At 36.8% G+C, this 125,927-nt stretch overlaps 1 protein-coding gene across 12 annotated transcripts; it reads right to left on the reverse strand.

Moving 5' to 3' along the window:
- Positions 1–29,022: 29,022 nt before the first annotated feature.
- LOC126970469 (trypsin-7-like) lies at positions 29,023–93,945 on the reverse strand. 12 transcript variants are annotated; one of them, XM_050816390.1, is made up of 7 exons: positions 93,805–93,945; positions 90,233–90,422; positions 89,130–89,184; positions 86,740–86,934; positions 85,067–85,213; positions 83,372–83,416; positions 56,464–56,638 (listed from the first exon to the last, which is right to left on the reverse strand). In XM_050816390.1, exons 1-7 carry the CDS (start codon positions 93,854–93,856, stop codon positions 56,525–56,527), a joined length of 798 nt encoding a protein of 265 aa, XP_050672347.1. In that variant the 5' UTR covers positions 93,857–93,945; the 3' UTR covers positions 56,464–56,524. The 12 variants fall into 12 exon arrangements, with proteins under 12 accessions (XP_050672349.1, XP_050672345.1, XP_050672350.1 ...); XM_050816392.1 differs by lacking the exons at positions 56,464–56,638; positions 83,372–83,416; positions 85,067–85,213 and adding exons at positions 29,023–29,428; positions 58,222–58,368; XM_050816388.1 differs by lacking the exons at positions 56,464–56,638; positions 83,372–83,416; positions 85,067–85,213; ... (2 more) ...; positions 90,233–90,422; positions 93,805–93,945 and adding exons at positions 29,023–29,428; positions 58,222–58,368; positions 59,164–59,367; ... (1 more) ...; positions 62,874–63,063; positions 63,598–63,676.
- Positions 93,946–125,927: the final 31,982 nt, after the last annotated feature.

Here is a 125,927-nt window from a genome sequence, read left to right on the forward strand (position 1 = left end):
ATTGTGTGTGTTCTACCGCATTTATCACGGGGAGTGTTCCGACGACATGTTTAACCTGATTCCTGCTGCCGAATTACACCTTCGCACGACACGCCACAAGTTAGGATATCATCCCCACCATCTGGATGTGTGGCGGTCCTCCACAGTGAGGTTTACAAGGAGCTTTCTTCCACGTACTACTAAGCTGTGGAATGAACTTCCAAGTGCGGTATTACCGGGACGATAAGACATGGGTACCTTCAAAAAAAGCGCTTATACCTTCCTTAAAGGCCGGCAACGCTCCTGTGATTCCTCTGGTGTTGCAAGAGATTGTGGGCGGCGGTGATCACTTAACAACAGGGACCCGTACGCTCGATTGTCCTCCTATTCCATAAAAAAAATTAAAGTTACAACAATTAACTACTAAACTAAACTTAAAAACAATGAACAAACATAAAAATAGTAATTATAATTAATAATTCCTAACAATGACAAATAATAAGATAAAACAAAACAAAAAGCTCCTAGTATCTTGTACTTAGAATTTATTTAAACGAAATAGGTTATTAAATAAATAGTTATTAGGTCAAAACAGTTAGGTCTCAAAATTTATTGCAAAATTCTTTTTGATGTCATATCTAATACTACTACTACCGCTTTGGAAACAAATGGCGCTCCGAGAGAGAAGAAACAGCGCAAGAAACTCTGCCAGCATTCTTTTTTTGCGCGCTTTTTAATAAAATATACAATATTGTACTGTCATTGTTAATGCTTTAACTAATATAATAATAATCGTAATCCAGTCCCAGACTGTTCGATCAATTAGATATTCAACTGTGGAGTAGTAGTATTTCCGACAGCACCAATTTTTTAATAAAACATTTAAATTTATTTATAGATAATGCCTGAACAGTGGCTGGGACTTTATTATAAAAGTGTATACATTTACCCTTAAAGCTATTATGTCTCTTATAAAGCCTAATAGAATTAGTTACAAACAATCCCTTATTTGATATTTCTAGTGTTATACCCAATATACCTGCATAGCATAACTTCCGTTTAACCCCAAACACAAAAAGCACTTGATTTATCATTGGTCTCATGCTCTGTGATTTATAGTACCATCTTGCGAATATTAAAGATTCGTATTGATATATTATTCCTTTATCCCAATTCTCCCTTTTTGCTATTTACGAGTTTCCCCAGTCCTCATAACTTTCATCGTCCTTTTTACGGAACGACTTGTAAAAACAGCCGCAGGGTTTGTTGTACTATAAATAATATTTATTCGTCATGTTGAGTTAATATTTATAAGTGGTTTCTATTGTCGACGTTGGCAATGTATGATTGCTTTGTTAATTTTTAACTGAAATTTTGAGCAAGTTCCTTATTATTTATTTTCTTAAGGCGGTGGTCCAAGGCAACGGCCTTGAGGAATCTAGCGGAGCTAGGTGACCTCTATCGTATATAATAACCATAGTTTTAATTCGGAATTAGAAGAAATTTTTATTTTTAACAAACATAATACAATTTTCTATACATAACTATGTGATGTTTAATAGTATTGGTGTACAATTAATTTTCTAGATTGAATGATTAGCATGGCTCCAATTGTAAAAGTTTTGGTGATTTTTTTTCACACTGTCTACAAACAATAGAAATGTAATGAAAAAACGAATTTTATTCTCATATTCTGTAGGTATATAATTATTTTTTGTAAAAATATAATCTTTATATAAAACATCGAGAAATGGTTTCAACTACTTTGGAATTTTAAATTTTGATGATTTAAGTTGCCGTATTCCATAAAGAAAAAAAGGTACTATTTTGAAGGAGATCTTTAACAATATATCAAGAGTTATTAATCTTTACCTTTAAAATGAAATCAAATACTTACGACTTCGAACACCTAATACAAAAAAATCTAACTTTTAAAATTGAAGCAATCCGAACACCCTAAATTTTAAGCATAATTTATTGACATTTCTCTAATCCAAACCGCGCAGGTAAGTCGAACCCTTGTCATTAAATTAAACAAAAATCGATGTGCTTTGTAATAAGTATAACAATTTTGTTAAACTGTTATGTTCAAGCCAATAAAGTTCTGTACACATATAAAGACATAATATCATTCGCAGGCTGATAGCGCAACGGCAAAAGTGTGCTAAAAGACAATGTAAGCACACTATTCTCCATATTTTTAGTTGTCATTAGTTACTGCCCATAGCTGGCTTAAAATAGTACTCTTCAAATTACTTGGATACAAATAACATCATCTCAATCGTTCACGAATATTGTCCTTGCTCCGAACTTCGTCGATGTGTCCGAAAACAAAATAGACTAGGGTCACTACCGAAACTTCGTTTAAATTTCGTTCGCTTTCGATGTTTCGTTTCGGAAAAAGAGAGTAGACCCCCTGTTACTAATCCTTATATTTATTATACTATATTTAGATATTTTAATGGTACAATTTTTTTTACAAGATTTTGTAACGTTGTTTAAAAAACGTATTTTTAATTTATTTACAGAACTTAGCACCCATTTAGATCCCATTTCTTTTGTCGATGAATTCGATAGCGACGCATATTTTAAATGAACTTGGCTTCCATTTCTTATTTTTATTGTTGCGATTACTTTGTGTTACGAAATTATTTTAATTTCACAATCTACATTTTCATAATCATTAGAACGATTAGAGCGAATAAAGAGACATTCATTACCACACGAATCAGTCGTTTTTATCATAAATTTATATTTATCTCGATACGCTGAGCAAGCTATTTGTGCTACTATTGGTTTTCTGTTTTTTAAAAAAACCTGGTATATAAAGAAAAAGATGAAATCTGCGAAAGAATAAGTTTTTGCTATTATAATTTCGAAAGGCGCAGTACTACAAAAATAGATTGCTTCGAAATTATTTCAAATTGTTATATTAACAGTTCATAAGTTAGTAAGCCGAAGAACGCAAGACTACAACTTGCTTGAACCTTTGATTAGTAAAATATATGTGACGGAAAAACAGACTCCAAAAGCCGCCAGTCCGCGGCGTCATTTTGATATTTTTTGTGTTATGTGTAAATATATTTTATTCAATTTTAATTAAATTAAAATTTTTAATGTTAATATCCATTATATATAGTCTCATCATTATATATATTACATATAGTTCAGTCGAGCCATCCGAAAATCTGTGTGTGTCAGCCTTAATTGCCCGGTCCGATCAGAATATGAAAAGTGAAGCACAGCGGAAAATTATTGAATTATTTTTATAATTATCATAAAAGTGAGCTAATGGACTCCTATTAGAGATCATTAGCAGTTACTTGCCCAATTGTATTACCACTGTGAACGTTTTTATCGAGACTGACAAGTTTCTATCAGATCAAATCGACCGATTTCTACCATGAATTTCATCTATTGGAGCTGCTTTGATTTCATATACAATAATGTTCCACATTGACCGAAGAGAAAATTAAACCGCTACTCGGGGCCAGTGGTATGAAAGCCTTTGTGTCAACTAGTTATTAGTACACGGCCATTTCTATAATATTGTATCGATACAAAAGGATGTCTAGAAACTAAAGGGTAAATATATATACTAACAATAGACATTGAGGAAATGAGTATTACATTTAATATGAATTTAATATATTTTTATTTTTTGAAGATGAAGACAAATGAGCACCAGGTACCACAACGGCGTCTATTGCTGCCGTGAAGCAGTAATGTGTAAGCATTATTCTGTTTCGGCAGGGCGCCAGAGCTAGTGAAATTACTGGGTAAATGAGACTTAACATCTTATGTCTCAAGGTGGCGAGCGCAATTATTGTAGTGCCGCCCAGAATTTTTGGGTTTTTCCTGAGCAGCACTGCATTGTAATGGGCAAGGCGTATCAATTACCATCAGCTGTAAGTCCTGCTCGTCTCGTCCCTTATTTTCATAAATAAAAAAAAAACTTGGCACCCATTTTTCAGACTATTAGGGAATAACTTTAACTTCAATCCGCATCTTGGAGACATTTAATTTATGTAAGCTTGAATCAACCCTAGAGAAAACAACCCTCATAAAACGAATGATAATTTATACACACATACCAAATTTAACTAAAATGTATTCAAAGACGCATGCATGGATAAATGCACAAGTATTAAATAATTATCTGAAACAATAATTAACTAACAATTCTTCTCTAAAATGCTAACTAAATCATTTAAAAATGTACAATAATGTACAATAAAATAATAGTACAAAGCAACATTCTGTTTCAAAACAGTTAACTTAGTGTTTTGGTATGTATTAGTCGAATTTTGCATTTGATTTTGAACCGACTTGAAAAACAGGACTTGTTTCTCAATATGGCTGTATTGATTCGTACATTTGCTACCTCATAATAATATTATGTTCGCTGTTAATAAAAATTTTGGTGTTAATTAATAATGCCAAGTTGAAGTTATTATAGTTATTTCGTATTGAAATTACATCTTAATTTTAATATATATAAATTACGTGACACGTTGTTTGTCCACGATGGACTCCTAAACCAAAGAACGGATTTCAATGGGGATAACTTCATGGAGTGCAGTTTGGTCCAACTTGAGAGATAGGATTTATTTCGATTTGGGACCCATAATTATTTTTAATTTCAGTATTTGTTTTGTATGGACATATTTTCTATGAGAGAATTTAGTGACGCACGGTTTGACAGTTCCGCTGTGAAACAATTTCATTATAACAACAGAAATAATTCTTGTTTTGAAATATTATTGACAATTTCCTATAAAACAGTATTTTTTTATTATCTACAGAACAACATCTGTCGGGGCAACTAGCTAGGTATATAATATGTAAGTACTGAAAGTGGTAGTTCTTATGTTTAACATGACGTCTTATAGGCATTAATACGTACCATGAGGTAATATTTCAACCTAAACTGGATAGCAAGAACTAGGCGCATAACTAAATATCGAACTAATCAGTACCCTTATGAAGAGCAAATATAGAAATATTTTTATACAATACTGTGAAAAATTATGTCAAAAGGTGATTATTAGAAATAAAAGTAACTAAAATAATGCTTACATAATATCGTGTAGCATATTAGAGATAAGCATTCAATAGAAAATAAGTTAAGTAAAAGTATAAGAAGTTTAAAGTGTAATAGTTAAGAAACCATAATAAGGTAGAGTATGTTAAAGTAGTAAAATAGAAATAAGGGACAATGTTTGCCATTGTAACTGTAAATAAAGATATATCGCGTTCTTTCATTACAAAGCACCTCATGACAAATAAATATAAACTAAGAATTTGAAATAGGTAGTAGCGTAGAAATTAGATATGGGCACGACCCTCATTAATTGAACGCATGGCGATGAAAGCTAGAAAGATAACGTATGAAGAATGAAAGTGAGAGAGGCATAAAAGCGAGAACTGGAATGAATGATAAACAGGACTAACATAGGCTTCGATTATGTTGGAGGTAGGATTTAAAAAAAGATAAAAAAAAATAAACAAACCTAACCTAACCTAACCTAACCTTTTTTATTTTATACGCGTGGAAACCCCCACGGGCCGTCACCCCACCGGGGTTTTCGGTAGGGTGGTGTGTCGGAATCGAACCGACTAAAACCACACGGTGTACCATACAACGCCTTGATAGGAGGAGTCCGGGAACGGCGTTATTAACACATCCGGTACTCCTCCTGGCGCGTGCCCGCGTGGGTGCGGGCACCATCTTCTCAATTAGGCGGCGTCCGGGTACACGCGGACGTCACCCCTTCGCGGCTGACCATTAAGCCGGGTGGATGGGTAAACCCGTCCCGTCCACCCGTGGCCACACTCAGGGCGGCATAAGGCGTATGTAAGCGCCCCTTCGCTGCCCGGTTCGCCGGGGACGGATACGGTCCGAGTGGACATCGTCCTCCCGAGCCCGCTCCACCAGCTCTTTCTGCGAGATGACATCCTCGCAGAAGGTCGCGACCGCGGTAAAATGCCTTTCGCTGCCGGCCATGGAGCGTATGACGAGAGATCATCTCCAATGACTGCAGTGAGGGCCCGGCGTTGCATTGCCCAAGCTGGGCATGCTGCCATCGTATGCTGAGCCGAGTCCTCACAGCAGTCGCAGTGGTGACAGGCGGGGCTCGGTTCCTTCCTAGCGAACGAATGCAGGTACTTGCCTGCAAGCACCTGCGTCAGTCGAAAGGAAAGAGCCCCGTGCTGACGCCCTGCCCACTCGACAATGACCGGCTGGAGCGCCTCCACGACGGCAAATCCAGCATGTGGAGCCTCCAGCCGGGACGACCATCGAGCTAGGATGGCTCGGCGGGCGGCCTTTCACCACTCGCGTACCTCTTCGGGCGGGGGCCGACTGCCGCTACCCGCCTGAAATTCAGCCGTCCGCCGATAAACTTCGGCAAGCACCTCCGCTTCCAAGTCCCACGGGGGCGTTCCGGCCAACGCGCACGCTGCCTCCGTCGACACGGTGCGGTAACCGCGTATGACTCTAACCGCAATTACCCGATGAGGGCGCCATAGGCGCGCCCTATTCTGGGCGGTTAGAGCCGCCGCCCACACCGGTGCACCGTACAGTGCCATTGACCGAACGACCCCCGTGTATATCCGTCTCGTAGCGACGCTGGGTCCGCCCAAATTGGACAGAAGTCGCCCAAGGGCGGACGCAGCGTCAACCAGCCTTGGTGAAAGCTGGCGGAAGTGCTCGTCGAAGAGCCATCTACCGTCAAGGATCAGGTCCAGATATTTTATGTGGGCCTGAACCCTTACGAGGACCGAATTCACTTCTATTGAGGCCCCGGGTGGCGGACCACGACGAGGCCCGTGGAATAAAAGGATCTCAGTTTTATCCAAAGCCACCCGTAAGCCCAACGCCTCGATACGCCCGACCACTTGAGAGACGCCTCTGGTAGCCAGGCACGCCGCCTCCTGAAAGTTTTTCCCACGGGCCGTGACCAATGTGTCATCTGCATAGCAGATGACCCCCAGCCCCGGGGGAAAATCCCCTCGAAGGACCCAGTCATACCCCATGTTCCACAGGAGTGGTCCTAGAACAGATCCCTGTGGCACACCGCACGACATGGGCCGATGTCTGAGCAATCCATCTCGGTCCTCGTACATGACGGTACGCTCCTCTAAATAGTCTGCCACCAGCCGCCTCAGGTACTGCGGCACTCCGTGATAAAGGAGTGCTTCCCTAATGCAGCTGAACGGCAGACTATTGAATGCGTTGGCGATGTCCAACGACACCGCCAACAGCACGCCTCCGCAGCTCACTGCCTCTTCGGTCACAGCCCTCAGGCGCATAACAGCGTCGATCGTCGAACGCCCGGCTCGGAAGCCAAATTGGGCGTCCGACAAATCGGGGCCAACCTCGCCCAGATGTCGGACGATGCGGGTAAATATCACCCTCTCAAACAATTTACCCGCCTCGACCAGCAACACTATGGGCTTGTAGGCTGCGACCGAGTCCGTAAGCCGCCCCGGCTTCGACAAGAGAACCAGCTTCCCACTCTTCCAGCAGTCAGGAAACCGTCCGAACTCCAGGCTCGCGTCGAACAGTTCCCTGAGGCGGTCCGTCATGTGGTTGAGAGTTAAGGCCAGCACTCGGGCAGGAATACCGTCCGGCCCAGGGGCGGTGTTCTTCGAACGAATTCGTAGAAAAGCCGCCCCTATCTCAGCCTCTGTAGCGGGCCGCACGACTGCTCTTTCGGCCTCCCCGTCATCTCTGGCGAAAGGGGCCATCGACGGGGGCGCGTGTTCCACCCGTTGTGGGAAAAGGCCCTCAACCACTTCCTGCAGAAAGCTGGGCTGGAGAGTCTCCGTAAGGGGGGGGGCCTGTGAACGCAGCTTTTGCTGCGCCGCACGATATGGGCGTCCCCAGGGATCACTATCGAGACCCTCCAGCATCTCCTTTCTCTTCTCATCTTTGGCGCGGCATATGGCCAGCTTCAGAGTTTTCGTGCAACTCGGTATTCCTCGTGAAGCCGATCTTCTTCCCCCTCATCGCGGTAATACCGCCGGCTGCGTGTGTAGGATCTCCGGGCACGAATGCAGGCCGCACGGAGATCCGACAGCTCTCGGGACCACCAGTAGACCTCCTTCCTTAGAGGCCGGCGACCTTGAACGCGGGGCACGGCTGCATCGCAAATCTGCGAAATTGCATCGCGAAAGCAGCCTGCCCCCATGTCTACCTCCTCATGAGGAGGCCGAGGAGACAGCCAAGAGTAAAGTATGGCTGCTTCCTCCAGTAGGTCCCTATCAAGCTTAGAAGCAGCCCACCGCGGAAAGCGGGAAGAATGCCGCACCGTGTGACCCTTTAAGGTGTCTTGGGTTTGGGAGAGCTCAAATCGGATATAGAGATGGTCCGAGAGCGTCTCCAGCAGTCGGACCGACTACTGGAGGCTCATCCAGTATATGAAACTTGCGCTCTTTTCGGTCAAGTTCTTCCTCTCCACTAATTTATTTTTGTTTTGGTTTTTGTTTTTTATTTTGTCCATTTTTGTACCCACGAGTGGGGGAGAAATAGAGGTCAACCCGGGCAGAGATCCCCCAGTACCCGGGCAAGCGTATATTTGTGCCAAACCGAAGGGTCCGCAGGTACCTCGGCTGGGAGTGCGCTTGCGACTGAACTACCCATCAGCCATGCATCCCCTGGCCACGCACCAGAGCACGGGATTCGGGGTAATTTTTTAAAGAGCCTCATCGTCCGGGCGGCTAAGCCAAGACGACTTCCTGACGGTGGCAGGAAAACAAGGCTTTCCCACCTACTCGGAGGCAATGTAAATGCACACCGAGCCCGTCCTCGTTGCTCAGCTATGAGCAACCCCCTCAAGTCAGGCTGCATCCCACAGAGTTCTTAAAGCAAGAACTACTTGGGAGCAGCCTCCCTAAGTCCAGTTGGCTTCCCCAAGGTGCTGGGTATAGGTAGCTAGGTAGGTTTGGTTTAGGTTGCACCCCAGGTACTAAGCCCTTTCGCCACGACAAGGCCTGGACCCCGTGGGAATGGACAGCCACGGGTGGAAGGGAACCTAACCTAACCTAACCTAACCTTACCTAACCTAACCTAACCTAACCTTATTATCCTGTACGCCTCCACTGCGTCAGGGAAAAACAGCTTTGTTGTTGAGGCTGTCTCTTCCACTTTATATCTGTTATTCCATCTGTTAATAAGGAAGCATATTATACCAACGTACATTTCTACACAAATTTTGACGGGGCACGGTGGATTTGCTGAATATTTACACCGATTTAAATGTAGAGACAGCTCATCGTGCATATGTGACCCAGTTCACGTGGAAACTGTATCCCATATTTTATTAGAATGCCCAGTGTTTATGAAAGAGAGATACGATCTTGAACAATAGCTGGGCATAATACTAATCGTTGACACCATAAGTGAGATCATGAAAAGTACAAATAGGTATATTTTTATAGAGTACTGTGAAAAAATATGTAAGATAGTAATAAATAGGAATAAAAGTAATTAAGTAATGCTTACCTAATATTATGTAGAATATTAAGGCCAAGCATTAGAATATCGAAGAAATGTAGCAATATAATTATGTATAAGAATTAGATGTAAATGTAAATAAAGTACCCTGAGTAGCACAGTTCATTCCCTTATGGAAATAAATAAATAAGTGTAAAATAAAGTAGCATAGATAGAAATGGGTGCTCCCCCCATAAGCGGAATGCTTGGCGATGGATATAAGAAAGATATAGTATGAAGCATGAAAGTGCGAGAGGAATAAATGCGAGAACTTGTATGAATGGAAAAAAAATTCTAACCTAACCTAACCTAACCCAGTCTCTGTCGCACCTCTGAACAGTAAGCAGCGAAAACAAGTAGCTCCGTAGACCTAAAATCACATAAATAGTTTTTTTCGCGATAATCTACACGTGTTACATATCGGAGAAGTCTTGCGACGGCCAATCCATTCATGTAATTTTTGTTTGGATCAAAGTCATAAAAAAGTGAATATTAGTGAAAAAACAGTGTTTTGGTGAAAATTTGTGTAAAAAAGTGTGAACGCTGCCTAAATAAGATCTGTTCCCCACTATTTTCTCGATTGCGCACGGTGTACCTTAGCAAGTTACACGTTTTGAGCCCACTCCCGGATTTTTCCGGTTACGGGTTCAGGAGATATCTGGAGAAAAGTGATATAGGGCGTGGCACCAGGTACCACAAAACGTATTTTCCCCCTCATGTGCAATACACCGTTGGATGCGCCGTAAAAAGACCTCTAAAACCACGTATCGCGCTAAGAACATAAAACTGGGGAAAAAAGTTATTAAGGAAAAACTATTATAACCCTTAAAAGGCAGCGTTCCAGCTTAAATAACTAAAACAGTAAAGCGGTGACCTATTAGTTTAAGTGTACCATTTGATAGATCTCGTCGAGACGGATCGTTGCATACTTTGTCCAGATTTTTCTGGCCATCGGTGGCGATTTTATTCCCATTTTTCACCGAAACCGCGTGGCACGAGGTCGGAGATCCCGAGGGAGCAGCTCAGCGTGCGATACGTCTTTGGATAGCTTCCAAAACAAGGAACAAGCCGCCGCTTCGAGCAGCTCAATTGGACAACGCCCCGCGACACCAGCCCGCCGGGAATATTTGGAAAGAAAATCCGGGATATCTCGGGAACGGTGCGTCCTAGCTCATTTTTGACCCCGGGCCTGGATATACACAGTGTGTACATCTGGTCTTTTACTCCTTAATTGCCCCTACCAGTCCCTTTTTTCAAAATTTCAAAATTCCAGATTTTATAAATAATCCCAAATATTTGCTAACTTTAGAAATTTAGAAATTTTTAAAAATTAATATCTCTTAAATGGTTTAATATTTTGCAAATTTGACACCGGATCCTTTTATAGCTTACATATAAGTACCTAGTAAAATCAAATAATAACATAAATCCAACTTAACACCCCCTCCCCCCACACACACCCCCCATATTCCTTTTGTCACCGTTCCCAGATTTGTTAATTTTAGATAGATATATTATAGTTATATCCATATTTAAGGTTTTTATAATTAATTTGTAATTGTAAATAATATTTAGCTGCTGTTTCCCCCAGTACCAAGTCGTCGACATACGTCCCAAAAACGACTTGAACACTCCGGAACACCGACCGCGAAACGATCTCCGCGGCGACCGTGAAAAGGCCATGTTCGGATCCCGGAAGGGTCAAAACAGTATCTTGCCGCCGTATTGAGGCTGGGGAGGGTTCCTCCTTCTCCGGGAGCGAGTTTGGAGCCGGATCGGGATCTAGGCAATCTGAAAGTGGCACCCTGGCGCAGGCGCTCCAAAGGGAGGCGGATGCGGCTTTTCGCACCCCGCCATCTGGAGGAAAGCGTGATAGCGTTGGGGGGCCCGAGAGCCCGACCGCGACACTTTTAAAGACCGCGAACGGAGTATTCCAGCGTGCCAAGGAGGAACTGGAAAAGTCGGGAAACCTGAAAGGATCCATAAGAGCTACTGTAATGGATGGCCTCAATTTTCTTTACGAGGCCACCCTTCTGCAACTCCAACTGCAACGTAGACATGCGGAGGACATCGCTAGGAGAGAGTCCAACCATATGGAGCAGATGCTTCTGCTGACGGAGCGGCTTCAAAAAGCAGATGTGGGGGGGCAAACGGCGGAGTTGCGCAAAGAACTGGAGGCACTCCGCCGAGTTGTCGAATTTGACGTTATAGCGGAGATGAATAAGATCAATCTCCCCCCCCCCACCCACTGCGAAAATGGGCTCCCTTCTGGAAGAGCTGAAGACGATGCATAAAGATGCTGTCAAGATGCTGGAAGAGGTGCGCGATCTGGGAGCAAAAACGTCAAAGCTCCTGGAGGAGCCCGCAAGGGCCCAGGCACCGCCTTCTTACGCGGCGATGGCCGCGAAGGCACCGGCCAAGTCCAGTCATTCGATTGTGGTGACCAGTGAGTCACCGAAAGATTCCAGTGACAATGTGGTCACCAAAATAAGAAAGGCCGTCGACCCAACAAAAACCTGTGCCAAAGTGGACAGCGTCCGCATGGTACGTAACCGGAAGGTGGTGCTAACTTGCGGCACACTAGGTGAAGTGGAGGCCGTTAAGACTCGGCTAGGGGTCAATCCAGGGCTCAAAGTCCAAGAGGCGAGAGGGAAAAACCCGATGATAATCATCAGGGATGTCATCTCTTGCCTCAAGGATGAGGAGGTCCTTGCGGATCTATTGGGGGGCCCATATTCTGGAACCTCCTGATTGATCCGTTGCTGGGCGCCCTCGAGGAAGAGGGCCTGCGCGTGCAAGCCTTCGCCGACGACGTAGTGCTCGTCTTCTCGGGCTCCTCTCCGGAGACTATCGCGCGGACCGCTAACTCCGTCCTCCGGCGAGTCTACGACTGGGGCTTTGACAACAAGCTGCGATTTGCTCCACACAAAACCAACTCCATGGTCATCACCAAGAAACTGAAACTAACACCAATTCAGATCACCATGGGCAGCGAAAGCATAAAGATGGTCACTGAAACCAAGATCCTGGGTCTTATAATTGACCACAGGTTGTCTTTTAAGCCGCACGTCATTGACGTTTGCCGAAAGGCAACGGCCATCTATGGCCAATTGTCAAGGGCGGCTACGACAACCTGGGGTCTGAACCCAGAGGTGGTCAGGACCATCTACATCGCCGCTGTGGAGCCAATCGTACTTTACGCTTTAAGCGTCTGGGTCCCAGCCGTAGATCAAGTCGGAGTGCGGAAGCTGCTGGGCGCAGTTCAGCGGGGGTTCGCGCGAAAGATCAGCCGGACCTACAAAACCGCAAGTTTGAGTGCGGCGCTGATTCTGTCAGGTATCTTGACACTCGACCTGAGAATCCGAGAGGCAGCAGAACTGTACCGCTATAAAAGGGGCGAGGACATTGATGGTATGGCTGACAGGACCCAGTCGTACCCCATGTTCCACAGGAGTGGTCCTAGAACAGACCCCTCGGTCCTCGTACATGACGGAACGCTCCTCTAAATAGTATGCCACCAGCCGCCTCAGGTACTGCAGCACTCCGTGATAAAGGAGTGCTTCCCTAATGCAGCTGAACGGCAGACTATTGAATGCGTTGGCGATGTCCAACGACACCGCCAACAGCACGCCTCCGAAGCTCACTACCTCTTCGGTCACAGCCCTCAAGCGTATAACAGCGTCGATAGTCGAACGCCTGGCTCGGAAGCCAAATTGGGCGTCCGACAAATCGGGGCCAACCTCCCCCAGATGTCGGACGATGCGGGTAAATATCACCCTCTCAAACAATTTACCCGCCTCGTCCAGCAACACTATGGGCCTGTAGGCTGCGACCGAGTCTGCAAGCCGCCCCGGCTTCGACAAAAGAACCAGCTTCCCACTCTTCCAGCAGTCAGAAAACCGTCCGAACACCAGGCTCGCGTCGAACAGTTCCCTGAGGCAGTCCGTCATGTGGTTGAGGGTTAAGGCCAGCACTCGGGCAGGAATACCGTCCGGCCCAGGGGCGGTGTTCTTCGAACGAATTCGTAGAAATGCCGCCCCTATCTCAGCCTCTGTAGCGGGCGGCACGACTGCTCTTTCGGCCTCCCCGTCATCTCTGGCGAAAGGGGCCATCGACGGGGGCGCGTGTTCCACCCGTTGTGGGAAAAGGCCCTCAACCACTTCCTGCAGGAAGCTGGGCTGGAGAGTCTCCGGAAGGGGGGGGCCCTGTGAACGCAGCTTTTGCTGCGCCGCACGATATGGGCGTCCCCAGGGATCACTATCGAGACCCTCCAGCATCTCCTTTCTCTTCTCATCTTTGGCGCGGCATATGGCCAGCTTCAGAGTTTTCCGTGCAACTCGGTATTCCTCGTGAAGCCGATCTTCTTCCCCCTTATCGCGGTAATGCCGCCGGCTGCGTGTGTAGGATCTCCGGGCACGAATGCAGGCCGCACGGAGATCCGACAGCTCTCGGGACCACCAATAGACCTCCTTCCTTAGAGGCCGGCGACCTTGAACGCGGGGCATGGCTGCATCGCAAATCTGCGAAATTGCATCGCGAAAGCAGCCTGCCCCCATGTCTACCTCCTCATGAGGAGGCCGAGGAGACAGCCAAGAGTAAAGTATGGCTGCTTCCTCCAGTAGGTCCCTATCAAGCTTAGAAGCAGCCCACCGCGGAAAGCGGGAAGAATGCCGCACCGTGTGACCCTTTCTGGCGTCTTGGGTTTGGGAGAGCTCAAATCGGATATAGAGATGGTCTGAGAGCGTCTCAACCTCTTCCAGGGCACTCCAGGTCCTTACTCGTGTTGCAACAGCAGGGGTAGCGAACGAAAGGTCCACTATCGACCCCCCCTGCTGTCGCACACACGTATTTGTAGAGCCTCTGATGAGAAGACAGAGGCCCATCGTAGCCGCCCACTCCTCCACTGCCTCGCCCCGGGCGTCCGTTCCGGGGGAGCCCCATGCTACGGATTTAGCATTGTCCCCCAGCACTAAGACGTGCCCAAACGCAATTTACCGTATCGAGGTTTCCAGGTTGCTCAGGAAAACCTCGAAATCGCGGAGACTCCGGTTGGGGGAAAAGTAGACACCATATATGGTAATTCCCCCCCAATCAGCAGGGTCGACTGGCTAGCTCCCGATTTCATCTTAGTTGCATGAGGAGGGTTGCAACCTCCCTGCCCTGTCTGATCATTTGCTGGCAACTTACCAGCCGCACACGCTGCACAATGAGGGGCAGCGGAGCAATCCACCACCTTGTGCCCTGGTTGACCGCAGCGGAAGCAGAGTCCGCTGCTGTCAAAGATACTTGTACAGTTGGCACGAGCTTTTCCCGACCCAACGCATTTAAAACACCTCATCGGTCTCGCCGCCAGGATTGTGATCCTGGCATTGACGAAACCGGCAAGGATCTTGCCGGCGTCCGCTAGGGTTTTGGCAGCTACCACTGGGCAGCTGACCCACACCGCACCAAGGCCTCCTTGACCGGGACGTATGTTTCCGACTCTTATATTATCCGAGGTGCAACCCGTCTTCGACTGGATTGCCGCTCGGACATCGTCGGCAAAGACGGAAATGTCCAGCCCCGAGATGCGCAACTCCGCGCATTTGGTTGGCCTGGCTACACGCACTCCATCCATCTCCGTAAACACGCCTTTCAGTTTTTGGGCAAATGCGTTGGCGATGTCCAACGACACCGCCAACAGCACGCCACCGCAGCTCGCTGCCTCTTCGGTCACAGCCCTCAGGCGCATTACAGCGTCGATCGTCGAACGCCCGGCTCGGAAGCCAAATTGGGCGTCCGACAAATCGGGGCCAACCTCGCCCAGATGTCGGACGATTCGGGTAAATATCACCCTCTCAAACAATTTACCCGCCTCGTCCAGCAACACTATGGGCCTGTAGGCTGCGACCCAGTCTGCAAGCCGCCCCGGCTTCGACAAGAGAACCAGCTTCCCACTCTTCCAGCAGTCAGTAAACCGTCCGAACACCAGGCTCGCGTCGAACAGTTCCCTGAGGCGGTCCGTCATGTGGTTGAGGGCTAAGGCCAGCACTCGGGCAGGAATCCCGTCCGGCCCAGGGGCGGTGTTCTTCAAACGAATTCGTAGAACAGCCGCCCCTATCTCCGCCTCTGTAGCGGGCGGAACGACTTCCCTTTCGGCCTCCCCGTCATCTCTGGCGAAAGGCTCTGGCCATCTTCTACGTAGCTAGAAGTTGGCCAAGTTTGGTAATACCCACTAAAACCTCCTCGAAAGCAGAGAGTTCCCCTTTTTGAGAGGTTCTCCGGGATCTTTGCAGGGCATTTCACCGGAGAACCTCGGGGAAGAGGCCATCAGTGGCCCTCTACTGGCTGCTAGGGGCTGGGGTTGAGAGGTCTTCTTGGACCCCTCTCCCCCTCCTGCCCCGCCCTGCTGCCCTCTGAAGGGCAACTGATGCCCTCTCTCTGTTTCCGCCGCCTTCCAGGACTCCTCGCTGTCCAGCATGCTCTTGACCATGCCAGGCAGCGAGAGGTCCTGGCCGATTACTGTTCTCAGGTCTTGACGTCTCGTTTCCCACGCGGCGCAATTCCGGAGGGTGTGATCGGCCGTATCCTCCTCGGTGTCATCACAGTAATGACACCGAGGCGATACCTCCTTCCTCACAACCCGGCACATGTATCTTCCAAAGAAGCCATGGCCCGACAACACCTGTGCCAGGCGGAAGGAGATCTCTCCTTTTCGTCTTTTCTTCCAGTCGCTTAGGACTGGAAGAATGGCGCCTATAGTGCGCGCGCCCACTTGGGAGGACTCAAGTTCCTCCCGCCACTGCCGCATAATGGCAGCGTCAGCCGCGCGCCTTATAGACGCCTCGCGCTCCCTCCACATTTCGCCGCCTCGAGCCTCCAAGGCCCAGGGCGGAGTGCCCGCAATAACGCAAGCCGCATCAAATGATACCGTCCGATAGCACCTGGCTATGCGGTTCGCTATCACTCGCTGCGGCCTGCGGAGGAGTGACCCATTGCCTTTTCTGTTTAAGCCATCTGCCCAGATGGGGGCCCCATACAGAGCCATGCTCTTCAGGACCCCGCTATACAGCCTCCTGACGCTTTGGGACGGCCCCCCCCGCGTTTGGTAATAAACGCGCGAGAGCTCCAGCCGCCCCAACCAATCTCTCTCCGAGGTGCCTGAAGTGCGCCTCAAAGCCCCAACGGCCATCCAGCACAAGGCCTAGGTACCTCATGCAAGGGGCCACCGGGACACGCACTCCGTTCACCTCGATGCGAGCGCCAGGAGGTGGGCCCCTCCTTGGGCCGTGGAACAGGATGGCGCCCGTTTTACTTAACGCCACCCTGAGCCCCAACAGCCTGATCCGCTCAACAACAAGGGAGGTCCCGACCGAGGCCAGTAAGGCTGCCTCCCCAAAGGACCCCCCCTGGGCCACCACCAGGGTGTCGTCTGCATAGCAGAAGATGCGCATCTTGGGTAGAAGCGCACCTCGCAACACCCAGTCGTAGCCCATGTTCCAGAGAAGCGGACCCAGCACCGACCACTTTGGGACTCCGCACTCTACGGGACGCCGCCTCATCCTCCCGTCTCCCGCCACGTAGGCCACCCGGCGCCCAACCAGGTAGTCCTTCACTATTCGGCGCAAGTACCAGGGCACCTCGAAGAAGTCGAGTGCCTCAGCAATTACGCCGAACGGGAGACTGTTGAAGGCGTTGGATGTCCAGGGAGACCGCCAACGCCCTCTCACCATCCGCCACCACACTCTCAACATGAGCCCTCACCTCAGTGAGGGCGTCAAGCGTCGAGTGGCCCTTCCTAAAACCGAACTGGTGTTTGGACAAGTCCGGGCCCTCGGAAGAGAGGTGGCAACTTAGGCGTCAGAGGCCACTATCCATTCCAGCAGCTTCCCAACCTCATCTAGCAGGACTATAGGTCGGTAAGCCGCTGGAGAATCAATTGGCCTACCCTCCTTTTTGATGAGGCATAGGCATAGAAGTCCCTGGGCGGGATCAGGCCCACTGCGGTGGGGAAGAGCCCCGCGACCACTTCCTCTACAAGCGCTGGCTCCAAGACCTCCGTGAGCGGAGCCCTCCCACCCTTCAGCTTGTTTCGAGCTGAATGGTAAGGGCGCCCCCACGGGTCCCTCTCCAGGCCATCGAGAAGGTCCTCATAGGCCTTCTCTTTAGCCTGCCTGATCGCAGACTGGAGAGCCCTCTTTCGGTCATAATATACCGTTCGAAGGCCCTCCATTATTTCAGGCGTATCGCCTCTCCGACGCCGACTCCGCAGATAGGCCCTACGGGCCCCTATGCTTTCGGTGCGTAGGACGGCTAGCTCCTGTGACCACCAGAAAACAGCCGTCCTGAGCGGGGCCCTCTTCCAACGTGGCATCGAAGAGTTCGAGAGGGACTTCATCGCCCTCTTAAAGTCAAGAGCCAGCGCTTCCACGTCGTCCGTCATAGCTGGGCCTCTGGGCCTCCGCCACGATCTTATGATCGCCGCCTCCTCGGCCAATTCCCTATCAAGGTGACTAATCACCCATCTCGGGAAGGCCGAGTTCACCCCCTCCGGTGGGATCCCAGGAGCCGGGCAGCAGCTAGATGTGAGGACCCCCAGTCGGATGTACCTATGGTCCGACAGGGTCTCCACATCCTCCACCACCCGCCAGCCAGTGACCCTGCACGACGCCCCAGGGGAGGCGAGGGTAATGTCAACTATCGATGCCTCCTGAGGCCTCACGCACGTCGCTACTCCCCCGGTGTTAAGAACGACGAGACCCAGCTCAGCCGCCCATGCCACCAAGGGAGCACCCCGCACTCCGGGCATGGTGTCGCCCCAACTGCGTGAGCGACAGTTGAAGTCCCCCATGACCAATATGAGGCGGGACATGGCCCTCCTGATGGCCGGCCCAAGGCAGCCCAGGAAGCCCTCAAACTCCCACAGAGGTCTATTAGGGGAAAAATATACCCCCACCACTGTTAGAGGGCCCCAGTCTGCTACGACAAAGCCATTCCCCCTATCCCGAGCTATCAGGGGCCCCCTGACCGTGCAACAATTGCGACCAAGCCATGAGAGTCCGCCGCCCAATTACTTCTCTCGGGAGGACTATATGGCTCCGCCGCTACCGCCACATCCACACCCCACTCGGCCATTGACTGCAGGAATAAGTCCTGTGCCCCAGCCGAGTGATTGAGGTGCCCCTGAAGGAGCTCGAACAGTGTCGTACCGTCCATTACGACGACATTTGTTCAAGCTCCCCCTGAGGAGCAACCGTACCCTCCAGACTGGTGGGTGCGCTGGGTGCGCTCGGTTCCATGGACATGGCGGGGGCCATCACCCCCGTTCTCGATGTGTTCCTTTTAATTAGCGGGGGGTTGCACCTCCGCCCTCCCATGCGGTGTCCTGCGGGTGCTCCGGCATCGGCACAGACATCGCACCTTGGCTCCTCGGTGCAACTTTGTGCAAGGTGCCCTGCCCTACCACAGCGGCAACATAGGCCGCTGCGGTCCTTTGCAGTGCACGTTGCACTGCCATGTCCGATGCCGTAGCACCGGGAGCACCGTAAAGGCCTAGCCTCAAGGAGGGTGACCCGTACGGTGCTCCATCCGATACAAAGGCGATCCTGCATGATCGCCTTTGCTGCTGTGGTTGGGCACTTTACTATCATGCTGCCTATGGAGATACGCCCCGCACGCACATGTTCGCGGGGAACATTCCCTCTGGCAGCAACGGCCCCCACCACGTCATCGACCATCACGCTGTCTTCCAGCCCGCTGTACGATTTATCCACGGATTTCACAGGCTGGTTGACAGTCGCGAACCCCCAATTTCAAGGATTCGGCTTCCGAGGGCCGTTTTCCTTGTGCGGACCTCCTTCACCCCTATGTCCGCCAAACCTAACCTAACCTAACCTAACATTTTTTTTTTGTTTTTTTTTTACGTGTGGAAACCCCCACGGGCCGTCACCCCACCGGGGTTTTCGGTAGGGTGGTGTGTCGTAATCGAACCGACTAAAACCACACGGTGTACCATACCACGCCTTGATAGGAGGAGTCCGGGAACGGCGTTATTAACACATCCGGTACTCCTCCTGGCGCGTGCCCGCGTGGGTGCGGGCACCATCTTCTATATAACTCTCAATTAGGCGGCGTCCAGATACACGCGGACGTCGCCCCTTCGCGGCTGACCATTAAGGCGGGTGGATGGGTTAACACGTCCCGTCCACCCGCGGCCACACTCAGGGCCGCATGAGGCGTATGTAAGCGCCCCTCCGCCACCCGATTCGCCGGCGACGGATGCTGTCCGAGTGGACATCGTCCTCCCGAGCCCGCTCCGCCACCTCCTTCTGCGAGATGACATCCTCGCAGAAAACCTAACCTAACCTAACCTTGTGTCAAAGTGGGCGAATCAAAAAACTTGCTATTTCGTAGTGGAAAGTGAATCGTTTGTTAATAACTTGTGAAAAAAAAAGAAATGAAATTAATGAAAGATAGGATGAGAATACTTTATCGAACTTTTTTGTAAAACAAAATACTGAAAATGTCTACTTCAAATGTCATGAGGGGCTGCTGAAAACCAGTGTTGTATTGGTGTGTTCTTCACTGACCAACAATATACTGAGTCAGCTCCGTTTAGCAGGGAATCACTCTCACTCTGTTATTTTTAATTTTTTATAATATTTGTTACGTTATTTACTCTCTTCTCTACTCTGCATCGTCAGAAAATTCAGCTACGGTATTTTGTGTACGAACTTAGTTATGAATGTCCTGTTCTACTTACCACCATCACAGGACTACTGTATTTTATATTGGCTCCTTACTCGTTTAACAGCACACATTTTTGATGAAACTATTTGGTATCCATGAGTTGTGCTTATGGAAATAAACATCTTGACTGTTGCTTATCAAAATATGCTCGATAATGTTATGTAAACACAAGTGAATTTGCTAGAAACTGTCATAACCGTAATGTTAACACCAGGAACAGATATAATCTTATAATGCCTACTACTCGGCTAAGTCGAGTTAGTTAGTCTTTTGTGGGGTGTTGTATATGCTTTTACAACTAGATCCCAGAAAAATTTCAAAACGTATTACAAAATTCAAAATAATTGTTAAAAAACGTTTGTATGCTAAAGGACTATAACTTAGATTACTTTCTTAATGATACCCCGGATTGGGAATGGAGCGACCGCCCATAGGATATTAAATAATAAATTTTATGGTATGATTTTACGTTGTAACCATATTTTTAAGAAAAAAAAGAAGCCCGCTGAGTTTTTTGCGCCCGTTGCACACCTTTTGGAATGGATCGTAGTTATTGACTTTCAGTAGGTAAGTGGTGTTATATCAAATTTTGCATAAAAATAATTTAATTTAAATACGAACTTGAATTTGTACTCCATGTTTAAATTTTTAATTATTTTAGTAGAAAGAACACTTTTAAATAAATAAGTTTATTCCACTATACAACTCTTAAAACTCATTTACTTAAAATATACTTCGACGCTTCATTAGGCTATGTTTAAGTGATTATCTGGTATTACCTATATTACCTTTAGGTTCGTTTGTTTGTCCTTCTTCCATAAAAAAAACTATAAATATTCAAAACAACATGTCGAGCAGTTCACACAATTTACAATTCTACCATATTTATGTTCTCCTAGTATATGAGGTGCGCATGATGACAGAATATAATAAGGTCTACTCGCGTCATGTATATGACAATCTCTTCTTCAGCTATGATCGCCTGGTACCAAATCACTGTATAATGCTTCCTAACTCATTTTCTCCCAGGTTAAGTAAGCCTTATGAATTAATTTGTCTGTCTCGCCGGCTGAAACCTGTCCCTTCCTTATCCTTTAACTGTTAATGTCTCTATCGTCTCGCTTTTTCGTTTCATCGAGTTTCACATCATAACGATTCTAAAGAAGTTTCACTTCGATAATTACTATATATTTGGAACGAAAGGCTTAAAATTCTTCATATGACTTCACAGGTGTATCTTTACTGTGGTACCATCTTCTTGTTTAAATGTGACTTGCACTAAATAATTTTGAATGTAAAAACCACAACAGAACAGCGAAATGTAGACCGAAATACCATCCCAATGAAGCTCGTTGAAGGAAATCATTCCCGCGACGAAAAGTATCCTAGTGAGCCGTGAAAACGTACTGGGATAACTTTCCACTGGCACACAAAGGAGGCACTGAGCCGCGAACGAACAAAATTGATTTTTGTTCATATTGGATCAAAACGTGCGGTATCGCCGTTGGTCGTTCGACAGGCCTCACAAAATGAAACAATGGAATGTTGTCATATACGTATGCCTTGAAAATTTGTTCAAACTAAATTCATTGCTTCTTTTACGATCGTATAAGATCTTTTTCTTAACTAATTTGTAAGGGTAGCGATCGACTAACGGCTTTTACTTAAAGATAAATGTAATGTAACATTTAGCAGTTTTGGACAACTTAACACAAAACAATTGTTACGAATAGTACAGTATGTTGTTTGATTAGTAATGTTTTTGCATAGTTTCAAATCGCTACAAATATTCTAAATGTGAATTTAAGTTTGTTTGTTACGCTTTAACGTCAGAGCCACTGAGCCGATTTTGATGAAATTTACAGTACAGCTACAGTTTGGTACAGCGATAGACAAGAGCTTAGGAACGGACATAGGCTACATTTTATCCCCGCCGTTTAAGAAAATCTGAAATTCACGTCACGTCAAATACACCAATAGTAGGTTTAGTTTGCAATAGCAATCTTGCTCGAAATAAGATTCATATAATATGTTGGGAACGGAAGCGAAAACGGGAACCAGAACTGGAATTAGACAATTCAAAACTTGCTTATTATTTTTTAATCAATTGTTTTGCGACTATTGACATAAGTTTTTTTTTTCTATAACAGAAACAATATTTCAAATCTAAAAATGACAGCGTATTTGGGATATTAAAAGGTAACTTTTCACCGAATTTCGTGGAATATAAATATTTTGTAAAAGATAAAAATAAAAAACAAAAAACTTGGAATTTTTCATATTATAAATTTTGCGATTATGTCAAAAAAATTTGTTAAACAAAAGTTGTAGATCTTTTTATTACCTCCAACTTTGGTCTTTATTTATTTTTCCTTTTAATTTTTGTTATATTCTCTTCCTTTTCCAATGGGTTTCAACCTACTATAATTTGTGGTTTCAAAATTATCGAACCTGGTCTAACTCTCAACAACACAAATATACAATGATGCCACACTCATAACCAAAGTGAGTGAGTAAAAATCTCGCGATATACACGGATAAGAGACTGATGATATAAGCAAAAAAGTGGGAAGAACCAAGGCAAAAGAAGTAGACGTTATCCCAGGAACAGGGATTAGCGAAATAATACCTAAAGCAGGAATATAATGGAGGCGCAAAGGAGGAAAAAAATGTGCTTTTTTATTATTTTTACGTTATAATTATCATAATTTAAATATCAATTTAACTGGAACTATCTATTCAAATGCAACTGTAAATTCAATTTAAATACCTACAAAAATTTTCACTCAAGTCAATTTTGCCTATAAATTTCCTCCAATCTCACATCAGGATCCCGAATAGTCGACACAGAATAAATTTCCACTTTGAATATTAGATAAGTTTTACAACGGTGCCTCGTGACAAACTCAAGTTTCAAATATCATTATTCAAAATTGTCTTTCAGAAGAGTTTTCAATATAAGTTCAATAAATGAAATCTGGGGGAGCCTGTCTTTACTCAGCAGTGTACATCTTCCAGCTTAAATGATAACGATAATGATGAAATTAAATCTTTTCTTAATAAGGTCACGTACATGAAATTGAAGTAATACTTCATAATACTAAACACTTTTAAATAATACATTCAAATATTGATCTTGCCTCTTTCATGAAAAACGATTTCATTGATTTTTTTTCATGTTAGGTTTAGGAATGCAAACAGATATTTATTTTTAACTGACATTCAAAAGGAGGAGGTTCTCGAATTCAATTGGTATTTTTTATGTTCCTATGTACACCGATTATACTGTGATTTATGATCCGATTTCCGTGATTCTTCTTTAAATTATGCCATTTGGTCCCATAAAAAATTGACATAGTTCAGCCCAGTAGTTTTCATTTTATGAATATTTCTTACGTAGATAATATTATAGTTTGTGTACTGCATTCTTGGCGATGAACAGAAGAAAGATTGATATCTTCTTAAAGATTTATATTTCGTCTGTCTCAACAGGATTAGATAAAATAGTTCCTGTGTAGTTGAGGTGTCGTGTGCAAGTAGTTGAAGTAGAAGAGTGAATGGATGAAGGTTGTATTTGACAGATAGATGAAGGATGAAGTATGATTGACAGAGTAGGTAAATTTAGCAATATTAGAGTAATTGTTTGATAGGTTTAGATACGATAGGAATTCTGGCGTCAACAGCTTTTTTAGGAGTTTTAATTTAGTTTGATTGTATATTATTATTATTAACCCGTTTTCCGAAAAGTGCGTCTTAGGCTATCCTGTCATTTATACCTAACAAACGTTTTTCACGTTATTCAGTGTCTCACAAGAACGTGAAATATGGGATTTCTATTGTTTAAGGCACGCGGAATCTTTTGTTGGCCTACCCATAGCACGTTATCGTAATACTGTTTAATATATGACAGTAAAAAGCAACTAAATTATTGTTTACCTGATTAATGACACTAAAAAGTGAATCATAAAAAAAAGTAGAAAAAACTGACTTCAAAAACTTAAAAGTATAAAATAACTTAAAAGAGATTTAATTTAATATACCTCATAAGGAAAGCTTACACATTTAATACTAATAAAATACTATTATTTTTATGTGCTAGCTATTGATAGGTTTGAAGTCGTATAACATATCATCGAGTAATATGCAATACCATAATACCAAATACCCAATTAATACTACTGCAAGGCTCACTTACTAAATATGTATGTAAAATAAACAATTCCTTTTTTAACCAGGCAAATTGTTTCTTTATATATAAATAATAATAAAATAAAACTTAAATAATCTAACAAACTTAATTAATTACAAATAGAAAATATCATTAAGATCGCTATCGGCAGGTAAGGTGCCCATGAAGCTGGCAACGTCACCTCTTTGTATAGTCAAACTTATCCTTTGACAGAGGTACGTACCAGATCTTGGGTCACCTGTTAAATCGGTAAGACGCCTGGATTGCTCTTTTACGAGTTTTTGTGCCGATGAACCCCAAGGACCCATCGTCTCCACGCCAAAGGGAACAAAAACGAATCCATCACCGAGTGATGCATATTTCCTCCGCTTTAGGTTTTCGGCAGATTCCGCCGCTGCACCCCCCGCTCTAGATGAAAATCTCGCGATATACACGGATAAGAGACTGATGATATAAGCAAAAAAGTGGGAAGAACCATGAATGTTCAATATGAGAGGGGGCTAGCGTGTTCACACAAGTCGCATCCCACACCAGTGGCTTTCCACGACTCCAAGGAATCAACGTCATGCCATCAGGCCTCTTACCATCATCACGTGAAATTCCATTCGGCTCTAGGATAGCCGGCACGTTGACGGTAGTAAAGGCCCGACGCAAGACGTCGTTTAAGGCGGCATGGCGTGAGAGACGGCCCGCACTGCGGCGGCAAGATAAGCCATGGTGACCAAGGCTGTCTACATTGCCTCCGCAGCGGCACATATATATAATATAATTATAAAACTCTGTTCTGTAAAAAAATAGTTCCAATTTTCTTTCTTAGTGTTACGGTTACTAAAAAAGTAATATGTGAGCACGCCTAGGATATAATATATACCTGGATGTCATGTGTAAGTAATAATAAGATGCATGAACAAGATCACAACATACAATAGTCTGTTAAGAATAAGAAGGATGAAATAAATATTTTATTTCCCTGTTTTTTGGTCAACCTCCTGTTGCGACCAGCACAACGGTTGTGATCGTTATTCATGTGTTAGTTTTGCGTGAGTGACGATAATCGATAATCTCTAGCTTAGTAGTCAGGGTCACTAACCATTTGGCTATATGGTTCGTCAGCAATGACGTTGACGTCAATGTGTTGAAGTTAGTGATAATTGTACTGAACCTAAATTATAAAACGTAAACTTTCATATGAACCTACGATTTTTAGGTTAAATTTTTACCACCTTTTGAATGTCGAAATGTATATGAGAAGAAAGCCTTAGCAAGTGTTCTGCGTGTAAAGTAGAGTATTCTTTGCAGGTAAATTGCAAATTCTGTTAAGAATATTAAGTAACCAAAATAGTCCTTCGCAATTATCATAACAGAAATTTTCTGTATTTCAACGGTACTTACCTAGATATTACTGCGTTTTGTACGTTGCGGTTTACGCAGATAGTTATTCAAGTTCGACTGTAAAATTTAAAAGGCAGCTATTTTTAGAAAAATCTGTAATGCAAATAAATAGCTTTCGGGTAATCTTTTAAGGGATACTAAAAATGTAAATGAAATGGATTGTAGCAGTTAAATATTTAAAATTTTTAACATTATTTTTTAGGGTGTGCTCTAATGGTGCTCTCATTGACAAGATTATGGGTACCACGACGGCGACTATTTCTGCTGTGAAGCAGTAATGTGTAATCATTATTGTGTTTCGGTCTGAAGGGCGCCGTAGCTAGTGAAATGCAAATGAGACTTAACATTTTGTCTCAAGGTGATGAGCACATTGGTAGTGCCGCTTAGAAATTTTGGGTTTTTCAAGAATCCTGAGCAGCACTGCATTGTAATGGGCAAGGCGTATCAGCAACCATCAAATGAACGTCCTGCTCGTCTCGTCCCTTATTTTCAAAAATATAACAAAAGAACAGGTAGGCGTAGTGTCTTTCGGTTACGGTCTTTTGTACCCGACTTTTGACATGACCGATGACAATTCATTAATTTGATAAATTTATTCCATTTTTCAATTTGAAAAATAAGGAATTGATATTCATTTAAAATTTCAACCAAAGCGTGTTTTTTGTTTTTTTAAACTATTTTTTTCATTATGATACTGTAAAATAACAAACATTTTGCAAGATTATTTTATTAAAAATTTCTTCACGTGAAGTTATTATACTAAATTCTAGTTGCTAAGCAGCCACCAGGTGCAGTGCTTAGCTTAAAATGCGAAAGTTGCACAAGTAATATTAAAACCACTAAATTAGGAAGCGAGCTCAAATCTCAGCTTAGCAACTCACGGAAGTATTTGCATAACATTGTAATACGAAACATTACCATCATTACTGAGCTGAATATAAAGACAGGAAAACAAAATGGTGTTCGCAATGTTAATTTGCATGCGAATATTATGAGCTAAACTATCGGATATTATTTGTATATAGTTTGTATATTAGTATCGTCTAAGCATTATCTTTCAGAGGCTCTTCAGGTATTGAAATAAAGTAACGCCTTATGTGAAAACGGAACGGGGATGGGACTTCACGTCCCGTGAGGTCCACAGTCCCCGTATCCCCGTTTTTTACAAGATTATAGCCGTCATACTATGACATAGTATCATACCAGTGGGAAGCTCCTTTGCACCGTATGCCGGCTAGATTATGGGTACCACAACGGCGCTTATTTCTGCCGTAAAGCAGTAATGTGTAAGCATTACTGGGTTTCGGTCTGAAGGGCGCCGTAGCTATTGAAATTACTGGCCAAATGAGACTTGACAACTTATGTCTCAAGGTGACGAGCGCATTTGTAGTGCCACTCAGAATTTTTGTGCTTTTCAATAATCGTGAGCGGCACTGCATTGTAATGTTGTAATCCCTTATTTTCATAAGACAAAAAATCTATCACGATAATCACACGATCAAGTGAATCGCTTTTAACTTAGAGAGTTTCCCATGGCTGAGATTTACTAAAATAACAAGTCCAGAGATTTAAGTCAAGAAAAACATTGTAAATATAAATAAATAATTAAAATATGGGATGCCACATTCAATTACCATCTTACATATATAATAATAATAATATAATAATATTGACACCCTTTTTACACAAATTATCTTGCCCCAAGTTAAGCATATGACGCCTGTGTTATGTGTTACAAGACAATGATATATTTAATACAATATACTTACTTAAACATACATAAAGTCATATAAACATACATAAATACATTTAAACATCCATGACTCGGAAACAAACATCTATATTCATCACATAAGTGCTTGCACCTACCGGGATTCGAACCCGGGACCTCTAGGTTAGTAGGTAGGATCGCTAACCACTCGGCTATACAGGTCGTATATATGCATGTCACTACAAGAATTATTTGTAATTTGTCAGCAAATAAATCAATGCCACACTGAGAGAGCAACTGGAAGATCAGGCTCGAATGGTCAGAGCGTGTCGGGTGCGCGTGACGAGTCGCTCCAGTAGACGCGGCCAACGCGGACGTCGCGGAGCCATCGCCTCTGCCGTGGGATATACGATTTGGTAACAACAAACCAACTTGCGCTTAGATTGGCGGACACTCTCATTCATTTATACTCCGTATTATGGATAGATAATATACCACTAGCAGCATCTTTCTCCTGAACGAAAGCCTCTCAAGCTCTACCATTCCATGCACAAATAGCGAAGGGTATAAATATTGGTAATATCCGAAGGTCCTCTTACAAATTGACGCTACGTTTACTCAATCATTAGGGTGCATTTATCCTCGTAGGGATCTCAGAAGGTAGCGCAATACTCAAGCTTAGCCCGAACGTAAGCATTACCATTAATACCTTATATGCCTAATAATACCATATAATGCATTCTAGTATTATATTCACTGGTTTAGAAATCGTTGTAATATACATAAAAAAAAAAGTTGGGAAACGGTTGAACCTAAAGGCCATCCTTGCAACTTCGCGCTAATTCCATACTTAAACGCTTCTAATTGTACTCATGAAGATCTTTCATATTTTTTTTAATACAACTTTTTCGATCGAAAAACTAATCAGCCCTTAACATCAAAAAATCACGTCGATAGCCACCAAGCTGGTCTTAATCGGTTGATTCGTTTATGAGTTATCCTTGACGAAAGAAAACCAAAAAAAGTGTTTTTTCGGAATAACTTCGAAATTCCAAGTTCGATTAATTAAAATTCAAAAATTGAGAAAAATACAGACGTACGGACACCATCGCTAGAATAGTCAGAGAAGCTTCCTAGGACCTTAAAACGTCGAGATATGATGAAAATTTTTAATTTTCTTAGTGGGAAGTTAAAAATAATTTACTATCTAATGTCAGTCCTGGATCAAAAATATCGTACACTATTTCCATAGGGGCATCTAATTATTTATAAATTAAAGTGAACGGCAGTCATTTCCTCGCAAAAGTTAAAACCTTACACTTTTTCGGATTTTATCGGTAGGTGATTAATCTGGTCACATATATACGGCACCGATATCAGCTTATAGAGCTGGGGTATCGATGCTACTTGGCATACTCTGAAATAGTTTGAGGTTGTCAGTAAACAATAAACAAATGGAGGTTTGGAGTTTTTCCGGAAGGTCAATTATCATTATTACTAATAATGGATCAATAAAAAGAAAAATAAAATAATAAACTGTTCTATTTATCTATATATATTAAAGAGATTTCCACGTATATAGTCACTCATCACGATATCTCTGGAACCATTAGAGCTAAAGACTTGAAATTTTTTAGGAATATTCTTTTCACCGAGTACAGGTCAGCTAAGAACGGATTTTACGAAATTGCAAGATTTTTTATTATGAACAGAACAACGTCTGTCGGGTCAGCTAGTTACAAATAATAAAGAAAATGTCATTTGGATGAATTTAAGCCCCAGTGTGTTTTTTAATCCAGCTCCTAATGCCTGGGTTGGCAAGGTTTGTGTATATTCCGGGTACACCAGGTCGAGCACATCCGTATCCACTAGACACGATTCCAACCTGTTTCCTTGTGGATGAATACACCAAAGGTCCTCCGGAATCACCCTAAAATAATGTTAAAATTTTATAAAGCAAATTTGCATTGAAAATCAACTGTCCCAATTTTTTACATTTAAATTATTTTGATTTGTAATACTACATAGATCAATACTTTTAATAATTCCATTTACATTTATGATCCTTAGCCGAAGCTTGTATCGAACGCAATTTATGTGGACTTTGTAGCTTGAGCGATAATTTTCCTAAATTTTAACGCTTTCTAGATTCAGATTTTAGACTCAACTTTATAATTACGTACAGCAACAGAAATAAGTAATAGGTATCATTACGATCTATTCTTTAAATAATCTTTCCATGTTGTTATAGCATTGATATCTTTTCTTATATTGTTTTTAAGCATTTGTATTATAATTTTTTCTTTTATTCACATAATTCTTTCTTTTATTCATGTAATGTTAATTGTTCATATCTATTAAAATTAGGTGGCAGTTTTTGCAAATAAAGATTATTATTATAATTATGATCTATTAATTTTAGTGTATCTTTATAATAATTATTATAATTATATATTGTAAGATACTTAGCAGCTAATAATTTGGCGAAACATCTTAAAATAACCTTTTCATTACCTGGCATGTATCTTTGCCACCTTCACGTACTCCAGCGCAGATCATTCGCTGAGTAATGGTTTCCTTCCCATAGTATTTGCGACATTCGACAACTGATATTATGTTCAATTCCACTGCTCTTAAAACATCAGATAAGGATCCATTTTCCTGTTAAATGACAAAATTTACTGCAATAGTATAATATTTTTACGTCTTAGATTTTAATCTTAAAACTAATTAGTACCAAGTAATCCGAGTACAGCGTTTCCATCAATTTTGATGTTCGAGTTTATGGATACTAAACTAATTTATGAAAGTGTATTGGACAGAAAATTGCATTTAATGATTAATTGTATTTATTTTTATGAAATAACGAATAACTAACGACCTGGACGGTTTCAAGATTAAAGAAAAAAAGTGTGCGGACTTTAAGATTGCTATGTGGAGATTTTTGAAGGAAGCTAAAGTGCTTTATCGAACTGGAAACGTGTGTTTAAGTATTTGGCAAATATTTTTTCCTAGTTTTATTGAAAGTAATTTGAAATATCATTTACTTAATCTAGAAGATGCTCATGCAATTCAAATAAAAACGACGTGATGAGATGTGAAACGTAAATGAGAGACTTTGTTCTGTGTCGTAAAAGATATTATGTTTGAATATCTGATGATAATTTAAAAGGATAAAGTAATCATTAGAAAGATCTGGATAGAAATTCAAAAATATATAAAAATTGTTAATATGAAATAACAGAAAACCGGTGCGAAATAGTGACTGCACACCAGTTTACTGTGCAAGTCTCCGAGCGAATACTCTTCATACTAACAATGTGTCCTATTTCCGCCATGAAGCAGTAATGTGTAAGCATTACTCTGTATTGGTCTGAAGGGGGTCGTAGCTAGTGAAATTACTGGGCAAATGAAACTTAACAACTCGTCTCAAGGTGATGGGCACAATTGCAGTGCCACTTAGAATTTTTGGCGTATTTGATATGACTTGTCCCTTATTTTCATACAAAAAGTGTCTAATGATAATTGAGAATGATAAAGTAATCATTATAAAGATCTGGATGGAAATAAAAAAAATATATAAAATTGTTAATAAGAAATAACAGAAAATCAAAGTTAAAAAGTGACTACACACCGGTTTTCTGTGCGAGTCTTCGAACGAATACTTTACTAAGACTAATGGTTATAATTTTGATATTAAAACTACAATTCCCCAGTTTTCCATTGCCAATGTAGAAACAAATGAAAGTAACATATTTAAGTTACTTCGTTCTATTGATCCCAGTAAAGAAGCTGGTCCCGATGGTATTCCGCCATACTTTATTTTAAAAACATGTAGGCACTTAACTTTACCGCTAAATATTATATTCAACAAAATCCATGCGAACTTCAATTATTCCCGACTTGTGGAATATTGCAAATATAGTTCCTATAATATATAAAACGGACCATAGAGATTACATCAAAAACTATCGCCCAGTTTCAATACTAAACACATTTTCCAAAATTTTTGAACAATTAATTTTATCAGCAGTAACTCCATACTTAAGTAATATAATAACAGACAGTCAACATGGATTTTTAAAACATCGCTCAACTACATCAAACCTACTTCAGTATACAAACTACATGAGTAATAATATAGAAAATGGTAATGAAATTGACGCTATTTACACTGATTTTAGTAGTGCATTCGATAGAAAGAACCATAAGATACTACTAATAAAATTAAAACATTACGGGATTCATGGAAATCTTCTGAATTGGTTCAATTCTTATTTGAAAAATAGGACTCAAGGAGTTGATCTGGGTCGCTATAAGTCCAATGATTTCATTGCTACTTTTGGCGTTCCACAAGGCTCCCATGTAGGACCGACGCTCTTTTAGATTTTTATAAATGATATAGAAGACCATATAATATGTCATAGTAAATGATAAATTTTCGCTGACGATGTCAAATTATATCGTACAGCAAGCTGTGTCTCTGGAGATGCTGAACTTTTGTAACGTGATATTGATTCTATTTACGATTGGTGTTCAAATAATAAAATGGAAATCAATGCAAACAAGCGTAAAAAAAATTGTCTACTCATACAAGATAAACAATGAGATTGTAAGTCTAATACCAGTCGTTCGTGACTTGGGATAACTATTTGATTTCAAGTTGAGTTTTATCAATCATTATGATCATTATAACGGCATGGAAAATGTTAGGTTTCCTAAAACGTAAGTCTAAGGAATTTAGAAACACAACTACTCATATCTGTCTTTTTAACACCAAGCGTGTTCGAAGTACTTTAGAATTCAGTAGCATAATATGGAACCCTTTCAATAAATGCCACCACATAAAACACATTAAAAAATTAAAAAATCAAAATTCTTGTCATTCAAAGATCCTGGCCTGATTCAAAAGCCTGTGAAATCGATCACGTTACTGTGACAGATTAAATCATTTTAAGATAGTATTTCTATCCAACAGAAAAAAGTTTCTGGACCTTTGCGGCCTTTTTAAAATTATACACGGATCCATAGAACCTAAGATAATATTTAACTTAAATTTCTCCATTCTAAGATGTTTACCAAGACGACCGATTAATAAAATTAATTCAAATAATTACTCTAGAAGGAATGTGAAACAATACGGTCCTTTAAATAGAATAACTACAACATATAACGATACCAACGATTATGACATTGATATTTTTCACGACACTTTTATGTCATATAGAAAAAAAAAAGTTTTAGAAAAAATCACAACCATGGTAGATAATAGTTTATATTAGATTGTTAACCACTTATTAATTTTTACTATTATTTCGGTCAGAATTTTTGGCTTGTCAATAATCCTGAGCTGCAACTCAGCAGTGTCCTGCCCATTAGAGTGTATCAATTACCATCAGCTGAACGTCTGTCTCGTCTCGTCCCTTATTTTCATAAAATACATACATTTTTAAATAATGCATTATAAATACTTATTCTTCGATAGTTAACTGTCTTCAAATTATGGTAATAAAAAATTGCTTAGGTTATGCAGTACGCAGAACAATACTTACAACAGTTTTGCCCCAACCTGACACGGTAACTTTAGCACCAACTGGAACTTTTGATCCCGCTTGTACTATATGGACCGCTTTCTCTTTTGGTCCATCGAGATTCAAGGGTTTACATAATTTTAAATAACCTACATCGTAATCATTGCTGGTTGCATTATAAAGCGGATGATGCACAAAACATTTAGCTTGTATAAGCGGTATTTTCTGTAAAGTAGATAGATTTTTAAATACATGGAATTGATTAATATTAGTTTACATAACTGAAGATCTGCAATGTATTATGGTAATGTTATTTGAAGTAAAACTAACATTAACTTAAAAAAATATTTTATCCGTCAAAATATTAATTCACTAAAAGTCAACCACTATGACATTATTATTTCTTAATTTAATTATTGAATTACTTTTAAATTTAACTTTTTTGTTTCCGTAAGTAAAGACATACAAGGCATTAATTTCTCAAAAGTGATTCCTTAAGAATTCTTTCTAATGTCAATTCTAATATAGATACTACTACCGCTTGGAAACAAATGGCACTCTGAGAAAAGAGGCGGCGCAAGAAACTCTCCCAGCATTATTTTTTTGCGCTTATAAACAATATCGTACTGTCATTGTTATTGCTATAAAATAATCATAATCTAGTCCCAGGCTGTCTGATCACATAGATATTCAGCTGTGGAGTAGAAGGACCTATAACTTGATTTTTTCATCCTACGCCAATCAGTAGTCACTTAATAGTGCAATACAATTAAATATATCGAACATAATATTATAGTTATGACCAAAGTTGAGTGGGCTCCATAAGTGTTTTGAAATCAAAACTTCGGAAATTGCTTTCTTCATATAAAAGTAGCACAAGATCACATCCACGCTTAATAATGTTATTGTGCAACATATTAATACTTAATGAACACAATTTGTTGTTCCGAAAAAAAAAGAAAATGGGAGTCTTAAGTAAATCTTAAATATTATTTTGAATATTTTTGTTGACTTACCGCTACTGTTTCTCTTTCTGTTGATCCTACCCCTACTTCAACAGATTGCATCCTAGAATTTAGGTTGAATTAATTGTATGATTTTGGTGCAAAAAAAACAGTACTTAACTTTCTGAGATACTCTATTTTTCTAGTGGACAGACGAGACCATTTAAAATATAAGTTTTGTATGGGATTAAATGTTATAGAATCTCAGAACTGGAAAAGACTAAAAATTATATTAAAATTAACGTATTGAATTTCTGCGAGGCCCAAAAACTGCGTTTTGTTGATTAGTACTGTAAAATGGTTGAAAGATTTAGACTCAAATGCTGTGTTCAAAATAATAACGGGTATTCGTCATCCGTTGGATTTACTGTTATGATCTCAAAACTTAAGGCAGCTTGCAATGTGGGTGTTACCTTCCGAGGAATTGGCAAAATAATGTGAAGACAGGTTTATCGGAATATGCTTGCTCGCAGATTTGCGCGTTACTCAAACAGCGTTAAGAAAACGTTGTTTCGAGCATATTGCACGAGTTTTTACACGTGCAGTCACCTATATAGGTGAGGTACACGCAAAGAAGTTGCCTCCCTTCTGTAGTGTATCGGGGATGTTCACGACGGCGCGAGTATATTGTTTTTACGCAACCATGTGCAAAAGATGTCGTTTATTGGTGCGCAGAATGACGGCAGCACCAATGGTGTCCTGAAGATGATTGGGAGAAGGTTAGACTGCAAATATATGAGTCATTGTTGCTGTATCTCTAATGGAATGGAGTAATAAGTAGTTAGTTAAGATTAGGTTGTTGTCCACCCGAAGTTTCTTGCATCACCAGATTAATCATAAGAGCGTTGTCAGAGTTTTAGAAAAACACAGCACAAGAAAGTTCCTGGTAAATCGCACTGTGAAGGAACACTTGACATCCAAGTGATGGGGATGATATCCTAATATGTAGCGTTAGGTTTGCGAAGTTACTAGCTTTTGTTGTACCTACCTGTTACTTTTACCTATGTGTTGAGATAAAAAGGATTACATTGCCGTCAGGCTATGGCAATAACGGCATAGATGGCAAGTCATTTTAAACGTGGAACTTTTTTCAAATCTATAGATAATATTTGGAGATTGATATGTATAGATTTATTACATTTATACATGGTAGATTTTTTTTTGTATAAGAGGGGGCAAACGGGCAAGAGGCAACCGCCCATGGACATCCGCAACATCAGGTGTGATGAGAGATCAAGAGATGCGATGCCGGCCTTTTTTGCCGGGTTTGCTCTCTCCTTGAAGGTCCCTAAGTCGTATCGGTTGGGGAAACTAGCAGCCAGTAATTGATTCCACAAAGTGTCTATGCGAGGCGAGAAATTTCATGCAAATGGCGCGGTTGTGGAATGCCAGACGTCAATGTGATGCAGGTGGTACTTTGCACTTAATGTCCGGTGGTGGAATTCGAAATACTTTATTTTTTTTTGCTTTTCTTTAGGGAACATTATAATATTATACGTTCATATTATATATCATTATAATGTTTCCCCACTTGCACTACAATCTAGCCTTAATATGTAATTCTACTTTAACATAAACTGCTAGATAGATTAAACTAAGAATGTGTCCATTAACACATTTCTTAATGTCTCTATTAAGGGGAAGTGACTTTGTTCATGTGTATTTTGTAATATCACTATTTTTAAATTGTATAACACTAATTCACTAGCACTACACTAACTCAAAAGGTTTTGTTGGTTTTGGTCTTCTTACTGTATCAGTGTGGTCAAGGAGCTGGATGGCCTCGACATTCACTTGATGGTGACGTCTATGTTGATGGGCTTCAGCGTATTCTTGGATAAATTTACTAACGAACTCAATGTTACTTTATATAATAATGCTTACCCGTAAATACAATGTGCAGCTGTTAATATATATTTTTCATTTAGTATTGATCCTCCACATATGAAACGCCCTTGACTATTATGTGCATATACTAACACTTGATATGGCAACTTCGAAATTGAAGTTACTTGGCCACCAACGATTTTGCTTTCCTCCAATGTGGATGATAAACGAATTTCGCAGTAAGTACCTGTTATGAAAAATAAACATGACTGATTTGGAAGAATATAAAGGAGAACTGGATCTCATTTAACAGGTCTCTTTTTCTGAGAAAATAACCCCCTTATTCATAATAGTCTGCTAACTTTTAACTTAAGCATTGCTAATTCTCACTCAGTCTTCTTCTATTGACCTAAGGCAGAATGAGAAAAAATACTCCTTAGCGGCTTTTTAAAGTTAGCGGACCATTATAAATAAGGGTGTTATTTTCAATTTATAAGAGTTTAATGGAATCGAATAAAGGATTTCCGCCCTCAATATCGGATACAGCTTCAAGTTTCATAGAAAATAGATAGTACTTTACTACTAATTGTTTAATTAAGTAGATTTTAATTTCTAATGAATCTTTCCATTTATATTATGAAGCAGAAAAAATCAATGTTTCAAATGAATGGTAATAAATCACTACACAGGATGTTTACTTTTGTTCTTTTTTTTGTATCCAACATAAAAACCAACCAACAAAAAAGAAGCATTAGATAAGTGAGTTGAGATTTAGTCTTAATTATAATAATAATGACACACTTTTACACAGACTATATTGTCCCAAACAAGGCTTAGCCTGTAGTATGGGTACAAGACAACGATATATTTAATACAATATACTTAAACATACATAAATACATATAAACAGCCATGACTCGGAAACAAACATCCATATTCATCATATAAATGATTGCACCTACCGGGATTCGAACCCGGGACTTCTAGCTTAGTATTCAGGGTCTCTAACCATATGGCTATATAACGGCTATATGGGTCTTGAAATAATAATGATAATATTTAAACTTTTTCACTACTGTCGTGATTAGAATTATATTAGAAATATTTATAAGAAATAATCTATATGAATTATCATTTAATAAGAAACAAACTGGATTTATCCTAAGGATTGATATTTCTATGATAAAAATAGAATATTTACAAACATACCTTGCACTAGTAACATTGCGAAGAGTAAAAAAAATAGTTTTGTTGGTTCCATTTTCAAAACAGCAAACATTGACTGCTTGCATCAGTTATTTAAATGTTTAAATAATACAGCTTTTATATGTTTCTATATGAGTATGTCATACATTTTAATAACTAGTCAATTTATACAATAAATTACTTTCTTAGGAGTTTTTTTGGACTTTACAGTTATTAAAATGCGATAACAATATTTTGCACTGTTTATGGCAGTTATGAAGTCTTGCCATAAATAATGTTAAAATAAATATTATTTTTTCAATCACACAAGTAACATTTCCTTTAATTTTATTTTTTTATTTTTATTATATTTAATATTTCATTTAAAAATGGTTCCCACTGTCCTTATTACAATCCTTTCAACTTTGTTATCGAAGATAGCGATGGCTGGTCCATGGGTCAAGCTCGTGAAGAAGCACTGCTCGTCTGGTCAGTCCTGTTTTCGGGGAATTTACGTATTTATGATCACTGTAAGCCGGAAAAAACAAACAAAAAAAAAATAGGTAAATTCCGTAACACTTGAAGTATGTCATTTTTTATACACCTCGTTCGGAAGGCAGATTTCCTTAGAGAAGAACGAGCAAGAAACTCTAAGGTTGCTCTTTTCAAAACAGAATGTTATTACAGGTTCTTATTTTCAATTTAATTTTACAAAACATTTCAATTACAATATATGCAAAGTGATGCAATGAAATACACAAATTAACGTCAATTACTAAATACCTTACACGAGAAAGTCAAAAAATGTAAATTGATAAGTAAAAACATAGTTATAGTTATACTTAAAGTACAATACAGTAGGTGCGTCAATCCACACATACCGTAAATAAAATAAAAGCATTATGCGAGCGTTTTATTAGCTATTATCTATAAAAAAAAAATATATTAACTTTAAATGAAAAAAAAATAAAGAAAATAAAAAAAAAACAAATCAGATTTCCCGGTGAGAGGATCATCCAGCCACCACAAGTAGCGCCCGTTCATGATCATGACGCATGGACCAGCCATCGCCTCCCTCAACCATATTTAAGGGAAGGTAACGACCCGCCCCACGTCACCACCACAAGGAGTGGCATTAAGCGAGCATGACGATGCCTGTCACGAGAACACTACCAAATAATCAAAAGATTATGTTGATCTACTTAATATTATAGCGATACTCTCTAAAATGCCTTTACTTACAATTTGACCATTTTGTTCAAATTTAAAATTAAAATCTCAAACTCATGGCTTTCTTATTCATTTGAATTATTTTACTATACTTACATTTATTATGGGGAGTGTAACGTAGAGCTGTTTTACCTGATTCCTGTCCTTAAATACAACCTTTTCACAATAAACCACACACTTGGATCCTCACCATTTGGACAGCCCCACAGTGCGGTTTTCAAGGAACTTTCTTACACATACATCCAAACTATAGAACGATCGTCGGTGCGATGTTTCCAGGATGATACGATATGCTTATTGGTTCTAAAAGGCTTCCAACGATTATCTCGACCTCTTTGGTGTTCCAGAAGTAAGTTGGCGGCGATTATTACTTACAATCATATTACCTGGTAGCTCGTTAGTCCAACTCCTCTTTCTTCAAAAAAATATGTTTCCATAGTTTCATTTGTCAGGCCTGTCAGACGATTCCGTCAATACGAAAAAAAAACAATTTTAGTTGCTGACAAAAGTGTATTTGAGTATTTAAATTATTACAGTAATGATTTCGTTATTATAGTAAAAGATAGTCTTTGTATAATGTTTCACACTATTAATTAATATTAAATATTAAAATTTTAATTTATAGAAGCGAAAAATGATTTTGTTAAAGTTAATAATAGTGCACAAATGTTTCAATCTTTGATTGAATGCGATGAGTAAAAATAAAAGAAAAAATGTGTTATTTTTATCATGGTATTTACTATAAAATAATAAACCAGCAAAGGACTATTCCATATTAGGATTAAGAGATCCAACTCGCCTTTTGATGCCATACTGTAGAACAGCGCTTCATAAAAATAAAGCAAATGTTATGTGTATAAGGGTCTTTAACCACCTTCCAAAAATATTGTAGAGATGCCTAAAACGATAATGCATAAAAAATTAAAATTATGGATACTAGATAAATGCGTCTAAAGTTTAAAAGAATTCAACCAATTGTGAAACTATGTTACCACGGTTCATACAAATAAAAAATTTCATTTCAAAATTATTGTTTTACTAAAAATTTCTTCATATTTTTTGAATTTATTATACTAAATTCTAGATGCTTAGCAGCCACCAGGTGCAGTGCTTAGCTTAAAATGCGAAAGTTGCACAAGTAATATTAAAACCACTTAATTAGGAAGCGAGCTCAAATCACAGCTTAGCAACTCACTGGCGGAAGAATTTGCATAAAATTGTTATACGAAACATTACCATCATTACTAAGCTAAACATAAATACAGGAAAACAAAATTATATTTTTTGGACATTTACCTATCGGTAATGAAACTGCAAACCGTACTGACGCAACAGGACAAGTGCGTGGGTGTGAAATGGGAACAGGGAGGGGACTTCACGTTCCAGCGAGGTTCAGAGTTAATATGGCCATATAGTATATACTCCCAAAAGTCAACAAAAGACGATGCCAATCAGTATAATTGACAGAGTGAGAGACTGACTAGTGATCATTTAGTAACGTCAAAGATGCCAAAAACAAAATCGTTAAAAATGATTTTTCCTAAGATTTACTAAAAATAACAAGTCCGAAGATTTATGTCAAGAAATAAAATATAAAACATTGTAAAATTGCCAAATTCAATTACCATCTAACATATTATGCACGTTTTTATATGAGATTAGTTTCCGTGTCGCATCTATAGCCTCTAGATCACAAAACTTATTCTACGTCTCTAAAATATTGATAAACGTACTTCACAGAATATGTACTCATACTCAAGATGGTAAAGTTTTCGTGCTCCCTTTTTACCTATAAAACTAATCTTAAAAATATTCAGTTCTAATCAAACTTAAATCTAATTATTTTTGTTTTCTATATTCAAGTTCTACAATGATATAGGTTACTTTAATCAAGTTTAACTTACCTTTGCTGAGATTAACTTTTATTGTAAATTGTACGTGCACGGTTGCACTTAAGCAGATGTCCCTTTTATCATTAACATCTATGTTCTCAGTGAGACGTTCCAAGGTTTGGTAATTATTTTAGTTAATGTGTATTTAATTTTTTGTGTCTGTTTTTGTCTCCAACAAAGTAAATAAATATTAACAATCATTGGAAATTTGATAGCAAATATTATGGATAGATAATACACCACTAGCAGCATCTTTCTCCTGTACGAAAGCCTCACAAGCTCTACAATCTGCACAAGTAGGGAAGGGTATAAATATGAGTAATATCTGAAGGTCCTCTTAGAGCCAGCGGGCAAACTGACGCTGCGTTCCCTCAATAATTCATGATTTATTCAGTCAATACACCCTGCATTTATCCTAGTAGGGATCTTAGATTCTAGCGCGATACTCAAGCTTACCCCGAACGTAAGCATTAAATAATATCATCGCTTCGCTTTAGCGACACTAATCGCTAAATTTAGAAGTATTCCTCATAATGCATCCTAGTACTCTATTCACTGCTTTACAAGTCGTTATCCTATACCTAATAAAAAAATAGGGAAACAGTTGACCCTAAACGCCATAACTGCAACTTCCCGCTAATTCCATACCTAAACGCTTCTAATTGTATTTATGAAGATTTTTCATATTTATTTTTTTAGAATAACTTTTAAATGGCTTTACCGATCGGCACTACATTGTAATAGGTAGGTTGTATCAATTACCATCACCTGGACGTCTGTCTCGTGTCGTCCCTTATTTTCATAAAAAAAATATTAAAATACGTACATTGGACAATATGCATAATAAATACATACTCTTCGATGGTCAATAGTCTTGAAATTATGGTAATGAAAAAATTGCTTAAGTTACGTAGTACCCACTATAATACTTACAGCTGTATTGCCCCAACCTGACACAGTAACTTTAGCACCAACGGGAACTTTTGATCCCGCTTGTACAATATGGACCGCTTTCTCTTTCAATCCATCGAGATTCAAGGGTTTAGATAATTGTATATAAGCTACATCGTAATCAGCAGTGGTATCATTATAAAGCGGATGATACACAAAACATTTAGCTGGTATAAGCGGTATTTTCTGTAAAGTATATAGATTTTTAAATACTTGGAATTAAATATTAGTTTACATAACTGAAGCGATTAATACAAGGTCTGCGATGTATCTTGGTAATTTGATGTAAAACTAACATATAGTTAAAAAAAAATATGAAAGTATTGTACCTGTCAAAATATTAATTCACTAAAAATTAACCACTATGACATTATTATTTGTCACTTTCTTGGCATAAATTAATGAATTAGTTTTAAATGTGACTTTTATTGTTGCCGTTAGTAAAGGCATACAATGTATTTTTTCTTAAAAGTGATTTAGAATTCTTTATAATATAGATACTACTGCCGTTTCGGAAACATATGGCGCTCTGAGAGAGAAGAGGCGGCGCAAGAAACTCTAACAGCATTCTTTTATTGCGCTCTTTTAAATGATACAATATTTTACTGTCATTGTTATTGCTATTAAATAATCATAACCTAGTCCCAGGCTGTCCGATCACATAGATATTCAGCTTTGGAGTAGTAGGATTTACATCTTGACGATTCTTTCATCAATAGTGCAATACTATTAAATATGTGGAACATAATATTATAGTTGTGACCACAGTTGAGTGGGATCCCTAAGCGTTTTGAAATCAAAATTTCGAAAAACGCCTTGTTCATATCGATCATTAAAGGAGTAGCATATTTCATATTCATTGATCCACAAGCTCACATCCATGCTTAATCATGTTATTGATATTTTAAAAGTAGTAGCAAAGTTAGTTGTTCCGAAAAAAAAAAGAAAAAGAGAATCTAAAGTAAATCTTTAATGTTTTGAATATTTTTATTGACTTACCGCTACTGTCTCTCTTTCTGTTGATCCTGCCCCTACTTCAACGGATTGCTTCCTAGAATTTAGGTTGAATTAATTGTATAATTTTACCAAGTGTTGAATAAGTGCTTAACATTGTAAAACTTTGAAACTGTAAACTAGATGATATAGTGGATAGCACCGTTATCCAGAATTATTAATTATCAAGCTATGCCTATAGTTCTGCAGCATATGAAGTAAAAATATTCAAAACTTAACAAACATTAAATTTGCAAGATTGGTACATTCCACCTATTTTTACAGCAATATTTCATATGGCTGCTATTATTAGTACGGGATGATGTTGTTCATATTTTATTCTGTTTTTTTGAAGTGCAGTAGCCAAGTAGCGGTCAATTTGATTTAAATTTAATGGGTTTCATATTATCATCTGCAATCAATTTATAATAAATTTAATTGACATCCAATAATACATCAATAAATTTAAGGAGAGACGTGAAGATCATAAAATTAATACAAGAATAAAAATAAAACTATTTATAGCCACTTCTAGACTAAACAAAGTCTTCAATAATCATTTATATATTCAATAATCATTATTCTATATCTTTGGATGATTCTAGTGGCACATAAAAAAGACATAATATAGAATGAATTTAAATAAAAATAGACATATAAATAAAAAAAATAATTCATTTTAGAGCAGGGCCTCTTATACCATATTTTTCACTGTTATATATTGTTGCTTAGCAACCCTTTGACGTATATGACGAGAGTTGTCAAAAGTCAAATCGTGCAGCAACGTACATGACGAGAGTTGTCAAACTTCAAGACATTTATAATTTCAACAGCTCCTTAAAAAAATAGCTGTATGGAATTTTTTGGGTTTTGTAAAGTTAATGGAAATTTCTAGTAAGTTCAGGATCAAATCGAACAGAAAAAAGGGATGGAAAATGTGTAAGCAGGATAAAAATAGTTAAAAGAATTTTCTAGTACAATTTAAATTTAAAGATGGAATGGGAGAATCATTTTGAAAATAGAACAGATCCGGGGGTATATAAGCCGTAATAAGCGTGGCCGGCAGTTCTAGTTCTGAATCGAAAGTGTAAAAAAGAAGAAGAAGAAAAGAAAAGGTAGTGAAAAGTGGAAGTGTTCGTAGAAGAAGAAGATAGAAAAAACTTAGTGTTCGGTGCGGTGTGACGCGTTGGAGGTACCGCCGCCCACAAAAGGAGCAGCGGCAGACCGTCGAAGTACAAGTTCAGAAAAAGTGAACGCAAATAAAAACTCGTTCCTATAAGCGGAGTATTATTCCCAATCCCTGACCCAATATTAACATAAGATGATCAACAACATCAAATTGTCATTTTCAATACGTAGACAATTGTTTCTAATTAATTAAATGAATTAAGGGCCTCTTTTGAAATGTTTTTTCTTCTTCTTAACTGATTTCTAATAGCACATGTTGAAGTAATTTTGTATAGCGCTGATGTGAATTATTTTTGGACAGGTTTCTCTTATGGAAGAGGAGATCAAACGAGCGTACGGGTCACATAATGTTAAGTGATCACTGCTACCCACAGTTTCTTTACAACACCAGAGTAATCACAGGAGCGTTGCCGAAGTTATAAAAATAAATAAGAATCTCCAGGAAACACCGCACAATGAATCTCAGTCCACAGCTTGGTGGAACGTGAAATAAATTTCTTGGAAAATCGAACTGTGGAGGAACGACTGACATCCAGGTGGTGGGGATGATATTCTGATTTGTGGCGTAAGGATTTTCACTACCTTTTGTTGTACAAGGGCTGCACTAAAAGTATCGGGAATGGATTATTTCCACTGCTCCTGTCATATTAAAATCTTTTTAATCTAAAACTCCTTGGTTTTAAAAAACGAATACCATTTATTTATTTAAAAAAAGATTCTCGATCTTGTCACAAGGTCTTTTCAAACTTGTTTAGTCGTTGAGAAAATGGATTTTTTTTTATTTTATTTAATGGATCGCCAACATAAGAAATAGTAGTTACAGTTTTAATAATTACATTGCATTACTTATAAAATTTAACTTTTCCTACAATTAAAGGTAATCACAGCATGCTTTCTGTTACAAAAATTATTAGTAAGGAGAAATCAAAAGAAAAAAAAATATTAATTAAAATTAGTAAATTACGAGCTATTTATATTCATTACAAATCTGTGAATGCAGCATTCCAATCAATTTATTATATAAGACTATCTAGGTATTACATTCTGAGGCTGTAGATAGGTCACACTTAATAAGCTTTAATTTAAAGTTGTTAAGACTATCAAAATTAATGTCGATATTTGGACTTTTCTTTGTATAGTCATTATAGCGACGAGAAATGCGTACCACAGGTGAATCACATCCTAGATTGGTTTTACAGAAACTTGGCTCAAACAAGTCACATAGATGTCGTGGTATTCTGGCAGGAAATTTAAATTTAAGTAACAGAGCTGGACAATCAATGCCGCCGTTTATTAACCTATGGAGAAATAACATGTCGAGATGAGATCATCGCGAGGATAGCTGCTGTAATTGAAAGTGCTTCAGTTTGTCTGCATATGTCCTGACTGTATTTGGAGTCTTGAATCGGTACGATAGACTACCAATTAACTTTTTCTGTACCCTTTCCAATCTATCTATATGCACCTTATAAGTCGGGTTCCAAGCTATACTACAATACTCAAGCTTGCTCCTAACGTAACAGTTATATAATTTAATTACTGTAGCTGGTTTTTTGAAGCCCTTTGTACTTCTTAAAATAAAGCCCAGAGATCGATTTGCTTCAGCCGAGATTTTATCAATATGATCCGAAAAACGTAGCTTGCTGTCTACTTGGATACCGAGGTCTCGAATACTTGGTACTTCATGTAGTTTTTGTCCGTCATTGAAGTATTCGGATTGCAAAGTGCATCACTTTCTAACATACTTTATATGTTGACATTTTAAGGTGTTTAAAAACATTTTGTTCTTTGTGCACCAATCATGAATTTTGTCAATGTCATTCTGAAGGCATTTTACGTCAGAGCTGTTTCTCACTGTCTTGACCAACTTGAGGTCGTCTGCAAAAAGATAAACGTCGCTGTGATTTACAGATCGTATTATGTCATTGATGAAGACATTGAAAAATAGAGGCCCCAGAATGGAGCCCTGAGGTATACCAGAAAACGCAACAAATGGTTGAGATTCTTTTCCATCCATTACTACTCTCGCCCATCGCTCAGAAAGGTAGGAAGCACACCATTTAAGAAGGTTATCAGTTATCCCGAATCTATGTAATTTTCTAATGAGAATTTTATGGTTAACCTTGTCAAACGCTTATGAAAAGTCAGTATATACCGCGTCTACCTGTATGTTTTGATCTACAGTTTCTTTCAATTCGGACATAAAAAGTGTAAGATTTGTATTGGTCGATCTCTTAGCCATAAATCCATGTTGTTTAGTGGTAACATATTTTTGTACATGTGAATAAATAACGTTATGCACCAGTGATTCAAATACTTTAGATATTTAAGATAGGATAGAGATTGGGCGGTAATTAGTTATATGGTCTTTCTTTCCGTTTTTGTATATAGGAACTACTCTTGCTTCCTTCCAGACATCTGGGAATGTTCCTGACAGCAGGGATTCTTTGAACAAATATGCGAGGGGAAAGCCTAGCATATTAGCACAATTAACTAAGAATAGTGGATGTATATTATCTGGACCTCTGCCTTTAGTGGTATCAATCATTTTAAGCTTCTTTGCGACTTCTTCAGGTGTGAATTCAAAATGTCCTATGACGTCTAGTGGTTCAGTCAATGATTCTGGATTTTTTAAGTCGTTGTTGTTATCGCTAATATCATTTTCATATACCGAAGAGAAATGTATTCCAAACATGTCTGGTATATCGTTAGGATTTGATGATACATTGTAGTTTAGGGTCATAGTGTCTGGATACAACGAACTATTCTTTCTCATGTTTTTAATATGCGTCCAAAATTTTTTCGGATTCTTCATAAGTTCACATTCGAGTCCATTGATGTATTTGACGTAACAGTCCTTTATCAGTCTTTAGCAATCATCTCTTAGGTATTCAAATTCTATTTTGTCCAAAGGATTATTGTATTTCTTAATTTTGTTAAAATAATTATTTTTTTGCTTTAGCAGATATATTAAGTGCTGAGAAAACCAGACAGGGTAAGAACAATTTCCAGATTTAGTCATTGGAACGTACTTTTTAATGGTCTTTCGTAATATTTCGTAAAATTTCTTTACCATTTCATTTACGCATATACACGATTTAAATTCATCACTCCATTGTACAGATTCTAAGTATTTATTAATTTCTTTATATTCGGCTTTAAAAAAATTATGTCGACTGGTGAGTGGTATGGTATATCTTTTCGTTTTAACTTTAAACAAAATCTCAAGAGGAGGATGTAATTTATCAACATTTCTTACAGGGTGCAAACATTCAGAAACTTGTAGAAGATCTTCATTACATAGTACCAAATCAAGAATTTTATGTTCCTTGTTTGTCACAAAGTTAAATTGTTTGAGGTCATTGAGCATCATAAAGTCTACGAATTTGCAAAGCAGTTCACAGTTTTCATATCCTGAAGGTTTTGTATAATTCAATATTTCGTCATTTTGATTTGATAGCCATGTAATTCCACTCATGTTAAAATCACCTAAAATCAAACTGCATTGGTAATTGGTGCAGGTTTCCAGATTTACATTGACTTTGCCAACGAAAATTTTTAGACTGTCATTGGTGATTGGCGGTGGCAGATATACAGCACATAATAAAATTGATGTAGCACTTTTGCCTGGTCGAGCTCCAGCAGTAGTAACTGACACCCAGAGATCCTCACAATTGCTTTCATACCCATTGATTCGCTTAGAACTCAGTTGATTGGATACTGCTATCAGCACCCCCCCTCCTCTTATGGAACTAGTAACTGAAGAAGTTTCGCGGTCCCGCCTGTATACAAAATAACCTTTTTCAAATTGACTCAAAGAATTGACTCGAGAAAATTCTAGAGCGATGATTTATTATGACTTTCGAAGTGTTTTAACACAATAACAGTGTAGTGTGTTGACCGGATGATTTCTGCATTTAGTGATGAAGCCCCATCCAAAACCACAATTTATCGCTGGTTTGCTGAATTTCAACGAGGACGTGTCAAGCTCAGAGATGGTCCCCGTCAATGTCGTCCAAAAACTGCAGTCACCAAAGAAAATTTTGATGCTGTGCGTAAGCTGATTGAGGAAGATCGACATGTGACATACCGCGAAATTCAGGCAACTTTAGACATTGGCATGAGTCAAATACAAATTATCTTGCATGAATAATTAGGTGTATTCCCGATGGATACCGCATTTGCTCTGTGAAGAGCAAAAAGCGGCTCGCGTTACTTGGTTAGTCAGAACTCTCGAAAGATTCCACGCAGGATCCTCAAATGCTGTATACAATATCGTATCAGGTGACGAATCCTGAATATACGCGTACGAACCCGAAACAAAAAACCAGTCACGAGTTTGGGTGTTCGAAAATGAGTTAAAGCCAACAAAAATTGTTCGTTCACGGAGTATTGCAAAAAAAATGGTGGCCACGTTTGTCTCCAAAACCGGCCATGTTGCGACTATTCCTCTTGAGGGACAAAGAACGGTTAATGCAGAATGGTATGCTAGCATTTGTTTGCCACAGGTCGTTGCTGAACTCCGTAAAGAGAACTGCAACCGCCGCATCATCCTCCATCACGACAATGCGAGTTCTCGCACCGAGCACAGAACAAAAGAGTTTTTAGAGCAAGAAAACATTGAATTATTAGACCATCCGCCGTACAGCCCCGACCTAAGCCCTAATGCTTAAGCAATTTTCAAACTTTTTAAATAGTAATGTTGTGTCATTTCGTTGATTCCCGAAATTTTCAGTGCCTACCGGTTACTGTTACCTGAGTGTTGGGATAAAAAGAATTGTGTTGTCCTTAGGTTATGGCAATAACGGTATAAGGTGGCATGTCGTTTTAAATGTGTGCCCTAAATCAAACTTTCCTCAAATCTATCGAAAATATTTGTAAATTGATATGTATGGATTTATTTCATATAAAGAAAGTAGGTACTTTTTTTTTTCCTTTAGAGAACATAATAATAATATAGTCATTATAATGTTGTCCTATTTGCATTACAATCTAGCTTTAACTTAGACTAATAAGTAATATTACTTTAACTTATACTATACTTATGCTAGATAGATAAAACTAAACCTGTGACAATTAACACAGTTCTTAATCTCTCTATTAAGGGGAAGTCACTTTGTTCCTGTGTCTTTTATAATATCACAATTTTATATTGTATTACACTAATTCATTGGCACAACACTAACTCAAAAGGTTTTGTTCGTTTAAGTCTTCTTACTATATCAGTGTTGTCAAGGAGCTGGATTGCCTCGACATTCACGTGATGGTGACGTCTATGTTGATGAGCTTCAGCGTAATTTTGGATAAATTTATTAACGGACTCAATGTTACTTTATATAATAATACTTACCCGTAAATACAATGTGCAGCTGTTAAAATATATTCTTCATTTAGTATTGATCCTCCACATATGAAACTCCCATTACTATTATGTGTGTATACAAACACTTGAAATGGCAACTTCGAAATTGAAGTTTCGTGTCCACCAACGATTTTGCTTTCCTCCAATATGGATGTTAAGCTATTTTTGCAGTAAGTACCTGTTATGACAAATAGACATGACTTATTTGAAAATATATATAGAGGAGAACTGAAACTCAGTTAACATGTCTGTTTGTCTTAGAAAATAAGATTTTATTGGAATCGAATAAAGGATTTATTCACCACTCAAATATCGGATACAGCTTCAAGTTTCATAGAAAACAGATGGTATTAGAAAAGCTAAAATTTTAACAATTAAAATGGTACTTTTGTAGTAATTGTTTAATAAAGTAGTATTTTAATTAATATATCTCATCATTTATCTTATCAAATAAAAAAGTCAATGCTTAAAATATGAATGGTTATAAATTACTTCAGAGGATTTTTAGTTTAAGTTTTTCTTGTATCCAACATTAATACCAACAAACAAAAAACAAGTATAAGATAATTGAGTTGACAATCAATCTTAATTGGATTGATAATATTTTCTACGTACTTTCCAGATTGGAATTATATAATGAAATAATGTTCATTTTGAAACGTATAGGAAATATTATAAAAATGATAAATACAAATAACTTTAAAAGAAACCTTATGAAAGTGACATGGCACATTCTGAAATCTGACACATTTAAACACACCTATACGTTACAAAAATGGTCCCAACTCAGCATGTTTGTTGGCTTGACAACCGTTTAGTAACGTCACGCTCCTCCTCTCTGCATCGTAATCCTCAGTACTGAGGGTCGTGACCACCCTTCTATATCACTTTCTCTGTTATGATCGCTCTCCATCTATTCCTGTCTCTGGCGGTGTGAAAGGCATTGTGAACCGTAGAGTCGAGGATGGAGCGGATCTGTTCGGACTAAGACTCTGCGCAGACATTCGGAAGACAATCACGAGGAGATCCTGAGTTCACGCAGTATGGAGAGATTAGACCGAAATGCTGTCCAGGGGATACGGAGCATCTTTCTCCAGCACCACATTTCAAAGGCGTCAATGCGTTTGCGGTCTGCAGCTTTCAGCGTCCAAGTCACAGCGCCATACGAAAATATAGAGAAGACTAGGGTCCGCAGCAAAAATATTTATAAGAAATAATATATATAAAAACATTTAATAACAACTAAACTGTAAATATTCTAAACATTGATGTTTTTATGATAAAGATAGAATATGCAAATGCACAAACATACCTTGTACTAGTATAATTGCCGAAACTAAAAATAATAGTTTTGTTGCTGCCATTTTTCAAACAGAAAACATTGACTGCTTCCTTCAGCTATGTAAATGTTTTATTTATACAGCTTTTTAATGCTTCTTAACCGAGTATATCACACAATTTAATAACAAGTCGATTAATTTTATAAATTACTTTCTTGCTACTTTTTTTGGACTTTGTAGCTTATTAAAATGCGACTGAAATGTTTTGTACTGTACATGGTAGTTATGAAGTCTTGCCAAAATACTGTTAAAAATATTTTTTTTCAAATGCACAATAAACATTTTCTTTCTATAGTGTTCTTTACCTAATGCATTAATTATAATAGCATTAAAATGCTGAGCTCATTCAAAATGGCTCCCACTGGCCTTATTACAATACTTTCAACTTTGTTAGCGAGGCGAGGACAGCTGTGGCTGGTCCATGCGTCATACTCGTGAACGGGCATTGCTTGCGGGTCAGTCCTGTGTTCGAGGAACTTACTTATTTATGATCACTGTAAACTGGAAAAAATGGTAGATTGAAGAATGGATTACGCCGTGTATCTTAAGATGCATTGCTCATCATGACAGATTTGACATGCGTATAAAAAAGATCGAAATAATTATGTGCTACAACTAACGTACAAAAGACATCGGAATTTTTATAATGTCTGATAATGAACCTTAAGATACAATCAAACAAAGATGTCTTGATCAAAAACAAAGACAACCAAAAAAAAACCATTAAGGCAGATCATAAAATCAATCTGATGATCTCATTTCTATTAAAGATAACACCAATGAATCATTAAATAAATGCAATTACTACTTAGCAAACATACGCAAGAATTAACACACGTAAGTTAAATGTAGCAGAGAAGGATCTAGCAGCTGACTTACGGTTTTCTCTTTCTGACCCTTTCGAGGTTAGGTTAGGTTACGCATTTAATAGTCTGCCTTTCAGCTGCATTACAGGAGCGTACCGTCATATAAGAGGACCGAGATGGATTGCTAAGACGTCGGCCCATGTCATGCGGTGTGCCACAGGGGTCTGTTCTTGGACCACTCGTGTGGAACATGGGGTACGACTGAGTCGTTCAAGGTGATTCCCCTCGGGGATGGGCGTTATCTGCTATGCAGATGACTCCTTGGTCACGGCTCGGGGAAAACTTTCAGGAGGTGGTGTGCCTGGCTACCAGAGGCGTTTGTCAGATGGTCGGGCGCACCGAAGCTCGTTCCATAGCTTTGTTGTACTTGGAAGAAAGTTATTTGAAAACCGTACTGTGGAGGAACGCCACACATCCAGAAAGTGGGGGTTATATTGTAATTTGTGGCATATCGTTCGAAGGTGGAATTCGGCGGAACTAATCAGGTGAAACAGCTCTTGGGAACTTTCTCCGTGATACATGCCGTAGAAGACACACAATGAAGCCATTTCTCTACGCAACGCTTAGTGATCTGGCCGTTCATAGAGCACTGGATTTCCGTAAGAAATTAGGCAGCTCTGCGTTGCACGTGGTCAAATGGTTCATTGATACACAAAACCATTGATATTATACAGTCTTACTGCTTTCCACGGAAGTTTAGTAAAAATAGAAGGACTCCGCGCCGTGATATTAGCAAGTGAAGCACCTTTAGTCAAGTGTGTGTGAGGTTACAGGGTATACCAGTTACACAATTTTTTCTACCTTAAATAATCATATATGGCCACAAATACTTTTAAAGTATTGTTTTTACACTGTTTCACAACGCACGACGGCATTTTAAATATATTTTATTGCGACGCAATTGATCTGTCACAGACGTTGGCAAATCTCATAATGGCGGCCGATCGGCTTGTATCAGTGTAAGTATATGCGTGGGGCTATGTTTGTAAAGTGACACGGAGTCCTTATTTTCTTACTATTCCGTGACTTCTTTTTAAAGAAATTCTATAGAACTCTGAGAACGATCTCTATCGTATAGAAATCTCTGCATGGCAACATAGACCATTAGATCATTGAATTTCTGAAAAATGTGTACAATATAGGTATATTATACGAAGATAATGAAACGTATTTTAATTTATAGTAACAGAAAAAAGCTATTACAAAAGTAATTTATTATTTAACCACTTGTTTTAGTTCTCAAGAACATCTGTAAATAGATATATAATTATATTTTTTATGTACGTACGCTTCGTGTTAATTTACATTGAAATTAACAAAATACTTACTCACCGGCATTTTAGTTTCAACTATAAGCAAAGTTGATATACTTTGTGATGAACATTTGACACGTCAACATCCCAAATTGTTCAAGATTGGCATGAGTACGCCAACTTGAAAAGAGGATGAGAATACTATGTATTAAGAGCCGGGACTGCCTTTAAATGAAAATTAGTATGAAACGTGCAATCATTTGACATAAGTTTGGCATAGTGGTAATTAGAGTATGGCGATTGGCGACGAAGTATAATACGACTGAGTTTGAAAACGAACAGTTGCTTAAAACGTAATGGATTTAGTCTATCTTCGTTTCTTACAAAATTATAGCCGTAATATGTCAATCTATCAACGGCTGCACACTCTTCTAACGGCCGTTCCCAGTATACTATCTACAGATAGAGATAAATAACTACCTTCTTCTGTCAGTAATTAGCTGTCAATAATCTGAAGCTGGCCCAATATACTCGATAAGTCATTCTTATCGCCAGTTTACTGTTGCAATTTCCATACAAATTTCTATCGCTGGTAAGCTATACGTCGTCCCATTGACAGACAGCGTGTACGTATAAGGTGATTTACCGTCGATAAGTTTATTGGGACAGATAAGTCAACGATAGCTACGATTTTTATCTCAAGTAAGAGATAGACTAGTATAGAGAATATTGGGAACGGCCGTTAGAGAGCTTCGCTACGCTGCCTGCGGTATGTATGTATTATATGTATGTATTGTATGCGGAGGGTAGCGGCGACCAATCCTTAATCTGAGCATATATCATTATCATATTATTAGAAATCAGTAAAAACGTCAAAAGACTGATAAGACGCATGGATGTTGTTGCAAATTATAGTGATTAATAGTCAAATTTTAAACTATCTTTATCTGGAATAGCCAATATAAGTACTATGAGTTTATGTAACATTTTTTTTTGTAAATATAACTGAAAGATAATATAGGGACATTAAAATATGTGTCACAGTTTTTTTTTTGTAATCGGTGTCCTCCCGCCGCGGTCCCGCTCCTCGCGTCGCGTGTGTCGCACACGCGACGTGAGAAGGCGAGATCGAGCACATCTCACCTTTAACTTTGTATGTAGTTACAAAACTACCTTGGCTGACACCGACTTCAAAAATAACAATAATCGTTACTAGAATTAGATAAATTAATTAGGTTGTATATACGCAATTATTTTTATACTTTTTAGTGCATATTTTTTCTGTTGTTTTGGAATAGTGTTTTTGGAACTACACCAACTAATAATATGTCTACATTTGTGTAGATCTACTAAATTTTGCGATGCAGCAATGAACGTAAGCACATTGCAATTTTGTTGCAGACAGTTAGAAATTCTGCTACAGATCTCATCCTTACTGTAACGACTAAAGAGTTCCATTTATCATTATATTCGGCTACGACATTACTTGACCACAGCGACCTTACGGTAGGTGACCAAAATATACGGGTAGCATAAAAATATTTGGCCTAGTATCGTTCATTTGCTCCTAAGAATTGAAGAGTTCCGTTACTTTGCAATGGATCCCATAAACAGAACCTAACCAAAATCTCACCAAATTTTGTTTGTAGTATATCCTTTCCAATAAAAAAAGAATCACCGACATCGTTTGGCGCGATATTGCGTTATTCGTTAATTTATCGCGCACATACTTATAGCAAATTAAAGACTTTTATGGTTTTCTCATGCTTGCCATTGTCAGATCTAGAGTAAATTGCAACCACAAATTGGGACCACACGGGAAGCACTAGCTTTCAAATAAAGAATGAATCATCAAAATCGGTTCACCCAGTCCAAAGTTTTGAGGTAACAAACATAAAAAAACATACCGACGAATTAAGAACTTCCTCCTTTTTTGACATCGTCGGTTAATAATAAAAAATCACATGACTCGTTCATGCTATAGCTTCTTTTCAAGAGTTTCTAAATTTGCTTAAGATTGTCTTTTTAAAAATATCAATAAAGTTTGATCGATTTCCTAAAGACCCCGTTGGAAATGTTACAAAATAGTTATATTTTTTTATTAGTTTATGTTTCAAATAAATTGCGTATTGTTTCTTAATGTTTTTTAAGCAAGAAATACTACAATATCATTTTATAGAAAAGTGTTTTATTACAAAAATATTGAATTACTAGCTGATGCCCGCGACTTCGTCCGCGTAGGTAAAGGGTTTTTTTAAAAAAATTTGCAAGTTTGGAATTGAAGATTATCTCCTGTCATGTTCCGGTTCCCATTTTCGCTTCCATTCCCAACATATTATATGAATCCTATTTCGAGGAAGATTGCTATGGCAAACTAAACCTACTTATTGTATAGTTATAGCACATCGACGGGAATTCAAGTTTACAAATCCTGCGGAATCTATGGATTATTCCGGGATAAATTGTAGCCTATTTCTTTTCCCAAGCTCTAGTCTATCGCTGTACCTAATTTCATCAAAATCGGTTCAGTAGCTCCGACGTAAAATCCTAAAAAACAAACTCATATTCACATATTATATTTAGGATTTTCAAATTAAGAATAGTCAAGAAAGCCAAAAGTCAAACGACAGAACTGAAAAATAATGTAATACTTTTTACTGCCATTTAGCAGTAGAGAGCCTCTCTGCAATTAAAGTAATTTTTGTCAACTATCTTCCAACATTTAAGGAAATGAAGTTTATTTCTATTGTGGTCTGCATATATTTTCTAATAGGTGGTAGTTTTTGACGTCAAAGTGATTTCTAAATTGAATAAAAAATATTTGAATTTGACATAATAAGCGTGTGAGACATGCTCGTTTGGATTTTCCTACCTATAGATATTTCAATATATAATATATTGGACGTCATATTGGACGTTCTTCTTTAGTACCAGGTCGTTGGCAAACACCATGTTTCACGTTCCTGATCTTATATCTAATCTTAGAAATTAAAAAAAAAAAAAACATGATTCAGAAAGTGAGCGAAACACACCACAATCCAGAAAAAATTCTAAAAGTCAAGAATATATTTGACAAGGTACAGATGGAATAAAAACGTGTCAAGTAGTTTTAGGGCCTTGTAATTTTAAATTAAAAACACCCTTTACAGTATCTTAGTGAATCAAAGTAGTTATTCTATTCAGATGCTAAAAATCTTGTTTCATTTTTTTAAGTTTATGTTAAGAACTCTGAAATTAACATGGAACTCATTACGAAGTATCCCAACAAACAACAATATGGTCGGAGATGGCTCAAATCTAGTGCTACACGAAAAAGCAGAACCTTCTTTTCCACTCGCTACTACTCGCTTTTTTCTAAATGTATCATATATTTATTTTGGGTATTTTAGTTTGAAGGCAGGGGCGTGCATATCACATAGGTAATTAGGCAGTGCCAACCTCCTTATAAACCTAAACAAATATAGCACTAATGTTAAAGTTAATTTAGATTAATTTGGTCCCCTTATTTTAAAACCAAATTTCTATTTAACACCTTAACTCATAATTTTTTTCCTTACGCTAGATACTAAATACCTACGGTGAGCAATCTTTTCATATTCCGAAGCTCAACTTCTATGCACGCCCCTTTTTGAAGGCAATAAATATAAGTATTGTAAATGAACTGATTCTTGTTAGCTTGATAAATAACACTGGTTTGATTCTGTCAGCAAGATTCTTATTTTAATATTCTGACAAGTAAGAAAAATATTCTTTTACAGTAAATTAGTCACCACAAGCTTTTAATACTCATAGTTCCTAGGACGGTAAATAATCGGGTTGCACTCCGGGAGGACCGGTAGAAGAGAAAACTTGAACATAAACGTTGTGCATTTTTGAATATGTTGGAATGGTTTATAACAATAATAATATTTGGAATAATTTCGCATTGTTTGGTTTACCTATTAGTAAATAAGTACTATCACTTATTGCGCTATCGTACAAAATAATGACAATTTATGTTACAAAAAAAGACACTTCAGAAATATTACAATTATTTTACATTAAAAGTTTATCTCTCAGAAAAATCAACTTTCACTCATAATTTCAACGACTGTCTTACGAATTTTGTCCTGGCGCGAGTTTAACATTTTATACTCATCCCAAAAAACAGTGCTCAACGCCGCTAAAGAAAATTTCACTTCAAAAATACCCGACATTGAATCAGTAGACTCAGCCGGTGCACATTTATTAAATTATCTTGGTAAGCAAGTTTGTGAGTATTTCATATTGAAAAAAATGTACACAGACGTTCATATATGTGAGTCAAATGAAGCAATTATAGCCATATCAATGGAAACAGAAAAAAATTGAAAACTGTTCTATTTAATATTTACAATAAATTAATTCAACATTATTACGATGAATTTAAACTCTGGTGTGTTTCTTTATCCAGCTCCTTATGCCTGGGTTGGCAAGGTTCGTGTATATTCCAGGTATTCCAGGTCGAGCACATCCGTATCCACTAGACACGATTCCAACCTGTTTCCTTGTGGATGAATACACCAAAGGTCCTCCAGAATCACCCTAAAAACGACACGCCACAAGTTAGGATATCATCCCCACCATCTGGATGTGTGTAGGTCTTCCATAGTGCGGCTTTCTCCCTCGTACTACAAAGTTGTGGAATGAGCTTCCTTGTGCGGTGTTTTCGGGACGATACGACATGGGTACCTTCAAAAAAAAAGCGCGTACACCTTCCTTAAAGGCCGGCAACGCTCTTGTGATTCCTCTGGTGTTGCAAGAGAATGTGGGCGGCGGTGATCACTTAACATCAGGTGACCCGTACGCTCGTTAACCTCCTACTCCACAAAAAAAAAATATGTTAAAATTTTATAAAACATATTTTTCATTGCAAATCTGTGTTTTGCTTTTGAGCGAAGCTTGTGTCGAATGTAAACAGATTGCTTCCATACGTGCTTGAGTGATACATTTTGAATTTGAGAATTGATAGACTCGACTTTATCATCAGGTTAAACAGAAACAGAAAATGCCATGCAAGTTGAGTTTGTGGCACCACCTCTAACACTCCGTCGTCAGTACCTGGCAAATAAATTACTTTTTAAATAGCTGAATTTCGAGAGCATCCTTTGCTTCAAAAATTGAAGCTACTTGCTTGCACTCTACACTGCACCAATCATATATCAAATGATAACAGTTCTACCCTACTTCATAGTTACCTACTACTGTCACACCCACCTCATAGTCTCTTTCAAACTTCAAAATCACCCTTATTTCAATTCTGTTTGTTGCACAAACCTTTCAACTCTCCATAATTTTAGATTTAGGCATTGATAAGAATAAAGTAATGTAGCCTTATCCCCTGAATATTATCAGATTTCCAAAACTAGCATAATTTTTTTTTTGATGCATCTAAAGTCCCTAGCAGTCCTATATTATAGACTCATATTAAATTATAGTTACCCATCTGTTCTAAATCTATATTTACAGGGAAATCAATTGATATCTCACGGGACATTCAGTTCAATAAGTCCCACAAATTCAACAACTCCATCCTCCTTCGGATTCTAAAAGTTGCCTCCAAGCAATTCTCTCTAATGTGTATCACTCAAAAGTAGGTTTCATATTATAATTAAAATAGCAGACAAATTAGAAGCTCCTAGTCACTAGTGCCATAGCCTCATTAACATTAACATCATCTAAGCATCGATCCCAGGCCATTCGGGTATCCTGGGCAATGAAAGTGCAGAAGCATGCGCTAAGTCAGCTTCACAAATAGGATCCCTCCAACACTACCAAATTTTGTCTTATGACATGTCAGTATCTGAAATCCATGATGTATGATTAGTTGGTCCAATATTTGGAAAAGTCCCAAACCAAAAGTATGAAATGAATATTCTATGGAGATCATCAACCTGATACCCCATCTAGACCATGGTTCTCATAAACCGGTTGACATTGGCTCAAATTGGCGATATTATTTAAAAAGATTATATTTAAAATTTCGATAATTACTTTTACGACATTTTTATTTTCGATACGTAAGATATTGTTGTTTCCTTTGATTATTTTGGTGATACATCATAATATAATTTTTTCTTTACCTGACAATTATCCTTGCCTCCTTTCGGCACTCCAGCGCAAATCATTCGCTGAGTAATGTCTTTTTTCCCATAAACCTTGCGACATTCGAAAACTGATACTATGTTCAACTCTACTGCTCTTAAAACATCAGATAGAGTTCCATTTTCCTGATAAAAAATAAAAAAATCATTTCGATGGATATAAAACTTCAACAGCATAATTTTTTTTCGAAGCTAAGAAGCTTCGAATCTTAACAGTAAACAGTACAAGGTAATCCGAGTTCATAATAGGATATCGATTTCAGTACAAGGATTCTATCAAGTTTAAGATTTATGATCGAGTTTATGGATATTAAACTGATTGATAAGAGTAATAATAATAAAAATAATTGTAATTAATAACTAATTACTAACAGAACAAAAAGCACTTCACGTATGTTATAACTAAAAACACGATGTTGAAGTTTACCTGCTGGTAAGGTATAACTGGCACTTTTGATGATTGTCTAAAAGAACCAGTATGGAAAGAATCTGGACTTTTAGATTACTATATTAAGATTTTCGAAGTAAGCGAATATCATGTTTAAGAAATTTATTTGAAATATCATTTAAATGCAGAAGACGCTCATGTGGCAATAGTATAAGCCTCAATGGCTATTATTGCTTTGAAAGCATTACAAAAACTCTTTTTTGTTTTTATAATTGTTACAAAGCACAAACAAACATTACGTGACACTTAAACATTGCCAATGCTGTTGGAAGTAGTCAGTCATCGTTAATGGGATTCTGCATTCTCTAGCTACACTCCGGAAGACAGGTTTGAATATATTCACACTTAGAAAGATAAACTATGGATATGGATTGAAATATATTAGGTTTATGGTAAATATTTTTTTTAATATGATGAATATGAATTGAAATATTTATTAATTATAAAATAGTTTGGGTAAGCCACATACTTACTTTTGTAAGGCCCCAACCTGACACGATAACTTTAGCACCAACTGGAACTTCAGAACCCGCTTGTACAATATGAACTGCTTTCTCCTTAGGCCCATGAAGATTCAACTTTTTAGATAATTGTATAAAACCTACATCGTAATCAGAATTGGTTTCATTATAAAGCGGATGATGCATAAAACGTTTTGCTGGTATAAGCGGTACTTTCTGTAAAGTAGATAGATTTGGTTTTAGTTTTGATTAGATAACTTGGAATAAATATTAGCTTACAAAACTGAAGCGATGCATATAAGGTCTGCAATGGTATGGAGGCATGTTTGCATAGGATGGTGGCACCTTTTTATGCCGTGAGGAAAAAATATGTAAACATGCAGCAGGACAACATTGTAAAGGGCAGGGCATATCAATTACCATCAGTGGAACGCCCTGTTCGCTTCGTCCCTTATTTTCATAACAAAATCTTGGTGATGTTATTTGAAGTTAAGCCAACATTAATTTAAAAATATTATGAAGGCACCTGTCTAAATATTATATAAGTTTTCTTAAAATGAAACACTATGACATAATTTTCTTTAACCAATGAATTACTTTTAACTTTCATTTTGATCATTCCCGTTATTGACGATTCTACCATCTTACTGCAACATTCAGCCATAAAAATGATATCCTTCACATATTATATTTTAATAAGTGTAATTATTACCCTAAAGGAATTTTATTCAAGATACCTAGTTTTCAGATATAAAATATGAAGGATAATAAAAATAAAAAATTGTAAATATTCCAATATTCATGTTCACACTTTCTTTAACATTTCCAATGGACTTTAAATGTAAATATGATATATAAATTAATAATGTATGTAAAAATACTCAAAATAATGTTATGACTGACAAGCACTGAATGGAGAGCCCTTTTCGGCACAAAATAAAAATGCACAGAAGAAATTAAAAATTATAAGCTGCTAGTTTATCTAAATGGAATAACATACTGTACTAGTATACTTAATGTAGTTTGAGAATATATGATTTTGAGTGAGATTCATATGTAAAAAGCATTCATAAGTAGTCAGTCAATCATAAAATACAAACAAATACTCTTTGTGGAACATAATATGACTACAGTTGAGTGAGATACATCTATATATATATACTAGCTGCCCCGACAGACGTTGTTCTGTAGATAATAAGAAAAAATACTGTTTTTTAGGAATTTGCCAATATTATTTCGTAAAAAATGCTCCCTGCTGTTACAATGAAATTGTTTCACAGCGGAACTGTCGAACCGTGTGTCACTAAATTCTCTCATAGAAAAGATGTCCATACAAAACAAATATTGAAAATAAAATAATTATGGGTCCCAAATCGAAATAAAAACTATCCTATCTCTCAAGTTGGACCAATCTGCACTCCACGAAGTACTTCCCATTAAAATCCGTTCATTAGTTTAGGTGTCCATCGCGGACAAACAACGTGTCACGTAATTTATATAAATTAAGATAAGAGATTTCCACGTATAAAGTCACTCATCACGATATCTCTGGAACCATTAGAGCTAAAGACTTGAAATTTCGTAGGAATATTCTTTTCACCGAGTGCTACGGATTTTATGAAATTCCACTCGCAAGAGTTTATTTATATTATGAACAGAATAACATCTGTCGGGTCAGCTAGTATGTTATAAGCGTTTGAAAATCGAAACTTCAGAAAATTTATTCTTATTAGACAGGAGTAGCGTATTTCTCATTAATTGATCCACAAGGTCAGATCCACGCTTAAATCTATACTAATAACTTTTAAATAATAATAATATTGAAACACTTTTACACAAATTATCTTGCCCCAAATTAAGCCTAGCCTGAGCTATGGGTTGCAAGACAACGATATATTTAATACAATATACTTAATTAAACATACATAAATACACATAAAAAGGAAAGATTTGATTGTTTTTTTTTGCATTGATTACTCTCCGAAACTACTGAACCAATTTGAAAAATTCTTTCACTGTTGGGAAGCTACGCTATCCACCGGTGATATAGGCTATATTATATTTAAAAAAAATAGGGATCTTTACTCAAACTCCAATAGTGGGACCCATGGTGTAATAATAATATTAAATACATCGCTTGCGCTGCGAAAAGTTTTGAAGATAGAATAAAATAATGTACTACGACTTTAAGAACACATTATATACAAGAAGTGTCGCGACGGCTTAATATGTTATAAGTGTTTTTTTTTTAAATTTAATTCAAATGTCGCTACTCGGGCTCAGTCCTGTGTGTACGCGGTCTAAATCTCGGGGTATCATCTTTTTTTATGAAAATAAAGGACGAGACGAGCAGGACGTTCAGCTGATGGTATTTGATACGCCCTACCCATTACAATGCAGTGCCGCTTAGGATTCTTGAAATCCCAAAAATTCTGAGCGGCACTGCAATTGCGCTCGTCACCTTAAGATATAAGTGTTAAGTCTCATTTGCCCAGTAATTTCACTAGCTACGGCGCCCTTCAGACCGAAACACAGTAATGTTTACACATTACAGCATCACGGCAGAAATAGTCGCCATTGTGGTATTATTTAGTCATGTAATAAAATTATGGAACATATTCATTTTTATGAGCACGGTTTTTTGTTTTGAAAAAATCATTTTATTATTAATCCTCTATAAAGAAAAAGAGAATTGAAAGTATACCGTAAATTTGAATATTTTTGTTGACTTACCGATTCTGGCTCTCTCTTATTTGTTAATCCTGCCCTTATTGCAGCAGTTTTCATTCTAGAATTTAAGTTTAATTGATTGAATCATTTTGGTGCAGAATTTAAAATACAATAGAACCTAACTATCTGAGATAAACTGTCATATAATCTCAAAACTGCAAAAGACTACAAGTGAAAATAATATTAAAATTAACAGACTAAATAATTAATATTATCACTCCTTGTTCGAACCCTTGTTTTCATTCATAGAAAATATAAACAGAGATCTTCATATTTCACGCGCCAAAACGATTGACATAGAATATAAATGCAAAGGAGTGACAAAGTAAAGCCTAAAAATGAAACAAGAAAGTCAACAATAGTCTCATTAGTATAGAATTAGCAGATCACCACTGCATATCCTACGGTGCAACTCATACCTGTCGCTTTTCACCTTGTACATTAACTTTAATCGAGCGGGCCCCTTGACATTCCCTCTATAGTGCTGCGGACATGTGCTGCTCCCACAGCACCGGTACTTACCCGTCTTTTCCGGCTCTACTGCTCATCAAGCGTAGTCCCGAAATTATGGAAGGCAGCTTAAGTGCATCCGAACTCTACAAAATATGTTTCCGTCCATATACCGCCCCGTTGCCATTGCCTTTCGATTTCACAAAGTAATGGTGTCGATTATCAACCGCCAGCTTTTGAGATACCTAGAAGACAGCACCAGCTGATCAGTGGCTGCCAGTGTGGTACCCGTCAGGGCCGCTCATCTCGTGATCTTCTTGCATACCTCCCCCATTAATGGGTGCAAGCGGTTGAGTCTTAGGGATAGGCGTTGGTGATTGGGCATATCTTGACCCCTGAAGTCCAGCATCAGGCAACTGCCTCATCTCTCCCCATCACATGAGACTCTTGCTCGTTTGCGCTCTCTCATTAAAAAAATATCAAACTACAAAATATGTAACGATTTATTTAATAAAAAGAAAGTACTCAATGCAATCACATACCCATAAACACAATGTGCAGCTGTTAAAATATATTCTTCATTTAGTATTGATCCTCCACATACGTAGCGTCCTTGACTATCATGTACCGCCACTATCACTTGATATGGAAATTTTGTAATTGAAGTTTCGTTGCCACCGACGATTTTATCATCCTCCAAGAAGGATGGTAAACTAATTTTACAGTAGATACCTACAACAAACATATACAACTAATTTGAAAAACATATAAAAGAGAACTTTATCGCAATTAGCAGGTGCCTTTATCCATCTTTCAGCTTTTAATGGAATTGAATAAAGCATTTGACCACTTACACATCGGATACAGTACCAAGCTTCATCGCAAATATTTGGTATGAGAAGAGCTAAAATTCAAACAATTTCGCATTAATGTATAAAAAGGAGTTGTAGTAATTTTTTGATATAATATTAACTTTTAATTAATTTACTTTTTTAAATAATAATAATTATATTCTTTAAAAAACTATAATGGTAATAAATTATATGATTTTAAGTTAAATTTTTTATTCTATACAAATTTAAATTCAACAAAAAAAACAACAATGATATGTTTTGAATGACATCCAGTCATCTTTATTTTTCCCGTACTTTCTTAATTGGAATTATATTAATAATCAAAACATCTTATTATATTAAATAATGTACTTTAAACTAGGAATAAACTAAGTATAATTTTTTCTATAGTAAAAATAGAATATCTCTGTACCTTGCACTAGCAATGTTGCTGTGAAAAACAATAGTTTTGTTCCTGCCATTTTTATAACGACTAATAATGACTGATTGCATCAGATATTTAAAGGTATTTGTATACAGCTTTTTATATGTTTCTATAGTATAAGTATGACACATTTCTTGTTTTTATAATTTATTTTCTTAATAGTTTTTATTTACATATTTTTGTAATTAAAATACGACTGAAGTATTTTGTAGTGTACATAGCAATTACGTAGTCTGTCACAAATATGGTAACATGAAAAATATATTTTTCAACACGCAAGTTCTGGGCATTGTCGAAAGCTGCTCTTGATAACTGCAACCAGCCGTTGCTGCTTCCACTGCATATGATTAAAGACAGCCTGAACCATACGACAAAAGAGAAATGCGATCTTCTATGCACTCTTTTTACCTCCAATGTGACTCTCGGGAAAACACGTGTCAGAGCTCTGTGCCTAAAGTACAGTTTGTGCAGAAAACTGTTCGCCGATATCTCTTTTCGTTGGATGTAAATAAGTCGAGTGGGCTGGATGGAATTTCTACCATCGTGCTTAGAACGTGTGTTGATCCCGGTGCTAATCCATTTATTCCAGCACTCATATACACAAGGTGAGGTCATGGTCTCATGGAAGTCAGCCCTTGTCCAACAAATAAAAAAAAGGAGACAGCTCGGATCCGGCTAACTACAGACCTTCCTACTTTCCAAAACCATGGAGAACATAGTTAACCACCAGCTCTTATTATATTTAGAGTGTCACCAGTTTATCAACGACCGATAGTACGTCTTTCGCCATGGTCGGTCGGTAGACGGCCTTCTATTATACCTAACACATAGATGGCTTTTGAAAACAAGGGAGAGGGACTGGCAGTTAGCCTGGACAAAGCAAAGGCATTTCATTGTGTATTGTTTGCCTTGTGCCAAAGTACTTCTCTTAAAACTTCTATCATTTGGCTTCCCGAGGGTTTATTCAAGTGGACCTCTAGCTTCCTCACTGGGCGCAGTATACAGGTCGTTATCGACGGTCATTGCTCTAACCCCCGAAGCCCGTGAACACTGGAGTTTCCCAAGACTATGTGCTTATCTTCTACATTGTTTGTTCTGCATATCGTTGATGTCGATACCTCAGTTCAAAAAAAGAGTCTCAAACAAGATTCAATAAATAACTCGAGTTTTTATTGTATAAACGAAAATATCCCAGACTAGTCTTATCGACCTTGTTTCTCTTTGATTATGGTGGGTTGTCTTTTATGAAACAGTTTCTCACACTTATCGCAAAGTTACTGAATTTCAGACTTATTGCACTATTGAACTGAGGTATCGATTATATGTGGGACACCTCTAACATGCATTGATATGCAGGTGTGTACACGGGCCGTGCAGGCTCGGGAAATCGTCAACCAGTGCCGGAAGAATGTTGAGTATTCTATCGAGTCCTCTTTCGAAAAGGTCGCGGAAGGAGGTAAATTGGACACAATTTAACGTCCAGAAGACTGAAGCTTGATCTTTTACCACAAAAAAAAACATATTTTCATATCACCGCGATTAGACTATACTTCCCTTAAAGCCTCACCTAGTATCGGAATACTGGGTCTTGCCAATTCCGTGGTCATCTGGATGGCAAAGCCAAATTGGCTTCGAAGAAGGGCGTCATAAGTAGAGCACGGCAACACTATAAGTTGACCCACATTCTAGCGATTTACAAAGCGAATGTCCAGCAACAAACAGAGTATTTCTGGCATCTCTGGTCTGGTGCACCCAAGCAGTTTGACCCATTTGACCGCGTGCAACGCAGAGCTGCTTGAATTGTCGGGATAGAACCCGACTACGAGCTCTAGAGTGCTCTGTGAACGTCTGGATCACGTCACTTCATTGCGTGTCTTCTACCGCATTTATCATGGGGAGTATTCCGAAGAGTTGTTCCTGCCGCGAATTCCATCTTTGCACGACAAACCACAAATTAGGATATCATCCCCACTATCTGGATGTGTGGTGTTCCTTCACACTGGTCAAGGCAAGGAACTTTATTCCACGTAAAACCAAGCTGTGGATTGAGCTTCCATGTGTGGTGTTTCCAGGACGATATGACATGGGTGAATCGCGTTCACTTTTCTAAAAGGCCCCAATAAGGCTGCTGTGATTCCTCAGGTGTTGCAAGAGAATGTTGGCAGCGGCAGCAAAATAAAATAAAATAATAACATAAATAAAAATAAAAATAAAATACTTAATTATGTCATATGCTTTATGTATCTGTATTTTTAGTTTTCGGAGTTTTGCCTATCCAGCTATGTAGTTCATACAGATAAGTAGTGTTGCATTAAAAAAGTTTAAATTCCACTATTTCAGGCCTATAACTGTTATGTAGAATAGCATTTCATTTCATCCTTAGCAGCACAACCAGTAAAATATGCTTTTTTGTCGAGTATAATACCTAATGTAGAGAAAAATACCTTCCTCTTTCTTTGGAAATATACCCAAACATAATAGAGAATGTAGACGTATGCTTACTTTCTAGAAAGTTCTATATTTTATGTGAAGTGAGTTCTCTGAAGCATAAAGGAATCTTCTTCCATTTTGTCAGAATTTGGTTGCTGTTGGTGGGTCAGGGATTGGAAATAAAACTCCGCTTATTGGAACGAGTCTTTATTTGCGTCCACTTTTTCTGAACTTGCACTTCGCCGGTCAGCCGCTGTTCCTCTAGTGGGCGGCGGTACCTTCACCGCGTCACACCGCACCGAACACTAAGTCTCATCTATCTTCTTCTTCTTCTTGGAATACTTCCACTTTTCACTACTTCTTCTTTTCTTCTTCTTCTTCTTCTTTACACTTTCGAGTCAGAATTAGAACTGCCGTAGGCCACACTTAGTACGGCTTATATACCCCCGGATCTGTTCCATTTTCAAAATGATTCTCCCATTCCATTTTTAAATTTAAATTGTACTAGAAAATTATTTTAACTATTTTTATCCTGCTTACACATTTTCCATCCCATTTTTTCTGTTCGATTTGATCCTGAATTTACTAGAAATTTCCATTAACTTTACAAAACCCAAAAAAATCCATACACTGGTAGGTGTATCGAACCCGAGTCTACAGCGTCTAAAGTAAATACTTTTACGCCAAAGCTACGGAGCTGTTGAAATTATCAATGTCATGAAGTTTGACAACTCTAGTCATGAACGTTGCTGCACGATATGACGTTTGACAACTCTCGTCATATACGTCGAAGCGTTGCTACGTGACGATATTTTACTTAAAATAAACGAATAAAAAAATTCCTCAAATTCGATAATTTTGAAGAGTTTTCACGTCAAACGATGAGCAGGCACACACAAACATATACAGTTATACACACACATTCTTCTCGTGAAAACACATAGTTTGATACAGTTTTCAAACGAAAAGGTGCAATCTGTTCGATTTATTTTCTGAAAAATTTATTAGTTTTGCTCTCTTTTCAATATTTTGTATCCCACCTTAAACCAAATAGCGAGATGAGGATGACTCAAAAATATTATTTCAAACAAGTTACATTGAGCCTTGGATTATTAACGAAATCAATCTACATATCCAAGTAACAAACACCAAAATATTGGCCTTAAATTGTCATACTAACGAGCAACGATAGAATTATTGCATTACGAGTATGACGTATATGGAATAAACCAAACTTATGCTCAATCGATGCAAAATTATTAAATTATTGTGGTAAACAAGCTTGTGGTATTTTATATTAAAAGTCTCGTGTACACAGACGTTCATATTTATTTATCAAATACAGCGAATATTACATCAGTGAAAATAAAAAATAAAATTACAAAATGTTCTTTTTATAATTTACAATTTGAAAAATTAACATCATCACAATGAATTTAAGCTCCGGTGTGTTTTTTTATCCAGCTTCTAATGCCTGGGTTGGCAAGGTTTGTGTATACTCCAGGCACACCAGGTCGAGCACAACCAATGCCAATAGACACGATGCCAACCTGTTTTTTTGTTGATGAATAGACCAAAGGTCCTCCGGAATCACCCTTAAAAAACGGTTATAATATAAATCGTGTATTTCATGACAAATTGCACAGGCTTAAATTAATATTAAATATTTTATTTGCAATATCTACTATAAAAATTATTTACAAATTTTCAACTTAACAAAAATTGTCTTATATTTTATTGTAACTAAACAAATCTCATAACAATATTTACAATACTACTACATGACTAGATAAAATTAAAATACTGGCAGCATTTCCGCGTTGGATAGCTAGGCTGATCCGTTGACCGAAATAGCTGCCAGAGCTTGGGTTTCCAGTAGCCTTATTGTGGCGCGATGATAGTACTTTATTAATATTTATATGTATTGAACGCAATTTATTTACCTGTTTAAAATATTTCTAAAATCGATAGTTACAGCCTTATAAATTACGTATAACACTAAAAGAAAGCAGTAGCCTACTTTTGCTTTCCATTTAAAAGATATTCATTTATAAGATAGTAAATTTTATATTGGGTTTAAATAGTGTTTACGGCATGAATTACCGTTGGCCATTTTGGTCGTACTTCCTAACAAAACTTGGATGTTACCTGACAAGCATCTTTGCCTCCTTCAGGGACACCAGCACAGATCATTCGCTGAGTAATCTCATCTTTCCCATATACTTTTCGACATTCAATAGGTGATACTACATTCACTTCTACTTCATTTAAAATATTAGATAAGGTTCCATTTTCCTATAAATCATAAAAAATTATCATTGTTGTTTCTAATGGCATGAATATTTTAAACAACTCTTGTTTGTTTTAGCTCCAAATCTAATGGTTTATTGGTACAAGAGAATCAGAGTTCATATTATGTGGGAGTTCGATGACTGATTTAGCATTTCCACTATCGCGTTTATGCTTAAAGAACTTTACCTAATTTAATTTGATAGAGTAAACTACAATTTACAAGGAGTTTTATTCGTATTTAAATGAAATAATGCAATAGATCTTGACGGAGATCTGCTATAGTAAATGGGCACCGCCAGTTGTCATATTTTTTTAAAGGAATCAAGAAGTTCAAAGTAGTTAAAAGTTAAGATTCCTTTATGGAGATGTACAATTTAGTTGAGGTGAGGTGCTTGTTATGGTCATGTTGTTAACGGATTTTGTTTATGATCGCTGTATCGTTGAAATTTACTTTAAATATGACTGAACCTAGAAGATCCTGGAAGCAAATATAATTAAAATATTTTAAAAACAAATTATTAGTCCAAGACGCATTGTTTCTGCATCGCAAAATCGCAAGAGATACCTACGTCTTCGAATAGAAAATAAAATATCAGCTGTGAGGAGATGGTTTTATTTAATATGTTGCGAAAGTCCAAAAAGCGATAAAAGGTACAAACCCATAATACAACGGGTTTACTTGAGGAAGAATGCTCGGGGAGGTATTACCCACTCAAAAACAGCCGGAACCCATGTGTGCTCAAATCTTTTTAATGGATGTTATGGCGGAGGGTTTGGGGGGGGCGGGAATAGTTGATTTACTATTAAAATACTTTTACTCTAGTTTTAAGTAAATTCCTTAGATATTAAATGTCTGAATTAAAACATATAGGAGTTATGCTACATAAATACTTAATCTCCAATGGTCAATGGTCTTAAACCGTAACGGTTCCCACTACAATACTTACAGTTGTAGTGCCCCAACCTGACGCGGTAACTTTAGCACCAACTGGAACTTTTGAGCCTGCTTGTACAAGATGAACCGCTTTCCTTTTCCATCCATCAAGATTCAACTTTTGACTTAATTGTAGAAAACCTACATCGTAATCAGAATTGTTTGGGTCATAAAGTGGATGATACGCAAAACGTTTAGCTGGTATGTAGGGATTATCCTGTAAAGTAAATAGATTTTTAATAAGATCTGAATCATTCCAGATATCATTTTTCTTAGTTTTTTTTTTATGAAGAACCAATGCATTTGTTAAAAGTTTATAGAAAAAAACAGTTAATAATACAGTGTTATATGAGAATACATACAGTTATATAAGAACAAAAATTTAAGTAACATTACTTGTGATTTTTTACGCTATTAAATAAGTACTCGTACGTAAGAATTCAGATAGCTGTTCTTTTTAAATATGATATTTTTATTTTGAAATTCCACCGAAAACTACTTCTGCTAAATATTAGTACTTAGCTGTTTTTGGATTATCGACCGATATTTTTATAAATTTTATCACTATGAAAATTGGCAAGTTAATGTGGCAAACTTTTTGAACTGGTGCTGCGAGATAATATCCAATTCTGCACCGTTCAATCAATCACTTTGATAAATATCATAAAATTATATAAATTTTTATGAAAAATTTATTTTTCTTTATTCCCTCTGTTTCAATGATGTTGCAGCATATCATCTTTACCTCTATATTTCAACAAGGAAAATGTACTTGCCATGAGGTAAAGCTATGATCTTAGAGGTAAAGTTAATAAAATTATTTACAATTTTTTGTGTACCATATCCAAGTCATGGCCTCCTTTTTCTGTCGTACTTTAATAGAGTTTGTGTTTCCCATTAAGGGCTTTCCCATTAATTTAAAACAAACGAAGTTTGGGGGAAGAAGCTTATAGAAATATTATTAAATACTGCAGCTCAGATGTAAAATAGTATTGAATACACAAATAAAATTTGAAAACAAAATTTCATGAACGAATAGATGAATTTTTGTTTTCAAATTTTATTTGTGTATTAATCCTAAAAGTGAGGGTTATCACTTTAAAAACATAACAAATAGCTTAGTATTAAATAGTAGTGAACTTCTCTGCTTAAATTGAAGTAATTGTCATTTTGTCGACCATTTGACTTTGACTGATCAAATTCGTTGTGGACGATTCTATCATAATGAAATAAAATCATAATAATTGTTTATAAATAAATTCTATTTCAAAAGGCCTATTAAAGAAGTGTAGTGTCCCACAAAAGGATTATTCATAACCTAATTCACCTTTTTCATTGAACCTGAACTGTTTATAAAAATATACTTCTTTTAAAATAATATATATAAATGAACTCAATGATAGTATGATAACTGACAAGCGTGGATGATTTGAGTATGCTTTCACTCACAAATAAATAAGCTCAGATTAACCGACAACTAAACTGCAAGGTTTATCACGATAGCAAAAAATTATAGTACGAATTTTAATCAAAATGGAATATTCGTTCCTATGCTAAATAGGGTTCCAGAAGGAGTTTAAATCCACCTTGAATGAGACTATATTTATATTGTAAGGCTGCGTCCTGAGTGGCGGCGCAGCGCACAGGCGGAATGAACGGCGCGGCGTTTTAAACAAACGTTCGATATGTTTGAACGTGTCCGGAGTGCGAGCGGGCGTGCACATTTCACGACGCATTATACTGGCCGGTGCGCTCATCAATTCGCGTATTTTGTTTTTTACTCGCGGATTGTGAAGTGAAATGTCGCAAATATTGACTTTCCTACTGAAGATTATGGACACTACCTAACATGTAATGTTATGATGTAATTTTAAAAAAAGTAACCATACAGTTAGGAGCAATATTTTTAAAAGACTTATTAATTCTCTTTGAAAATTTGTTTCTTAAAAACCGGGTAATGTCTTTATTCTTCATATAGTCTATTGTTTTGTTTACAAATTTAAATTTAATTCAATAGTCTAACTTATTCACCGCTTCATTTTTCCGTAATATATAATTACGTGCTATCTTTTTTGCCCAAAAACAAAATCCTTGGTAAAAAACTGCTTTTAAAATGAAAACCAAAGTAAAATAAACACAACACATGCCCGCACGCATCCATTTTTCCGCGTGCAATAAGGACAGGTATCGACTTGTAAATCCGCTCCATAATCCGCCATACGCGGTGCGCTGTTACTCAGGACGCACACTAAACAATCACACGTACGCACAAAATCGTAAATTACTCACATGTACTCTATGTGGAACATACGTTTGAGATCACAGTTCATTGTTCCGAAGTCATCATTAAATTATTCCTAACTTAAAACGAATGGAAATTAAATCTTACCTTTTCTGGTTCTGTGTCATCTGTTATACCTGCTCTGACTGTAGCATTTTTTATCCTAAAATTTAAGTTTGGATTAATTGTATCATTTTGACACATGATTTAACAATTATAACAGAAAGACATAACATACTTAGACAAAAGCTTTCCGAAAGCAGCTGGACTAATGTTTATGCGACTGAAAGTATAAGTAATAAAGTCTATTTTTATGTTCAAAAGTTATTAAAGGTTCCATTTCAATTTTAACTAGATCTGCTTTAAATATTCACACTAAAATTAAATTAATAAATTCTACCAAGGCGTGTCTTAACCGCTCGGTAATCCTTTTGGCCTCTATATAAAAGTCAAAGAGATAGCTAATGCCTAAAACTCGTCCAAAACCAAATAACCGTAACGTAAGTTCCATATAACATAATCTCAAAATTTATTATCAATTACTAAATGATTACTAATTAATTTTGATTCCATTGATATTGTGTTTGGTGCCTCTTTTTTATTTTGCTAACATTGTGCTACGTCTATACTTAAAGCACATAAAGTTAAAAGACAATAGTTAGTGGCCATCTAAAATGCAGATCCAGTACTGCTGCATTTGATTTTCTATAACCCTACTGAAACACCGCTCTATGCTATTAGAAAATTTAAGGCGCGGACTGACTAGACTTGTAAACGCTACACCCAACCCTACAATATCTGTGTTGATCATGTGGCTAAGCTGCAATTGGGTATATATTTTACTGGTTTTCTTTTGTTTATTTAAAATTTACGTATTAAATTGAATAATTGTTCGGTTTAAGTTTTAGAAAAGTACTAATTTTTGACTCCAAAGTTTATTTTTGGGTAGCAACTTCCAAAGTTTTTATTGGATATTTCAAATTATATTTATTTAATTCGGTTCAAAAATATCTTTAAGTCCTTCTTTGTGCACTGTATTTTTTTCGTCGGAATATTTTTATTGCGTTATGTTGTTACCGACTCTTTAAGAAATCAATTTTTGTGGATATTGTGGTATGACCGCGCCTTAACTGTGCCAATCTATATTACTCTCGAATAGTAGATTGCAATATAGGAGAATACTCAGTTCATATACAGAAGAACCAAGACTTAAAATAGCATAGCAAAATTTACAAGCATTTCAAAAAGGTAGATCTTTTGCTTATGCTATAAAATTTCTTATTCTTTCAGGTACGTAACAGAGAGGACAAGGAAAGAATAAATTAAAAACTTTTTATAATAATATAGATAAAGGATGAAAGACTTAAATGCTTAAGCAGTAGGCACGAGAACCAAAATAAAAAGAAGAAATGATACACAGTAAAGTTCATTACGAAATGGTAATGAAAGAGGCAACCGATTTACTGAGTACACTTTGAAAAATATTTTTTATGTGCTGTAAGAATAGTTGTAGCACGTTATGGAAAAATGAAAAAGAGAAAACAAACATAACATCAATGAAATCAAAATTAATTAGTAATAATTTAGTGATTGATTAATAAAATTTGAGAAAATTTTATATACTTACGTTAGTTACGGTAATTGCTACTGGACGACGGGTTTTTCGCATTAGCTATCTCTGACTCTTACATTGATGTGAAAAGGATTACCGAGTGGTTAAGACAAGCCTTGGCAGTATTTATTTATTTATTTTTAGTGTGGCTAATTAGATCGGATCCAGTTAAAATACACACGTTTAAATTTTTAAACATGGAACCTTTAACTACTTTTGAACATAAAAATAGACTTAACTTCTTCTTATTTCGTTCCCATTAAAATAAGTCCAGCTTGGAAAGTTGCCGGATTATATAGACAAATAGAAATTTAAAATAAGTATAACATCATCTTATGTATATAAATGTAAACGTAATAATAAAACAGCTCTTTATAACACATTACAAGCAAACGCTCCAAATTTATTACTGATATTTGTTGAATATTAAGAGCGTTAAAGTAGTAATAAGTACTTATTGTAAGATACATACAGATAAACACAGTGTCCAGCTGTCAAAATATATTCTTCATTAAGTATTGACCCTCCACATAGATAGCGCCCTTGAGTGTCCTTTACTACCACTAACACTTGATAAGGTAACTTCGAAACTGTAGTGTTATGTCCTCCAACGATTTTGCTATCATCCAGGAAGGATTCTCGCCTCTTGCAGTAAGCAACTGTGACGAATAACAAACATTATATTGTACAGTATTTTCTTTGATTAACGCGAGAGTTCTTCTAGTAAATAAAACACATTTAAAGTATTAAAATGCGTGGAATTGTGTTGTGTTATGTGTTTTTACATTAAATTTTTGCGTATATACATTACTGTGTTTCGGTCTGACGGGCGCCGTAGCTAGTGAAATTACTGGGCAAATGAGACTTATGTCCCGAGATGACGAACGCAATTGTAGTGCTGCTCAGAATTTTTGGGTTTATCAAGAATCCTGAGTGTCACTGCATTGTAATGGGTAGGGCGTTTCAATTACCATCAACTGAACGTCCTACTCGTCTCATCCCTCAATAGTTGAAATATAACTTTGATGCAAAAATCTATTGTAAAAACAAAGTAACAATAACACGCGTTTTAATCATTTAAAAGTGTTATATTTAAACATTATGTATGACTTATTTTAAAAAATATATAAAGGTAGAACTGTGACATACTTAGCAGTCCCCTTTGTCTTACAAAATAAGGTTTAATGGAATTAAAAAAAGAAATTGATCATACTTCAGTTACATGGAAATAAGTAGTAGAGGTAAAAATGAGATAATTACTGATTTATTAGAAATAGTATAGTTTCAGCTTATATAATAAAAATAATATTGTTTCAGAATTTAACGAAAAAATTGTTTTTTTTTTTTTTTTTAACATCATCAAGTTGAGACCAAGTCAGCAATACTGTATTATAAATCCCTACTAATATTATAAATGCGAAGTTTGAATGGTACGCTTTCACGCCCACACCACTCAATCGATTTTGATGAAATTTATTACAGAGATATACAATAGCTCCCTTTTATCGCGAATTTTGCCTTGTACTTTCTCCGGGGCTTAAAAGAATAGGGGAGTCCCAGGCCCATGGGTGTCGTAAGAGGCGACTAAGGGCTTTTTAGAAGTGGGAGAGTCACGCTGCCGTCTTATGACGTCAGCACGTCTGGGTTAATTACCACACTCTCACAGAATACCGGCGTGAAGTAGCGGCCTAGTGCCGCTATGTTTCGCATAGGTTAGTGTCGAGGACCGGAGGCCATCCCTTCCCCCCCCCCCACACAAATTATGAGAGCGGTCCGTAAAAAGATATTACCCCAGGAGGGTACCAGCTCTACCAGAGCCGGAGAATCCCTCCCCGAGCACTCTCGCTCGGGCCGCCCTTCGTATTCTGGGGTGGGCACAGAACCGCGCATGACCGAGGACAAAGGAGGCAGTAACACCACGGCACCCCGCTCCACGCTCAACGTGGACTTTTGCAATATCAGGGGAATTCACTCCAATTTAATCGCCGTCCACCACCACCTTGAGACGGCGCAGCCGGCCTTGTGTTTCCTTACGGAGACGCAGATATCTCGACCTAGCGATACGTCATATTTAACGTACCCCGGGTACAATTGAGCACAACTTTTTGCCTCATGCCGGGGTATGTGTGTACGTTAGGGAGGATATCTGCTGTCGCCGTCTCGGCAATTTTGAGGGTAGGGACCTGTCTACTCTCTAGCTCCGCGTAGATTTAGACGACCGCGTCCGTATCTATGCGTGTGTCTACAGGTCCCATAGTGGTAACGCAGAAACCGATCATCTCATGGGCTGCGTTCAAGCAGCAATTGACGTCGTGCTTGCATAGATCCCCTCCGCTGAAATCGTGGTCTTGGGTGATTTCAACGGGCACAATGCCGAATGGCTTGGGGATCACGTACCACAGACTACGCAGGGCGATCTGTGCATAATTTTGCATTGGCGTATGGTCTGTCCCAATTGGTTGAGTCGCCAACGCGGCTCCCGGATGTGGATAGCCACATGCCGTCTAACGGACTCCCGGATGCGGGACTCGAACACACGCCGTGCTAACGCGTTTATTCCGGCACTCTTATTCCAAAGGCGTAGTCCCTGACTCATGGACGTCAGCCCTTGTCCATCCGATCCAAAAAAAAGGAAACAGTTCGGATCCGGCGAACTACAGGCCTATTGCTATCACCTCCCTGCTCTCCAAAATCATGGAGAGCATAATTAGCCACCAGCTTTTAGTATACCTAGAGGGTCACCAGTTGATCAACGACCGACAGTACGGCTTTCGCCATGGACGGTCGGCAGGTGATCTTCTGGTATACCTAACACATAGATGGGCGTCGGCTATTGAAAGCAAGGGGGAAGGCCTGGCAGTTAGCCTGGATATAGCGAAGGCCTTTGATCGTGTATGGCACAAGGCGCTCCTCTCAAAACTTCCATCATTTGGGCTTCCCGAGAGCTTGTGCAAGTGGACCTCCAGCTTCCTCACTGGGCGTAGCATACAGGTCGTTGTCGACGGATATTGCTCGAACCCGAAGCCCGTGAATGCTGGAGTGCCCCAAGGCTGTGTGCTATCTCCTACGCTGTTTCTTCTGCATATCAATGATATGTTGGACACCTCCAACATGCATTGCTATGCGGATGACAGCACTGGTGATGCCGTATACACGGGCCATGCAGGTCTCTCTCGGGAAATCGTCGACCAGTGCCGGGAGAAACTTGTGTCTTCTATCGAGTCCTCTCTCGAGAAGGTCGCGGAATGGGGTAAATTGAACCTTGTCCAATTTAACCCCCAGAAGACTCAAGTTTGCGCGTTTACCACTAAAAAAACCCCATTTGTCGTATCACCGCTCTTCGAGAACACTTCTCTTAAAGCCGCGCCTAGTATCAGAATACTGGGTCTCGAAATCTCGAGCGATTGCCAATTCCGTGGCCATCTGGAGGGCAAAGCCAAATTGGCTTCGAAGAAGCTGGGCGTCATCAATAGAGCACGGCAATACTTCAAGCCGGCCCACATTCTAGCGCTCTACAAAGCGCAGGTCCGGCCACACATGGAGTATTGCTGTCATCTCTGGTCTGGTGCACCCCAGTATCTGCTCGATCCATTTGACCGCGTGCAACGTAGAGCAGCTCGAATTGTCGGGGACTCAGTGCTCTGTGAACGGCTGGATCACTTGGCGTTGCGTAGAGACGTCGCTTCATTGTGTGTCTTCTACCGCATTTATCACGGGGAGTGTTCCGAAGAGCTGTTTAACCTGATTCCTGCCGCCGAATTTCACCATCGCACGACACGCCACAAGTTAGGATATCATCCCCACCATCTGGATGTGTGGCGATCCTCCACAGTGCGGTTTTCAAGATGCTTTCTCCCTCGTACTACAAAGCTGTGGAATGAGCTTCCTTGTGCGGTGTTTCGGGGACGATACGACATGGGTACCTTCAAAAAAAGCGCGTACACCTTCCTTAAAGGCCGGCAACGCTCTTGTGATTCCTCTGGTGTTGTAGAATGTGGGCGGCGGTGATCACTTAACACCAGGTGACCCGTACGCTCGTTTGTCCTCCTATTCCATAAAAAAAAAAAAAAAAAAAGAATAAAAGGCTTGGCAGGGTTGAAATAGGGGGTGGTATAATTATCGAAGAAAACACCATGAAACTTTGTATTTAGGCACATGATAAGAAATAAATAAAATATATTTGTTCTAGCGATTTCTTAAATTTAGACTGTGTGGGGTGGGGATGAAAAAGGGGGATGAAAGTTCTATACTTGGTATTATTTACAAAGTGAGTATATTAAAAAATAAAAAATGCTGCCCAGTGTAACTATTGCACGCACATCAAGCCGCGGGAAAAAGCTAGTATTTATATTATAATAATAATACACAAATAAACCTCGACCTCTAGCGTTCCGTGCCAGTGCTCTGCCAACTGAGCTAACCGTTCGAGTGACGTATCGTCATAAAATCTTGTATACTTTGTTCAACTCTCAGGTTGTGACTTCATCTACAGGATCTACTTTACAGTTGATAACCTGCTCAACTTCAATAGAATAATAATATTTTCTACGATTAAAAAAGAATATATCTGTACCTTGCACAAGCAAACTGGCTGCAAATAAAAACAATAGTCTTGTTACTGCCATTATTTAAAACAATAAACATTGACTGCTTGTATCAGGTACTAAAAGGTTGTTTTTATAAAGAGGTTTTGATATTATGTTTCAATGCGATTATATCACACTTTTTAATTAATACTTATAATAGTTTTATAAATTACTTTCATAATCGTTTTTTTTTGGATATTTCTGTAATTAAAGTGATACTGAAATACTTAATAGTATATATGATAATTATCTAGTATTACTATTAATATTGTTACAAGGAAAATATATTTATTTTTTTGTACATTAAAAAATATAACTGTAGTATTCGTTAGCATAGATAATTAATACTGCTAGATAGCGTCTCTTGTTTTTTACAACCGATAAAAACAGGCCAGGAATAATACTTTACGTGACAAGCTACGTCTTACACTCGAGATTTGTATGACACTTTTTTATTCAGTACCAATCCTATGGACTGTATGGTAGATGCGTCATCAGTTTTATATTAGAGGCCGTCAAAACATCATTCGTTACTATAAAGGAAATTGTATGGTATGGGGGGGCTCCTGTTTCTTCAATTATATTCCTTGATTGACATCATTTGCGTTCAGTTGAAATGTAGGTTCTTTTTGGGGGCGAGTGCAAGAAAAAATAATGCTATGAAAATCCCCCGCCCCAAACGGGGTGAAAAGGTCGAAGGTTGTATGAAAGTCCTATGATTTTGAAGTTAGAGACGTGAAAATCGACATTTAGGTTATTAGCTTTAAATAATAAAAATCTGTCTAAGTCATTTTGGGAAATCCCCTTTTAAAGTTGGTAAAATAGGGGGGTAAAGTTTGTATAGAAAAGTTGTATCTATAGTTATTTCAAATTTCAATTTGAAATGTAGTTTCTTTTTGGGGTTGAGTGCAAGAAAAAAATGCTATTAAATCCCTAACCCCAAACGGGGTGAAATGGGCGTTGGAAGGTTGTATGAAGTAGCTCGGCCGTAGTGGTAGTTTTTATAATTAACATACCTTTGACACCTACGCCTTTCGATAGTAAAATTATAAGGGGAAACAGGGGAAAAGGCGAGTCTTTATCCCTAGGTCACTTGATACCATTGGTTTACCAATTTGAAATGAAACGTCTGCAATTTATAAACTATGCTACGCGATGACAATTAATAAAGCACAGAGTCAAACTTCGGAAACTAGCCGGTAAAGATCTCAGAAATTATTGTTTCTTGCATAACCAGGTGTATGTGGCGTGCTCCAGAGTCAGTTCACTAGATTTTTCTTCAACCCGAAAGACGAACAAGAAATATTGTTTACAGGGAAGTTTTAAGAAAATAGGGATGTCAATTATTTTTTTCCATTCCATCTGTTTACCAATTGCAATTTAAACATAGCAACAATTTCTGGTTAAGAAATTATCGATAACTACTACATAATCTTATTAAAATAATAATGACAGAATAAAACAACTTTGAAAACAGCACATATCAGAAATTGTTTCTTTCACGACCAGTTGTACCTACGTGGAGGCTTATAACAATATATAAATTGAAATTCTGTTTAATAGAACTGTCGGCTCTTTATTGCAAAAAAAAATGTAAACTGCGACCGACCTCTTTAAGTATGAACTTGATGAAAATAATCTCATGGAAAATCAGAAATAATACGCAGACGAAGTCGCGGGCAACTGCTAGTACTAAATCATTTAAACATCTAATTACAGGCAAACACAACTTGATTATTCTAGTTCATTTTTAACCGGGGAATATAAATTTTTTAAATGCATTGAAGTTAATTTAAATCCGTTTTTTGTACTAAACAGATTAGATAGCAATATGAGTTTAGTATTGTACGATAGTTTATTTTAAATTTACTAATTATAATTGTATACTGCTACAAAATATGTCTGGTTTTGTTTGTTAGTAAAACATAATGATTATGATTCACGGCAGCAAGCTATTGGAGCCCAAATTGCATATGGGTGTTTTTACATACATACAAGCTTACAATTACAGCGTTAAGTATAGGAACAACAAGGCCAATACAAGCCGGTTGTGGTAGATGATACAGTGAACCTGTAAAAATCTTCGGTCAGCAACCCAACGGCAGTCAGTAAATGTGATAATTGTAATGTATTTTAATCGGTCTTCATGTGTCTGTTCGCGATAAACTCAAAAACTACAGCAACGATTGTCGTGTTGTTGTCACCAATGGATATCGTGATTCTAAAAGAAGGTTTGAGTAGATTTGTTTAGGTTTTGTATATATTTTGTATCATCGTCATCAGCCGGAAGACGTCCACTGCTGGACAAACGCCTCACCAAAATATTTCCACGACCATCGGTCCTGCGCTGCCCTCATCCAACGTATTCCGGCGATCGATACCAACTGCGTCTTCCGGTACATAGTGGCCATTCGAGAACTTGCCTACCTATCACAACGGCCATCTGTCTGTTGAACTATGTGCCCTGACCACTTCCACTTCAGTTTCGCAATCATGTGGGCTATGTCAGTGACTTTGACATTGGTTCTCCTACGGATCTCCTCATTTCTGATTCCATCTTGTATACTTTAATGATATTTGTTGCAGGTGTCGGAAAATATGTGCCGGCTGGATGCTTTCAACGAAAACGCTATCTAAATTCTTGTCTGATTCTTATAAAACCCAATAATTCTGAGCAGCACTACAATTATTGTGCTCGTTGCCTTGAAACATAAGATGTTGTCTCATTTAAAATTAGAAATTATAATGCAATAATGTAAATTCTGTTTACACAAAGACGATATTAATCCTTATCAGTTTATTAATGTATATTATAAAATCATTAAATTCCGATGGCTTTAGGCTACATTATTCCCGAATACTTAGGAAATTTTTTTTTTCTTTTTACAGTACAGCGTCTGTCGGGTCAGCTAGTATAAATATAAATGAGGTATTAATCAACCATCTAACAGGCTTGATACTATATTTTTTAAACGCTTAATAAATTGTAAAAATGTCGCACCCTTATTGCTTACAATATTTACTACATTAAAGTCGTACGTTGAAATAATTTTAAAGCAGTCACTACGAGCATTTAAATGGAAGGATTTTATCATCATTTTACATTTACATGGTTGCTAAAACTGCAATACTCAAAAGCATGTTCAATGACTGAGATTTAATATTTTAAATGTGCGGTTTTCGAATTCGCAATAATGATTTCATTAATTCATACTTGCATCTGTTAATTTAATTTCGTTTTTTACGAGTGTTTATCTTTAAATAGTTAAACATACTGTTATATTAGTGACTAGCAATGTCAATTTCAAAAGTGTCTTACAGATGTTAATACGGTCTAAAATTTAATTATAAATTTAAATTAAATAGAATATCATTCAATGGGAGAGGTATGAATAATGTTTTGACTATCGTCGGCACTTTTATCAAGATTTAAATGTAAAAAAACTTCGTTTAAAAACACCGACTTTAAAAACTGAAAAGTATCAAATAACTAAAAATTTAATTTGAAACACCTCTTTTGCAAACCTTTACCTTTAATATTAATAAAATACTAGTATTTGTATGTGCTACCTACTGATAGGTTTTAAGTCAGTGCCAAGCCCTTAACAAAATAAAACTTAATATTATAAACAGTTTTCTTAATTTAATTATTTATGTTGTCTGGCCACGCGTGTCTGTCCACTTGGGTTGTTTTGTTCTTGACGAAGCTATCCCGCTCAAAATCACGTGTGGCGAGTGTAGGAACCTTTATTACATTTGGTTTGGCACTGACTTAAAACCTATCAATAGGCAGCACATACAAATAATAGTATTTTATTAATATTAAAGGTAAAGGTTTGCAAAAGAGGTGTTTTGATTTAAATTTTTAGTTAAGTATTTGATACTTTTCAGTTTTCTACCCGAATGATAACTCCAAAAAAAAAGCCGTACACAGAAAACAACTATGTCATTAAGGTAGATGAAAACTTTCATATAAATGTTCATAAAATGAAAACTACTGGGCCAAACTATGTAAAATGTTTATTGGCAAATGGCTTCTATTTCGCATCAAACAAAAGAAGAATTACGTAAATCGGATTATTAATCTCAGAGTAATCGGTGTACATACATAAAAAAAAATACCGATCGAATTGATAACCTCCTCCTTTTTGAAGTCAGTTAAAAAGTAATGTAAAATGTGAAATGTAGTGGCATAAGTACAGTTGGACATATGGTATCGCGAACGTTTTTATAAATTAATACGTTCTAAAATGCAGTAGAAAATTTTTTTTTCTATCATCAATAGTTTCCGCAGCACACGCGATGACAGATTTTTCATGACCAATTTTTTCACACCTTGGGTTATATTATTGCATTTTTATTAGGGATCCCTATTTTTTTTTAAATGTATGTCACTCAGTAAAGATGCAGCTTTCTAATGTTAAAAGAATTTTTGTAATCGGTCCAGAAGTTTTTGTGTGAAAACATTGCAAACATACATACAAAACCACAAATGTTTCCTCTTTATAATACTAGTTTGGACACATTGAATCCCAATATATAGGTACAATTATTTAGGTACATCATTTTTTTTATATTGACAGAACAGCATCGGTCGGGTCAGCTAGTATGATTTAATAAAAGGTTCAAGGTTCAAATTCAATATTCCGACCATTCAAAATTATATTTTTACATCGAATTAGTCATCAATAGTAAAATTTTGTGAGTAATTAAACAAAAACTACCCTGTATTATGAAATTATTGAAGATTAGACTCAGCCGATGCACAATCATTAAAATTAACTTACTAAGTAAGTGTTATGGTTATTTGTCATTCTAATTAGTACCAACATTCAGTTATGATATTATTAATAGAATAATTTGTAACCAGTTAATATTATATTGTTTTAGTTATTATAATATTTAGTAAGTATATTTTTAGTAATTGTTATATTATCATATAATCTAAAATCTAAAAATTCTGAGCGGCACTACAATTGCGCTCGTCACCTTGAAGGCATAAGATGTTAAGTCTCATTTGGCCAGTAATTTCACTAGCTACGGCGCCCTTCAGACCGAAACACAGTAATGTTTAAATAACTGCTTCACAGAAAAAGGGGCCGTTGTGGTATCCATAATCTAGCCGGCCCACTGGTAAATGTCACTTAATAATGAAGTTGGTAGATTCGTATTATTAAGATTGGTAGTAGTGTAATTGTTACGAATTGAACTCCACTATTGGGCACTTCTTGTTGGGGCAGTCGAAAGTATCGGAAGTGCTGGCTACTGGTCACCCGACTGCCCTATTGTTATAAATCTTCTAGTGTTACTTGTATATAGTTGTAATTAAAGTGAAGTAATTGAATATTTATTCTATTCAAATAATTCGTAAAAGTGTTTTTATTTCATATTTAAAAAAAGGTTCACAAACGTTCATATGTATTGGTCAAATGCAGCAAATAATAGCCATGTCATAGGGGGCATTAAAAATTGGTATGCAAAATGGTCTTTTTATTAACATTTTTACAATGAATTTAAGCACCAGTGTGTTTTTTAATCCAGCTCCTTATGCCTGGGTTGGCAAGGTTCGTGTATATTCCAGGTATTCCAGGTCGAGCACAACCGTATCCACTAGATACGATGCCAACCTGTTTCTTTGTGGATGAATACACCAAAGGTCCTCCAGAATCACCCTAAAATAATGTTGAAAAAATAAAACAATTTTTGGTTGCATTGGCTTTATTAAAAATTAAATTACTTAGAAGACTAGGATATTTTAGAGATAAATAGATATAGATAGTACGAAATTTTTAGGCGCGGGACACACAGCAAAGAAGTAAGACGAAAACGCGTCGCAGACAGGTTTTAGACGGGTCGCGGTTAAAGTACATTAAAGAGACAGGGCGCGGATAGGACGCAAAGACAAGCCATGTGGCTTGTCTTTGCGTCTATCTAGACTGCGTTTCTTTGCATTTAAGCGTCTGCTTTTGGGACAACAATATGTCTTATTCAGAAGACAAGGATGTTCCGGCTTTGGTTCAACTTGCTAACATTCAAAGGGTTAGACGTTATTGGGTACATCCGGTATGGCGAAGCAATGAAGAACATAGATTTTCTTAAATCATAGTTTCTCAACCTTATTTTGCTCACCGCCCACTTTGAGAATATGTTTATTTTCTAGAGTATTTTCGTGTATTTTTTTGCCTTTTTAGACTATATTATTTAATCTACCCACGCCCCATCTGCGCCATCTAAATGGCCCCTAATTTTCTCTGGATCTTCTACTGCCCCCCTGAAGTCTCAAACGCCCACAAGGGAGCGTTATCGCCCACGTTGAGAACCTATGTTTTAAATAATAGAGGAGTCGCGAATTTTATAAAAATTTCAATAATTGTAAAAAACACAGTTAACCTAGACGCGAGTGTAAGTGCAACTGGACCTGCGCGGGTGCCCCTAGTTCAAAAATCAAAATACTAACTACCGCCCGCGCACCTCTTTCTGCCGCGTCTTGTAGGCGCCTCGCCTCTACTGTATGTTTTCGAAGAGGGCGCAGTTGTCGAAACTTCATATCCGCGTCGCGCTCGCGCCCTGTCTTTTCAATTTACTTGGTGTCATAACGCTTCTATACATTTTGTGGACGCGTCCTGGTCTTACGTCTTTTCTGTGTGTCCCGCCCCTTATATCATGGTCGATAATTTTGAAATAAAAAAAATAATAGCAGTATGAAACCCATTGGAAAAGGTAGAGAATATAAGAAAAATGAAAGGAAAAATAATTAAATTTATTTACTTATTTGGTTGTTAATTGTAGTAGTGGGTATATTTCGATTTCCAATTTTTTTGTTTATGTATTAAATAATAAATAATCTTACGGTTTTCGAGTAATTAAAGTGTAAATTTGAATAAATAGCTCAAAATTGTTAATGTAAAAAAATCGGAATAGAATTTTTTTCGTTTCTTTGCTTTTTTTAAAAAGTAGATTTCAAAGAACAAATAGCCCACCGAGATTTTAAAAAAGATGTTATTATTTTGACGAGAGAATTTAGATTGGTAATTAGGGTTAATTTGAGGTTATGTGAAAAGAGTGTAGCAACAAAAGTTGTAGATCTTTTTATTACCTACAATTTAGCAACTTAACTTTTTCCAATAGATTTTTTTATCCTTCTATTGTTTTTTTTCACTTTTTATCATTTTCGAAGGCTTTAGCACTGGTCTATATATTGTATAGATAATACTAGCATTATTTATTGCAATCTCAGTTTATGTATTAGCATTCTGGTTACGGTTTCTTATTCTCATGTATGGCGTTAACAATTTTATTGGTAAGCAGAATTTGGACTTTACCTGACAAGTATCCTTGCCTCCTTCAGGTACTCCAGCGCAGATCTTTCTTTGAGTAATGGCTTCATTCCCGTACACCTTTCTACACTCGACAGTTGATACTATATTCATTTCTACGGCTCTTAAAGTATGAGATAAGGTTCCATTTTCCTATTAAATCAAAGAAATCAAAACCTTTTTAAATCTGATAAAAAATAAAAAATAAAATTGATTTGAGTTTGGTGACTCATTGATGGGAGATACTCTGGGTTCGATGGAAGAATTTATCAAATTGAATAAGGATACACAATTTTGAAGATCATCTACTGGTAAGTAAGTAGTAACCAATAAAATGAAGATTATATATAGGAATCAAGATTGACCAACGATCTAGTCCAGATAGGAGAGGCCTTTGTCTGGCAGTGGACGTCTTCCGGCACAAATTATATAAAGATTATAAGGGGTTATTTTAAAGGAATTAAAGATATTATTTCAAACTGGAAACGTGTGGAAGTAAGTTCTTTCACAGTTTGGTTTAGGAGTCGTATTCCTTTTGGTTACGTATTTGGTGAATGAACATTTATAGCCTTAATGAAATTCTCTTAAAATATCATTGAACCCAGAAGACGCTTCTGTAATCCTAACATATATAAATTTAAAGAACAAATATTATTTCAAGTAGGTAACTACGACGTTTACCTGTGAAAGTTAAATGTTTACACTGCAAATTGAATTAACCAGAGGGATATCAGGACTGTTGGAAATGGGAGTATTTCTTCCATGCCTACTTGGGGATAGAATTGACTAAATATTGATAGCGAATGAGGCCCCAGATTCTCCATTAGAGAGCTTGCGAATTTACACAGGAGCAGGAAATGAAAATGAATCGGGAGAGACAATTACAGTGGGACGCAACTTTGCACAGGATACCGGCTAAATTATGGGGACCACAATGGCGCCTTTTTCTGGAAATTACTGGGCAAATGATACTTAACATCTTATGTCTCATGGTGACAAGCGCAATTGTAGTGCCGCTCAATTTTTTTTCAAAATCCTGAGCGACACTGCATTGCAATGGACAGGGCGTATTAATTACCATCATCTTAACGTCCTTCGTCCCTCAATGACATTAAAAAAAAGATCATATGAAATATTTGGCTCACAAAGCATAAAACGAAAAATTTCTATTCTTTATTCACTTATACTAAGAAAGTGGAATGCACAATAGTGTTACCAGCAATGTACTTTTAATCTGATTAATAGAAAAAATTTAAAGGACTGATTACAGATACAAAGGATGTATGCGAAATAAATACATATCCATTTTACCAGTAGGTGGCTCCTTTGCACAGGAAGCCGGCTAGATTATGGGTACCACAACGGCACCTATTTCTGCCGAGAAGCAGTAATGTGTAAGCATTACTGTGTTTCGGTTTGAACGGCGCCGTAGCTAGTGAAATTACTGGGCAAATGAGACTTAACATCTTATGTCTCAGGGTGTCGAGCGTAATTGTGGTGCCGCATAGAAATTTTGGGTTTTTCAAGAATCCTGAGCGGCACTGCATTGTAATAGGCAGGGCGTATCAGTTACCATCAGCTGAACGTCCTGCTCGTCTCATTCCTTATTTTCACGAAAAAAAACCCCATGGACTTAAAATTAAGATAATAAGAAAATTGTTTGACACTTAAATACTTACAGCTGTATTGCCCCAACCCGACACGGTAACTTTAGTACTAACTGGAACTTGTGATCCGGCTTTTACAATATGAACTGCGTCTTTTTTCCGTCCATCAAGATTCAACTTTTCACATAATTGTAAATAAGCTACATCGTAGTCAAAGTTTTTTGGATTATAATTCGGGTGATGCTCAAAATGTTTAACTGGTATAAGCTGTAAAGTATATAGATTTTAAGAAACTAGTCTGCATTACATAACCAATCAATCAATTCTTCCAAGTAAAAACAACCTAAATTTATAAAAATAGTATCAGGAATGTGAAATATTTTACATGAATAAAATTTTATGAACGATGCGGGACTCGAACCCACGACCTCTGCCGTTCCGTGTCAGTGCTATACCAATCAAGCTAACCGTTCGAGTGACGCATCGTCTTAAAATCTTATAAGCTTTGTTCACCTCTCAGGTTGTGGCTTCATCTACAGGATCTACTTTACTGTTGATAACCTGCTCAACCCCAATATTTGCATATTAGAAATTTACTTGAGATGTCGCTCTTGTAAATCTAAACAATTTGTTGTTTTTAAAGTGTTAAGATCACTTCTAGAATTAATACACAAAAAAAATTTGAAAACAAAATTTTATGAATCATACAGGACTCGAACCTACGACCTCTGGCATTCTGTGCGACGCATCGTCATAAAATCTTGTATGCTTTGTTCAACTCTCAACTTTTCAAATCTTATTTGTGTATTAATCCTAGAAGTGAGGGTTACTACTTTAAAAACATAACAAATTGTTTAAAATAATTTATATAATTCATATTAACCAAATATAATATATATCAATATTAACCAAAATAAATTTAAGTTATTTTTACGAAAATATAATGAAATTATACATATTATAGACAGAACCCGCCGTATAAAAATAAAGCCGAAATATGGAAAATGCCACTAATTACAACATAATAGGCTACAACTGATATACCTATACATTGCCGCATTTACTCCAGTTGCTTAAAATGTTCCTCGTCAGTAAGCAGCAATGGAAAACATTTACTCAGTTTAGTTACGTATGTTGAATTTAGAATCCGATTCGGACAGTGACAGTTGATACATACTAAGGATAAAAGTGTGCTTACAATGTCTTCAAGCACACGATGTATAGAACGACATTGAATATATAGAACACATTAAAATTGAAACTCACATGTGGAAACCTGACGAACGAGGATGTTTGACAATGAGTAACGAAAAGTAATTGCAACCAGTGGGTGCAAGCAAGTGGACAGGTGACTACCGTATAGAAAGATCAATTATTAGATTCATTAATTCAGTCATCAATTACTTGATTGGTCGATACCGTACCTCCAATTTTTATGTTTCCTTAAGTTATAGGAGTTGATGTAGAAAGAATCGGTCGGTACAAAAGGGCGATAGATAGGTGATGTCTCTATAGAAATGATGATAACTTAATCAAATATGAAGCCATCTGAGGAAAACCTCTGAAAAGTAAATCGAGACATAGGAATTATGACTGACACGCCTGACAAAGGTGCATAAATTGTAAAACATTCAGCTAAATATACCTAAAGTAAATTAAATGTTTATCCAGCTCTTGAGAAAAAGTGTTTGACTTGTTGTTGTTTAAATAAGAGATGTCGTACAAAACATTAAAATTATTTTAAGTTTTAAATCCTTTTTGTATTTGGTTGCACAGAATATTTTATAAGTCCTTATTCCCTTTTAATATACACACCGTCCTATTCAATACTTCCTATATCATGAAACATAAATATTATTTTTCTAGAATTTGCCAATTTATTAAAAATTAAGCGCAGTTATCTAGCGAGTTTCTAAGTGTTTATTGGAAGGAAAATGGAAATTAAATGGAAAGATTGAAACTTCAGAAAACTTATGACCATTAACGGTCTCACTAAATGGTACTCATTCATAAACATTTACCAGTGGGAGGCTCCTTTGCACAGGATGCCGGCGAGATCATGGTTACCAAAACGGCGCCTATTCCTGCCGTGAAGCAGTAATGTGTAAACATTACTGTATTTCGGTCTGAAGGGTGCCGTAGCTAGTGAAATTACTGGGCCTTAATGAGCCTTAACATCTTATGTCTCAAAGTGACGAACACAATTGTAGCGCCACTCAGAATTTTTGGGGCTTTTCAATAATCCTGAGCGGCACTGCATTGTAGCAGGCAGGGCGTATCAATCACCATCAGCGTCTTGCTCGCCTCGTCGCGTATTTTCATAAAAAAGAAAAGAAAAAACACATAAAATTGTAGTTGTGATCAATTGATTCGCTGTTCCGTATTCAAAATTAAAATATTCTTATCTAACGAAAAAGCGAATTGAAAGTTAATCTCAAATAAGTTTATTTTAGTTAACTTACCTTTTCTGTTTCTCTGTCATCTGTTATACCTGCTGCTACTACAGCACTTTGCACGCTGGAATTTAAGCTTGGTTTAATTTTCATCTAAGTTTGAATTTAAGTGATGAAGAACAGCCTCATAAAACCTATAATCAGCAAGGTGGCAATACGTGGCAAACAGACATATTTTGGCTGCTCGCGGTAGGATGGAATGTTTTCAATTTTTTTGAATGCATCCACTAAGTCAGATTTTAATACATTTCCTAGGTTTTACTAAGTATTTACTATGTACTAAGTAGCCTAAATGAGTCCTTATATTCCATCTGCCAGTGAAAGTCCGATCAAATGGGTTCAGCCGGTATGAAAATTTGGCGGAACAAACACTTTAATTAATAATAAAAGTTTCCAGCCTAGCAAAACTCTCTAAGAATAAAGCGTTTCACTCGATTGTATGAAACGTCATTGATAGATATAATATAGATGACGGCCTTAATCTTGTAAAAAAACGGAGATTGGTGAATCCCACTCCTTTTTAAGCAACTGTTCGCTTTCAAACCTACCGGAATATACTTCGCCATCATATTGTAATTACTATTTCAAAATTATGTCAAATCTCAATGCACGTTTCATAATAAACGAATTTCAATTTTTACTTAGGCAGTCCAGCCTCTTCATCATCATGATCATCATCATCAGACGGAAGATGTCCACTGCTGGAGAAAGGTCCACCCTCATCCAACGTATTCCGGCGATCTTGACAAGATTGTCGGTCCATCTTGTGATGGATCTACCAAAACTGCGTCTTCTGGTATGTGGTCGCCATTCGAGGATTTTACTGCCCCAACGGCCATCTGTCCGTCGAACAATGTGCACTGCCCACTGCCACTCCAGTTTCGCAATAATTTAGGCTATACCAGTGACCTTGGTTCTCTTACGGATCTCCTCATTTCTGATTCGATCTCGCAGGGAAACTCCGAGCCCTCTCTCCATTGCCCTCTGAGCCACCATGAGCTTTTCCATAAGGCCAGCCTCTTATTACATAGTATTTACGTCCTCTTTGTGTGTATCTATATATCTTTACAAAAGATAAATAATAGAGATAATAAAAAGAGTACGATACATACTCGTCAACACAGTGTGCAGCTGTTAAAATAAATTCTTCATTCAGTATTGATCCACCACAAACGCGCTTCTGTCCATTATGTTGGAGTATCACTAGTACTTGATATGGGAATTTCAAGATAGTTGTGCTGTACCCTCCGACGATTTTGCTATCCTCCAAGTTGGGCGGTATATTTTCATTGCAGTAAGCACCTGTCATGAACAGTAAACACTATAACTTACTGGAAAAAAACATATAAAAGAAAACTGCAACGCATTTCGCAGCCCGCTTTATCTCACAAAATAAGTATTATTGGAATTTATATAAATATGTGGTCATATCTAATATCTTTAAATGAGCAATTCTTGTATATATTATATAATCTGAATCTCGGAAACGGCTCCGACGATTTTAATGAAATTAAGTATACTGGTAGTTTCAAGGGCGAGAAATGGATTAAGATAGGTTTCAATTTTAAGAATATAAACTTCTATCCGTGTTTTAATGCGAATCTGCTACAATATCATTTGAATACAAAGGTTAATTTCACCACTGTATACAAGAAGCTCAGTAGTAATAGTTCAGACGGGACATTGGGTTATCCGGAAAGCAGAAGACCCGGGTTCTAATCCAGGTGTCTTCTTAGTTTTTTTTGTTCAAGTTTTGTACATTCTTAATAATCCGAGCAAGGCTCGGTCGTCCGGACATTTATACATAATATGACCACTTGGTCATCACTCATCAAGTATAGTTTTCAAGTCTCATGGAAATCACTGGTATTAGGTGTAGATCATTTATACGTCTAGATAGACTATGCCAGCTGTAAAATCATCGATAAAAATGGACTATAACTAACCTCTATTTTGAGCAATTCACGCACACTAACACAAAGTGTCATACAAGTCGCGAGTGTAAGACGTACCTTGTCACACACACTAAACTAATATTGTTGGACTGTTTTTATCGCTTGTCTAACAGCAAGAGACTCTATCTAGACGTATAAGTTATCTATGATATTTTATCTACACCCATGCTTTAAATCCTCTATTAAAGATTCTGAAACAGTTAGCTTATTGCCAACATTAAAACACCCAATGTCCTAATAACCATTACATCATCAAAACGAGTGTTGTAATGTTGTACTGAATTTCATAACAACACCCCTTTGTTTTTTTTTCGATGCTCAAAGAGTTTCTACTGAGAGCCACATTCTTATTGCTCGATGCGTGGTATCTGTATGAATTTCAAAAAAAGAACATTTTCGTTAGCTCGCGTTCCATACTACCGGAAGGTCGCGCGCCGTAAAAAAAGTAGGTTATTCAAATCCCTGCCATTTTTCTTGAAAAATGAGCGGTTTAAGTTTTGACAGCACACCGCCGGATATTTTAAACGCTGCAAACGAACAATATTCAAGTGAATTTTAATAATTGCACTATACAAATGAAAATTACTACTAAAAATATATATTTATTTCATGAATACTTAGTTTTTTTGTATATAATCAGTAATGGATGATATTAGGTTACTACTAGGACTGGCTGTTTTAATGTTAGCAGTAAGCTAACTGTTTCAGAATATTTTAGAGGATTCATATTCTGGGTGTAGATAAAGTTTTGTATGCAACTGTTGATAATTAGGTATTAAAACACTCTTGTGATACTATTATCGTATTTTAATACCCGTTATTACACAACAGTTGCATAAATAACTAATGCATAATATTATAACGACTTGTAAAGCAATGAATTTAGTACTAGGATGCGTAATGAGGAATGCTTCTCAATTTAGCGATACTAAGGAAGGGAGGGTATTATTAAATGCTTACGATTTTCTACCATTCAAACAGAATAAGAGAAAGCCGATCTCCTGTGTGCTCTTTTCGCCTCCAACTCGACTCTTGACGACAACGGAAAAACACCGCCGACCATCCCGCGGTGTCAGAGCTCTATGCCTGAAGTACAGTTCAGACAGAAAACTGTTAGGCGAGCCCTGTTTTAGTTAGGAAGTCGAGCGGGCCGCATGGCATTCCTCCAATCGTGTTCAGAACGTGTGCCCCTGAGTTGACGCCGGTGGTAAAGCGTTTATTCCGGCACTCTTAATCCAAAGGCGTAGTCCCTGACTCATAGAAGTCAGCCCTTGTCCATCCGATCCAAAAAAAAGGAGACAGATCGTATGCGGTGAACTACAGGCCCATTGCTATTACCTCCCTGCTCTCCAAAATCATGGAGAGCATAATTAACCGCCAGCTTTTAGTATAATTAGAGGGTCACCAGTTGATCAACGACGGACAGTACGGCTTTCGCCATGGACGGTCGGCGGGTGATCTTCAGGTGTACCTAACACATCAATGGGCGGCGGCTATTGAAAGCAAGGAGGAAGGCCTGGCGGTTAGCCTAGATATAGCGAAGGCCATTGATCATGTATGGCACAAGGCGCTCCTCTCAAAACTTCCATCATTTGGGCTTCCCGAGAGCTTATGCAAGTGGACCTCCAACTTCCTCACTGGGCGCAGCATACAAGTCGTTGTCGACGATTTTTGCTCGAATCCCAAGCCCGTGAACGCTGGAGTGCCCCAAGGCTGTGTGCTATCACCCACGCTGTTTCTTCTGCATATCAATGATATGTTGGACGGCACTGGTGATGCCGTATACACGGGCCATGCTAGTCTCTCTCGGGAAAACATCGACCAGTGCCGGGAGAAATTAGTGTCTTCTATCGAGTCCTCTCTCGAGAAGATCGCGGAATGGGGTAAATTGAACCTTGGCCAATTCAACCCCAGAAGACTCAAGTTTGCGCGTTTACCACTAAAAAATCCCCATTTGCCGTATCACCGTTCTTCGACAACACTTCCCTTAAAGCCTCGCCTAGTATCGGAATACTGGGTCTCGAAATCTCGAGCGATTGCCAATTCCGTGGCCATCTGGAGGGCAAAGCCAAATTAGCTTCGAAGAAGCTGGGCGTCATCAATAGAGCACGGCGATACTTCAAGCCGGCCACATTCTAGCGCTCTACAAAGCGCAGGTCTGGCCACACATGGAGTATTGCTGTCATCTCTGGTCTGGCACACCCCAGCATCAGCTAGATCCATTTGACCGCGTGCAACGCAGAGCAGCTCGAATTGTCGGGACCCAGTGCTCTGTGAACGGCTGGATCACTTGGCGTTGCGTAGAGACGTCGCTTCATTGTGTGTTTTCTACCGCATTTATCACGGGGAGTGTTCCGAAGAGCTGTTTAACCTGATTCCTGCCGCCGAATTCCACCTTCGCACAACACACCACAAGTTAGGATATCATCCCCACCATCTGGATGTGTGGCGGTCCTCCACAGTGCGGTTTTCAAGGAGCTTTCTTCCACGTACTAAAAAGCTGTGGAATGAGCTTCCTTGTGCGGTGTTTCCGGGACGATACGACATGGGTACCTTCAAAAAAAGCGCGTACACCTTCCTTACAGGCCGGCAACGCTCTTGTGATTCCTCTGGTGTTGCAAGAGAATGTGGGCGGCGGTGATCACTTAACACCAGGTGTACGTACGCACGTACGCTCGTTTGTCCTGCTATTCCATAAAAAATAAAAAAAAAGAATAATATGCTTTTACCTTGCGCAAGTAATGTAGCTACAAATATAAATAATAGTTTCGTTGTCACCATTTTTAAAACAATAAAACATTGACTGCTTGCATTACATACTTATAGGTTTTATTTTAGCAGCTTTTTATGTTACTAAGCGAGTATGTCAAATTATCATAGTAAGTATATGTTTTTATAAGGATTCGTATTATTGTTATAAATTACTTTCTCGATTGTTTTGTTTTTGTATTTTGTATTTAAAATACAACATTTTAATTACTATGGAAACATTTTGCATGTTCATATCAGATATGGCGATTGCCAACTTGGAAACCTATAGCGGATTTGTGGATGGAACAGAATAAATCGCGATACAAAAATAGTTGTAGATCGTAGAAGGGCGAAAATTTGAAGTTATGTGTATTGTGCAACGCTGAATCAAAATAAAATGAAAATAAAAAAATTGTCAATAAAATATATTTAGGGGTATGAATATAGATGTTGGCGAATTCTCAGACCTACCCGATATGCACACAAAATTTCATACAAATCAACTGAGCCGTTTCGGAGGAGTTTGGTAACAAACACCGGGACACGATAATTTTCTATATTAGATTTATTTATTGATTTGTTTAAAGACTTACCAACTAAATACGAGTTATTTACTTATGCACTAAGAATTAAACAAATATAATAAAATAGTTTAAATGTACTTAAATTATAGGTAGGCACAACATTACTATACGAAATACATGTGATATTTTAAAATCTAATGTCTATCAATTTTGGAGATAAACATAAATTTGTTTTTTAAATTTAAGAAAATTTGAACAGAAGTTATCAATGTTTTCATCTATATTAAAAAATACAATTATATAATTGTAACATTAGCTGTAGAGGAGAGTTGAAGCCATAATTACTGTGGTGGGAATTTAATGTACATTGGAGAAAAAGTACTAATAATTGAAGGCAGGCACATGCAAACCGATTTGAGATAAAAGCGATTAGATTTAGTGACTCCAAATTATAACGCAGCTAAGAGCATGCTTTACTTTTTTATAATAGAGGGGGCAAAAGGCGCACGTGATGAATGGTGAAGCAACGATCTGTAGACATCCTCAACACCAGTGGCCAATAGATTTGTTACCATCCTTTAAGTTTTGAGTATTCTCATCGTGTTAGTTCAGGAATATTGCAGCTGGTAATTGATTCCACTAAGTGGCTGTGACAGGCAAGAAATTTCTTACAACACGCGTGGTTATAGAATTCCACATGTCAACATAACGTGGGTGGAATTACTTTCTAACGGCCATTTTCAATAACCTATCTATCCTTACATTAACTTACGGATACATTGCAATCACCGTTCAATGACAAGATCTTATCTATCCTATCATAGCTATTTATGTCCAATATAGTTAAATTCTATCTGTCAATAGGTTATTGAAATGTAAGTAAGCGTAAAAGGATAGGTTTGTGTACCTCTAGTAAGTTAAACTAACTGTAAGTTGTTAATTAATGACAACAATGTAATTTAGGTTCGCTCTTTGGTATTTTATTCTACCAAATGAACCAATTCGCCTTTTGATGCCGTACTGTAGAACAGCGCTTCATCAAAATAACCCAAATGCTGTGTGTAGGGTCTTTAACCACCTTCCAAAAAGATTAAAGAGATACCTAAAACAATAATGCATAATAAACAAAATTATGGCTAATAGATAAATACTTCTATTGTTTAAAAGAATTGCCTAGCCAAAAATAATTGTATTTAAAAGTTATTATTTGAGAGTGAACCCACAAACTTATATTTATTTTATATTATATTATTGAGCTATGTAATGTGACTTATAAATATAATTATTCCAATATTGACAATGTGCATCTGCCAATTGTTAAGAAATATATTACAACGACTCGTACAAATAAATAAATTTCATTTCATTTACCTCGACTGTATTATAATTTAACCACACTTAACTTTTATTCATTTTCCGCGTATAAATCATTACGTGTAAAAAGTCGTGCTCCACTAATAGGTAATCGTCAATTATTGTTGGTACCACTGTAAGATAAGCGCTGATATCGTTAGTAATCAGCAACATACTGAAGATTGATCAATTTGAGACAAATACTTTATATATTACTAGCTGACCCGACAGACGTTGTTCTGTTGATAATAAAAAAAAAATCTGTTTTATAGGAATTTGCCAATAATATTTCAAAACATCAAAAATTATTTCGTAACGCATGCTCCTTGTTGTTATAATGAAATTGTTTCACAGAAGAACTGTCAAACCTTGCGTCAATAAATTCTCTCACAGAAAATATGTCCATACAAAACAAATATTGGAAATAAAAATAATTATGGGTCCCAAATCGAAAAACAAAAACTATCCTATCTCTCAAGTTGGACTAAACTGAACTCCATGAAGGGAATGGGGATTACGATTTAAATCCGTTCATTAGTTTAGGAGTCCATCGCGTACAAACAACGTGTCACGTACATTATATATAAATATCCGGACGACCGAGCCTTGCTCGGATTTTTAAGAATGTACAAAACTTGAACAAAAAAAAACTAATTGGACATCTGGATTCGAACCAGGGTCTTCTGCTTCCCGGATCACCCAATCTGAGCTATTATAATCTTGTACAGAGTGGCGAAATTTATTTTTGTATTCGAATATTATTGTAGCTGTTTCTCATTAAAATACGGATAAAACTACATTTTTTTAAATTGAAACCTAGCTAGATCGATTTATCGCCCCCGAAACCCCCTATATACAAAATTTTATGAAAATCGTTGGAGCCGATTCCGAGATTCCAATTATATATATACAAGAATTGCTCATTTAAAGATATAAGATGTAAGATGTACTAGCTGAGCCGGCAAACGTTGTTTTGCTATATAATTTATGTTTTGCATTCGACGGTTTTTTCTCCGAAGTATTTTACAAATAGAACTACTGTGAAAAAGTATTTTTAATTTTTTGCAACAAATATATATCCATACATCCAGACGTCCATACATTTTACTATTTTTTTTCTAAATTAAGTGCATAAATATGTTGTGTACTAAGCTATATAAGAAACAATAGTTTTTTATATTTCCCACGGGAACTCATTAATTTTCCAGGATGAAAGGAATCCAAGATGTTGAGCGGCAATATCAATATGACAAATTTTATTAAATTATGTGCATAAGTTATTGTGCACTAAAGTAATATAAGGTACTTTAATTTTTTAACTATTCCACGGGAACTCTTTAATTTTCCAGGATAAAAAAGTATCTTAGATGTTGACCTGCAATATAAGGTAACAACATGCCAAATTTTATTATAATTATGTGCATAAGTTGTTATGTACTACGCTATATAAGTAACTATAGGTTTTTACGAGTAACTGTCCCACGGGAACTCTTTAAATTTTCGGGATGAAAAGTGTCTAATAGTTTCAGAGATTAGCTCATTAAAACAGATAAACAGACAGAGAAACAAAACATTCCAAAAAAATCGGGACTTGTTCTATTTCTCTTCTTACATCCCCCTGGCTCGATTTTGATAATTTTTTTTCTTTGTACAGAAATTTGGTAATTGATACGCCCTGCTCATTAAAATGCAGTGCTGCTCAGGATTCTTGAAAAACCCAAAAATTCTGATTGACACTACAATCGCGCTCGTCACCTTGAGGCATAAGATGTTAAGGGGTCCTGCATCGGGGTGAGATGAATTAGATACAAGACTTGATTCCAGGCGATATGAAGACACAATATTTTAGTTTTGGACAGGCTTTCTTTGAATTCTTTCCTTCACTGGTTTTATCCCCTATTAGGAGGATGATAAGTTAATAATATGTTACAAACAGAGGATTCATTGTACCTTTAATTAATCCGGTATAGTAACATCTACTACAGTGAAAAATTCCACAAATTGCAGTTGGCTCCATACCTACTATGGCTGATGCAATAACATCACAAGAATATTTAAACACAGTGTGGCAAGAAAATTAGATACTACGATATATTTTTATTACCTAAGGGTGACACGTTCCAAATTCAAACGTTATGCATATTGCTTTTCTTTTAATTACAACCTACCCAAATCCGAATATTTGTTTTTACACTTTTTGGCATAACTACTCAAATATCATTACAATTTGCAACCTACAAGGTTGTCAAGGGTTCAGAGAGGTATGATGTATATCTATATATACCTACCCTATGGTAGGGTATATTTCATACCAAAAAATTACGAGTATTCTTAAAGGTCCCGAGGGAGCGTGATTTGGATGAAGCGCAGACGAAATGGTTAGCAGAAATCATTTTTAGCACAATTTACTAAACTTACTATATTGTTCTGACTTGCATGCTATTTAATACCATCTTATCCAGTGGAAGGCTCCTTTCCACAGAAGCCGGCTACATTATGGGTACCACAACGACGCCTTTTTCGCCGTGAAGCAGTAATGATTGTGTTTCAGTTTGAAGGGATCCGTAGCAAGAGAAATTACTGGGCAAATGAGACTTAACATCTTATGTCTCAAGATAAGAAGCGCAATTTTTGGAAATTTTTGAGTTTTTCAAGAATCCTGAGCGGCACTTAATTGTAATGGGCAGGGCATATCAATTACTTATTTGCACGTCCTGCTTGTCTCGTCCCTTATTGTTATAAAAAAAAATTAAAAGCACACATGTGTTTTCAGTTCAAATGCTTCGAAGCACGGTATAAATTGGATTAGTGATATAACTGTAAAGTTGCATTGTATAGACACATCTTTGTTGGACAAATGCTAAACAATTGCATTATTCTGAGCTGCAATGCGATTGTAGATATCACTTCATTTCGCCATTGAGTGAGAAAACAATCCGTATATTGGAACGTCAGCTGACATAACTACAGATAGAGATCTCCAATACCTTGACTCTATCTACATTGCGTCATTTCATGGGACGAGGGTATAAAAGAATGGCTTCCGGCTCATTTGATTCAGTCTCGTGCCAGATTTTGGCGAGACAACACGTCCTGAGGATTCCTCGTGTAGAGGCGAAACACGTGTCGAATTGTTTTAAAAACAAATATTGGCGGAATTAACACTAAAGAAAATTTAAATCATTTGTATGTATATGTTACATATTGTATAGTATATGTTACATATTGCCTTGTTAAGCATTGAGAAATTATAATAAATGATCAAACCAAACTGGCTCTTGCCAAAGCCTGTCGCTTCGTCTTACTAATCTTTACCAAAACATAACCTTGTCTATTTTCCTTAACCGACAGATGGCGAGAATCATGCTCGAATATTATAGTCGAATAGTGTATTTGCGTAAAAGGGTTTATCGTAGACAGGAAATTCGATAATGCTGAATAGTTTTCAACGTGTTTACCCACACGCGCCTGTTTACCAAATGCGATTGTATCAATGATGGTCTTTGAAAAGTAAGCAACGGGAATACCGTTTCATTATGCGACTGTCACGATACAAATATTTGTTACTGAAATTATTGTTTACTTTTACTACCGTACCTAGAAATACTAGGGCAATCAGTGATGGAAATATAAATTAGTTGGACTTTTACTGACGTGTAATTATCATTATTTTTGACACCTACTATAGATTAATGTATAAAATTTACATCAGTTTAATTTAAACTTTAATTATTCTACTGTAATTTAAGCGTTTAAATTTATTTATTATTTGTAGTAAGTAACTAAGTACATTTACATTTTGTCGTCATACATATTCAATGTTTACCTTACTTTTGGATCGCTTTTTTTATAATAAAAAAAAACTAGGTAACTCGACAGACGTTGATCTAAAAATACGTTTTTTTATTAATTTGTTAATAATATCTCATAACATCAAGAACTATTCTGTAAAATATCCCCCCTGTTGTAATAATTAAATTGTTTTACAGCAGAACTATCAAACCGTGCATCAATAAATTATCTCATAGAAAATGTGTCCATACAAAACAAATATTGGAAATTAAAATAATTATGGGTCCCAAATCAAAATAAATACTAAGCTGAACTCCATCGAAATAAATATTATCCTTTCACTCAAGTTAAACTAAACTTAACTCCATGACCCCATAAAAATCCGTTCATTAGTTTAGGAGTTCACTGGAAACAAACATCAGAACACTGGATCTATTATTTAAAGATAATATTGTTTCAGATTTTGTTTTTCTTTTCGTTTTTATTTTATTTCATCAACAATTATTTTATTTCATAACATTAAAAATAAAATGCAAGTCAATTAATGATAAGTTGAGATTAGTTCAGAAATATGTGAATTATGATGTAGTAGAAAAGAATTTAAAAATATATCTTATTTTTTGTAGTTTATGTCGTGCACTGCATAAAACATTTTATGCCTGAAATAGTTACAATTGTACAATAAAATACCGAGTAATAGGCGTGGAGTTGTTTCAGACATTTTGAGAGGCTTTATTTTATCCTGAGCCTCACGGGGATGAAAGCCTTGTGGACATCGCTAGCTTAAAGCGTGGCTTAGAATGCTAGGTATTAACGTCCGAAATTTCGGGAAACCTTCGTGACACGTTTTCTACACTATTGTTTATTTCTGCTTTTACAGCGAAACAAGATAAAATGGTATAACATTTTTTTTTATGAAAGTAAGAGACAAGACGAGCAGGACGTTCAGCTGATGGTAATTGATATGCCCTGACCATAACAATGCAGCGCCGCACAGGATTCTTGAAAAATCCCAAAAATTCTCAATGGCACTACAACTTCGCTCGTCACCTTGAGACATAAGGTGTTTAGTCTCATTTGCCCAGTAATTTCACTAGCTACGGCGGCCTTCAGACCGAAACACAGTAATGCTTACAAATTACTGCTTCACGGCAGACAACTGTGCAAAGGATCCGCCCACTGGTACATTTGCTTTATGTTCTTTCAAAAGTAATACTTTGTAAACTAAGGACGTACTCTCATAACTATTTCAGGTATTATTCATCTTTATAATCTTAATATTTCATCAGCTAACTTGGCGCATCAGCTTTAGTTTTTCGATATTATAAGATCTGAAGTATGTTTAAATTTAAAAATACTAGAGAAAATAAAAACATGCATTCTTTTAAGTTCTACTCAATGGACAACGTAATATTTGAGGTACTAAAGTTAAACTCGTCTGTATCCTAATATTTATTAATATGTCATATCTTAAACGGATGAGTTCAGAACTGAATAAAAGAACAACAAAAATATTTATCTTTTATATACATATTTACAAATAGAAGGACGGTACTACCAATAAAATTGTGATTTTGTTTGTAAACCTTATTTTAAATTAGCTGAATTTGATGGAATATTGTGGTTACAACAGCTATTTTATTGTAAAAGTTTTAAAGGGATGTTAAGGCTTATAAAAGTGAGACAGACCAATTAATTTATTGTTTTGTCGTCGTTGCTTGATGTTGAAAGTTGAAAAGTGTGGAAACTATTAAAAACGTGTTTCAAAGCAAAATTTATTTGAATAGTCAAGATTTGGTGTATTATGTTTTGAACACTTTTACACAGTTATTATTTACGCTTATCCCTACTAATATTATAAATGTGAATGTAAGTTTGTCTGTTACGCTTTCACACCTAAGCCACTGAACTGAATTTGATAAAATTTTGTACAGTGATAAACTAGAGCTTGGAAAAGGACATATTATGCTACCTTTTAATGCGAAAGAATAAATGGAGGGGTTGACATAGGGGACATAGGGTTTGCATGGAAGTTCGTCACTATCAAAGATGACACCATGAAACTTTGTAGAAGAAATAAATAAACATTTAGACCTAGCGTATTGAAGTCCAAACAACGTGACTATTTCATGCCTAACTCCGAATACAATTTGATTATATTTGGTACAAAAATAGTTTAGACCCTGGGAAAGGACATAAGCTACCAATTTTTGTAAAAATAAAGAAATGAGATGAAAGTTGCACGGAAATTCGCCATTTTCGGACATAAATCCGTGAAACTATGTACTTAGGCACTTGATAAGAAGTAATTTATAAATATTTGCTCGAGCATTTTTGAAACTTAGACCTACATGGGAATGAAATAGGAGATTAAAGTTCGCAGGGATATGCTATAGAAGAGACTGCCCACAATGGCAAAGAATATCTGCTGTATCATAGAAGAGCCGCCAGCAGCTGAAAGAACAGTTTGTATGTGTATTATTTGCAAAGTTTCCTAAAAAATTAAAAATGCTGCCTAAAGTAACTATTCCATGCAGACAAAGTCGCGGGTGGAAGCTAGTTATTTACTAGGAAATTATTTTTCTATTTATTTATTACTGAGACATAATTATGTAGACATATAAATTATGTTTTCGCGCATACATCTAATTCAAAAAGTTTTTTATCATCTATAGTAAGTAACACAAACTTTCATTTTCAAATTCCTTATCGATTCATAGTCATAATGTTGCAAGTAGTAATACACCTGTATCATATAGTTGGCTAAAAGTTTTATATTGGAAACCTTTCTAAGACCCTTTTCTATTTCAATTTGGAGATGCGTTCCGAATCTCCTGAGAGCAATCTATAGAACCTTCCGGAAAAGTGTTTTAAGTTTGTGAAGTAATCTTCGATGGGCTTAACTTTTCACATGCTTCACGAAGTTTCAGAGCATATTTATAGGATTGATATTTAGTTTGTTAAATTAATATTGGGTAAAGGCAGTGATAAAATATTATTACATTATTTAAATTATTATGAAATACATGGCTTTTAAGGGGATTAACATCAACGGCGAATCCATCACTCACCTTCGATTCGCAGACGATATCATATGCTCGATAGCGTCAATGCAGCTTCCCAAGGAGTATATCTCAAAATGAACATGGACAAGACGAAGGTCATACTCCCGTAACAGTTGAGAACGGTACTCTGTTAATAGTTGACAAGTATGTCTACCTTGGACAAATAATCCAGTTTGGCAGGTCCAATTTCGGGAAAGAGGTCACTCGTCGAATCCAACTCGAATGGGTAGCGTTGCGGAAGCTCCGTAAAATCTTCTCGTCCAAAGTACCACAGTATCCGAAGACGAAGGTTTTTAACCAGGGGGTGTGTCAGTGATGACATAACTTAGCCCAGATGGTTGCGAAGAAGTCGCCACCTTAAGGCACTAGCTCGACGGACAGATGGACGTTGGGGCAGTAAAGTTCTCGAAAGGCGAGGAAGACGTAGTGTTGATAGGCCCTCCACAAGATGGACCGACGATCTGGTCAAGATCACCAGAACACGTTGGATGAGGGCAGCGCTAGACCGATCGTCGTGGAGATCTTTGTCCAGCAGTAATGTCTTCTGGCTGAAATAATGATTTTGATGATGAACTGCAACGGCCAGCAAAAGACATACGTAAGTCCATCAATGCATATTAGTGGCCAAGGTTTGTATAGGTACTTTATTCAAATAAAGACGGTAATTAAAACTACACGGCTCTTGAATTTCAGGTGACATTAGAGTATGTTTTTCACACTCATTGTCTTCACTTGAATTCATTTCGTCAAAAAGAATTACTCTTCAAAATCAATGAAGAACAACGAATATTAATAATAATTTATCCCGCGTTAAATTGTTCAATCCTTTTTTGAAGTAAAACTTGTTTAGGTGCGACTTGAGGGACACTAAGTTTTTGTTCACTGAGTTTTAATGAGATAAGCTTAAGACTTAAATAAAATGTTATAAATTGCAAAATTTCGACTCTAAAAAACATGCCTTTATTGCTTGTTAGTAAAATAAGAAGTACAATGTTAAAAATAATTTAAACTTGATAAGATAAATACTATTACATTGGTAGATAAATACCTACATTGCAACCTTTTATCGATAACTAACTTCCTTTGTCAATGTGACAATAATCCCATTTTAAACCTAATCAGATATTTTTATTTAACTTTATACCTTGTATTAAATCATTGCTTTTTATCACAGACCCATTTTTGTACTCAGAAGTGGGGTATTTATAAAAAACTGGAGTTTTGAAAAACTAAAAAATCACCTTATATGAATAAAATAATAACAATTATGTATTAAATCTTGTTCTTAAATCTTAAATACTTTCTACCAGCCTCGACACAAAGTCTCATGCGTCTAAGCCAGGTTTCGAAACACTTTTTCCAGTCTGCCGTAGACATCTCTTCTAAGGTCTTCTCGAATGCTGTTAGTGCATCTTCCGACGACAAAAGCTGGATCCCTTTCAGTTGATTTTTTATTTTAGGGAATAAAAAGAAATCACATGATTCTAGATCAGGACTGTTAGAAGGATGACCCGTGACTTCGACTAGTGTGGGGTCCAGGAAGTCCCTTGTTTTGGTGAAGCAATAGCCCGTGGAGCCCGGTATTCAGTCGCCTTTTGGTCATGCCAATGAAAATAGAAGTATACCATTCGGTGTTAATACGGATTTTGATTGTAATGGAATCGATATTAAATACCCTGTCACAGTGCAGAAACAAGCGATCAAAATTAGGCCTGCACTTCTCGATCGCCTCACCATTATAGACTTTAGTTTGTTTTGAAACAGACAAACTGTCGACTGACTCTTTTTGTTTAGGGATCATAATGAATATGTTCCTTCCATTTTGTAATGAGACAAGATAATTCAATTTAACTCTCAAAAAACAAAGGAAGGGATATTTGAAATTCTAACAAAAGTATTCTAACAAAGTATCACATAATTTCAAATAATTACAATTAGCCAGGGCTTCATACAAAACATTTTTTTTGCGAAACTTTCTGAGTGGCCTGGTACATTATGATATAGCAAGGAATATTAAACAACCGTTAAAGATAAAACTTGCATGTAGGAAAAAAGCAAGAAACGTGAAATCAAAATTAATGATAATAAGCAAGCTTGATAAGCGACGTTCATTGAATAATTCTGCAAACATTTCAACTTCCTTAGGTTGTCTATAAGATACTCTCACAGCTTGAATTGTGAAAGTTTGAAATTCTTGTACCTCACTTCTTTCTATGTAGTAAGTGTTTCTTAAGGTAGTGATTAATAGTAGTTTTAGTAACTATCCTAAGAAGGTTACAAATTTAAGTGATCATACATGATAAAATATGTGTAATGAATAATTGTGAATTAAGTAATACTATGTATCACTGTAAAGAACTTATGTGGTGATGGCTTGTCACCTACCAACACTTGCAGATAATGGTAGGAGGCTCACCAGTGGGAGGCTCCTTTACACAGGAAGCCGGATAATTATGGGTATCACAACGGCGCCTATTTCTGCCGTGAAGCAGTAATGTGTAAACATTACCGTGTTGCGGTCTGAAGGGCGCAGTAGCTAGTAAAATTACTGGGCAAATGAGACTTAATATCTTATGTCTCAAGGTAACGAGCGCAATTGTAGTGCCCCTCAGAATTTTCGGATTTTTCAAAAATCCTGTGCGACACTGCATTGTAATGGGTAGGGCGTATCAATTACCGTCAGCTGAACGTCATGCTCGTCTCGTCCCTTAATTTTATAAAAAAAAATGCATGGACACACAGCATAATATTATCACGATGGAAAGCCAACAAGCTACTAGATGGAATGTTCGACCATCACCCTGGTGGTCTGATGATATCACACAAGTGGTTGGCGAATAGTGTGTGGAGACTAGACATACTCGGAAATCTCTAGAGGAGGCCTTCACCTTTGAGAACGAGGGGTTCTTATTATCATGAAAAATTTAAATTAAGTGTTTTTTTTTGTGTATAACATGTTCTTCGTATTTAAAGAATATTATGTACTAATGATTTGATTTGGTAAGAACATTAGGTATTATGAGTAAATTCTTATTTTTAATGTTGTTTTATAGATAGATAGATAGACACTTTATTGCATATAGATTGCATACAGACTTAAAAATAAAATAAAAAAATATAATAAAAGATCTTAAGCTTATTACAGTCGCTTGAAGCGATCTCTTCCAGACAACCCATTAACAATACAGGAAACAATATGTTATTATAACAGGTATCTTGAAAATAATGTTTGTAAATATTCCTTTCCTTAATTTAAGTCATATAATAATTACAATAATATTAAAAATAAAAAATAATAAAAAAAATTAAAAAGGTATATATTACATACCTATACTTAATATAAAAATAAATACAAAATAATACTACTAAATACTGTATAAATACACTAAGATCAAATTGATAGTAGTATTTTACGCACTAACAGTTACATAACATCTGATATACTTGTGAAAGTATTTGGAAAGTATTAATTTGAAAGAATTTATGTTTTGAACACGCTTAATATAGAGTGGTAAACTATTCCACAACTTCACTGCAGTTACAGCAAAAGACTTCTCATAAAATGAAGTATTATGAGGATAAAAGTTTAAGATGAGATTGTTGACGGATCCAATAGACTTAGTAAAGGTAAAACGATCTTTTAGATATGAAGGAGACAAAGGATGGAATATAACATGGTCATATTTACGTAGATCAAAACTAAACCTAATGGCAAAATTTTGGAGGCGCTCAAGTTTATTAAGTTGGCCTTGCGTGAGATTAGTATAAGTAACGTCCGCATAGTCAACAATGGGAAGGAGAAGGGCTTGAGTTAGCATAATTGTTGTTGGTATCCGTAAAATTTTTGTAAGACGTTTTAGTGCTGCACCATAAAACTTACCTTAATATGGGTAGACCATGACAACCTCTCGTCAAGATATAAGCCTAAACTCTTAACTTCCTTGAAGAAAGTTATACCGATACCATCAACGGTTTTGTTAGATGTGTTAGACCAGTCAATCTTGGAAATCGAGAAACTATCTGCGATAATGATTGCTTGGCTTTTCTTAGGACTATATTAAGCCCATAACTACGGCTCCTGTTTTTATTCACGTTTAGGTCATCATTTATACAGTTAATTGCAAAGTTAAGGGCATTAACTATAGAAAAGTTAAACGATTAGTATTATAATTTATAAATACAGAAAATAGTAGAGGAGACAAAACATCACCCTGAGGTACACCAGCAGTGACGCTGAAGAGGCTGGACGATATGTTATGTTAAGACCCGCTGTTTGCGCTGACACAAGTAGCTAGTAAACCAGTTAGTTGCTGTTGTAGAAATATTAAGAGAACCTAACAAACCTACCAATACTTCGTCGTCAACGGTATTGAATGGGTTGCTAAAATCCAGAAGCACAAGTACTGAAACTTGCATCTTATCCATTCCTAGTCGAATATCATCAGTGGTTATAGTTAGAACAGTAGTTGTACTATGACAACGATGGAAACCAGATTGAAGGGGACTAAGGATCTTATGCATATATAGGAAATCATGAAATTGTTTATGTACAAGTCGCTCAAGTATTTTGGATAGAAATGGGACAATAGAGATGGATTATCCTTGAAGTGGAATAGGGTGATTATTTTTTGGTAGAGGAATAACTTAAGCCTCCGTCCACGTATCTGGGAAAATACCTGATGTAATTGAAAAGTTTTAGAGGTAAGTGATAGTAGGGAGGATGTCATCTATAATAATAATCATAGATCGTCCAATGTTGTCACAACCCATGGCTTTAGTTATGTAATGAATATGATGTTCTTCTTAATGTTTCTGTCACTAAACTTTTCGAAATGAAAGGGAGGATTATCTGAAGTTGGTATTGGTGAAAGATATTTTAATATATTTTGCTTACAGTTATTGTCAAGTGGCTTTGATGATGCACAATAATTGTTAAGTGTGTCTAGTCTAAGAAAAGAAGTCTTTCCAACACTTAGAGATTTTAAGAATTTGCAAATCTTTGCAGGATCGCTTGTCTCGAACGAGGAGTATGTATGACGGTGTTGTACATCTCTACAGGTTGTAGCAGCACGATTCCTCTTTTGTATATATTTTTGACGAAGGTATTCTGAAGTACAAGACCTAAAAGTTTATCAAGATCACGATGCTTAGCATTAAAAGTTGTTCTTATTTCACTGTTCCATCAGGGAGCTGGCAAATGCTCTAGCTTAAAAGGTCTGAATGGAGCATGTTTATCATAGATAGCAATTATTTACTTGATAAAAATTTTAACCTTTTCTTTCATTGTTGGCGCTATTTCAATCTCATTCCATTTAATATTTATGAAGTTTATCGTTATCCACTGAAATTATGCTGCTGAATTGTTTTTGGTATAGGTTTAAGAGAGTGGACCTTGTAAAAGACATATTATGATAGGAAAAATGTCTGGGACATTGTCCAAACTGAATTGCGAGACTAGGAGAAGAGACAAAAATAAGGTGAAGAAGAGAAGGATTAGAGTTGGGTGAACCATATGTTGCATGCAATCGAAGAGAGTGTAAATTGAAGGACGTTATTAGGGAAAGTATTTTATTATATCGAGCATCATTTTTATGGAGGCAAGTGTTAAGAATCACCCATTATTATAACGTGATCATAAATAGGAGTTAAGTCATCTAACAGCTTCTCGAAGCATTGGAAATAATTAACAATCCTACGCCTAGTAACACTTTAGTTTGTGAAAGTGATAGATCTACTAGTAGATGCTCGGCCACATTGAGGCGATATACTAACAACAGTGTAAGTTATTTCAGATCTTAAATAAATTGCGACACAACCACCATTTATTCCGACACGTTCATTATGAATGAGAATTTTTTCTAAGATAAGATAAGATAGCATCAGTGTTTGTTGATTCAAAAGACATTAGTATGTCAGGGAAATGTGCCGGAATACTTTGAGCATTTATGTGTAACTACTGCATTGAATCTTTTTGTTTTAAGTGGCGGAAGAGATGAGAGAACTGAATTCATAGGTAATGTAGATGTGCTATGAAAACTGTTAGTACTATAATTGAAGCTGGAGCAAGATGTGAAACTGTCATCATCAAACATAATAATTTTTGTAATATTATATTGATACAAAATAATGTGTCACAATAATATGATAAAACAGGTACAATATATTTGTAATAGTGAATTGTATGTTGTACCTCTCAGTCTGAATATAAGAAAATAAAACAATATTAACAACCACTAAAAGGTGCCTATAATTTTTCCTAACCTTAATAATATTGTAAAAATTTTGCAAGGTATTAATGCTATAATGCCTTACAAAATTATACAATAGAAGGTATTTTGCAAACACCTAAATTTATAATAGATAAGATTTAGAAAGAAAGAAAGAAAAAGGAGAATAAAGAATGAAGATTTAATTTGTGTAAAAGTGTGTCAGTGTTATTATTATTTAAATCACCAGTAGACTGTTACACTAAGCTAAGCTTAAAAAATTATAATGATAATACCTACTTTAAACTGTACATCTATTAGAACTTTACGTTTAAAGCTCCGTATTTATTTATTATCAACCCAAAAAGATACCAACTAAGTAGAAGTTTTATGACGAATTTTAAATATCTTCAGATATCTTCGAATGTTCAGATTTATTACCAAGTTTTATTTCAAAAATTTTCTTTGTTATTAGTAATTTACATTATTGGGTTACATGTCTTGTTTTATTTAAATTTATTTAATTTTACTTATGAACTATGAGTATTGTTTTATAATTATATTTAAGATTTGATTTTTTATGTTTACTTGCGAAGCAACTAACCCATAGGCGTCTGCAGAATCAAATCTAGTTTCTCAACATAAAGCTGAGCAGACGACCTTTTGGATCAAAGTTCATGTCTTTGTGTTTTTTATTTTAACATACATAAAAATGATTTGTTTTGAGAGATTAAATAAAAACAATACAACCATACCACAGCGAAGCAAAATGGAAGACTAAATTCTATGGCTTAAACTAAGATGGCTATTAATAGCAAACACAAAAAAAGAAAATTTTTATCTATAAGTATACTTCATTATAAGTTAAAGTATTATCATACTTAGAAGTTGATGATTCCATAATTGTCAGTTGTAATTTATCTTGTAAATAGTTAAATTACAACTGACAATTATGGAATTATCTTGTAAATAGTTAAAAGAGATTGATAATAAAAATTGCATAATTAGGTGAAAATTAATCGACCATATGCAGCTCTTGTATGTACAACCATACATTTAGAGTTGCTATATAATTTTTCTAGTAACTACTTAATTTTGCTATTTTCTGAACAGTGACTAACAAATTTTCTGTTTTAGTTACATTTACAGGAAACTTTAATTAACCGGAATGGCAATAGCATACCTACAGAAAGTAATTATAAGACACAATCAAACAAAAACAAGAACTGCACATACCCAATTATGTCTTTGATACGCGACATACACTGGCCTTCAAAAGTAAGTATCACACTTTTAAAATTGGGATAACGTTTTAAGTTCACAAGATATACTTTCAAAATAAAAAGGACTCCAAAGAGAATTTAATTTTGTACATAAAAACTTTATAGACGGTAACCTTCTTTTAAGAATTGGCTGAAAAAAACTTCAAAAACAAAACCATTCCTTTTTCAAAGTGGACGTTTCCGAATTACAATTTTACAATTCACATTTTTCTTTCTGTTTTAAATTTTTTTCAAGATCGATGGGTCTTGTTTTAAAAATTTATGCTAAAAAGCACATAACATTTATTTATCATGCCTCTTTCAGTTTAAGAATGTGCTAGGATCATGGCTTTTCTGGAACTAGGCATCAGTATGCGTCGCACTGCAAGAATGGTGGGTGTGACTGTACGAACGGTCCAGAAGGTAAAACGAAGGAACGAAGAGACTGTACACCATCTGAGGAGACCTTGTAATGGCGGAACCAGGTGTTCCAGTGCCCGAGAAGAACGTTATATTATTTCCACTGTGTTGAGAAATCGCCACCAAAATGCAGTTGAAGTCCAGCAACAGCTACTTTAGACCCGGAGGGACTACATTAGTGACAGTACAGTTAGAAGAAGACTTGCTGAAGCAAATTTGAAAACCCGAAGACCAGCGAGTGGCCCAAAACTCGAGAGACAGCATCGAGTAGCGAGACTGCGATACGCCTGTGAACACATGCAGTGGGATGAAGAAGAATGGTCAAGAATTTTGTTTGCAGATGAGTCTCGATTCTCCCTTTACACTTCTGATGGAAGGCGAAGTGTTTACAGGCGACCTGGTGAGCGATACCTTCAAGCCTGCATCTCAGAAAGAGTCCAATATGGTGGAGGCAGTGTACATGTATGGGCTGGCATATCTTCAGAAGGTCGCACAGAGCTAGTAGCCATAGAAAATGGCACCCTCACTGGGCAAAGATATGCTCAAGAGATTCTCAATGAGTATGCAGGGCCGTATTAGCAAATATGGGTGAAGGATCGATGCTGCATGATAATGCCCGGCCACACACGGCTCATATCGTACAAGAGTATATTCAGGAGGTCGGTATCAGCGTGATTACTTGGCCATCAAGAAGTCCTGATCTCAACCCGATTGAACACGCCTGGGATGAGCTTGGGAGGCTAGTCAGAAATCGCAGACCACCACCTACTACCCTCAGGGCACTAAAGCAGGCCCTGGTAGAAGAATGGGAGAATATTCCCCAACATCGGTTCCGAAACCTATTGTTCAGTATGCCAAACCGGCTCGGAGCTGTAATCAGAGCTCGAGAGGGCAATACCAGTTATTAAAAATTAAATAACATGTAATACATTTTAGTTTAATTTTTTTACACTAAACTAAAAATGTCTATTTTCATTGTTTTATTTTTTTTTAAGTTAAAAATGTTACTTATGTATAATTTTAGTTTCTAAGAATTAGAGCCTATATAGTTAAGAAAAAAATTTAATTTGAAAAGTGTGATACTTACTTTTGCAGGCCAGTGTATAAATTAGTAATGTACTATACAAATTCATATTATGATAATACTCTAGGAAACAATATAAAAAGAAATTAAGGAAAGATACTGTTCAACTCATTGAACAATAAAAACTCTATTATTATTAATTATTACTTATTTTTTAATATGTTTTATATAACATTATAAAGTTTTAATAGGATAAATACATAGGATTGATCGTAATTACAATTGTTAAAAATATATTACTTAAACAAAATATTTATTAAAATGTTGTAATAAATAAATGTCAACGAATCAAGTTTTACCGTAACAAGCAGTATGTAGGTCGCTTGTGAAACCATTGAACTTACAATGCACGTGTATTATTTTGTGATGAATCTTAGTTTTTGGTAATAAGTTAGCAACCTTTTCAATAAACACTGCTGCACACCAACAGCACACAATTGCAATCAATTTTGTATCAATATCTAACTAACTAGTCCGTAGCACCCGCTAGAAGAGCTAGTGCAGCTGGTAGAAATGAGAAGTCCCTAGCACCCGCTAGAAGAGCTAGTGCAGCTGGAAAAAAACGAGAAGTCCCTAGCTCCCGCTAGAAGAGCTAGTGCAGCTGGAAGAAACGAGAAGTCCCTAGCACCCGCTAGAAGAGCTAGTGCAGCTGGTAGAAACAAGAAGTCCCTAGCAGCCGCTAGAAGAGCTTGTGCATCTACTCCATGCTTTTAAGCATCCTCTCACTGTGGCCAGGAAACCTTTAGCCGTCAGTCGGTTGGTCTTGTGAGTCCGCTTGACCAGCAGTGAGAAAATCCATCCTGTGTACATTGCACGACGTACACACACCCTCTCTCCTACCCACCCACCGTCTGTCACCCTAGGTCTCCTGGTGACAGACAATCCCGTACTTATTTATATATTTTGTTCGAACTCTATGGTTAGGGCCCTGTGGGTTAATGCCCTACATTAGGAACACGATAGGTAGGGCTCGTAGGAACACGATTTGGCTAGGTACACACACATACACACACGCATAGCTACGATACAAGGTTCCAGAGCCAGATACCTTCAATTAGGGATAAATTACAGGTAAGGGCCCGCTTAATATTCCCGCTTTTCTGTAAACGCATCTGGTTACTGCACGCGCGCGTATACACCTCGCGTAGGGACGGTGTAGCTAGCTCAACAGGGCGTTTCCAGATACTAAATCATTGTTAACTAAGACACACCTATAATTGAACAAAAATAAATTTATAGTCTACCTATTAAGCCTGAGGATACTACATAATTAGGACCTGGACTAACTAACAAGTACAATAACTGCTGCTTCACCCAACAACCCTACTTAAAATATGTTGGGACATTTAATGTCCCTTATCAGTTCTTAGGCTATGCATATACTGCTAACAACCTATTTTACAAAATATTGTGATAAAAAAAAAACTTTCTCCACTACACTCGATTTACAAACAACATATTAAAAGAAATCAAAACAACCTATCGCTTATATTTAACACTTTGATCCTATTGTAATCTTAATAAGTTTCTCATAAGATCTTCTGGAAATAGTTAAGTTAATAGTAATTTTAAAAAGAGTTAAAAAATATGTATACACAGAAAATAACATTGAACCAATTAAAAATGTGCTTGATATCTGATGTAATATCAGGTCCAGGATTATTTCCAGTGATATTTTGTGTTTTTTAACCGACATCAAAATAGGAGGAGGTTCTCAATTCGTCGCTTTTCGATTTTTTTTATGTTTGATACCTCAAAACTTTCAACTGGTCGAACCGATTTTGATAATTCTTTTTTTATTTGAAAGCTGGTGCTTCCCGTATGGTCCCATTGTAATTAATTTTTAATTCTAGTTACAATTATTGTAATTTTTGGAGTCGGTGTCATCCAAGATAGGTTTGCAACTACATACATAGTTATAGGTGAGATGTGCTTGAGTCGTGAGGAGGCGAAAGGCGAGAGCGGGTCGCGGCGGAAGGACACCCATTCCAAAAATAACAATAATCGTAACTAGAATTAAATTAATTACTTAGATTGTATAAAAATACGCAATTATTTTTATACTTTTTAGTGCATAATATATCTTTTGTTTTGGAATAGTGTTTTTGAAGTAGATTGTTTTTTTTTTCTCAAATGCTGATAATTTTTCATGTATATCAGTAGATATATCAACCAAACTCTGTTGAAGTGCATGTAATATTAAAACTTACAATGCGCAAATTTATTGTATAGTAAAGTCACTTATGATTGTTGAAATAATTTAAAGGAAAATTCAGGTGATATGTACAAGAATATTTTTATAACATTTCATTAATAATAAAACATAAACTATTAATTACATAAAATTACAATAGCAGAAGTTAAAAAACACTGAGACGCTTACACGATACCATAGACAATGATATAGGTATTCGAGAATAATGTAGTCTAAGGCCATCGGAAATGTGAAATCAAAGCTATTCTATGACTAATTAGTAACTTTGAAGTATGTTTTAGTTATAAAAAATTACTACATTCATTAGTAATAATCGAAATGTAATCTGTAGGTAAATGTAAAAAAATCGTAAAAAATCCATGATACTTTAAACGAAATTTGTTTAAATTACGCAGTATCTATTGTTTATGATATCTAACAAAGCGCTAGCTTGTTTAATAACAAAAGCATTGACGTTCGTTTTTATAAACAAGCCGAAACACTTCAAAAGCAATAAATTTTATTGTAACATGAGCCCGTTGACATTGGCGTCGGTAACGCGCGGCGGCTTAATACGGGCATGGGCTCCACGCGCTTTGTGGCAGCTTAGCACCTCGGGGGTTAGAATAAATGAAATGCCGGTGCTCTAACCAACTGAGCTAACCGTTCGAGTACCGCCTCGTTTCAAAATTCTGTTTGCTTTGTTCAACTCTCAGGTTGTGGCTTCATCTACAGGATCAACTTTACAGTTGATAACCTGCTCAATCCCAATATTTGCATATTAGGAAATTGACTTGAGATGTCGCTCTTGTAAATCTAAACAATATGTTATGTTTTTAAAGTGATAAACCTCACTTCTAGGATTAATACACAAATATTTTTCTTTTTCAGTCTTAGAAGTGAGACTTATCACTTTAAAAACATAACATATTGTTTGGATATAGTAAGTTTACCTTAAGAGACATATGCCATCGCGGACTTTTCTGTAGATCTTTATAAGATACACAATTCCACCATAAATTATTTTGTTTTACATCTAAGGATTTAGACAGTGTTTTCGTTGATAGCACCCAGGCTGCTTATTTTTTCCGACATCTCCAACAAATATCGTTAATGTAACAAAAACTTAACAAATTATAGAGAAAGAATGCTGGAAGAGTTTCTAGCGCTGCTTCTTCTCTCTCAGAGCGCCATTTGTTGCCGAAGCGGTAGTAGTATCAAGTATATTAAAATGACATCAAAAATAATTTTAAAGGAATCAATTTGAAGAAAATAAATGCCTTTAATATGCCTATACACTAAAACCTTCCTCGAAAATCACTATCCAATGGTGATATCAGCATGAAAATCGGTGCAGTAGTTTTTGAGTGTCTGTTCGCGCCGCTTCTCGGCGGAAGACTTTGTTTTAATTATAAAATAAATATAGTTTTTTTTTTATGAAAATAAGGGACGCGACGAACAGGATGTTCTTGATACGCCCTGACATCACATGCATTACAATGCAGTGCCGATCAGGATTCTTGAAAGACCCAAATATTCTGAGCGGCACAACAACTGCGCTCGTCACTTTGAGATATAACATGTTAAGTCGCATTTGCCCAGTAATTTCACTAGATACGGCGCCCTTCAGACCGAAACACAGTAATGCTTGCACATTAATGCTTCACCGCAGAAATAAGCACCGCTGTGTTGTGTGATTGAGAATTGTAAACATACAAATTTTCACGTTTATAATATTAATATAGGTACGTATTTTTTTGGAAATTTTTCCAAAATGGTTTATGGCTACTTATTTTTCGAATGTCAACGTTCCTTCATTAATTTATTTCCTTTTAAAATTCTCCCAGTGAAGCGGGCGGGAACGGCTAGTATAATATCACGGATATAATGAAAATGGTCTTTGTTTAAGGCTCAATCACGCCTAAACCACTGATCGTATCGACATGAAACTACCACCATTCGATGTGAAATTTTTTCTAGATATGGTTTATGTCTATTATTTATTATTGTATATTATAACACTAGAAATAAGGGATTATAACTAATTCTAGTAGGCTTCATAAGATACATAATAGCTTTAAGGGTAAATGTATACACTTCTATAATAAAGTCCCAGCCACTGTTCAGGCATTATCTATAAATAAATTTAAATGTTTTATAAAAAAAATTGCTGTGTCGTATATTCTATTACTCCACTGCTGAATATCTAAATGATCGGACAGCCTGGGACTAGATTGTGATTATTTTATAGCGATAGAAATGACTGTACAATATTGTATATTTTTATTGAAAAGAGCGCAAAAAATGAATGCAGGAGAGTTTCTTGCGCCGCTTCTTCTCTCTCAGAGCGCCATTTGTGTCCGAAGCGGTAATAGTATCTATTAATTATTAGAAATGACATCAAAAAGAATTCTAAAGGAATAAATTTTGAGAAAATAAATGCCTTTTATGCCTTTGTATCCTTTTTGCCTTTTATGCCTTTTATTTATTTTTTAATTGTATTTGTAATAAGATGAATACAATTTAATTTATTTCCATTTAAAATTCTCCCAGCGGAGCGGGCGAGAACGGCTAATATATACATATATTATATAACATCTATTTCATTGCAGGGTAAAAATATTATTGAAATCTTTGTGCTTGCGGTCTAATAACACTTTGAGTTTGCAATATTTCTAGAATTATTATACTGTGTAAGATTTCTTTCTTCCACGCTGGCACGGTGAAGGTGATACTGCGGTAAGCAATTTTCTTTCCAAGATTTCCTTTTTGGTTTGTAGCTGTGCCCGGTGGCGTGATATAAAAATAGTTGAATACATTTGATTACAAGTGTCTTTGTCATTTCCTGCAGCTCACAATATTCTATTATTAAACATTTTTATGTTAAACGCATCCTGTGACATTTTATGATTCGAGAATAAAATGTATTATTCACGTGTCATATTGTGATCGGGTTGAAAAATTTATTTACATGACAAAAGCAATTTACTTTTGGTTGGCTATGGTTGCTCAACTACGAATATTATTGCCATCTGTGAATTACTTATCAATCAAGAAGTTCTGATGGCCAATAGAAATAATGTGGACTGTATTTTAGGTATTATTAGTAGTAAATGTGAAGTAAAAACTTCCATATATTAAAATAACTTTACACTTACAATTATATTAATAATCCCTTCTAAAATAAAGTTGTGCGTATGTGTTAGTTAAAAAAAAATATTTCAGAACTATTACAATTATTTTACATTAATAATTATTTGTCATCTCTGGTCTGGCGCACCCCAGTATCAGATCGATCCATTTGACCGCGTGCAACGCAGAACAGCTCGAAGTGTCGGGGACCCAGTGCTCTGTGAACGGCTGGATCACTTGGCGTTGCGTAGAGTCACTTCATTGTGTGTCTTCTATCGCATTTAAAAAGGGGAGTGTTCCAAAGAGCTGTTTAACCAGATTCCTGCCGCCAAATTCCACCTTCGCACGACACGCCACAAGTTAGGATATCATCCCCACCATCTGGATGTGTTGGTCCTCCACAGTGCGGTTTTCAAGGTGCTTTCTTCTTCGTACGACAAGGCTGTGGAATGAGCTTCCGGGATGAAACTACATGGGTACCTTCATATAAAGCGGGCACACCTTCCTTAAAGGCTTGTGATTCCTCTGGTGTTGCAAGAGAATGTGGGCGGTGGTGATTACTTAACACCCGGTGACCCGTACGCTCATTTGTCCTTCTATTCCATAAAAAAAACATTTAAAACTTCATCTCTCAGAAAAATCAACTGTCACCCATAATATCAACGACTGTATATTACTTACTATCTAATATTTCACCGCTGAGATTGCATCCCTTGACCTCGCGGTGTTTCGGCTTCGGAATCACAATGATTCAACCACTGGTCATATGACCAAATGATCATTAAGTTGAAATAGCCGAACTATAATTACTTGGAAGTATAAATCTTTCATCCACTGTCTTACGAATTTTCAATCAGGTCAGAAAATCCCATCCCACTAAAGAAGTTTTCACTTCAAAAATTAATTTAAATTGGCACAATCTAGAAAAAAGTCCTGAAGAATAAAACACAAGAACAGAGATCTCCTTTATACTTTCTCAGTATTTGGTTGAAGACAAATATATACGATTAAATATATTATAAAATGTATGTTGTCGTACTGTTAAAAAAATTCATGCTGCAAACACATAATGCACCACCGTACTTGCAACATGTAATACATGAAGAATTATTATGCCCATAAATTTTATTTAAGTATTTTTTTTTGTCAAAATACACATTATCATTACAGAATATTCCATTGCGATAGAGGTACATAAAATATTACATTTTGATATCGTTAAATTTTATAACATATTATAAGTAACGCTACTCTCGTGAATTCACCCTGAGTGCAACAAAACAAATCCAATTGAATAAGTGAGCGTGGACAATGCACTTTTCATATAGTTCTTTAGTATGCTTGCTAGTAGAAGCGATGAAATAAGATTCACTCGTGAGCCCCGTAACTGTTTTGAAGTAAGAAATGGAAAGTAAGTGTATTATCTCTTGCTATCAAGCAAACTATCCAATTAGTGGCAAATAAAGGCTTCTTTTCACTCCGAAAAATATGTAATTCCAAAATGAATTGCATTTATTTTTGACGGCACACAAAGAATGATAGCTAGCATATCAGCAAATATCTAAAATCAATTTAAAAGATTTTCATTCAAAATAATATATCACATAATGAACGTAAAAAGCTACCTAATACGTAGGTCACACTAAAAGTTTTGCGTAACTTAAAAAAACAACATGTTATAACTAAAATATTATGTTTATTGCTTTTCAAAATACTCTCCTTTACATTTTAAACATTTTTACATGGGATCGAACCATTTTTTTATAACAGGATGACCACAGATCTGAAGGCTGTTTTCTACGTGCTGATTGAACGCTATCACTGCCTCTTCGGAATTGGTAAAAGAGTGCTGGCTCGGGGCTTTGTGCAGGATGGGTGACGAGTTGTTACTCATACCAATCCCCAATAGTCCTCGAATTGTTATAGGTAATTCGCGGGTTTCCTTCAATTAGCCGCTTAACAGTAGCCACATTATTTTCGTTGACGGCATTCACGAAATTCGTCATGTAAAGAAACCCGACCTCTCTCAAATTCAGCAAACGATCGCCTCTCGGTGCTCAAGCAAGGTGTTTCTCTCCCAAAATCATTTTGAAGACGAGCGGACTTGCGGAGGGAGAGAACTTTTAAAATGATAAAAAACCGTCGCTCTAAAATCTAAATATAGCCTTTGGAGAGAGGACTGCTAATGAAAGCACCATGTGATTTTGGTTTAAACGCTTTAAATTTGAAGGACAAACCACGTGGAAGCGGAAAATACAATGGCTGACCGCAGGTCAAACGCCACGACAGTGGCCTAAAGGCATAAACGACCTTTACTATGGGGTGGCAGCAATGTATAGATAATAATGGTAAAATGGTAAAAATCAAGTCTTCAGTGCAAATCGGCAATTCATACTTTAACTCCTAATAATAATAATATTATGAAATATGACCACAAATATTATTTATTGAGTGTTGTTCGATTTCAATTCGGGAATTCACCACAAACACGCTTAAGGAGACAGCAGTTAACTGAAATAGAGAAGATATGGGAAAGTGTAAAAGGTTTCTGTTTTGCCTTAAAAAACAATCAATACAGAAATTGAAATGAAAACATATCTATTAAATGAATATCGAAGTCAGTATTCCAGCATTAGCGTATTATGCGTTTAAAGAGAACAGGAGCTTTTTGTTTTGTTTTATTTTATTGATTATTATTATTAGGTATTATTAATTATAATTAATCTTTATGTGTTTGATCTCGTTTTTAGGTTTAATATAGTAGTTATTTGTTTTTAAGTTTAGTTAGAATAGTAATACTTTAATTCAGGCGAGGTGTCGCCCTTGAGGTTCTAGTGTCACGCGGGGGCACAGAAGATCAGCATTGCAACACACTTGTGTTGAAACGCATGCTGAGTGGCTCATTTTTTAAACACCACACGTTTTTATATTTATATAATTTTAAGTTGCTTGATGTTGTTATTTGTGTGTGTGTGTTGAAATAAATGTTTTTTCTTTCTTTCAAATTAAGAAAACCTCCTACATCCTCGTAAAAGTACTTATGGTAATATTGGTCAGCCAAATCTGAAAAAAAGCTCTGATATTTTAACGGCCTGTGTTATTATACACAGGACTATTTAAGAATACATGAATTATCATTGCAGAAATTTCTCTTTAAATATTTGATTGTATCTTTCATTGTAACAAGAGGAAACTTTGATGATTAATTACTGCTTTGTTATTTGCGCACAAAAGCAATGTTGAATGTACGTCAATACTTACCTTATCTCTATTTATCATTTCTCTGAATAAATTGATAAATTCGGAATCTTTATTTCTTTTAATTTGTCATTGTCGATGACTTTGAATGTTATTTTATCAGTGGTTATTGACTTCTTTACAGTGAAGAAGGATATTAAAAGATAAGTTTTTAATTACCCTATTCTTCATTAATACCAGCAGATTTTTAAAGAATTATTCAAAAATATATTAACATATATATCATTTATTTCAGGCATCGAAAACCCATTACAATAAATTGTATAATTAAGAATAAGATACAATTAATTTTGTTATATCTGTAAATACATGACTGTACTCTTAATAAAATAAATACAGATAAGGTAGCTAACACTTCATGAATATTTATAAATATATAACAAATAATTCATATTTATAAAAATAATTTAATCTTCACATAACTGTTGCGAAGGTTCCCAGAGTTTAGGCATACACATTCATCACATTATCTTTTGTATGGTCGAACCATGAACTGTTCTACAGCATGGAGTTTATAGTATTCGAACTTGTACGATGTGTCATAAAATGTAAGGTAACTAGATACGGCAGGTGGAGGCAACTAATACTCCGCCCAAGTGGACGTACTCGAGCCAGTTTCGAACAATGTGCGACGGTGACGTGCCACATGTCCTGTTAATCTTTGCTAATAATTGAAACTAAAATGTCTGGTTGCGTAGTAAGTAGCACTTTGTAATAATAATACTACAAAAAATAAGAAAGACAATAGAATCACTATCATCAGTAAGTATTTTATTGATTTTAATGTAAAATAACACTAAGCGTATGTTACAAAATATGAAAGATGCCATTGAGTGTCAAGATGCCACGCGCACGAGCATCTAATAGTTGCCGTAATAAGGCCGTAATAATAAGGTATTGCGGTATCTAGAAGCGCAGCGGAGACCAATCCTTAACCTAAGCATCAATCATTAATTTTTCTACACAACATGAATGAGCCACAGCCATGTGTGACCCATCATTACTAGATTTCCAAATTATCGAAGTAGTCACTAACTCACTATTGTCATGCCAACGATTTCTGGTTTCTTATAATTTTGTATAGTGTTAGATTAGGGTTTCATGATAAATATATTTTTAAGTGAAAAGAGACAGACACATATATTTATAACATAACGTGGGAGAAAATGAGACTTTTTTTATTTTATTGGCCAATACAGAACAATTACATATATTTTTATAAAATAAGTACCACGAAAACCTCACCGGTTTATATGGGTACCTAGCCATTCAATTCTTTTTTTCCAAATTCTATTCTTTTTTCAGGAAGTATCTTATAAAGCGAGTTTTGATTTTCGTGGTATTTATGTACATTTCTTGCAGCTCTTTGGGCAGTTCGTTAATGTAATCTGGTATTACGTAATTGACCGTTCGCTTCCCATATTTATTATTAATTTTTGGTAAAATGTATTTGTGGTTTATATCAAGTTGTCGTAAACCAAAGGGTCTATTTTTTTCGATTAACAGGGTGGGATTATTAATTTCGGTTAAAATAGAAAATTTAGCTTTATCATAAACATTCATGACACAACGAGCTGATCATAATTTTCCTTATTTTTATTTAGTACATGTTTTGGTACAATTGTTTTGAGTAATCTTAACTGCAGGTTATAAATATCTTTCAGATTTGTTTTGCAGGACCTGCCATAACTACTAATGCAGGAACTGCAGGAGGAGTGTAAGCAAGAGTGGTTGTGGGCCACGGTAGTTGGTGTGATGTCTGCGTTGTTGTGCGACGAGTGGATGTGTATAAACTTGGTTTTTTGAGTGTTTATTGTCAGACCTACATCGTGTGCCCATTTACATAGTTGATTAAAATTATGTTGCAAAATGTCCTGGGCTTGCTTAACAGTTTTTTGAGCTACTAGTAGACAAGTATCATCTGAAAATTGGTACACAGTGCCCTCGTTTATTATGTTAACCATATCATTTACATACAACAGGTATTCAGTCGGGCCAATGATAGAACCCTGCGCTGTGCCCTGTGTAGTTGATTTTAGGTCACTCCTTTGTTTGGCTAGACTTACAGTGGTTTTTCTATTAAGGTTATAATTTTTTATCAATTCTATTAAAGGACCCTGTATACCACTCTGAGACAGTTTGTTAAATAGGGTATTATAATTTAATACATCAAAGGCCTTACTGAAATCAATTAGTAGAACAAGCACGTGAAGTTTATTGTCTAGGTACGTATTAACTTCATTAGTAAAGTTTCTTAGTAGTTCTGTTGTGCTTTTATTTTTTTGGAAACCATATTGTGTATTATTTATTATTGAATGCTGTGTTAAATAATTATTAATTTTTAATCCCAAGTACCTTTCTATTATTTTATCAACACAGGACAGTATGGTGATGGTCCGGTAATTATTGTAATCATCCCTCTTACCCTTTTAGCAAATAGGCCGAATTACGCCAATTTTGTCCAGATAAATCGACGTACTTAAGCACTGATTTATAAGGTGTGTAATGACCGGCACTAGATATGAATGTATTTTATATCTTTAGCTCTAATTCCGTCGTAACCAGAACTTTTTCTATCATTTAAATGCATAATTATACCCTGAACGTCTTTTTCACGTGCCTGTTCTAATCTAATTGAAGCAATTGGTGTATTCTCATATAAATTTGAATTAAAAAAATTGCAAGTCACAGTGATTGATAATACGTTTAACATTTTTGTCAAATTCCTTAGCAAAATTAATGTAATTAAATTAATGAGATAGGAAGCATTAATTAGTACATAGACACCAGGAGAACATATTAAATAAGTTAGCAGTGATTGTATTGTCTTTCATAGCAGTTGAAATCATGTGCCATCCTACCAACATGTACCAGGACTTCATATGCAGTTTAGAGGTTTATGCACAATGCAGGTTTCACTTCTGACACTGTACTTTGTACGCAATTAATGTTCTTATTTAGAAGGATTCAATTTGTCACTTACACAACAGTTTGCTCAATTATTTAAAGTAACTCGTAAAACACATCCCACATCCCGACCTTGCGAAACGACATATTTAACGCACCCAAGGTAAAAATTTTGCATAATTTTTTGCCACATGCTGGGATATATCTCTACGTTCGGGAGGATCACGTTCCACAATTTTTTTTTATGGAAACGGAGACAAGACTACGGGTCAACTGGTGTTATTTGATGACCGCCGCCCACATTCTCTTGCAATACCAGAGGAATCATATGAGCCTTTCCGGCCTTTAAGGAAGGTGTACGCGCTTTTTTTCACGGTACCCATGTCGTATCATCCTGGAAACACAGCCCAAGGAAGCTCATTCCACAGCTTTGTAGTACGTGGAAGTAAGCTCTTTGAAAACCGCACTGTGGAGGACGGCCACACGTCCAAAGGTGAGGATGATATCCTAGTTTATGATATTATGTCGTGCGAAGGTAGCATTCAGAATTCAGGAATCAAATAAAACAGCTCTTCAAAACACTTTAGTCTAGAACCATTACAATTAGCAAATAATTTTATAAAAGAATATGATAGAAATGTTAGAAAATCACGAAAAAATGTCACTTCGGAAAACTACTAAATCCTAATATATATAATAACATTGCAGACCGCGCTATCTGGATTGGAAAAGCAACAAAGGAAGAAGTAAGTCAAATTTTGAAATAACTTAATATTGATAAAATTCCAGGTTATGATGGCATACGAGCCTATAACCTAAAATATATTTCAGAAAAGATGGTCCCTATATTAACACACCTCATAAACTGCTCCATTAAAACTGGCATTTATCCAGCCTGTTAAAGATAGGAATAGTACGACCAATATATAAAAAAGGCGAGAGGAATGATTACAATAATTATCGTCCAATAATAATTTTATCGAGCATAAATAAATTTATAGAGCGATACATTTGTGATAAAATAAATGCTTTTTTAACCAAAAACAATATAATAAACGGAAATCAATTTAGTTTTCAAAAAAATAAGAGTACTTCGCAACTTTTAGAAAAATTCTCGAATGAAATAAATGGTCACCTAAAAATAAACTATATATATTAGTGATGTTTATTGACTTCAGCAAGGCTTTTGATGTTCTAAATTACGATATACTTTTTGAAAAGCTCTCGCATAATGGGATACAGGGACCATTTCTTAACTTAATCAAAAGCTATCATAATAATCGTTGTAAATCAGTGAAAGTATTAAACACTTAGTGCTTTTACTATGATACCTACACTATGCGGCTGTGCTCAAGGCTCAATCTTAGGTCCTTTAGAATACTTACTATATGTAAATGATATGTGTGGTATAATCACAAAAGTCTCAGTGTACCAATTTGCAGATGACACTTGTTTGGTTGTTGCAGACAAAAACCTTAAATTAGCAGAACATGATATGCAATCAGATTTTAATAATATGTGTAAGTGGGCTCATGATGTCGGATTGGTTATAAATATTGACAAAACTAAACTTACGTATGTACATTCGTCTCATCTTAAAACACAAAATGAACCCGCTATTATCGCCCACTACCACCGTTGTTTCCACAATCCAATACAGACGTGTGATTGTATTAAAATAGAAAATGTACATGATACTCGTACCTTGGGCTCGTGATTGATAATAGACTCAATTGGGGACCACATAAAAACCATGTTTGTGCTAAATTGAGATCGGTGCTTTGTAAACTTACATATTTAAAATATAAGTTAACTTATAGTGCCCTAAGTATATTATATATGGCTCTGGCGGATTCCATTATAAACTACGGACTAAGCAGTTATGATAACCCCAATAGGACAAGCGGGATTTTGGTCACTATTTTTGAAAATCGTTGACAACGGACCACATACAAGTAATGCAATATGTGTCAGAGAAATACAAGGAGTTCAATAAGCCACTATATATCGCTTTGGTCGATTACGCCTAAGCATTTGACACGATTTCCCATGACTCTATTTAAAGCTCTGTACAAATGTCACATAGACGAAAAATATATACGAGTGCTATAGAGCATCTATAAGGGAAGCGTTAGCCAAGTCAAACTAGAAACACGAGGCCCAGATATACCGCAGAGGAGTGCGACAAGGAGACCCTCTACCACCCAAGTAATTCATAATGGTAATATAATACATCTTTGATAATCTCAACTGGCAGTCGGACGGGATCAAAATCAATCGAGATCGATTTACTTTTTCGCTGATGATATTGTTTTATTTGCCGAAACAAGTAAGGGCTTAGAAAAAATGTTAAATACTCTGAACACAGAAAGCGAAGAAGTAGTCTAAGGAATGAAACTAAAACCAAAGTATTGACAAACAGCCACATAAACAAAATCAACTTGAACGGAAAGCCGCTTGATTATGTAAAAGACTACATTATACTTAGATAAGCAATTATCATTTATTTTATAGCAATGGCAATGGCAATGACAGTACAATCTTGTATATTTTTATTAAAATGAGCGCAAAAAATTAATGCTGGGATAGTTTCTTGTGCCTCTTCTTCTCTCCCAGAGAGCCATTTATCTCTGAAGCGGAAGTAGAATCTAGTATATTAGAAATGACATTAAAAAGAATTCTAAAGGAATCACTTTTGAGAAAATAAACGAAGAACAAGAGGTCGAGCGCCGTATTAACTTTAGCTGAAAAATGTTCTGGTCCCTAAAGGAAATCATAATAGGAGAATTTCCCCTCCACCTAAAGAAAACCATCTTAGATATCTGTGTTTTACCTACTCTCACATACAGATGCCAAACGTGGGGGTATATAACAAAAACTAAAACTAAACTTGTCTCATGCCAG

This window comes from Leptidea sinapis, chromosome 21, assembly GCF_905404315.1.
Source record: "Leptidea sinapis chromosome 21, ilLepSina1.1, whole genome shotgun sequence".
NCBI classification, from domain to species: Eukaryota; Metazoa; Arthropoda; class Insecta; order Lepidoptera; family Pieridae; genus Leptidea; species Leptidea sinapis.

What these genes read in the sequence shown, in the direction of transcription:
- LOC126970469 (XM_050816382.1), bottom strand. Translation starts at nt 37,139, where the DNA reads ATGTTTGCTGTTTTGAAAATGGAACCAACAAAACTATTTTTTTTACTC. An exon ending in CGCAATGTTACTAGTGCAAG is followed by an intron (nt 36,108 to 37,069) that starts GTATGTTTGTAA and finishes TTTTCATAACAG; the next exon opens with GTACTTACTGCGAAATTCGT. An exon ending in GTGGCAAAGATACATGCCAG is followed by an intron (nt 29,429 to 30,012) that starts GTAATGAAAAGG and finishes ACATTATTTTAG; the next exon opens with GGTGATTCCGGAGGACCTTT.